The 143218-nt window shown below is 41.0% G+C and overlaps 8 protein-coding genes and 1 long non-coding RNA gene across 12 annotated transcripts; 6 read left to right on the forward strand and 3 right to left on the reverse strand.

Annotated features, from left to right (window-relative positions):
* Positions 1-4778: 4778 nt before the first annotated feature.
* Positions 4779-21610, forward strand: agpat2 (1-acylglycerol-3-phosphate O-acyltransferase 2 (lysophosphatidic acid acyltransferase, beta)). The gene is made up of 6 exons (XM_010742400.3): positions 4779-5008; positions 12029-12162; positions 16507-16682; positions 16960-17055; positions 18337-18409; positions 18516-21610. Exons 1-6 carry the CDS (start codon positions 4833-4835, stop codon positions 18671-18673), a joined length of 813 nt encoding a protein of 270 aa, XP_010740702.1. The 5' UTR covers positions 4779-4832; the 3' UTR covers positions 18674-21610.
* A 659-nt stretch (positions 21611-22269) lies between these two features.
* Positions 22270-33242, reverse strand: egfl7 (EGF-like-domain, multiple 7). The gene is made up of 9 exons (XM_019269125.2): positions 33061-33242; positions 29279-29552; positions 28551-28673; positions 27445-27557; positions 26756-26851; positions 26435-26659; positions 24437-24513; positions 23909-24071; positions 22270-22800 (listed from the first exon to the last, which is right to left on the reverse strand). The coding sequence occupies exons 2-9, from the start codon at positions 29356-29358 to the stop codon at positions 22781-22783; spliced, it is 897 nt and encodes a 298-aa protein (XP_019124670.1). The 5' UTR covers positions 29359-29552; positions 33061-33242; the 3' UTR covers positions 22270-22780.
* A 23-nt stretch (positions 33243-33265) lies between these two features.
* Positions 33266-56376, forward strand: LOC113746444 (uncharacterized). The gene is made up of 3 exons (XR_003462880.1): positions 33266-33348; positions 33480-33581; positions 55442-56376. It is a non-coding gene; the product is annotated as an uncharacterized LOC113746444 (long non-coding RNA).
* A 2609-nt stretch (positions 56377-58985) lies between these two features.
* LOC109140870 (torsin-1A) lies at positions 58986-67897 on the forward strand. 2 transcript variants are annotated; one of them, XR_003462876.1, is made up of 6 exons: positions 58986-59210; positions 60083-60348; positions 60442-60617; positions 60778-60905; positions 60984-61304; positions 66836-67897. XR_003462876.1 is itself a non-coding variant. In XM_019269140.2 (5 exons), exons 1-5 carry the CDS (start codon positions 59006-59008, stop codon positions 61226-61228), a joined length of 1020 nt encoding a protein of 339 aa, XP_019124685.2. In that variant the 5' UTR covers positions 58986-59005; the 3' UTR covers positions 61229-61607. The 2 variants fall into 2 exon arrangements, 1 of the variants encoding a protein (XP_019124685.2); XM_019269140.2 differs by lacking the exon at positions 66836-67897 and having other exon boundaries at positions 60984-61607.
* LOC104928183 (torsin-1A) lies at positions 62378-67223 on the forward strand. 2 transcript variants are annotated; one of them, XM_019269138.2, is made up of 5 exons: positions 62378-62754; positions 65577-65842; positions 65936-66111; positions 66309-66436; positions 66515-67223. In XM_019269138.2, exons 1-5 carry the CDS (start codon positions 62550-62552, stop codon positions 66757-66759), a joined length of 1020 nt encoding a protein of 339 aa, XP_019124683.2. In that variant the 5' UTR covers positions 62378-62549; the 3' UTR covers positions 66760-67223. The 2 variants fall into 2 exon arrangements, with proteins under 2 accessions (XP_019124683.2, XP_019124684.2); XM_019269139.2 differs by lacking the exon at positions 62378-62754 and adding an exon at positions 64283-64619.
* Positions 67898-69654: 1757 nt separating the features above from the next.
* Positions 69655-73201, reverse strand: nsa2 (NSA2 ribosome biogenesis homolog (S. cerevisiae)). Its single transcript, XM_010755873.3, has 6 exons — positions 73044-73201; positions 71026-71213; positions 70778-70928; positions 70494-70673; positions 70181-70373; positions 69655-69953 (listed from the first exon to the last, which is right to left on the reverse strand). The coding sequence occupies exons 1-6, from the start codon at positions 73044-73046 to the stop codon at positions 69886-69888; spliced, it is 783 nt and encodes a 260-aa protein (XP_010754175.1). The 5' UTR covers positions 73047-73201; the 3' UTR covers positions 69655-69885.
* A 191-nt stretch (positions 73202-73392) lies between these two features.
* On the forward strand, positions 73393-79614 carry gfm2 (GTP dependent ribosome recycling factor mitochondrial 2). The gene is made up of 20 exons (XM_010755874.3): positions 73393-73599; positions 73671-73755; positions 75733-75778; positions 75861-75958; positions 76050-76175; positions 76261-76349; positions 76453-76541; positions 76631-76691; positions 76900-77085; positions 77173-77253; positions 77340-77488; positions 77570-77710; positions 77799-77898; positions 77989-78175; positions 78269-78345; positions 78441-78579; positions 78673-78858; positions 78985-79100; positions 79175-79357; positions 79442-79614. Exons 1-20 carry the CDS (start codon positions 73591-73593, stop codon positions 79568-79570), a joined length of 2277 nt encoding a protein of 758 aa, XP_010754176.2. The 5' UTR covers positions 73393-73590; the 3' UTR covers positions 79571-79614.
* Positions 79615-79823: 209 nt separating this feature from the next.
* Positions 79824-86227, reverse strand: hexb (hexosaminidase B (beta polypeptide)). Of its 2 annotated transcripts, none has more exons than XM_010755875.3 (14): positions 85876-86227; positions 85618-85769; positions 84696-84764; positions 83615-83661; positions 83408-83518; positions 83224-83325; positions 82971-83103; positions 82660-82840; positions 82494-82580; positions 82326-82398; positions 81710-81884; positions 80432-80522; positions 80239-80343; positions 79824-80143 (listed from the first exon to the last, which is right to left on the reverse strand). In XM_010755875.3, exons 1-14 carry the CDS (start codon positions 86142-86144, stop codon positions 80080-80082), a joined length of 1659 nt encoding a protein of 552 aa, XP_010754177.2. In that variant the 5' UTR covers positions 86145-86227; the 3' UTR covers positions 79824-80079. The 2 variants fall into 2 exon arrangements, with proteins under 2 accessions (XP_010754177.2, XP_019124666.1); XM_019269121.2 differs by lacking the exon at positions 81710-81884 and adding an exon at positions 80889-81069 and having other exon boundaries at positions 85876-86226.
* A 4537-nt stretch (positions 86228-90764) lies between these two features.
* Positions 90765-104160, forward strand: enc1 (ectodermal-neural cortex 1). The gene is made up of 3 exons (XM_010735311.3): positions 90765-91106; positions 96966-98782; positions 102312-104160. The coding sequence occupies exon 2, from the start codon at positions 96972-96974 to the stop codon at positions 98745-98747; it is 1776 nt and encodes a 591-aa protein (XP_010733613.1). The 5' UTR covers positions 90765-91106; positions 96966-96971; the 3' UTR covers positions 98748-98782; positions 102312-104160.
* The last annotated feature ends 39058 nt before the right edge of the window (positions 104161-143218 follow it).

The following is a 143218-nucleotide window of genomic DNA, read 5'->3' on the forward strand; positions in this document are numbered from 1 at the left end:
TTTACCAGATGAGATCATGAGTCACCACTTTTCCTCTGATCCAGCACACCACCAGATGGTGATCAGTTGACAGCTCGGTTTCTTTTCTATTCATCTCAGCGTATAAGGTCTGACAAAACAACTGCAAGTTCAACATCATCCTTTGGCCTCAAGCTCTTTCTTACCATGTGCATTTGTGGTTTCAAGGTGATGTTTAGCTTCAATGATTCATGGCTTGCACAGATGTCCAATCACAACAAAGCATGATCACAACTAAACCTCTGTTTCTCATAGTGCTCAAAAACTCTGTGAAGTTTTTACACTCTCCAGATGGACGAGCTTGATTCCAGGGCCAATGGAGAGCCTGGATGTGACCCCAGACCCTCAGTCTCTCATACAAGATCTGTGTCCTTCTCCTGACATTGGTCACATTCCACACTTTGCCAGTTTCCCAATAAGCAGTGTACCATCTCTGCTCCCTCTCACCTTGATAATTCAGAAGGTCCAAGTGACTCAGAGCCAGGATGCAGAACTGTTCCTCTTTGAATTAGCTAAATTCAGGTGGCTTATTCCTGCACAGCCTCACAAGTAAATCTAATTGGTTTGAGGAAGATGTGCGATTGAGATGAATGTGATTTCAGTTTTACCAGCTGAAATGCACATTTACACAATAATGATCATCCAAAAGAGAGGTAATCCCCTGACAAAGCGTTCATCGTTATCTATCCCCTTCATTTCCTCAGGAAACTTTCCCTGAATTGTTTTCTTTTCCACCTTCTCGAGCTTTCGGTTTTTGCCGGTCGTAGTTTTAATCTTGATAAGCAGAAGTGAAACAGCGTGGCAGCAGAGTGCATTTGTGGTAGGACAGTAAGAAAAAAGGAAATGGCACCTTGGATCAGATTTTCTTTTGTTTTTTTTGTTGCTTCATCAGGCGGATTTTTTTTTTATACAGTTTGTGAATTCCCCCAAATTTCACATATAAATAAACGTAGGCTTACAGAATAAAGACCAAATGGGTGCACTGTTCCCTAAACTTGCACTCGCCCACACAACCAAAGACACAGACCGATTCATAAGTACAAATAGACCACAACCACACATATCGTGACTAATGCAAACACACCCATATCTCAAACAATAACACGCTCACGCAAACAGTCCTGCATTTCCAGCATTGGTGTTTAGAACTCGGTGTTCTGTACCTATCTCTCTGACAGGTTTCTTCCTTTATCCATGTATCACATCTTGTTATGTCACTGTTGCTGCGTAAACGGTGGCTCTTTCCAAGTAAAAGGGTGTTTACTGTGTACCTGCATAATTGAGCACAATCATTCGAGTCAGACTGTGCTCGATGTCATCAAATCCTTTGTGAAACCATGTTGTCTTCCTACACAAAACAGCATTTTATCCACTCGTCTTCTCAAGTAAAGAAATTGGAGGTTTTATTTAATTTCCTACAATAATTTGCAGCAATAAACATGTCCTGAAAGCTCTGTTTTTAGGGTGTATGCAATTCATTTTGGTTGTTACTGGCTATAAAAGAAGTCATTGTGTGGTTGTCCAATCCCAACAAACACTGGTCTCACAACAGCTTTCAGTCCTGCTTGCTCCGACCTGCACAAAATCTTTAGGCGCCTCGTAGCAGCCATCCCTCCATGAATTCTCCCCCTTAGTTTTCTCAGTAGTCTTTAGACCGCAGAACCTATAAACATGCAGCTTGCATTTGTTTTATTCAAAAGTAAACACTTTACCCAGCTAAAGATTTAGGAAATGAGTAGGTCTGACAGCAAGCCACCCACAAAGTCAGTGTTTGGAAAGAAAAGGATAGAAAAGAATTATCCAGGACTGTGGATTACGAGTCATCTGGGGCATTTGAAGTAAACTGAACTTAATAAGAAAATACTCTAATGGGGCTTAAACATGAGCCTTTTTATATAAATGTGTGCAGATATCTGTACACTTGATTCCATCCTTTCTAACAGTGAAGGTGTCAAGTAAATATCAAACCCATGACTCCATGTCGTTGACTTAAACTGAACTTAAACATCATCATGTCATACTGGTTCTAAGGCAAACACTCAATGTTGACCCGTTCCTCATTGAAGGAGGAGCATTTTATCAGGTTTTTAAATTTTTAATCATTCATTAAGGTTTGTGGTGGAGGTTTTATTGGCCACTGAGACTTGAATTTAAAAAAAATTGAATGGAAAGATGTTCATCCTGCAGTATAAATAGCAGAAGAGTAGAGCATCGTATATGGCAATACCAATATATATCTGTGATAAACTAATATAAACTGATAATATTGGCATACCAATATATTCTCCAAGCTTTAGAAGTAAGACCCAAGTAAACCCAAAACCATCTCCAGTTAAATTGGTATTTAGATCAAATCACATGGACACACAATGTAAACACCACATGATCATCCTTTCTTTTGCCCCTCACACAGGTTCCCTTGCATGGTGTAACAGTTTTTAAAGCGTATTACTAACATACTTTATGCCCTGTATCCCTTAATATATTTTAGAAGTAGATCTTTAAGAAAGGCTTTATATGTTTATGTTTCTTATATCTTATATATCTTTCTCCTATTGTTATCACTGTACACCTGGATCTGTATTCCATTCCATAAAAGCAAATCAACATAGAAGCTTTTATACTCATCTAAAAGAGTAAAATCCTAGTTTGAGTGTAAAGTTTCTCTTCTCCATCGCTATTCTACATTTACTGAATATGATCCCTTGTTTAAAGTGCAAATTAGACTCATGAATGAAACCACCGATGCCAAGGTTAGAGCCTGCCAATGATTAGGATCAGGAGCACATATTAAATGAGGATTAATGACGGATTGATCCTAATCTTCCAAACCATGTCAAATGGAGCCTTTTCGAACATGGCTGAAACTTCATAGTCAAGGCAACTGGACAGTGTCAGATTATAGCCAAGGATTGGATTATCACTGCTAATCCAATTACACGTGTTGCTCTGTAATCAGATGTCAAACTGGTCTCATAGAGGATAACACTGTGGAGAGAGTGAATCCACTAGGCCTATTATAACTAACTCAAACAAAAATTTAAAACTATCCCACAAGAATGATTTCTATTAATACTTTGATAGGTACATTTTAATCTAATCTCACACAGGGCTATGAAATAAACACATAATGACTAAATTGTTAAGTCTGTTGTTGTCTCTGTGACATCAGATATAGTGGTCACTGCTCAGGGGCGCTGCCAGGAATTTTGGGCCCCATGACAAAAAAATCAAATTGGGCCCCCTCTGCGCAGCTGTTGTCACCACATCACTAGGACCTAACTATCCCATCAAAAAGCTTTACATAACTCTAATTAAAGGCTTGCAACTGTTTTGCGTCTTGTAGTTCAATACTAGTACTAGCACAATATTTACTGCTGGTGATTTGTACACGCATGCAAGTCTGCATACAGTATGCAGTGCAGTTCACTGTTTGATGCAAGATTAAAAGCCACCGTAAAAATGTGCTAAAGGCCATTTTTATTTAACTTTTACTGCACAAAACACATAAGAACAAAGAGATAAATAATTTCATTATTATATTTGAAATATATATATACTCAGTGATGATGGTTTAATAATTTTATATTGGTGTTTGCACTGCTAATCCAATTACACGTGTTGCTCTGTAATCAGATGTCAGACTGGTCTCATTCTCGAGGATAACACTGTGGAGAGAGTGAATCCACTAGGCCTATTATAACTAACTCAAACAAAACCCACAAGAATGATTTCTATTAATACTTTTATAGGTAATTTTTTAATCTAATCTCACACAGGGCTATGAAATAAACACATAATGACTGAATTGTTTAGTCTGTTGTTATAGTGGTCACTGCTCATCCAATCACATGTGTTGCTCTATAATCAGATGTCAAACTGGTCTCATTCTCGAGGATAACACTGTGGAGAGAGTGAATCCACTAGGCCTATTATAGCAGATAGATAGATAGATAGATAGATAGATAGATAGATAGATAGATATTGGGAAATTACAGTGCAGCAGCAGCATTTCACACAGTGACGACAGACAACAACTTCAGAATAAAAACATAAAGAACAAACTATACATAATAAAATATCAAAAACTTTAAAAATATCCCACAAGAAGGATTTCTATTAATACTTTGACAGGTATGTTTTTGATCTAATCATAATGACTGAATTGTTAGGGCTGTTGTTGTCTCTGTGACATCAGATATAGTGGTCACTGCTAATCCAATCACACGTGTTGCTCTGTAATCAGATCTCAAACTGGTCTCATAGAGGATAACACTGTGGAGAGATTATTATTATTATAACTAACTCAAATTCGGATGTTTGACAACACAAAACTTAAGAGTTGTGAATAAAAATGATTTCTGATAGGTAATTTTTTTAATCTAATCTCAAACAGGGCTTTATAATAAACACATAATGACACTGAATGTGTGTTGTTGCTGTGTGACATCAGATATAGTGGTCCAGCCACCGGAAATAGAAGAGAGAGAGAAAAAAAAAAAAAAACACAAGCGATGACGACTAGACTCCACCTCATGATGCCATTTATTTAGCAACAGATGAGCAGCGTTGCATACATATGTTCATTTTGTGGGGGCAGCCGGAGACGAGCATTGCCATCGGCCGAAGCTGGGGGTGGAGGTTGTACTTGTAACTGTGTGATGTTTGTCAGGCTGCTTCCTCTCTCTCTTGCATCGTAGCAGCGGTTTTCCCTCTTCTTCTTCTTTTTTTTTTTTTTTTTTTTTTTTGTTTGAATTTTTTTTTTTCTGTTGTGTTTTGTGTGAGTTTTTCCTGCTTTGCTGGGGTTTCGCGTTATGGATGTGCTATGGATGATACCGCTGCTGCTGATCCCACTCCTGATGTGGACCAGCAGCACGTTTGTTTTCTATTTCAAAAAGTGCTTTTACGTCGCCTGGATGATGTGCTTGGCTCTGATCACCATCCCTCTGTGCATACTGAAGAGCGGAGGCAGAGATGTTGAAAACATGAGGTGAGTTTTTTTTATATTTATTTATGTTTTTATGTTTTGTTTTTTGCTTTTGCATAATAAACGTCGCTGACAGCTTTTTAGCTTAGCCGTGCCGTGCTAATCCCTGTTTGTATCGTAGCTTTTTTTTTTTTTTTTTAGGGGTCGTGTTAACACAACAACACTGTGACGTTTAGGCTGGATTTATACTCTATCAGCCACCAAACAAAAAAAGGAAACAAAACATAAACACATGATACATTTTTTAAAAAAAATCACACATGCTAACGTGCTAGCTCCAAAACAGGAATGCTAACATTAACGTTTAACTCGCTTCAGCACAACCACAAGACTTTGTTTCCGCAAAACAATGCCACCCATAGATAGTGGCAATTATGTTTTATTATATTTCCTATAGGAATGTCTGCTAACTTTCCCCCTTTTCCCCCCTTTCCTCCTCACAAATCAGCTAAGTTACATGACTTAAGCAGGCTATATCACAGAGCTATCGTGCTATTTCTGTGGACTAAATTTGAATTAAATGTTCATTTAACACAGAAGTTACACGTGTGCACACTATAAATATGCAAGCCCCACACACACCAAAGTCCCTGCAATAAATGCTATCTTTATGAAGAATGACTGAGGTGTTTAAATCATATCTTGAGGCCCTTTTTTTAGTTGGTGCTGTATCCAACGCCTATATTAATTAACATGCATGTCAAGGATTGATCATTAACTTGCAGATATTGCCTCTGTAGGAATGAGCCCTTGACCTGAACCACCGGAGGAGGAAATGTGTCATTTTATACCTGAACACACACACACACACACACCCCGTCAGGGTCAACCGATACCTGTTAGGATAGAAATATAGTACGGCTTTTTAAGTGTGTAGCAAAGTTGTTGTGGTTTAACCTATATGGAGAGGATGGATTGCTGGACACAGATGACTGCGATTCCAGTAATTACCTTACTATAGTTTATACCTTATACTTTATTCATCACACCACTTGGAAATTTACTCGTTACAGCACCAGAGGAAAATGTAGCACACGCTACAGAATTAGAAAAAAGTAGAAAAGGCAAAAAAACACAATAAACAGACAGAAATATCTATAACCTACACAATAAACACGAAAAACAATCAACCAAATACTGAGGATAAAAAGCGGCATGATATATAAAAAAAGAGTATTACAAAGAAAGTGACCATGATACAAATAATAATATTGCAAGAGTAGTGACCATAATCTAAATAATATTACAAAAGTAAGTGACCATGATATAAATAACTGCAAGGTATGAATGAAATAAAATAGAAAAATGAATGGGGAGATGTTACACAGTTTGTAAATCCACCTTCGAGCTGCAGCTGAAACTACCTCACCTTTCCACCTGTTAATGAATCAAACCATCTTTATTTCAAAGTCAGGTGTATGAACTGACAACATTTTAATTTAGATTAGGTCAGATATACTTTATTCGTCCCACCATGTGGAAATGTACCTGTTACAGCAGCAGAGGAATCCGAATCAGAAGTACTTTATTAATCCCTGTAGGGAAATTGTTTTTGTTACCGCAGCTCCCAAACAGTAAGTGAGAGCAAGAAAAACAATAGTAAGAAAACAAAACTTTAACAATTTACCCTATACAATATCGTATTTTAAACAATATATACACACTATATACACATGTATAAATAACAGTTAAAAGTGTAGGAAAGTGTAGCATACATTACAGAATGAGAAAAAAGTAGAAAAGGCACAAAAAAACCCCACCAATAAACAGACAGAAATATCTATAACCTACACAATAAACATGAAAAACAATCAACCTTCAAAACAGACAAGTACTGAGGATAAAAAGTGGCATGATGTATAAAGAGTATTGTAATGTAAAGTGACCATAGTGTAAGAAATATTGCAAAGAAAGTGACCATGATACAAATAATAATATTATTGCAAGAGTAGTGACCATAATATAAATAATATTACAAAAGTAACCTTAAAGAGACGGATGCCAGATGTCGAGATTACAGTAGGGGTTACTGAACAGTTATGAGGCCCATCCCCTGTCCTAACTTAGCCTTGATCTGACAGCAGCGCCGTCACTTACAACAGCAGACCTCGCTGCCTCGCTTGCACTAGGAATAACTGTTTCGCAGTCACGTTAGCCGCGGTGGCGGTGTCATGTTGCACCAGTGTGCCGTTCTGTCAGCTCAAAGGTTATCTGGACCTGTTGACTGTGACAAAGCGACTGAAATCAGGGTCAGACCTTGCACAAGGGGGAGTGAATAGAGAGAGTTTTGGGATGCACATTTTTACACGCTAGCTACGGAAGAAAGAAAGAAAGCTCTGTGATTCATGAAGGACAGAGCAGTCTGTCACAGGCGTTTCGCTGTCGGGACGGGGGTTACACAATGGCCTGAATTCTAGGGGGTTGACTGCTTGCTTCACAGCTGACTTAGAGGACTTGAATGTGAACTATGTCGAGGCTAGAAGAGGCCTCCACAGTCAAAAGCATCCATAGAACTCAAGTCTTGTTCAATCATCGTGTGAAATTGATTGTTAGTGTCGTGTGTACAGGCGCACAGTTTTACCTGTCACTCAATGTGAATGGCTACTTTTGGCTTTGATTATCTGGTCGGCTCTCATGACAACAGATAAAGGACAGAGGCTTGGTTTCCTCCCACACAATTGCTTCAGGTCGGGTTCCTTACTGTGTAATGGCTCATCAGTGGGAGGCAACCAGTGTTTCTGTCTGTTTGACTAAGCAGTATGTTGTCACTCAAGACTGACCCTTTTTAAAGCTTACAGAGTTTAATCTACTCATAATCACGTCTTTGCCTTTTTTGAATGATCATCCTGATCCCGTGACCACATCCCTGTCTCGAACAGCGCTTTGAATTGTCTTTAGCAGCCATATCTTGTTTTCTTCTTTGTTTTTTGCAGTATTTGTTTTTAAGGATAACCGGTCAGGCTCACCTTTTTTATCAGGTTGTGTCAGAGCTAAGTCTAAATGTCACTATGCTCTGTAAATACAGAGAGAACTTGAACAGAGAGACTGATATGAAATGAACCGGAGGAAAAGCTCAGAAGACTGGCCATTAAAAACAACCCAACCAAGGCCGTCTCATTCCCCTTGAACAATCTTACAATTGCTGCAACGCTGTCAGAGTCGTTGCATAACCAGTTGCTCTTGCACTAGACTTGAGTTGTGTTATCACAGTACCGCCGTGTTAAAGATAACCTCAAAGACTGTATTCCTGTTTAAAGGTTAAAGATGTTTTACCAGCATACCAGTCAAATGAGAATGAAATGTTGCGAGACAAGCTTGGCGTCGAGTTAGAGATGATTGCATTAGGTAGAGTCACGAGATGATGAAAGCGAGTGATGCGTTCAGGAGCTTCCTTGTGACTTTGATTATTATATAACACGGTGAGCTTCATCTGTTTGATGCTGTAATTAAAATCACTTTGATTTTGATTACCATGAATGGGAGGGAACAGCAGATATCTATGCCGGTTCATCATTACTCAGCCCGCCAAAAGTTGGTAGGAAGACTGTAAAACATTGATGCATTCAATCATTCAATATGCCAGTCACAATGTCAGATTTAAGAGGTAATTTATTTTGTCATTTCATTTTTGTAATTCGGATCATGCTGATCAGTTATGACAACATCTTATTCCCGGTTTAACTGCTAAGATGTTGATTTGTTTGGACTCCAGTCAACGCAGCTTTAGCTACGTGCTCCACTGGGCATCGCAAACAAAAACCCATTCTTAATCACCTTTTTAGCAAAGTCGTCTAAAGTACTTACCTTATTTGAAAAGGGAAATCAAGGTTGATGTAATTCCCTTTCCCCAACCCAAAGTCCCTGTTGTAAACGTCCCTTCAAATCTGTAAACTTATATCCGGTTCAGCGTATACCTACCGTGTACTTACTGTATCATACTTGACACCCGTTAGATCTTCGTTGTAAGAGATCAGCGAAATTACAGTTTGAATTCTGCTTGTTTATTTTCCAGAATATTCCAGAAATTGAATTGGCATAGCCTCATCAAGTTCATTCGTCAATCACGCTTGACAGATCATACTCAAACCAAACCTTTACAGCACTTCAGCTCCTTTTCTTTGGTTTTTCCGTCTTCAAGTGAACGGGTAAAGAAACTAATCAGCTCTGGCGTCAGGGTGAAATAAAGGCTATTATAATGTACTTGTAAGTGGCTTTGTTGTTTTCAATCCCTTGATTATAGTGAGCACACAGCAAGAGGCTTGATCACTTAATTCCCGTACTCTTGGAACAGAATATTGGAAATGTTTGATTATTGTAGGCATTCATTGTTGTGCACCAAAGTGGAAAATGTTTGATCCACTGCTTAGCTTTCCAGGTATTTCACATGCTCCACCTCCAGATTAGTGCAAGGTTGCAAGGTGTAGGTTCTTAGATAACAACAAGCATAAAGGCCTGAAACAGTAAACCTAAATTACAAAGAGATTAGTAGGATTTCTTTCTGAAGTAAGACATGTTGGGACAAGAAAAGGAGGAAGAAGTTTGATAGAGGATATGATTCACTGATGAGGAATCGACATGAGGTATTTTTTATATTTTTTTTTAGAAATGATGATGTCTCTGGCTGAGACCGAAGATGGAGAGTGTAGTTTTCCCTCACATGGAAGGTCATTCAAGTCGGCGGTGTAACAGAAGCCAGTTTTGGAGTGTTGCGGTGTGGAAATATTCAAAACTATGTGGTTTAATCTTCGCATATGAAAATTCTTGTTCCCAGAAAAACATCAGTAGATTTGGACAGACAGATATGGCTCACATGATCACTAATACAAGTCTCTGCTTGCTGATTTCTAGTGTGTTCTTGCTTTTAGCATTGATATTTCATCACTTATAGCTTATTTGCATCCTTGATTTAATATTTTGATTAAAATATTTTTTGTATATATTTTTTTAACTTCTTGCCTTCGACAGCTTAAGGAACAATCCTGACAGCTAAAATGAGATTTGGAGATGTTGTACCAGTTGCATTTATCATTGCAGAAAGATCCTTACGTAACAACTGAACGTGTTTGAAGTTGGGACGTAATTTGAAAGTGTTTGATACAGGGAGAGGCGACTTCAAAGCATCTTCTCGACGGGAAGCCAAAAACCCAAGAAAACACTTCAGCTCCTGTGTTTAAGAATTGACAGTGATCTGTAATCACTTGGTCGGGTCCTTACTGGGTTGTATGGCAATTTAAAAAACTGTAGAACTGTAAAATAGTAATTCCTTCAAGCTTCATGATTTTGAAATACAACTTCTTAACAGAGGGAACCAGCCATTTTGCCTAGTCTAAAAAGCAAAAGCAATATTTATCTCTCATGCATCCTTTTGTTTGTACTCTGAAAGATCCGAGGGTCATCCACCGACTGTCTTTATCTTCAATAAAACTCCTAACAAAGTCTTTGTTTTGAAACCATTGTGTGGCTTTTCTATTACTGTAATCTCTGACGGCTGGCACTAATCTGAGAATAGGTTTTGTGCCTACGGATGAAGATAAACCGAAAACCAATGCATTGCTGTCCTCCACCTTTTCAGATAGCTTGTTAATGTAGATATTGTCTCTGTGGGATCTTCCTTCCAGCTTCGCCAGGGCTGCTTCATGTCTCTTCCTCATCAGCTGTCCTGAAAGTTTACTTCTGTTTTTGTCAAGTGGGCAAATCTAACAGCAGTTCTGTACAAATTCAATTTAGCTGCTGCTACACTTCTATCTTTTGTCTTCAAGAGGTAAAGAGGTTAGTCCCAGTCGAGCGATGATCAGATAATGGCAAGGAACGGAGAGTTAAATGGCTGATTGTAGTGTTGAATTGCCCTGGACATTAAATATGAATATGTTAGACACATTTAGCAGCCATACTTGTCTGAGGTGAGAAATTATTCATTAAGCCAGGCAGGCTTTTGAAGGTGTTGATGGGGCCAAACATAAAATATCATGGATGTGAATTGTTGGTCAGTTCTTGAAGCAAAAGCACGTGAACCTGCATGATCATATTCTTCTCACAGATCTTATCCTGGAACTACTTTGTTGAGAATCATGTCGAAACGAACAAGTAGAGTCAGAGGTCACTTGGGATATGTCTCAACATAGTTCAGCACTGTTATCATCTACGTCTCTACAAAGGTCGAGTTTTATATTTCCCAGAAGATGAACCCTGAACAGAACGGGTATAAACAGGAAACGTCAGTGTGAAAAAATGTGTTTTTTATGCCAGGACCAGGAGTATTTACTTTAATCCACAACACAGTCTTTGAGTAATATTAAATCAAATGAAGATGTGTGATCTTGAAAGTGTCAAAGCTAACAACTATCTGGTGAGGTGTTGAACATCCAGCAACAGGCCAAAGACTTTTCAGGTCTTGATGGAGACCCAAAGAAAACAAGTAGTTGCCAAGTAGTTGGATTACTACAAATAGGTGCTAATATTGCTTCATAACTTCTAGATAAAAACTAGATAAATATTTGCTCCCCAATAACAATTTTAGAAACTGGAAATAATAGCGGTTTCTATGTGTTTGTCCACTTTTTTCTGCCCCCTAGTGACCAAGAAATATGAATGACTGCAGCTTTAATATATTCCATTATAAAGCTATGTCTGTTAGAGCTAAATGCAATGACATTGTGAAATTATAGCTTTGGATTTTGTGTTTATTTTGCCTGCGGACAGGCAGATGGCAGGACTTTCTTTTTCAAAGCTTACTGGAGCGTTGTACTTTCTACAGGCAATTATTTAACCAACCAAGAAACACACAACACTAATGGCATTATATTGTAGCAGACCTCTTTGCAATGTCTGATTTTTACATATTTAAGCCGACGTTCTTACACTGCGCTATAATACCTCGGTCTTAAACAGGCTTTTTACATTCCACCTCCAACCTTTTGGATGTAGGGTTCTGGTTAATAACACGCAGCCTACATACTGTGCTCATGTGACTGTGAACGGTAACCTGCACTTATTCAGGACTGTAATTAACCTTTCTCCCCTCAGGATTATCCGCTTCATGGTTCGTCATGTGAAGTATTTCCTGGGTCTTCGGTTTGAAGTGAGCGGCTGGGAGCATCTGCAGACAGAAGGACCCTACGTCATCATCTCCAACCACCAGAGCTCACTGGATGTTTTGGGTGGGTCCTGCACTGCCTTTAAGTTGAAGTTGAAAATGACACATACAGTTCTTCCTCTTTTCAGTTTACATAAAACCTATGCACATATTTGCAGAGTGATGCATTTGGATCTGAAATTAAAGCAATAGCTGTATTTATGAACTATATTCTGTGAATATACTTTATATACTTCATCATTCAGATTTCAATGATTTCCATCAAATCTCAAGTGGATGTCATCCTGAAGCACTTGGAACATCCTGAACATCCTTCATGTTCATCGTGTTTTTTCACTAATTCTATTTCCGTTGCACTTGATCTCTTAATCACTTAATTAAATCCTTGTTTTTGTGATTTTAAAGGTGAGGCTGAAACGTAGAGAAGTGAGGAAATGCGGCTGTTTTCGGTACTGATCTAAGTATTTTCTGGACGCGCAATGACCTTTCTAGTTAGTTTGGTTTAGCTCTCGTCTTTTGCGACTCAAATAAGATCAGACTTACTGGGGAAGGTGATGTTACCCTGACGCACACTTTCTGGACATTTTTAGTTGAAGGAGCAGTGGCCCTCTGCAGTAGATGAAAGAAGCGTACTGTTGGTTGAGCTGCAACATTTCTGATTTCTGATTTCTGATACTAATACTAACTAACCTAATACTTTTCAGAGCTATCTGTGAAACAGGTGGAGGCCGAATCTGCCTTTTTATGTGTGAATGAATGTTGTTGGATATCACAGAGTCAAAGATTTTGAAGTTGGCTGAGTTTTAATCTGGTCCGTGTTATCCCACCTCAAGCTTGTGTGAGCAGGGTGCTACAACACCCTGCTGACCACATAAGACAAGGCGTGGGTGACGGCATAGCGACAGCTTCGGTCAGATGGCGTAGCAGGTGTTCATGTTTTTGTTTATAACATGCGAAGGGATCGCAGGGAGAGGATTGCATAGATATAAATGTTACTCATGAACTTTAGCACATCATGAACAGTGCTCTTTATCCTCTTTGGTTTGGTAAAAATTTTCCTTGGATGGAAATCTTGCCACAGGAGTCACATTTATTGAAATCTTCATGCAGCCTGGTCCAAAAGTTAAAATTAGTCTATTTTTAAATTCGTAAATTAAGGGAAAGGTTTCCATTGCTGTCAAAAGTAATCACGAGTCGTGTGAGTTCAACCCTGTTCATAGTGAAATCACATTAACAGTTCAAACCTAGGGTGTATAAATTCACACTTGACAAGAGCTCAAACTTAACACAGATTCTTTTTTTAATGAGCAGCTTTGCAAAACGCTGTGACTTTCTTGTGATCATCGCTCAATCTTTCCACTGTTTTTATTTGCCCCCTCTCTCCAGCCGCGTGCCGATGATCGCTCTGCCGGACGTTGAAACGTGAAATTTAAGTCCCGCTTGATATTGTTTCCTTGCTTGGCTCTGGAGTTTTGTAGAAAAATGTCAATATATTTGGTTGTACGTCTCCGTTGCAGTTTTTTTTTTTTTTAGGCGCCACCATGGTCACGTAAGCTCACCCGCTTCCCATACGCTCGCGCTCCGCAGTAATTTAAAGGGACTCTGATAGCAGTGGGTACTCGCATCCAAGAGTTTCTCTGGCAGCGACGGAGAAGTTGTCACGTTTCTCAACAGCGTCGCACAGATTTCTGAAAGAATGGATATTTGGCGCTGTTTAAAGCAAATCGCCTGGATCTTGTTGGCCTGGTGGGCCATAGAGGAAACACTGGAGCACGTCTATGCTCCCTTATCATGATGCTGGAGGATTTTAAATGGAGAACATCTCTGCTGTGACCCGCTGAAATACTGTACCTGCTTTGAGAGCACTGACGTCCGACCCGTACGAGCTCACTGACACTGTGACACAGGAAACCGTCCTCTCACTGTCCACCGATGTGGTGACCTGAATGTATTTTACTCTCTGCTCTGCTCCAGCTCAGGCTATGTCCTCATGAATTCAGCTAGTTTACAGTTTGGTGATGATGTGACGATTACAGTCCATCATCTAAAAAAAAAAAGAAAAAGGCCCAGCAGGGTTTACTTCCTGCATCCGTCCTGTGTTCTGGCTGTGCTCTTGTCCACTGGAAGCGTTTTTCAGAAGAGCGTCTGTTCTTCAGCAGCCTCTTGTATAACATCTTGTGGTTTTTACAAACATAAATACTTCTTTTGTAGTTTGTTTTAAATGTGGTAGCGGACACGTTTTTGGCTGTATTCACTTCATTAGCTTCGTCATCAGTCATTTTGAATGTCAGCAATAGCCGGTCTCACAGGATTACTGTCGTCATTAACCTGTACGTTTTTCATTTTAACTCTGTCTGATGTCATGATTACACACGCACACTGCAACTCTGCAACTATTTCACATTTTGTTCCGTTGGCTGAGAACAGAAAAATATGGAAATGAACTATCGTGTGAATTTGGCTGTATTAAATTGTAGCATTTGTACAGAGAGGGGACTGTTTCCAGCAGCTGGCATGGAGCCAGATCCTGTGTACATTGGTCTTTAATCACAGTCTGGTTTAGACCAACCACAGAACTGTACAGGAACAGACTCAAATAAACAATCAGGGCCTGATGAAGACATCATCGGTGCCACCTTTCCTACCCTTCCAGGACTTAAAAGATCTTCTCACTCAGTGAGAGAAAGTCAGCACAGACACAACAACAACAAAGCCTGTCAGGTGTACCCACAATCCAAACTTTAAAGCTCCTCCTTCTTCCAGGAAGAGCTTCCTTCTGTGGTTTTTGGTTGCTAAGACAGATTCCAGTGTCGGTTAGGCAATAGTCTTGCTAAAACTGGGACAAATGTAATATTATACCGGCTTTGTGGCGACAAAGGGTGTTTTGACAAAACTGAGAGTGAATTGCAGCGGAGTAGCGTGCGGCCGCAGAGATTATTTCAACATATTATGTTTTGATTTGCCGGAGACGAACATAGAAGAACAAATTGATCGATACATACGATAAAAAATTCATACATCCCTGCTCTCAAAGGACCCACTGTGAATTAAAAGCTGATCGTACATTCACTTGGATACCATTTTAAAGTCGGTGTAGACTGAAATGTCTTGGCTCTTGTTTCGTCTACGTTATCTTGATGCTTTTGCACGTGTGGGCATGTTTTTAGCATCGTCTCATTCTTCTTGGTACTAAATCTGAGGGTTGATTGATTTAACAGAGGTATGTATTCTCTCCATCAGTGCCTCACAGAGAGTGTTTCTTTTATTTTTTCTGTTTCAGTGCCGGTGAGTGAAGAGGGAAGGCTCGACGCCAGGGTAGTGACAGCAAGAGGGAGAGCTAGGCATCTAATTAGAGCTGAAAACAAAAACTCAGCATGAGTCTGATTTGGCGTCCAAGTTGCCATGCCAACTGCTACACCCAGCCATTAATAGCTGCTCGTCCAAGAGCCAATGTGATACGATAAGGAGCTGAGATCCCTCACCTCCACGGCGAGTGCCGGGTTTCAGGCACTCTCTTCCTGATGTAATTTTACTCAACGTCTTCTCCGTCTTTCACGATCCGATAGAAGCATCTATTCTTTTTGTCGTTCAGCATTTTTCCTTTGTCTGCACCGGCTGGCTTTTGCGCAAAAGTTAATCAAACATGTCTGATTTCATAATGTAAGGAGATAACTCCCACCTGTAAAGTTTTTCTTCCAGCATCACACATATTACATCAGCAGACTTTATACCCAATGAGGCCACAGAGAAATAGGCCAAAGTTCATAACTGGATCCAATGGAAGCTGGATTCAGTCATTCATTTTAAAACTGTATATGTTGGACTTCTTTTAACACCCCGGCCCCCCTCAGAGTTTTTCTTTCTTTTTTTTTCTTTTTTTTTATGAAAGATGCTTTAAATTCAGAAAAATAAATCACTAGAAAACAAACCAATTATTGTGTAATTCAGGATTGATAGCCGGTCGTAATTCACATTAATTGGCTTTAAGAATAGAGGCTACATGATGACAAACTGGCCTATGAAAAATGGTTTCTCAAACTTTTTAAGGAGAAATGCTGCTCATGTGACAGATTTATATCATTTATCTTTTGATAAAGTGTACGTGTGTATTTTCTTTAGAAACTCCCAAAGTTACAATGAAGTTTTGACTTATATTATCAACAAGTTTTAAAATTATGACTTGAGATATTACTACTGCTATACTCCTACGTGGATAGAAGACAAACTTTGGAGTTGATGTTTTTTTTCTGTCTCCATTTGACAGCGTTCCTAGATTTGCTTTTGTTATTTATGAAAGTCCTGAAAATATGTCTTTCCTTTGCTGCTACTTTTATCAGAACACATTTTAGTTCGTAAGTATCTGACATTCACATTTATGACACATTGTCAAAATCCTCTGTTCTCTCAGGCCTGATGGAGATTTTGCCAGACCGCTGCACCATGATCGCCAAGAAGGAGCTGGTCTACGCCGGCACAGTTGGTCTCATCTGCTGGCTGGGTGGCATCGTCTTTATCAACCGTAAGAAGACGAGCGATGCCAAGAGCGTCATGGCCGGCGCTGCCAAAACCATGCTGGACGACCAGGTAACCTGACTCTCGTCGACATAGGATACAGTTCTGTCAACAATGATGGAAGTTTGTGTTTCTGTGTTTAATCAAAATGCTTTACAGTGTTTACAACCCTGAGGGCACTAGTACTTCATGCTTTTTTTTGTTTTTTAAAGGTGGATTGTATCTCGTAGGAAGTTGATTTGTGGTTTTCTTTGTTTTGGCATTTAATCTGTTCTGGTTTTTTGACACATTGGGGATGACATCAGATGATTAAGTCGGCATTTCAAACCATGTCCTTTGACCTCCACAGATCCGCCTGTGGGTGTTCCCAGAGGGAACGCGAAACCAGAAGGGCGACCTGCTGCCCTTCAAAAAAGGAGCTTTCCACCTGGCAGTGCAGGCACAAGTGAGTACGCTGTATACTGAGATCTTAACTGCAAGCTATCGTATCTTATATATAAATATACACACACATGTGAACACCTCATGTACTGTAGTGTGCACCCTCCTCCTGTCCATCCACTTAAACCTGCTGGCAGACAGAGCTGTGATGATATTGGCTGTCTTCTTAGAGCCCTGTGCCAACCTTTTGTCTCCGGAAAGAAAGAGGGGTAACGCTGCCAGCAAAGTGCTGATTCTAGACACATGGGGGAGCTAAGCAACCTTATATGGCACCAGGCAACATTATGATTTAACCATATGCATTACAGAGATGACGGCATGCGCAGACAGGACTGAATCAGTCAGGGCTATTAGGAAGGAATGCTTTTGAAATTGTCCGAATAGTTTGGTCTGTTGACACGTTTGCACTTTGATACACAGACGTAACTGGCAGCTCAGCTGTGTACATTTATGAGCTTTATCTCCGTGCCCATGCAGGTGGGAGGTCTCTCTTTTTGAGCTGATGCTTCTTAGCACACACTCGAGGGGGTCCGACAGGTGGAATGAATTAAAAAAACATTATTGCTGAACGAGATCTGGCGAGAAAACCGCAACTTGGTTCACCCCGGGCTGCTGGAGATTAATATCAGTTTGGTTCAGATATGCACAGGGGCTGAGCAGGCTACAAAAATAAATCCCCGCTGCTTCTTATTAACAGATACATTCATATTTTCTGTAGGGGCTACAGTCCAGACTACGTGCGTGATATACAAACAGTGTCGGAATCAGACGTACTCACATTTGGAGTTGTCTTGTTTGCGTTGGCGTGATAGTGGCCCCGAATTTGAGGTCTGGAGAATACAATCTGTGTTTTGGCTTTTTTCCCCCTGCTGGCTTTCGCTTTACACTCGACACTATTCCTGTGCGAACGTACACTATTTCTATCTCTCTGTGTTTGCTCCTGCTCAGCCTTTTTTTTTTTTTTTTTCCATTTGTACCCAGCCCGGCTAGATTGAGTGGAAGCAGGACAGCCCCCCAGGGGGAGCCACGTTTGGCTCAGCGAGTCCACTTGGGGGGGGTGGGGGGGAGCGGAGGGGGGCCTCGAGAGAGCAACTCGGCCTCTATTAGCAGCAATGGAGGAGATGGAGAATAGTGCTGATGTATGTGTGTGCATGTGAGAATGTGATGTTGGTTTGGTCAAACATTTCTGTTTGTTTCTCATCTTGGACAGAAAATGTTTGAGGGTCAGATATGAAAATGAAGAGGTGATGGTAATGTTTTTTTTTTTTCTTGTCTTGTTTTTCAGGTTCCCATCATACCCATCGTTTTCTCCTCCTACAGCAACTTCTACCTACGGAAAGAAAAGCAGTTCAAATCAGGTAACTTGACTGCGTTTTTCCTCTTTTTTTTTTTCTTTTCTTGTTTTTCATGACATGCGTCTGCTGTATCTGCATAAAGCCACTGATGTCGTTTCCGCCTCCGCAGGGACCATCCGATTGAAGATCCTTCCGAAGATCGAGACGAAGGGGATGACAACAGACGACGTATCATCCCTCTCCGACAAATCCTTCAACGTGATGCGCTCTGCATTCTTGCGCATCTCTGACTCCGTAACCCAGAGCAACGGGCCGTTGAGGCACTGAACATTTACCATAACTCCCACCCCCTTTTTTTTTCCTCCTACGTCCCCCCCACACATGTCTGAGGCCCGTTCCTTTCCCCCAGAACCTCCTCCCTCCCCTCCCCTCGCTCTCCCCAGGTTGTCCCATTACCTGGCCAGGAAACAACATGACACAGGGTCTCTCTGTCATGAAATCTCTTCTTGTCTAGTTGACGCCTGGTCCAAGTCCGCCTCTGGCCTGACCCATACAGCACAGTCAGTCCCGACCCTCACTGTGTCTGCAGCAGCAGCACCCAGCAGCAGCAGCAGCAGCGCTGCTCTGCACGCCGTGAGCGGAGTGACGGACGGCAAGCCGAACAGTATGGATGTGTGTTGTTCTTCATGCATGCCTTTTTTGGATGGCTCTGTCCACCTTCATCGTTGCTTTGTTGCTCTGGCTTTGGAAGCCCGGCTTTCTTATTGTCTTACTTTACGACCGTTTTTGTACTTTTTTTCTTTTGGCCTTCTTCTCCTTTTCACTTCAGTTTGCCTTCTTTTTAGCAGATAAACCATGGCATCTCTTTTCTGCTCATCGGTGGATATTCATGGTTCCTCTCACGCAGCCTTTTTTAATTCTTTTTGCACACACACATATATACATGCACACACACATTCAAAGCACCCCATCTTCCTTCCTTCCTTTTCCTCTTTAGTATCTTCTCCCCCTTTCTGCATTCCAGTGTCTTGCCTAAAAGACAAAGGGAGCGGAGTCTCCACAAGCGGTGGACTGTGTGGAGGTGAGAGGCGAACCGTGGACTCCTTTTTTTGGTTCTGTCGCTACGACTTCAACTCAATATCCGCGTTGGCTGTTCAACTCAAATGACCAGTAGCTTCCATGACATAATCACGATGTCAGAAAGCAAAGGAAATCAAGGTTACAAGATACAGTGCGTGACAATGGCACCCATCTGTACTGATTTTTAAGGGACCTGAGCGGACTGATCAGTTTTCAATGTCGTGCATTGTTGGTGTATCATTGATGTGCATTCTTTCAGTTTTGTCTCTCCAAAAAGATTAGCGCATTGCCGCATCGAGCAGCAAGTGTCCTCTCTCGCTGTATTCTGTATTTTTGTTTTCTATTTATTTCTACATCTGATAATCTCTTGTTTTTTTGTTTTTTTTGTTTTGTTTTTAATCTCCTCGGATGAAAAACTCACAAGTGAACCTATTTAAGATGTGTCAAAAAAAAGAAAAGAAAAAAAGGTGAATTCATAATGTGCAATGTCAAATGTTTATTAGCGTTACAGCTCCAAAGTGCAAGCTACCCGCTGTGCCATGACAAAGTGTTTTTTTCGGGAAGTTTCCAATGTAATTGCCCATTTATTATTATATTATATCACATTATGACCTGCTTAAATCAGTCACCCGTTGACTGATGTCACTTTACCAATGATGTAATTTCCCTCGTACCAATGATGCAAGGCTTTTCTCGCTACGAGGAGGAAGGTAGAAAGTTGTGACTGACTTTATTTGCTCTGATTTAGCTTTGTGAATTACAGACGAACGTACTCAAGTTTAACATCTCAGACAAGTTTGAGGGTTGTCCCCTTCTTCATTATTATTTTTTTAACATGAAAGTGAATAACATTGTTTTAGTTGTGAAGTTCTGATTCAGTTATTGCTTAACCACGTAGGAGAATATTAGATTATTTGAAAAGTTGTTGGAATTTTTTTGGCCTTAAGTTTGATTTGGTTGTTGTTATTGCTCGATGATCAACTTGTTTTGTAATGTGTACTGGCGACCTCTAACCAGATAGAACTGACTGAACTTTTTTTTTTAGTTTACATCCGGGTCTTAAATTTCACGTTGCCCCCACTGCCTTTTGAACTGTTGGCGAAATTCAATCATTTTGCCGCTTTTTTTTTTGCCCATCAAACAAACATCTGAGAATGTGTTTCAGCATTCAGGCATCATCACGAGCATCTCTTATTTTATTTTGTGAAGTTCTTGTATTAAAAGTGGGATGTTGTCTTGCACACGGTTGGCATCAAATCTAGAAAAAAATGTATTTATTTGAGAATTTAAATTTAGACTTGTGCACACAAACCTGAGGAGATCATCTCGAGACTGGATTTATCCATAGTTTGGTACTAAGCCTGTACACTGCTGTTCCTAGTTGAGCGCAACAGTAGCTTTAGTGATACCTGCTGGGCTCTCGTCTTCGTTACACGTGATGGTCAAGGTTTCATTTATATTTAAAAGGCCAGTATGGAATACATGCCCCCTACTAACTCTAATGAATCAAATTCTGTATATTTTTTTCTCTTAGGTTGAATATATTTATTGACTTTTATCTTTAAGAGCAGATTTTACCTTTTTGCAGCAAGTGGTTTGAATGTTATAAAAGTGCTCTACCAAATTGATTTCTTCCAAAATATGAATTATACCATACACGTTTTGCTAATGGAGTGTTTTAATCCATTTATTTTCTGTTCAGCTCTCAGTTATTTTGTAATACAAATGTGTGCTTTGTAAGAGCTTTGTTTTTTTGTTTTTTTTGGGGTGGGGAGGGGCAGTTTATGAACTCGTGTGTAAGATATTGGAAAAGATTCAAAGTATTGTGAACCTTAATAAAGCACTTTTCATGCTGAGTTTGGGTGGAAAGATTTAAAACAAAAACGAAAAAAAAAAAAAAAGGACTTCCAAGTTTTCTCAGATTTTCACCAAAGCTATTAAAAGTGTAATAGGTGGTAGCTTTTAGATGGATACGAGAAACAGAGCTGACACCCTGCAGAGCCTTGAATGTGTGTGGTCCCTTACTGTGTGTGTGTATGTGTGTGTGTAAATATGCACACATGGTATAGACGCCCATTATAGTATCTGGTTAATATTGATGATGTAGTGTTCTTGATTTCACCTATTCTGGGTTAAACGTGAATGCCTTGCAAAAGAATAAATAAAGATTCATTCTTTTTTTTTTCTTAAGTGGTTTCGCCTCCTCTGTGGTGAAAAGTAACTAAGTATTTATTATTATTACTATTAAATACTACTATTACTTTATATTTTACTCTTTATGCCTCCACTGCTCATTCTATCTGATTACTTATTTGCAGATTAATATTTTGCATGGTGCAAAAAAAAAAAAGTGTCTATTATTGACTCCTAAAATCTTATTCTCTTAAAACAAAAAACAATTTCTTTTTCTAAATCAGAGATCCCTTAATTTATCATTTTGCAACAAGTTGATTTCTGTCAATAAAAGTTATTTGAGATAATCCAGAACATGGTTAGTGTATAAAATGGTTCAAATCGAACTCCTCCTTGATCAGCTAACATTAAAACCTTGCTTACATGATCGTACGTGCATGACATGGACTTGTACTTTTGATACTTAAACATATTTTGCTGATAATACTTGTACTTTTACTCAAGTAAAACTTTAAATGCAGTACTTTCACAATGCAGTATTGATACTTTTACCTCCAGAAAAGGATCCCACACTGATTCCAGCACATATATGCTGCAGGAGAGACATCCAATGTTGTGTTAGCTGAATGCTGAAGCTTGTCTTGTTATCAAAACAATAAATTTGCAGACATGATTCAGTAATCTTTTTATATCAATAAGGACACATGGTGTTTTTGATTAAGACTTTTTATTACAAAACGTTACAAAACTAGGTAAAAATGTCTATTGGAGCACTGAGACATAACTAAAAGTAATCATAATTTAAATAGATAAATACAGATGTCCGTGTCTGCCTCGGGACAGTTTGGGCTTAGACGGAGGACACAGCTGCACTGATGTAAAACAAACACAGAAACAAAAGTGGCCAATTTGACCTTTGGCCCTCAGGAGGTGGAGTGTGATTCAGATGTTAAAGGGATGATGTAATGCTGCAAAGTGACCCTGCCACAGGTTAACCAAAATCAAAAACCTGACAGTAATCCAACAAGAAAAGTGAAAGAAGCCGTGGGGAATAGTGAAAATCACAAATGATCTGTGCGTCATGGCATAACAAGAGCTGAGAGCTGTTTCTGCTTTCTGTGATCTCGTTCTTACGCCTGCCATCTTGGTGCGTACGATCTCTGGTAGGTCTGTTTGTGTCATTATTAACTTTGCGGGAGACGTCTGGAAATGTTGGGCCGGCTAATTCTCCTGGCAAGAACCTGAACCAGAGAACAGAGAAGAGCAGAGTTACAGAAATAACTTATGTATTGTATTCATTACATCAATCGCATGCCGTTATAGTCCATGTTTTGATTTCACCGTAATGCAAACTGAGGTTGTTGATTTAAGATTTTCATAGTTGGAGCTTCATGATGTCAAATCCCAAAATGTAACTGACCATAATGTAATAAAACCAAATGTGATAAAGCTCGTAACGTAATAAAAATATCCAACGTGGCTCATATGCAAATAGGAGACAGTCAAATATAATAAATACATTTGCCTGATTCAATACGCGAATAAAAATTGGCTTGACGTGCTCGGTTTGATAGACATATTTGCTGATCTTTATACCGTGCATCCCACTTATGATTCATCCATTTCACTGGAATAAACAGTCACAGCGTGTCAATCAAAGGCCATGCCCTCAGTGACCTGCGATCCCTCCGAGGCCGCGGAGCAGCTGCACATGTGCAAGAAGCTGCAGGTTTCACTGAACATTTCACGTCCAGACTGTTCAAATGTTAAACAATCAAATTAATTATTAGACGCACAGAGATGTGATTGTTTCAACAAAACTTAGCGGCGTGTTGTAGGGATGGAAATGGTCAGACTCCAGACTGAAATGTTGTAGCAAGTCATTTATGGTTCCCAGGTAACGCATGCTACTGACTTCGTTGATGCCATGACTTCCCCTCTAGCGCCACCATGTGGATGGTCAAACTTTTGAAAAATGTTCAATGGTTTGTGACATCTGGAAGTGTTATCTTTAATATCTGGTTCAAATTACGGAGCAAACGTATCTTTTTGACTTAAATTTTGAGCTACTTTGATTGTGTCACTGAACTTGTAATGTCATAGCCAAAAAGGTAATTACATAACAGGCACAAGATTGTATTATATTATTGGATTTGTACTATGTTTTATTTGATTACATTATGGATAATTGTTACATTTGAACTTTTTACATGTCTCTGATCTTTTTTCTTTTTTTTTTGAAGAGGTTTGAAAATGGTTTTTACTGCTTTCCTGGTTCCAGTGGTGTTCAGGTAGAAATGGGATTTTGTTTACTACGTTACAGCTAAAGGTCACCGTGCGGTCACTCACATGTGCCGAGGCGCTCCTCCAGAAAGCCGATCTGCTCGCTGAGGGAGTCGATGCGGTCCAGCTGCTGGAAGGAGTGGGACAGTAAGGTGGTTTTCTCCGACACGCCCTCGTCCAGCGACAGCGGGAAGAAGCTGCTGAAGGGGGCCAACACCAACTGCAACTTCTGCACCGAGGGAGAAAGAGGGATCGAGCAGGAAAAAAGACTATTACTCACCTCGTAAACCAAGAATGAATGCGACCTAATTATACTTCAATAGCTAATCTCTGTTTCCCCTTTCTGCTTGTTTCACGAAACAAAAGTTCACGTCTCATAAAAGCCATAAAAATTTAAAAAGCTGCCAAGTGCGGGTCTGGCATTTCAAAGAATCTTTGGTCGGGGAGGTTAAATAGCAAGGATTTTATATCATACCATCATAAGGACCAGCGGTTGAGGTCCTGGGGAGCGATGGCTGGGGAGTATCAGGGTAGGTGGCTTTTATTTGTGTGTGCTTGTGTTTGAACATGCGTCCATGTGTTTTTCTCACGTACCTTTTCCAGGAGCTCTACTCTGTTCCTCAGTCTCTGTACCTCCTCCGTCACATTCTCCACCAGACCGAGCCTTCCACCTGCAGACACCATACAAACACAGGAATACGTATGAGAGGATGGTGAGGAAAGGGTGGAGAGGAGAGAAGGGTTAGGGCACAAATCAAACGCAAAAAAATGATGCTTAATCTTCTCTCTCAAAACTAAGTCTACATCTCAGAAGAGTCCTCTGAGCAGCCTGCCCACATCAATCCTTCTCCTCGAATGATTCATGGCCACGGCAATGTCTTTAAGAGGAAGAGGAGTTTAAGGCCGGGGGAATTTAGAGCACAGGGGTGGGGAAGCATGGATATGGGAACAGCCCGAAAGAGCCCAACACACAAGCTGAAAGAGGGGTCACCAGAAATAGACCAGCACTCATTCATCCCTGTGAACATGGTTATCGGTTACAAGGGAAGTGTCTGGTGTGCCTGGCTCCACCCCGAAGGGGGAACGTCCCTGGAGCAGACGGGACCCAGATCGGGACGCTAAAATAAAGAGACCCCCTGCTTTTTGGCTATGCTTTAAGCAGACAGTCCCAGAACAGCTCAATCTCTCCCAGATGTGGTCTATTACCGAGACAAGAATGAGTTGAGAAACAGGGTGAGGAAAAGGAGGAGGGAAAAGGGAGGAAAAGAAGTGGGAAGGGGGGCTGGCGATGACCCCCAGCAGACAGGGTTGATGGAGCTGGAATGAGAATGTTGGCCAGGATCACAGTGTAAAAAGGAGACGAAAAAAAAAAGGGGAGTAAGATGAAGATGCACAACACTCCTCCACAGCAGCTTGGCAGAGTCGGAGCGAGGCTCGAACTTTTTGAACATTTAAACTCGTGTTTATACTCGTTATCTCCATCAACATCCCTCTGATGTGCTCACATGAGCAGATAATGAAACGCAGCCCCGGGCGAAGACGTCTCTGCTGCCTTTGCAATTTTTTTGGCGCCTCCGAACTTTTAAAGCGTTTAAACCCAGCGCACGCTCCCACAAATAAACCCTGAGTCGCCTTCACCGAGCAGAAAGATCCGTCATACTTTGGCTGCTCGTCCCAACCCCGACACCCCACACCCCCCCTTTTTTTTCTTTGTATGTTTTTTTTCCGATCCGTTCTGCTGAGTCTGCAATACTTGCAGGACTCTCATGCGGAGTCATCCGAGTGTAGCGGGCTCTCGTTTTGGCTGAGGAGATCTGTTTGAGTGTGATTTTTTTTTTTTGGTTTTGTTTTTGTCTTTCTCCTCCGACAGAAACGCTGGGAGGGATTTTGGAGCAGAGCCCCCGAGACGTTTGGCAATCTCACATTTGCATTGAGGTATTTAATGTTCTGACAGCGAGACATGAGAAAGTATCCCCTTCAAAAAAAAAGATCCCCAAAGGTGGAAAGATTTGGGAAAATCAGGGAAAGGGGAAGTCTTCTTTAAGGTTTCATGTTGCATTAATTCCCAAAAAAAGCAATAACGCTGACACAGAATAGGAATGTCCTGGGGGTCAACTACCATACTTGTAGACACGGAGGGGGGGTTGTATTCTTTTGTTGCTAAGATACAGGAAGCACACACAAACGAAAAATGGACTTTTTTCATGGCAAGAGTCAACATTGCAACATTTTCAAGAGAACTAATGGAGCGTGCGGGGATAAAAATATGCCTGTATTTGCATGGGATCTCTATTAGAGTCAGATGCTTGCTGTACTCACAGGAGTACTGTAAACTGAGTCATTATCAAAGACCAAGTGGTACCAGTCTCACCACACGGGACCAGATCACAAGACACATCTGGCTGGAGTCGGCACCAGTCGCAGTGCATTATTACTCACGGTACGAGTTGAGAGTGGCATAGCGCGTACCAAAAGTAATAATGGACCGCGAATACTGGCTATGTTCTTTTCTTCTGTGCCCCCAGTAACTTTGCTGCTGCAAGACACAAGATTATACACACACACACACACACTCCTATATTGCTCATTTACCTGCATCTGTGTGACCACCCACTGTTGCTTGGCTGGTCTGGGTGGGAGAGGGAGGAGTGGCAGCAGCAGGAGGAGAAGGTGGAGGAGGTGGAGGAGAAGGAAGGCTTTGACAGGAACGGCCGTCTCCGGCAAGCTTGAAACCGTCTCTGCATGCGCATCGATAGCTGCCGGCTGTGTTCACACACTCCTGGACGCACGGCTGCTGCTCGCTACACTCGTCCACATCTGACAGACAAGAAGGACAAAGAAATGAGTTTATATCTGAAGTCACAAAAACTTGTAGTTGTGCTGGTATGTGTGTGTGTGTGTGTGTGTGTTTACCTGTTTGGCATTGGTGTCCCGTCCAGCCTAGCGGACAGGCACACTGGTTGGGTCTTAAGCAGGTACCTCCGTTCACACAGGGTTGTCCACACACGGCTGTAGAAGAGACATTTAAAAGGAATGATTCAGTAAAGTCTGTCCAGCAGCACCCATAAAGCTTCATAATTGACATATTAAATAGTTTGTTTAATCAATACAATGTGTTTTGTGTGCTGAACTACTTCTAGGCCTAGGAAAATATGCTTATTTTGCTTTCTTGCTAAGAGATTGAGGACATTGACTCTCATATGAAAGGACACAGTGGAAACAGGGGGTGTCTGGGGGTGTCTGCCATCCAGCACCTCTGAATTTCACTCGGAAGTGTAAAAAACAAGACACATTGTAGTTGCATGTGTGGGTATTTCTTTGCCGGAACAGAACAGTGACTTCCTGCAGAAGATATAGTGCAGCCACCAACGAAACCACAACTTGTCTCGTATGTACACTTTGCTTTGTGTACAGAGTTTACAGAACTGGGCTAGACGTTTCACCCTACTTCCATCCTAAGCTACAACAACACCATCTCCTGACTGGTGGTATCGATTTTATCATCTCAACGCTTGGCAAGAAAACGAGTTTCCACGTAACAGATGCAGGTAACACAGGTTACGGATCGACACATAAACCCCGTCACGTGCTTCAGGCGTTACCTTGGTTGCAGTTGTGAGAGTGAAATCTACGCCAGCCCGGGCAGCACTCTGGGTAGAAATGCAAAGGTGGCGCCGCTCTGCTCACCTGCCGGTACGCCACCGAGTACACGGTCCTGTGGAGACAAAACACAGATACCCACGGTTAGGGTTTTCCTTGTTATTTATAGTGTTGTCATCACCCTCGTGTGTCTGTGTGTGTGTGTGGTTGAGCCCGTCCAGCCTTTTCCATGTTCTGTCAGACTGTAAGAACACTCATGAGAAAAAAGAAAAAAAGGAATTTGGTGGAATAGTGAAACCACGGCTCACGGATCACTGACGTCCAAGAGTGTGTCAGAGATGAGATAGGGATGGAGGGAGGGAGCGAGGAGCAGGGAAGTAGAGGAGATGCAAGCTCAGATCTAAAATGTGAGATCTCGGCTGCAGCCTGTTAAGATTCTGGTATGTTTGCTCTGCGAGGACAGATGCAAGGTGATAAACTGAGGAAAGAGCTAAAAAACAAAACAAGCCGAAAGCAATGAGATGTGTTTTGTCGAAAACAAAAAGGATAAAATCGTTATAATCAAAGTCAGGAGAATCATCATGGGATTAGAGGCCTGTAATTGTTTGAGGTTTGCCCACATGACGAGCCAAAGAATGAAAAACAAAAACCCAAACGTGAAACTTTTTTTGAATTTTGGTAGTGAGGGAAGAGTTAAAAACAAAAGATTAAATATTGAGGGAATGTAAGGGGGGACTCGAAAGCATGAGCTGGAGGGAGATTGAGAGTGTGTAAGTAGGGAGGGAGACGCGGTCCAAAATAAACATGGCCGTGGTCTCTGCGGGCAGGCAGTTCATTTCCCGTAGTTACACAAAGTACTTGATATTTAGATTCAACCCAAATATGTGCCACCATGACCCAGTTCTGTGTAAAACTGTGCATTTGTGTATGTGGGAGAGAGTCCAGTTAATCTATTTACGACTGCACATCTAACCCCCGGCTCTTCTTAAACATGTCAAGCATTGTTTACGCCTTCGTTAAATAACCATCTGTGTGACGGCTTCGTTAAAACACTGACGGCTGACGGCCCAATATGTGAATTTTGTTGCTGTTGCCGGCTCAGACTCACTTGTATGTGCTGCAGAGGCGATGCCCCTGGCACAGAGTGATGTAGGGCTTGTGCACCGGCTGGATGTACGACTCCGTTGCCGTGACAACGCTGTGACGGAGGTCTCGGCCGCACACCCTCCTCCTGCAAAAAAGGGAGATCGGACATTAAAACTGACGTGAAATACAGCCTCTTTGGGGCTTCAAAGAGCGGTCGGCACTGGAAGCCGTGCTGCTTTTAGATGAGAAGTTTTTAGTGCTTTAATAATTTACAGAGAGATACTTGTGACATATATGAGATCTTCATGATTTCTGTTTGTCGCCGAGAGTTGGCGTGCAGCCTAATTGCCTCTGACTGACCCGTGTAATCACTCCTGAATGTGTCAAGACTTCAGAGTTGATCTTTGACCTCCTCGTGGAGCCACTTGACCTTTTCGTTTGGCTTTCAGTTTATTTCCCTCTTTGTGCAAATCAACTAGAAAATGACAAGGTGAGCCCGCAGACTCCCCCCGTAATGCTTTGCATTTAATAGTCGAGGACAGAAGGGTTAGAGCTTCGGCCCTGGGAGAGTGATCTGGTGCATATTTAGATGTCACTTGTCTAATTTGTATACATTTGCAGTGTCGGGGAGGTCGCTAAAACAGACAGGTCTGAATGACAGCTGAAGGGGAGGTCTGTCACTTAAAGACCACACGGACCTAAATGACGGGCCATAATAAACACAGGAAGAAGCATTAGGCGAGCTGTTACCCGTGCTGAGCGAAGAACTGCGGAGTGCCCATCACGTGAAGGATGAAGAGGGAGGAGGAAAGAAGCAGCGTTTGGTACATCGTCTCCCTCTTTCCCACGTTCCCTCGCTCGGTCTCTCACACTCTTCTCTTGTGCCAGTCGGGAGGGGAAGAGGAGAGGAGGACGAAGGGGAGGGAGGGGAGGCCGGGGAGGGGGGGAGTCGTCGTGGATCGTAGCCAAAGTCCTCCTTGCACCGAATGCGTACGTTCTCCTCCAGGAGGACGACTCCGGCTACCTGTAACAGAGAGGAAATTTGAGCTAGATTGAGATTTAGTACTGCAATATGAATCTTTACGCTGAAGTTCCTTTTAATTAAAATGTCAAGCCGACATGAATTATACGGTTGCTCTCTCCGGGAGACGTCTTTCTGTTACATTATCATTGTTAGATCATCATTTTCCAAAAAAGTTTGACATGATCAAATGTTTGTTTTCAACATTCCGAACTATTTTCTATCTCCCTGGTGAGTGTTTGCAAAGGTCAGGAATCATTTCACTGTGTAGGGAGTGGTGCATCCACAAGTCTAAACATTTTTAGTAGAGACTTGACACTGTTTGGTATTTAAAACTCAAGATTTAGATTTAGATTTGGATTTGCCAATCTCAAGTGCAGTCTATCCGTGTGAAGTTAATGTTCCTTAAATCACAGAAAGTCTTTTTGAGAGATGTTGGACTGGAAACAGTAGATAACTCATTACTAGGCAGATGTCTGGATACATCCTTGGGTTTGAACTTCTAACCTTACTGAGCCAATGAAGCAAACAGAGCCCACAAGTGTTGCATAGATGCCATATATGTAGGCAGCTATGCATTACACGTACAGTCCTGAATTCTTCTGGACAAAGCAGGTCGAACTCTCTGATCTGCACCTGCCCGGCTCTGACACTATAAGACAAAAGACGGGTCAAAAGGACAAAGAACGCTCCCTTGTTTTCATTCTTACGCACTGCACAGGATTAGAAGAAAGGCCAAAGCCGTCCGTTTGGAAAAAAGAATGTGCAGCAGCTCCACACTTTCATGACAATCAGCTTGGACCTGCTCCTGCTGTGATGCTAGACCAGATACTAAACCTCTGAGAAATCTCCTAACAGGGGAGGGGGGTGTTAAAGCCGGACTTGTGCGATTGCAGGTTGTGGGACTGTAAAGCCTTCAGGACGGTCTTCAGTTATCCCAGGGGTGGACGCTAAGCCTCGGCTTTAGTTGACAGCCTGCATGTCTCTCTGATCCCCTCCTTGCTGGCTTGACGCCCAGAGACGGGGCACGCACATGTAAAGCCTGTGTTCATTCATAAATCACGGCAGAGAGTGTGACTCCAATCGCAGCGGGGGGGGGGGACCACTTTGAAGACAACATGTGCGTGTGTGCAGCACTGTCCAGCATCATAACACTGGCAATGAATGAAGTCAGGAATGCCGCAGGGTAAAAGAAACGCATGCCCAAAAACTTTATAGTAGCTGGATGGTGTGGTATAACATCATCCTATGACTGAATAAGAACTTATTATTATGATGTTGGCTGTTAAAATATTAAAAAACACTTCCTTTGGGGTGCATAAAGTACATACCAACATTTCAGCATGTGGGATATAAAAGCCTCTCTGCAAAGATTAAGTGGTAGATAGCTCAATTATGGAAGCAAGACTTAAATTTCAGCCAAAATGATTCTCATTGGTCTCATTTTGGTTTTTGCAAAAAGCAGCAATTGGGAGTAAAATGCGTGTAATAATTCCTACATATAAGACAGGCGAACATCTGTGATCACAGAGCTCACAAGACATGTTTGTGCCTGCATGTGTTTTATGTGTAATTCAAATCAAAAATGGAACAAGCCCAAGACACACTAGGACACATTAGAGAGACGCGCTTCTTACATTGGCCATGAGAGGGCGCTGTTTCACAGTTCAATCCACCTCTGTTTAATACTCACACATGCATTAAACGGATGACTCCACAAATAAAAAAGAAACATCTCCATACCACCGAGCAACAAGCATCAAACATCACGGGGAGAGCATGCACGGATACAAAAAATAATAATAATCACAAACCGTGAAGTGGAATAATCTTAAGATTAATCCCCCTTTAAAGAAAAAAACACAGGCGTGCAAAAAAACAGTGCGGGAAAAGCAGAGAGACAACCGAGGCTTGAACAAGAAACAAAAAAAAAAGCAAAAAGCAAAAGTTGGTCCCGTTATATTCCGGTGGTGAGTTCAAAGTCCAAAGATGATAGGAACTCCGCTAGCAGTCAGGTTTCTCCTCAGACTGTCAGAGCGCATGGGGGGTGATGGTTAGGACCTCCTCCCACTCCTCCAGCTGGGTGTCCCGGAGCTCAGACTGCCTGCACTGGGTTACCGTGTGTGACGTCACTGCACGAGCTATATAAACTACACGTTTTTTTGTTTTTTTGTTGCTTTTTTTTCATTCATAAACTACACTTCACAAGCTGACTCCTGGGTTAAAGAAACCCTGCGTTTCTGTCTTAAGGCAGTGTGATTAAAGGGTCCTTTCACTGACACACACACACACACCTCCATACTTCCCAACATGATTCCAATCAGTCAGATCAATTGTATATTTCAAAGTTAATGTATTTTAAGTATGAAATTCACATTTTGTTCCCTAGACAGTGTTTTCTAAGGAAGTTTCGATCGAAAGATTGCAACACGATGCATGAATTTTGCATGAAAAGAGTGTAAAAAGATTCTCAATTTGTCTAACTCAGACTGCTGAAGCCTCATATTAGCTTCAGATTAACATTACATACTTTTTTTTGCATTCTTGCCTCCTGATGTATTCATGCATTAGGAATGTAGTTCCAGTATGGACAAGAGAAATGAATACAGCAAGCAAAACTTTAATGTTCATATAGTGTGTGCACCTGACTGTTATTTTAAAACAGACTTGGAAAAATGTGACACTGCCCTTTAAAGGGAAAACTAAAGGAAAACTACAACCATAAAGGAAGTTATAGGCGAGAGAAAAAACATTCATTAAAGTCTAGTCTTAGTAAAACTCATTAAACCTAGACGCCTATGCAAAAACAACAACTAGATGAATCAATTCATTACAAATATATTAAAAAACCTTCATTATAGCCATTACGGTTTAATAAATTGGGTTGTTTTCCACTGAATTTATGTTGCAGGCAAACTAATTCAATATTTAATCATCGTAACGTGATGGATAAATATAATATTAAGCTAAAACGAAACAGATATCCATGTATTCATGTCACGATCTAGATGCACTAATGCAGCCCGCACTATACTTCCCTACATTAACCATTAGATGCATTAAGAAATGACTTCATAAGGGCCATTTAGGCCAATTTAGTCATTATTTAGCAGTATGGAAATCACTCAGTGGTCTTTGTTAAAGGGAATAAAGTGCCATACATAGAGGTCCTTGGTTTTCTTGTCACATATATTTGTCTGTGCTATACATATAACCTCAATACATGCGTGTAAACCAGGTAGAATCTCACCTGTAGTTGTATAAATTATTGTCCAGCTCCTGCCTGTATATAATACATCTCCATTATATGCTTACATTTGTTTATTAGTTTTGTTTAACTGTATGTCTGCATTCTTTAACTCTGTTCTTTCTCTGCGTAAAGTACAGTCTGACCTTATTTAATATTTTATTAGATAAAAAACATTATAAATGAATCTAAAACACACACAGTTGTACATGGTTCCTCATGTCTGAACATGTTTATGAGTAATAATATGTAAATAAATCTTACCGTCGCAGTCTGGGGTCATCAGGTGCGTGTGCGCGCGCAGGCTGAGCGGCCGCCATGGGCACGAGCCGCCGGACCGGTGGATAAGAGGAGTCTTCCATGGTGCCAACTTCTTTTTTAAAAGTTTTGAGGGTTGAAATAGTAAAAAACCTCTCGGTTTAAGTTCTTGGTGCTCCCTGTGAGTGGACTGGCGAACAAATGAAATGTCCTCGGGCGTCTTTCAGTTGCTTTTTATGCAGGGCTTCCTGTGGAACGCAGGAATTGGATGGACAATCCCAAACCGGAATTCCTGTGAGTGTTTGCCGCTGATAAAACCCCTCTCCTGCACAAACACTCTCCATCCTGCTCAAACCGCTTTGCGAATCTGATTTTGAAGCATTTTTTTTTCTGTCCCCCCCCTCCCCACCCATTGTGCCCCACAGACATCTTGAAGGGGGCAAAGAGAACTTCAGCCTTCTCACCTCAGGGCCTTCTGCTCGCCTTTGCAGTCCTCAGGAAAACACAGGAATCACCAACACTGGGAGGTTATTTGTATTTACTGAACCTTAAACCGAGGGTTAATATAACAGCACATATTTCAGCTGATGGCACGATGGGAGTTCATATAGACTCATGTTTACTGCCAGATCAAATCTGGCAAATTGCAGCTTGTTATGGCCAAACTGTCGCACGATAAGAAGTTCTTCTTCCTCCTTTTGCTTGTGTGCTCCTGTGCAGCTCAGTAGGAAGACATTCACATCATTTCAGTCGCTATATATATTTCATTTTTGATGCTTTAATTAATAAACATCCCCTTAAATGCACCAGAGTTAGCCAGGAAGAGTATTTTTCATGTGTAATACCTGGACAAAAAAAAGCCACGTTGAAGCTTTTTTTAAAAATGTATTCCTGATTTTTTCAGGAAAACAATCTCACAAGAATCTCACATTCGGTATTGTTCTGGTGCTCACAAACAGAGCACAACAGTTGCTAAATGAACCTTGTGGTGAGGCTGTTTCCTCGACAGCTGTTTCAACAATTCTTTCCAAATTCACAAATTAACTTCAAACCTTACATTTGAAATGTGTTTGCTTCACTGAAATGCTTTTGGCCCTGTTGAAGACTTTGAACATTTTAGTGAACAAAACAACCCTGAAACACTTGTGATCACTTTATTCACTTTTTGAGCTTTTTTTTTTTAGTTTATGATCCAAAATGACCTGAAGAAATCTGATTTTGTTCAACGGCCTTGTGAGAGGTCTGGAGTTTGTTTCGGATGAGGGTCTCGCGCGGGTTCAGATGGGGTCTCTCGTGTGTGAGCCTTTCGAAAGTTGTCGGTAGTGACGGCTGACAGTGTATTAAAGACAGACAAGCTGCTCCTCCTCTGCCTCGAAGACATGCATGAATAAGATCAGTGTGACAACTAGAACTCGTTTGTCATTCTAAGTGTGTGTGCAGAACAAGACCGCATGCTCACATGATTAAACATGCATGCACGCACACACACAAACAGGTTTTTCTGTGTGTGTGTGTGTGTGTGTGTGTGTGTGTTTATGGTTGGGTGGCTGGGCTTCAGGGGGCATGAACTATAACGACACTCAAACAGACTCCTGTGCTTAAATTTATGATGATAAACGACTCAATATACAATCATAATTGTTTACTCTTATTAATGCAAGTGATACTGCTAAAGATTATTTAGCGTGTGGCGTGCTGTCAGTGTTCATTTAAGAGCCTTCACCGGCTAAATGTATGATCCGACACTCCCTGCATACAAAGAACTATTTTCTCTGCGATAACAAAAGAGGCTACGTGCTGAGGCACCATGGGAACGCTTCACTTTAGGGTCGCAGGTGACCACACACCAACCAACACACACACACACACACACACACACACACACCATCAAGGCTGATCGTTCAGAGGGGGCACATTAGAATATAGGATGCAAAATCAGTGTGTGGGCTCGTTTTTGTTAAAGTGGAAGTGTATCTCTTTTTTAAAGGAACTCTTTTCATTCTTTGAAATCAAGACTTGGCCCCGACACAAGCAAAAGTTTCGCAGTCCAATGTTCCAGATTTGTCCCAGAGAAGATGTGGGAGGGAAGGTAGGGGAGGGAGGGAAGGGAGGGGGGGGGGGGGAAAAAAATGAAGCAAAGCAGCACTTCCTCTTTGAGAGGAAACAGGAAAAGGCTGGGAGAACGAGATTCTGGAGCCTGCTCCCTTGGAACAATAAAAATCTCACTTTGACAGGAAACGGATATGCGTCAAAGAGGGCCTGACAGATTTTTGCTAAAGGCCAGTAGCAGTGACCCTGGATGGGGCATGAGCGAGAGGGCAGCTGTGCCCAACAACAACTCTCAAAAAGTACAAATTTTGAGTACACGCAATACTTCGTAACATAGATTTTAGGTCAGTATTGTCTAGATATTGTACGTCTGGATGAATGCACATAAAACTTCAATCCAAACCTTTACAAGAAATCCAGTAAAGCTTTATGACAAGAGGATAGTAATGAAGATAGAGGACATAATGCATATTATGATAGTTATTGTGTACTTGAAGGAGTGCTCTTGTTGCTCGCTTCTCCGTGTTTTTGCGTGAATTTGTGATATTTTTCATCGGTCGCTTCAGCTCGCAGAGATCAACAATACATTTCTAGGTTAGATGTTGAGCATACCGACAGGTGCCATCACTGCTCCTTGACAAAGATCCAACAAGTCCAACTAATCGTCGAGTTGAACACTGTTCCTTACTTGTTCAGTGTTCAGATGGTGGTTGGAAGTCTTCAATAGGTGATCAACTGGTCTGAGATCTGGTGACTGTTAAGGCCATCAATATGATTCACGTCATTGTCCTGCTCATCAAAACACTCTGTGAACTCCCCTGATCTGAGTTAGAGGAAGCACCTGCATTCATTTTGCATGTTTTCCCTCATTTATTTATTCTAGTTTTTATTTGTCTTCCCTCTGTATAACGAATAAGTCAGGTTACGTCTAGAACATTTTATTTATAAAATCCAACACAATAAATCAAAACATTTCCCAAAGAGGGCCTCACAAATCTGTACAACATATGAAACCTCGCATATGATCCTCAGAACATTGCTTCAGCTCCTCTTAAAGAAAGAGAAAGGGAGAAACCTCAGCCACGATGGACTGACATGTACAAGTGTCATACTTTATATACAACGCAGACAGAGAGGTAACAATAGTAAAGCTGCAATATAACAACATTACAAAACAAGTAATATGTATGGTGCATAACAGAAACAAAATTGATATTCAGCTTTGCTAAGAAATCAGTAGATGCTGTACTGTATATCTTCTGTGTTTTATTATATTATATATAATATTAGAATATTAACAGCGGCTACAAATAGCTTTATTTTGTGTCGTTTCTGGCGCCCTCTGAGGATAAAAATGTTAGTGCATCCACCACCTTGTTCCATTCATTTCAAGGGGAATCCAGCCACATTTATATGTCTGTTTATGCTACAGAAGCATCAGTATTAAATGTCATAACAGTTAAAAACTGTATAAATGGCACCCCTGCCAGTAAGCAACAATGCCATTTCTCGTTGTTTGAGTCTGATAGTATGCCATCACCACACCCAGACTCATGAAAGACAACTATGTTGGGTCATCCCAAACCTTGATTGTTGTGAAAGGACAGGGACTTCTTGAAAAAAAAGGGAAACAAACTCAGTGTATCAGCTTTTTCAGGCTACACACAGAAGTTGACATGATGTCTCCAGGCAACTTTAAGCTTTCACTCAACCGTTGTCATTGAAAACGGCCACCCAGAGGCTCAAAGCTTACCCACTGGTTCCACAAATATGTCCAGAAACGTTTAAAAATGCAAAGAAATGCCAAATAGCTGCAGTATCATTGCAGTTCATCTTTTCTTCCACAAAAAAAAAAAAAAAAAGCCATGACAATTTTAAGTTTCAATTCCACTTTAAAGGATTTCTTTCAAGTCTGGGATCAGCATTTACGGTCAAGATGTAGTCAGCACCACTAATGGGGGTTTGCAGAATGAACAGTGTTTTACATAACTGCAGCTTTTAGAGATGTGATACTTTAATATGGTTATAATGTGCATCGCTGTCTAGAGAAGTGACGCCAGAGTTAATGTTGTGTGATTTGTGTTTCCTGAGATGGGTATGACGATATGGAGACTCTCTGCAGTTGCGCTGCAACATTCCTGCATTTAACATTTTTTTCATTTTTGGAATTCATATTAAGTAAGACTGTGTCTCAATAAATTCTCAAATGCCAAATTGTGTCAGATTTGATCAACACTGCTGATTCACAAGTGACCCAGGCTGACTAGAGGTGCAGTGTGTGTCTCTGCTCTGTAGGATTTTCATGCTGAGCAGCCAAACAGGACATCCTGATGTCCAAGGCCTGCCACCAATACCGTCACTCCCCCTGCAGCATTAAACAAAGCTGTGGTATGCACTCACCCAAAGACTTTGTGCTGGTGGTCCTGGCACTGCGTGTACTCTACTTCAGGAGTTTCAAAATATATAACTCAAAACCGATGCTGTAGAATTCTTAAAAGACCCAACCAAACCAAAGAATACCCTTGACTGATTTGGTCTCATGTACATATTTAGTATGCGTGTTGTAATGTCCCTGCTGTAAAATGGCCTTCATTTAGTATTTCTGTCCTCCTGCTGCCAGCTCTCCTTGTCAGTCTGTCATCAACAGTGTGGAGAGATTAGGGAGTTTATACACATTCCACCAAACTCTACATCTCAGAAACACATGTGAGTCTGATTGGCTTATTTACCATAGTAATCAAAATCTCCCGCTCTGAGGATAATGTTCGGAACAGTGGCCGTGTCGACCGTGAACCACCGTCTTTCCAAGATTTGTTCTTTGAGGCTGCATGAGTGTTAAGTGTGGACACTCATCACGCTGCCATGCTAATCCTAAAATATTTTCTCCAGCCCGTCTCAGAATGATTTAACGTTCTGTTCCAACACAAATATGCACTGCCTAGATGCTTGGGTGTCACAGAAAGGAGCGCTGTTGCACGCAGAGTAATATTATCTTTTCTTGGCTGTAAAATTCGACATAGTGTTGTTGCCGCCAACTTTTGTGATTGCTTGTCAGCAGGAGGGTTTGACATTTTATTGTTCTGTGTATTGTTTCCATGAGGGTTTCCCTAGATCTCCTCTGTGGATTATTATCCAAGCGTTACAAAAATAGACAAAGCAGGGAAGTCATGTTGGCATGAGAACGTTTTTTTTATTTTTTATTTCAAGGATGGTTAGAAATACATGAAACAAATGTACGTTTCATAAATAATAATTCTGCTAACATCTTATCAGATATGTTTGATATAAAAGTGCTGTGCTGGTAGATGAAGCTGTAGGTCACTCTAGAGGAAATGTCAGAAAATTGTCAAAGTCATTGGGGTACATCATCTTGGAACCATGAATGTGGGGCCATATTTTGTCCCAATTCATGTACTGTAGTAGATGCGGAGATATTTTACTGGATAAGAATAAACTTTGTCCTGTTGGTGGCGTTGGATAAAGCAGCAGGGGATCACCAGATTCATGAAGGTTCATCATCTAGGGGCCATGAATCGCACAAAATGTCACAGATTGGCATAGTGTCCAGACTCACAGTACAGCTGAGGCTGGTCAGAATATTGTCAGCATTGCAAGTACTTGATCAGAAGAAAGTGAAACCTTAACCTGAGGATGCTGCTTGATGAAAAGTCATAATTCATCCTCTGGGGACAATGAATGTCAAATTTCAGAGCTGTAAAGTCAATGTGTGGCAATTTAGCATTGTCACCACCAGAGCTAGAATGTATGTAGGAGCTTTTTGGTGTTTCTCCTGGCTAATTATAAATGTGCAGCATTGTAGAAATATGTTAGAAAGATGTTCATGTTAATGTTCATCTAACTCTCCAGAATTTCCTTTTTAATAAGGTAGACCTGCCAGGAAATATAAATTAAGACTGTCAAACCTTGTCCTACATTATTAAGAGCGGTTCTGTCAGTATACTACATCTACAAAGCAATTGTTGGAATGATATGCTTGCTCAAGAATCATCAATTTTTAACCGCTCATTTCCTAAAATTAAAGTAATTAATTAATTTTGGGTATATTACCCCATTCTGATTGAATTAATTCTCTCAGCTACTTCCAATTCAGTTTTCTTCTGCTCTTCTCTCTGAGTACATGAACCACAATGGGAGAGGATCAAACCCATAGATCCCCATATGACCCTTTTAACCAATGATCCATCCTTTCATCTGTGACCTTTACTTCAAAACTGATCTGTGAATTTGTCTGTCCTGCATGGTCTTTGTTGCTGCAAATGCTTCAACTAAAAGGCTCATCATGAGTGTTTTTCTTACTGCAGCAGCTGAAACCAGTCAATTTTATAGATTGTTGATGCATCCCAGACCGGAGCAGCTCTGATGACAGCCACAAGTATCTTGTCCATGTTTCTGAATGGAGGGATATGTACATCAAAAGGGGCTGAGTGACATCAGGGTGGGAGCAGACGGCGGGGAGCTTTCTGTTCAGTCAGGCAGCCATCTGTCCCAGAGCTTTCCTTTGGGAGAGAGCAAGTACCGGGCCATTAGGACCAAGACCACCCAACACAAGCAAGACTCAACATCTTACCAACTTGTAATAAAACTGATAATTAAGATAACTTTTTAGTTTCACGCCCACCGTCGGTTCGCCAACATCCTTGGAAGGGGAAGGTGCCACAAATCCTGTACACTGGATGGTCAGATGTCAGAAAATAGTGAGAAATGCCCATCGACATTTCCCAAGAGCTCAGGATGACACGTGGCTTCACATATAACCTTTATAACTGCAAAAGTCTAGAGATGACTATGTCGGTCCGTCTCCAACTTTGGTCCAGACTGGCATATCTCATAATATGGTGGATGGATTGCCATGAAATTGGATAGAGCCATTTATGGTACCCAGAGGTGGTCAACAAAGCAAAGTATTTAGCTCAAAACCCTGTTGTGTCTAAATACAAGCCTCACAGAACTACTTGTGAGTTCCTTCATTGAAGTGTCTCTTATTACACATTGTTTCATCTGCGACTTTCAGAACCAAACAAATATTATTAAAATTCATAGAGCGTTGTTGCACGTTCATGTAGTTTGAGAGAAAAGACAGAAGATTTAATAGAACATGCAGGAGTGTAAGTAAATAGTGAACTGCTGATAGAGGAGCAGCATGTCTCCCTGTGCTGATGACAGTTTTATAGATATCCAGCTATATGAGACCCCACCCTGCTCTTTCCCTCAGGTTATAACTTGATTCTTACTGATGTGGTGAATTTATTTTTTTTATTTTTTTTATTCCCTTAGCGTGTCCCTTAAAGCAGCACCGTCTTGCAGTGCAGCTCTTTAATGAAATACAGTACTGTTTGAGTTGTTGTATGTAGGGGAGTCATCCGTGGACCACAGAGGGGGAATACCAGGCGATTGCCGTTACATTCTCCTATAGTCTTAATGATGGGTTCATTAAAAAGGTATCTAGCTCACTAAGTAAGCACAGATGGCCAAGAAGCAGTTATGGTATATCAGACGGAGACTCTGGAGGAGATTTATGTCAAACCACAGCTGAACCGCGGGAACCTTGCACAGCAGTCTCAACATTACAGTTATTTGATCTCCTGTGTGTCTCTGGTTTTACACGAGATCCAAAGCTTCACTGTCCTCGACAACCATTTAGTATAAATGCGATTATTCACTGCAGCTATGGAGAACAAATCAGAGCAAATCAAAACTGACAGTTTGTTCGGCATTTCTATGAATGCGTCTGTTGAACTGAGGGGTAACACAAGGGACATCAGATACAATATCTCGGCAAACTGGAAACACTCAACAACTATACCCATGTTTTTTTGGGTTTTTTTGCTTACCTCTTAGCGGTGTCAATCATTCTAATGAGAGAGCATGAAAATAGAAATCATGACCTCTCAACCTTCGATGATCCCAGCATGCACAGCACCAAAATGCTTCAATAAACAAGCCTGACAAATGGGCGTCTCTCTCTGATGGGGGAATTTATAGCTACTGCACGCTGCCGCACACAGGCTTTATGAGGCAAGGCACTCTCATAACTATGTCAAAGACATTAGCAGTGGGGCCTTAATGTGCCCACAAAGTGCGACTGGCATTGCCCAGTCAACAAGCTGTCTGCAGTTTAACAGTACTGATGGCACTGAGGAGACAGGCATGGAAGAAAAGTAACAACAGCATGGCATTAAAGAAATAAATGGAGGGCGATAAAAACAAGGGAAGGCTGGCTGAGCTCGTATGCGAGGCAAACAAACCATCAGTAAAACAATTGTTAGGTTGAAAGTCGGTTCCTGTGTCTGATTCTAGTACAAACCCTTGATGAATCAAATGCTGTCAGACTAAAAGCAGCCGCATGAAGTGGTACACAGCGTACCTGTGTTTATTCTTTCTTTCATTTGGTCCCCCCTTTTTGCTGAGGGTTCGATGAGAGCCTGTCTCCGTCCAAAAGTAACAAATGTACCTTTTAAAGCGCACTAATTAACACGATATATCTTTCATGATGTTTAACCCATGCAAAAACTACAAAAGCTTACTGGGATTTAGCTTCTTAATAAGCGCACAGATATGAGAGTGATAGTGATCTTCTCATCTAACTCTTGGCAAGAGAGCGGATATCCCAAAATATCAAAGTACTTCTTTAGGGATACATATACATGGATAGGACGGGTGTAGATTTACACCAGTGGTCTGAAGATAAATACATATGAGGTATATGGGTTAGTAAACAAGAAATAATCTTTATTCTTGGACCTTTGTTGGACTTTTCTGCTTGTTTTTGGTAAAATACTGTTGTTTTTTTTTACATCTTCAGGGCTGTAAAAAGTATGGAAAATTGTTCAGATGAAACAACCTGAGAATACTCAGCCCAAAAAAGTTGCCCAAAAGCCCAAAAGGTTTATGGGCACATTTCTGAGAGGTCGTCAGACTTGATTTGGAGAAAAAAAAAAAGTTTGCTGTGTTCCACTTCAAATCCCTCTGCTGCTGACTGTAGTTTCCTAGAGAGTCATTAGTGGGACTGAGGTCTTTGCTGGAGAAAAGTGGTGGATTTCCGGATGTCTGTGCGCACAAGAACTGGGCATCGTTGAGATGCCCCTGGAGAGATATACCCACTTACTAATAAAAGCCTGTAGACATGCTGTTTGTTGGTGAGCACGGTATGACTGACATCCTGTCTTCACCGATGCAACACAATGGACTGGCCAGGAGTTTGGAGCTGTGGAAACATACTGAGCCATGTGTAGTTTGATGGGAACAAATACACGACTTGTACATGTTACATATGAAGTTCACGCACAGATACATGCAGACTTCCTTTTAAGGGTCAGTGTTTATGTCAGTGCGCTGGGACTGCAGGGCTTTGGTATGTCTCTGGACCCCGGCCTGAGACACACAAGGACAGGACTGCCACAGCCACAGGATGTGAGGAGGGTGTGGTGCGACTTTTCTCATTCTCCCACAGACCCTGGGACGCATACAGGACATACAACACACAGTTGTTTAGGAGCCAGTTGCACGTGATTGTATTACTTCAGTCCGACTCAAGAAAATGTACCTAAAATGCCCACAGAGTTAGTGAAAACACATGCATTCTTGTTGATGCCTTTCTCCACAAACTCTCATTCATTCATAAACACAACAACACACCCAGTGTCCTTTCCCACCTCGCCGCACCCCTACGCAGAGGTTAATGAACTTGTTTTGAATTCCTTCACCTCTTGACAGGAACTACATTCCAAGCCTTGAAAATAGTGGCTTAAAACAAAGAGAGGAAGTGATGTGAGACCACTTCCTATCGACTCCCCTCTGAATTTATCTCAATCCTGCAGACTTGTTCACCCGCGCCTCCCGCTCACAGGCCCCACCCTGATGAACGCTAAAAGAAAATCGGGCAGATTTGCTTGCCCCATCCTTTTTTATCCACGCACATCAGTTAGGGGTTAACCCTGACATTCAAACATCAAGCAAGCAAACATCTTCCGATTGTTCCCCCCTTCTTTGATCGTCACCGCCTGAGCCTTCACTCATTCCTTCGGCCTAAACTAGCCTGGTTGTGATTATCCACCCTGTTAGGCCTAAACTTGAACTTCTCCTCGATCCCTTGACGTAAATGTAGATGTATTGGTGGTGAGAAGTGGAGTATACATCAGGGTGTATTTTGTGCTTGATTCAATGCAAACCTGCTGTGACCCACGACCTCTATTTCATATGGCATTCTGCTGCAGGGACAGTGGTGGGCAATGGCTGTAAGCAAAATGTCTGGTGTGCAAGTCAGGTTTGCTGTCTACAAAATCTGTACTTTCCCCTCGACTGTTTATTTTGTCACGATTCATTTGAAGGTGACAAATGTTCATCATGCAAATCACTTTTTTTTTTTAGTAACATACACAAACTTTGGCAGTTACCGTAATGGAAAATATCAGTATTAGTTCCATTTAGAGCCACTCTACAGGTACAGATGGTTGAATGTATAATAAATTTGCCACAGCATGAACGACACGATTGTTTTTCAGTGTTGGTTATATAAGCATACTGCTCTAATCTACAGCTTGTATGGATAGAAATCATTTATCAAGGCTTTAGCATGAGGCCTTTAATGTTGATGTAATGGTTCTGTAGGCAACATTAGAAGGGGAATAAGGGGTGGGAGACAGGAAGCGTCGTTTAGTTACTGCCTCAATCTCCAGAAGCAGATCTTCCGGTAGACGGGTGCTTCCCTGCGTTAACGCTACAATAATATGTGAGTCACAGCGCTGGGCTGATAGATGAAGAGATGAACAGGAGGGAAGGGCGGACTGAGACGGGGATAAAAGCAGTACAAAACCACGCTGTGCGGCAGCAGCGGTGGAATTAGAAAGCTATGATGTAGATGAGCTGATAGGCACAGGGTGGTCTGTTTGGGCTGTAATATTGCCTGGTGCTGTGTAGCTGTTCTACTAACAGTGCAAATGTGTTAAATAGATACCTTCTGTTGTGATTTCTGCAGGGGGGAAACATTTGCACATTGGATTGTGTATGTGCCGTGTAACACAGAGGCCTCACAAAACGTGAAAGAGAGATGATATGTACGACGCTCTGTCTAAAAATCACAGCCGGAGGTACACGGACATGCTGGTCAACTCTGCCGGCAGTTTATTTTTGAAAATGACTGAACAAAAATAAATCCGATTCTTCCTCGACCACACTGGGTCGGGATTAAGTTGCATTCAAGGACGCGAAACAATCCAGATGACTGTGTTTCCTGCTCCACGGATGCAGATATACGCGTTTCTGTCTCTCCACCTCTTAATCATCCTCTTGGGTCTCTGTCATTGGCACCATCTGCACCACTTCCCAGCATGTAATGTATACACTGAAAAACACATATCCCAAGCAGAAAAACCCTAAATGAAAAACATAATGAAGTGCTGACATCCCATACAGGGGAAAACCCCCTCAGTTCAATCATGTGTGCCCAATGGCCACACATTAATATGAGTTCAGGTTTCCCTCTCAGAAACTATATGAATGCGCGTTGCACTTTTTGACCGGTGGCAAGATTTAAAGGCAGCTCATGTGTGGGACGATGACCTCCAGAGCAGCTCCCCCCCTCCTGCTCCTGGCCAAAGGAGCGCAGCGAGGTTCCCCCCTTTTAACAAGTCTCTGCAGGCCCATCTGTCTTCCCAGAGAGCCTGTCAGTCTGTGCTCAGGGATTTATCAGGTTGAGAAATGAAGCGGCTCTTACATGAAAAGGCGCCATGTGAGGCTACCGGGCACAAAGGGGCCTAACATTTCGGATGTCGCCGTCACAGAGCTGCCGCTCAGCTGTTTCCATACTCTCCATACTAATCCATAAAAGTCTGTTTCTGTTGCTTTCCAGCCTTATAATGATTCCCTTATTTAGCATGTTAGGGTTAGGGGTTAGGGTTACTAGAAAATACATTTATATGCTCCTAATCTTTACTACCAATTACGCTTTGGAAGGAAACATAATTGCTGTCAGACCTATGTTCACACCAGTTGTACTGTAGGTAGGTGGTCAGGGTGCATGGCAAATACATACAGCAAACAGCGTATTTAGCACGTACACAGAAAGTGTAGCACTTATTTGTTTTTATTTTTCTGGCAATGTGGCTATTGTAAATCCAATAATCACTTTTTTTTAGCTCTGTTTTTGGTCCTCACCAACTTCTAAGGCAAAAATATATTCACCAGCGAGTCACTAACTGTGTCTGAGCAGGTAGAGTGGATTCAGCTGCAGTGATCATTACATGTAGGTTTATCACTAATTCCACATACTGTCACGTTGGTTTCACACTGTCATTTGACACATTGTATTAATTAATCGTTGCCACTTTTATTGGAGTGCAGTGGCCCGAGGTGCGACTCCAACCTGTGGCCCTTTGCTGCGTGTCATCTTCGTAACTCCTCGGGTGTCTCTCTCAAATAAAAAGCCTGTAAAGCCGAATCGCTGCCACTTTGAGATTAGGTAGAGGCTGTGGTTTCACAGTTAACATGTTGTGTTCTGTGCTTCGAGTTTCTGTTGACTTTTAAACCATCTTTTAATAATGGTTACGGCACAAACCATGACGGCCTCAACAATGTTGCCAGTTTGATCCCAGCTGACGACCTATGTTGCTTGTTATACCTCTTTCTATGCTAAAAAAAAGAAAGACAAAGACACTGAAGTCTTCATTTTGTCTGAATCCATGTGGACTTGTGGTGTGGGTGGCAGTTAATGATAGCAGTGAGGGGGGTGGTGAGTTTAAACAGCAGCACAAACATCCATGACATCACAGATGGTATTTAACCATTGATCACCAGCCTCACTAACAGGTCTTATCAGCAGCTTGGTCCATTGGCTGTCTGCACCGAGTCACTTTTCCAGTTCAATCAGCACTCTGTGAGTGTGACTCCTTCTCTCTGTAACAGCATTTATTATCTCCACTTGTGTGTGTGTGTGTGTGTTCCTGTGTGTAAGGGCAGGGTCAAAGAGCAAAGGAGGGAGAGTAAATGAAAAGGATTCCCAGAGTTGTGAGGTAGAAAGGTTGCAGATGGCTTTAGCGACCTCTTGTTCTCCGTCTTCGTCAGGACACTTAAAGCAATTAACTCTAATCTCACAGCTGAGCCTTTGGTACTGTCTATCAAATCCCTCAGTGTCACTTCACAGCTTTTAATGGGAGACTAATGAACTGTGTGTGCTGAGAGTACTTTTTTCTTTTCATCTGCATCTGAAAGTATGCTGGAGGAGGAGACACCAGTCAGACCCAGAAGTAGTTCTTATGAATTACTGATCGATGTAGCAGGGTCCTTTTCTACAGAGACCACCATGTTATGTCACTGTGTTGCTACAGTTGCTACAGTAGCCCCAGCACAGACAAACCATGCTGACTTTTCCTGAAAGAACAATCAGCTGTCAGAGAAAGTTGGTCTTCTCTAAAGAGCTCCAGGAGGCTTATCCCACACTTTGTAAAGCGCAATGAAAAACCTATGTTCATGGTGTTTAAATCTAAGTTCAGATGGGGACTAAGCATCGAAATAATTGTCCCCCATCCTGATGAAAACGCCTGGGGTGCATGCATAAGCACATGCATGTTGCTCGTGCATGAACATGCATTAAACTTAAAAGTCACTGTTTGGTCAAGTAAAAATCTGAATAATTAAAAAGCTCCTCAGAACTTTATATTTCCCTATGAACTGAACTGAACTAATGGTCAAGATGTAGTGAAAAAGGGAGGCACTGCTAGGGTTGTAAATATGGAGGCTAAGAAAGCTGAAGCTGAAGCAGTTGCGGTGAATATCACAATGTACAAATATGAGTTGTACATATGTCTTATATTTATATTTTGGCAGCCAAACAATGGCACTAATGCTCCGCTTTGCAATCAGGCGAAGAAGAAGAAAAAGTTGTAAAATGTTGTGGTCATTTTTTCGGTAAGTCCACAACAGCCATACTGTGACACAATGTGTACAATGTGAGGTTGTACTTATCTATGCACATTGCACCTTGTTTACCTTCTGCTGCCACCCTATCTATCAATATCATACCGTATACAGTATATTCATACAGCCATACTGTATATATATGTACTGTATATAGCCCTTCTTGTTTTTTTTGTAATGTGTGTGCACTTTATTGCACTATTCTATGTTATATGTAGCACCATAGTCCTTGGTTTCGTTTCACTGTGTACTGTGCATATGGTTGAAACGACATTAAAACCCCCCCTTGAACCTTGAACCTTGAACCTAATGTCAACATGCTCTCAATGACAATGCTAAAATTCGGTTTCATGTTGGCAATTAGCTCTAAACACAGGAAGTACTTCTGAGGCTGATTGGAATGTCGTTAGTTTTGAAGCACTAGACAAATTAAGATTAAATATGTTGGGAACACGAATGGACACATTGCACTCAAAACCTACAAGTCTGAATGTCGTGGTGGTGATACATGTTGCCATTTCTTGAGCAGAGTTGTCAAACTCTGGTCTTTCCTGTCAGTAGCTGGTGAACAGGTGGGTGTAATACAAGCCCCCTGCGTTTGTTTGTTTCTCGGCCCCACCTGCTGTTGCTTCCTCCTTTCATTTATTTTGGGTTTCCTCATTTCATACTTCACTTCTCTGTCTTCTCTGTCTGCGGCAGGTTGTTCCCAAGCTCTCACAGCAGGGATTCACAGATGGTAGAAAGTTGCGTCTGACCTGGTAGTAGTTCAGCTTTAGTTCAGTGACATTCAAAGAAGGCACTCGTAAAGATAAATTCATGCATTCTGATCACTTGGTTCAGCTGAATTGTGAGTTTATTTGCTCATTTTTGTGGCTACTTTTTAACAGCAGAGTCAGCTCTCTGTTTGACCCCGGGGACACCTGTTTGAAGAATCTGCGACCACATTTCAGTGTGTGTTTATTTAGCTTCTAGACCAGAGCTCACTTGCATACACACACCCGAGCAAACAAGACTGAAAGGGCCACTTTGAAGGTCACCACAGGTGTGTTTGACTGTTCCTGTCCTTTCACCGTTTCTACTCGTAAAAAAACAGCCTTTTTTTTTGTCTCAGCTGTCACCTTGAAACACTTGGCAGTCTTTGTTCGCCTTCGGTTAATGTGGCCTTAAGGCTCCTCGCAGGCTAGAGCCATTCAAAGAAATCAAACACCTTTATAAACTCTATTATATTTCTTTGCCCCGTAGCCAGAAAACTAGCTATTAATCACGCTTTCTGTGCTTGTACTGACTTCGCTCATAATTTTTGTTACAGCTCGAGAATTTTAAATCTAATTTGTCATCTTATCAGTCATTTAAAATATATATAAATAAATAATAGTATTGTTCAGCTTCAGTGCTTTTGCAGACGTACTGGATTGATTAACTCACACCAATTTGGAGCTTGGCTTCTCATGTGGAAATAACATTTCTTCCACAGACACATTATGTCCCTAATGTGTTATACTAAGAAATTTGACTAAACTGTCCCTTAAATCAGTCAAACCCTTATTTCATTCCAATTTCTACCTCTCATTCCTGTTTCACAGGATGTTTTAAAACCATACAATATAATTTTTTTTGGCTTTGGCCCAGCTTGAAACATATACTGCAGCTCCTCAGAAGGTTTTACAGCTGTCAGACAAACATGTCGGTCTTTCGCTCCCTGTAGGTTCTTGGCTCAACTTCATACTTGTTCTGCTGTAATCAGTGGAGTTGAATGTGTTTTGCCAACAAGACAGGTCCATGGTGGATAAAATGACTGTAAAGCCAAGAGACATTTAGATCATTTATAACGTTGTATAACTGCGAAAAACAATAAATTAGACTTTGACGCAAAAGCAAATGTTTGAACTCAAGAAAGACGTTTTGGGCCGACTACCAACTAAATTTACATAACTCTATTTAATGCTTCATTATTTCTCATTTAGACATTACATAACCATGGTTACTGCCTTGTGTTTGAATTTATTCATATTCTTTTTTTCCCCCCAGTAAATGTACTTAAAAGAGTTATGGATGAAATGTTCTTGGATATTTTCATGAAAGTGAAATTCAGGAGATCCACTAATATTTGCTTGTAGATATTTCATATCCTTACTTAATTAATCATACTACCAGCTGTTTCACTGATGGTGAAACCGGAAAACAAACTGGATCATATTTCATGGAGAAAATGTAAACTTCTGCAAACTATAGCTGCCGTTAGCTAATGTCAGCTCAGTTTGTTAGCCTGACTGCCTGGACTGTGAGTTTAGAGCAAAAAGTAAAAGTAAAATACAGATTGAACGAGCGATGTCAAATAAAAGGCTGAAAAACAGAAGTTGCACTGGATGCTATGTCTTATGTTGTTGCCCTTGCTTGATGTTTGGCTGTTAGCAAAGGTGTCTTGACCTGCCAGTTTTTGATCATAAGTAATATAATCATAACAAATACACATGTACGGCTGTCTATATTAAATATATTATTACACTTTGAAACTGGATGTGCTACATCGCAAAATGACCTATATCTACGCAATTGTTTAACACAAATGTACTCCCACTGTAATCTGTAAAAAGCTCAAACTTACCACCAAAATTCAAACAATTTTCTATTGTTTTAAAATTGGTTTATATGTATTTTGATACAATAACTAAACTAAACTAAGATCTACTAAAAAAAAATCACAAGTAATGCTTGTAAACGGTAAAGGCTCATATTTTTATAATCAGCTGAGAAATACAAAAATGTTTATTTTTCATCTGCAAGTTAAAATCAGAATCAGTCCGTTTTTTTGTTTATCTCTCTAAAAGGTTTTACCTCATACTATTCGGTCTGCCATCTGCATGCCAATAAATGTTATTGTTTTTAAAGGAAGATTTATTTTTAATGGAGTAAAATATTCTAGTTTGACGCTGTAAACTAGTTAGTCCTTGGGCTGGATCCCACAATGTGATCCTTACCGGCAAATCTGGTTTTGTGCTTATCTGTGTTATTTCAGTAAACTATCTGGGCAAATAGACAAAAGTTGATATTTTTAGTTAAGCTTGAGGAAATCCTTTTGCTCAATGGTGAACCATGGAGTGCAACTTTTCGGTGATTGTTCTAATAGAGCGGTAGAGAACAATTCTAGCAGCCCTGTTTTAAAAGTGATATGGTTTATTGGCCACTTGAGGGCAGTGGAAACAAGTTGTGAACATCTAACATTTCATCTCCGTTTAAGTTGATATGGCCAAGAAGCAAACAGCCTGAGACACAGAAATATATCATATACATACCTTTCAGCTATAAATTAAAGTACAGGATATAAAGAATATGAATAAATACTGAGTACTGTACCATTCAAGTCCAACCTAAACCATGCTCTTTACACTCTCGCCATCACTCCCTTTGGTTGCCAGGAGCGTTCACCACTTGAGAGAGGAAAACTGAGGCGGATGTTGGATATGAAATCACTTCCTGCTCAGGGTCTGAATATAGTCATGATGGGGCTCAGACGGGATGTTTACATGGCAGACTACAGGGGCTCCTGACACAATAGGGACAGCATGTTTGTCGGATGACGGCAAGTATTGTATTATAGAAAAGCATTCTCTCTCTCTCTTAGTCTTCAAGTAGAGCTCCAGTCAGCCCTTTGTTGCTCTGTATTGTCTTGTTGCATGCTGGGATATCTTTTTTTGGGGGGACATTGAGCTTTCTGCAGGGTGTTGCAGGAAACCACTTGGAGGACGGACATTGCCTTGACGTTTCTTTGGCAGCCAGCAGAAACCACAATTCAGTCCTGCAGAGAGCAGACTGCAGCAATCTGGACTCACATACCTTTGAACATACTGTTTTTGAATTACTTTCCAAGCTGGTACATTACAGAAGTACAGACCTGGGAGCAGGTGTTTCAGGTTATCTGTGTCAAATGGACTCTTCCTTCCTCTTTGAGCGGTGTCTTGGTGTATTTGATGGACTCATTCGCTCTCCTGGGCCACCACAGATTCATCTCCGCTATCCACTCTGTCTACATGCGATATAAAAACACTGAGGACAGAACACACACACACACACACACAGTTGGTTTGAATTCTCGGGGCCTGAAGAATGATGTCTTCCAGTGTTTTGGGTGATTTGTGCCATATTTTAGATGGGTTAACTTGTCTACCCCGTGGTTAAGATCCATTGGTAAGCAAAACAAGACCCCTCAGTGACTGGCATCCATTTCAGACGACATGCAAGAACTGTGTGAAAACGTTTTTATGAAAATAGGTAACGTGACTGTTCACTCATCCTGGCTTCACATAAAACACATCACATGAGATTTTGAACCTCCAACAACTGATTGAAGCAGAGAAACAATAACATTCATTTAGTATTCGTGCCTCCGTCCCAATGAATATGAAGTCCAATATTTACTTTCTTTTTAGGTCTGTTTGGTGCTCTACCAACTCCGGAGGGAAATATGTCTCTCTTTAGTTGCCCGGCTTTCAAACTGAGCTAACATTAACTAACAGCAACTATAGTACGCATTAGTTTACTTTACTCCTTATTAAGAAACTCTGTAAAACACAGAGGCAGAAAATCTGATCCAGTTTCACTGAAGCCACTGAAATAGATGGTGTGTTAGTATTTCTCACGGGTGATCGTACTCTTTGTGCTTCAGTCATATAAATAAAGTTTAGAGAGGAAATCTCTTTTTTGTTATGGGTCACAAGATGAAAACCAGAGGATTAATCTTCCACAATGTTTGGTATTTTATAAGCTTATCATATGTTTGTAAAATCTTAATCTAAGAAGAAAGCAGTGAATACATCTATTCAGTAAATGTAGTGGAGTGAATGGTGCAATATTTCTCTCTGATATGTAGTGGCGTATATGTACTTCCATTGAGTGTTTTCTTCTCATGCTACTTTGCTCTTCTGCATGTTTTGCTTATCTGACAGATTTAGTTACTAGTTACTTTATAAATTAAGTCAGAACATATGAAGACATAAAAAATATGTTTTTTTTTGTAAATTAAACTACCCAACAACTAAAATGTTTAGTTGATTTTTCAGTTAAATGTAGTTTAAGGTTCCAGTTTCTCAAAATTCCTTTTTTTTATTACTTACATTGTTTTAATATATTTTAAAATAATGTGATGTCCTTCGTTCGACAAAACAAACATTGTAAAGGTGTTGCTTTGGGCTCTGGAGAAAATAATCAGCAGATGCATCCATACTGAAAATAATTATTAGTTGCAATCCTCTCCAAAGTGGTTAAAATGAGCTCCACCTCAACAAGCAGTAACATTAATGCATGAGTCATAATAATCTAATGATGTCATATAAAACTAGTCAGACACACTTTTTGTGCATTTAGCTTTTTACTTAAGTAACATTTTATTGCAGTTAGTGTGATTTCAATACATGTATTAAAGTAAATGATCTCAATACTTGCTCCACGAGCGTATAACGCATGAAATGCAGCATGATCTGACGTATTTTGGAGGGAAAACCAACAATGAGAAAGACAGGAAAACAGAGGGGAGGGGTGCTGACAGAAAAATAGACCACAGCCTAATTTTGTCATGAAATGAAGTAATAAATGTTTTTCTAAGTGACCAATGTCCATAATTCAGCATCCCTGGTAGCCCGAAGGTTGTGTCTATCTTTTTGTTCTCTTGTAGTTTCCATTACCACAGTGGTGTAAGCTTTTGTAGTTACTGTAATTCAGTTATTTGTGTGTTCTGCACTTCCCAAAAGACATCAAGTTAGGACTGTAAGGGGAAAACCAGCTGTCAGACAAAAGCTGTGAGCCCCTCCTGGTGGCGATAAGGGGTGAAACAATTTAGATGCGAAGGAGTAACTCCACTGCACAAAATGTCTGTTCAGTTTTTAACATGTAGAATTGACCACATGATTTATCTTTCTATATATATCTCTCTGTCCTCCCAGTTAATTCTCTGATCTTCTCCTAATCTTCTCCCTGCTGGTTCCCTCATTGCTGATTTCACAGGAATGTGCGTTGGCCCTGGTTTGATTGTTTAAGTGGCCATCCAGACTGAGCTGCCACAGGGTGGGGGGGGGTCAAGGCAAGGGTTAGATGAGGTGAACAGAAGGGGAGTGGGGGTCAGTGTGTGGTGGCAGTGCCCTCTCTTTATAGTGAGATTAGAGCTTGACCTGTTCATTCTGTTTTCCCCCCTCAAGGCTCTGAAGCCTTCACAAGTGCCCTCTCCCATTCTTTAACCACTGAATGAAACAGAGCTGGAGAAATTAGTGGGAATAAAAGTGGAGAAAGGGTCTTAGTGCTTTGGTCGGGCACCAAGATCTGAAGACAAGCAAAATATTTTGCTCTGTCAGACTTTTCAAATCATTCTCCAACATCCACAGTGAAAAGACATTTTTACTCTGCAGGCAAAGTTATTCTTTCCCACTTGATGACCATTGAGAAGATGTCCAGACTTCTTAAGTCCAGGAGCTGGAGGGTGGAAAAGCCTGTTGCATAACACGCATATTTTAAAAACAACAAAACTAATAGAACACATTTGCAACTAATGAAGCCCTGTCTTTCTGTGTAACGTTGCAAGTCAGTTTCACAATTAACTTTCAGTTGCCTTAATTCACATGGCTCCCTAAAGAGAAGACATGTCAGAGTCGGTTTACTAGTCTGGCTCTGTAGAGAAAACTCTGTGCCTGGAGGAGTTCTCTAAAGTCTATGACAATCACTCATCATTTGAATATCTTGGCTAGACTTGGAGAAATCCTGAAAATGGGGTTACATAGGTGTTTGTCAATCAGGTGAGGTCGGATGGTGTGATGTGGTGGAAGTTCAGTGTAGTGTTTCTGTAACAACTTGCCATTTCCATTGTTATTCAGTTGATTTGTACTTGCATAATGTCTTCGTGAGTATGTACTAGCCTACATCTCTAGAAGATGCTTTTGCAGTTCAGACACTTGCCATACAAACCTCAATTTGCTGCAGGCCTTCATGTTTTCCTAGGCAGATGCACTTGGACCAGAGACAGTATAAAACATGGATGTCATATCAATAGGTTTCTGAAGAGCTGTTGTGAAGCGTGGCAGCTCTGGCCATCTTGGCGGTCCTGTTGGCTCCGCACTAATTGGCGAAGACATGGAGTGTCGGTGGACCTGAGGCAGACTGAATGAGGTCTGGTTACTCAAACAAGCTGCCTGTGATGGCATCCACCTGCCAATCAAAGCAGCCACTCTCTTATTATGCATAGCTTTAAGCTTTAATATCATTTGAATGGGTGCGTCATATAAAAAAAATCACCCTCAGTACAGTGTAGTTGGGCATTCATGGGGATTAACTTGTTTTGCAGCCAACCTCAATTGGCCGTTTGAGAAACTGCAGTTTTTGACCCTACTGTGTTGACTTTTCTTCACAGCCATGGAGGTGGACTGATTGGAAAAAACATTGGAAATATCGACCTCCAACTTGCAATCGAATGCAGCATAACTAGCTACCTGGTTGCATCATGGGAAGTGCAGGTTTTTGCATCTTTGAAGCTCTTAGTAGAGACTAAAAGTCAGGTTATAAATCAGCTTTTGCTTTTTGGCCATGCTAGAGTGGCATGATTCTAGAAATGGCAATGGCGGTCAATCAGTCAATCCAAAACTTTGGTTCTTACTGGAATATCTCAACAATTATTGGAAACCCTCTGCATCAACGTAAGGTGAACATATCTCAACAACTATTGGATGATCTTTGGTAAAGACATTCATGCTGCCCAGAGGATGAGCTTACTTATTCAAGGTGACTGTACTCCATAAGGTTGACATTTATGTCCCGCTCAGGATTAATTATATAATTCAGGCAATCCCGTAACTTTTCTTCCAGGGCCACCAGGTTGAGTTTTAATTTGTCCAATACTTTGGTTTATGGCCAAATACCTACTAAACTAATGAGATTAGTGCTCATTAGAAAATGTTAGTTTGCCAACCTTTGCCAAACGTTATACCTGCTAAACATCAGCATGTTAGTATTATCCATAGAAGTGTGTGCTGTCTGTGATGTGAAACATGTGACAGGCAATCCATGGTGGACATTCAAAGAACCACAGTTTTTGACACTTTGCCTACATTTTTTTTTAGATGTGGAGGTTGCTAGTTGGTGTTGTCGTTGGGAATATGTAAGTATGCTGATGTTAGCATTTAACTCAAAGCTTTGCTGTGCTCTTATGACCTGACCTAAACTGTTCAAAGTTTGTCCTCAGTGAATTTCTTGGGAAACAACAAGAAATCTGAGTGTTCTCTGAAGTGCTTGTGCAGATGCTAACAGATAACACAGGAAACTGTTTCAAGCAGGGACAATAGAGCGGGTGCTGGGCTACTTTCAAGATTTTCTTGCACTTTTTTCACAACATTATCAAAGAAAAGCTTAAATCCCTCTCATTCTCTCACAGTTATCTTGGCCCGCGGAGGGAGTCTGGGCTTCATCAGTTGTCACGGTTCCCTTGCTGCATCTTTTCCCCACCCTGAGGACCTCGAGGAAGAACTCTGATCCTGGAACATAAGGAACACAATCTGACCCCGTCCACGCCAGGAAGGACACGACGCCACAATGACATGCTGGAGGAGAGGAAGGAAAAACACCAGCAGCAGCAGAAAAGGGAAGTCCTTTGTTTGCAGTGTGCCTCGTGAGACAGTTTGTGTTGGCAGATTTATGACCACCATCCTGATCAGCAGTCTATGCCATGGATGTTGGGAGTTTCTGGACGACGGAGGAAGACCTAGAGCCTGATGTGAATTTATCACTGCTCTTTACTTCACCTACCAAGTTTGTTTTTAAATACAGGTTAGCTGCAAAGTAAGGTTCAAACCTGTTCTTAGTTATTCTGTGTCACCGTCCACATCCTGTCCTGTTAGAGGACAGGATGTCTGGCTACAGAGGGGAAGCATTTGGTATCTACAAACTACACTCTCCTATAATAGGTGAACCTGATTCAGAGTGTAAAAACATGAAGTAATCGGTACCCACAGAAGTCGACCTTATGACCTGAAAGCAAAAAGTCATCATTACCTCATATTGTCAAAACAGCTGCAGGAAAGTTTGAGTGTGTGATTTTAAATATATCAAGTAATGTCAAGATTCTGTTTTTTTATAGCCCAGGATCACATACTTTGTCTCAATGGACTTTAAAGGTCATAGTAGCAGCAGGTCTGACCCAGCCCAAGCTCTCTAAGAAGACTAACTCCTCAGATATAACCCAGGTCAAGAGTGCTGCTTGGCCAGAAATGTCAATGCTAAAATACACTAAAAAGCACTCCCCTTTGCTCTTATTGAGTGTGCCTGAAAGCGCACACTATATGTTATCCACTGCGCTTCTTCCGCTCTAAGAGTTTCGGCAAACAAAAAATGAATGGGTGTGTATTGCGAGGATTTTCGAGAGCTAGAGTGTGTGATGTCATTGCTAGAGTGGAGAGGGAGAGGAAAATTCGTCTAAAAATAAATTTGTAAACTGCGATTGTGAAGCTACAGAAATCATTTATAGCTAGAAACTTTGTCGTCTCACTCACTTCAACAGATACTTTAACAGACTTTGGTTCTTCAGCTTGTCAGGTATTTGTGGATCAATGAGACTTCAATAAATGCCTGCTTTAACCAAAATGGAAGGTGACTGATGCTCACATCCTTTTTTTTTGTCATTTTATTGAAATGCCTTATTGAACTGAATGTAGAGATAATGACAGTAATAATGCTGTTATCTTCTTTATTTATTTAAATACGAGGGAAGAAAGAAAGGAAGGAAAAAAACGACAAAGGAAGAAAGGAAGCAAGGAGCTATAAAAGGAAGGAAGGAAAAAAACGACAAGGGAAGAAAGGAAGGAAGGAAAGAAACGACAAAAGGAAGGAGGGAAGGAAGGAAAAAAAATGATGAAAGGAAGGAGGGAAGGAAGTAACGAAGGAAGTAAAGAAGGAAGGAAAAAAAACAACGGTTGTTGTATTAATACTGAATTTACTGAGCAGTGTCAGTAATAATGTATGGGGGCGACGGGGCCAGAGTCAGGCACACTCAAAACCTCTGGTTCAGTTTGGGCCCTACCTTTGTGGAGGATCTGGCCTGTATTCAGCACCTCACAAAATGGATCCAGAGGTAGGCGTTGCTTTCAGGATGTTGTTTAATGGACGGAAGCTTGAGGAGGACAATGTATGTGTGGCTGGTACAGTCCTGATAAGTCCGGAGCAGAGAGATAAAGATACACTGTAACCAAATTTTGTAATTTGAACATTAATTTACTGTTAGATGAACAATAAGATACTGTGAATTCTATTTACACTGTGTTACAATACACAGAAATCCACTCACAATAACAACCTTGATGACCCTCTCAAAGCAATGCTGAGGTTTTTGTTTCGTTTTGACATCAGGAGGTCTCAACGATGAAAGTGGGACATTTATATGTATTATTTATTGTTATTTCGACAATCATTGTGCTGGTAAACACGTGTGGGCTAATAATAGGTAGTATACTTACAGCTTTCATTGCTTTTTGCTTTCAGTCCGAATGTCTGGAATCATTTATTTATATAAAACCGACAAAAGCCCTGTGATCGAATAGTCAAAATATGACCTCCTATTTCCTTTCCTAAACACTTTCCCTTGATCTCATAGCAGCAAGGATTCAGCTTCAAACCTGCTTCTCCAGTCTGGCTTTATGGCCATTATGTACATTTTATTCAAGTATATTCCTCCTCAAGTATATTTTATTTTATTAGTTTCATTATTTAAATCACATCATTTCTATTTTCCATGCATTGGTCGCCAATAGTTTTACTGCTCATGAAGCACATTGTTCTTCAGCATGTTGTTGTTGGTAGTTACGTGTGCACCGTGTGTGTATGATCATATGAGTGCATCTCGTCACCAAACACTGCCTTATGGCAGACTTTGTGGAGTGGTGTGACAGCCATTACCTCAAGTTAAATGTCCTAAAAACTAAGGACATGGTCATTGATTTTAGGAAAACTCCACATACAGCCCATCCAACCATTATCAAGGGTACAGCAGTGGAGATGGTAGACTCTTATAAATATTTGGGGACAATAATTGATAAAAACTTGACACATGACCTAAATACTTCAGCAATCTGTAAAAAGGGCCTACAGAGATTATACTTTCTGCGCAGACGAAAATCTTTTAATGTTGATAAGACCTTAATGGTTTTGCTTTATAGATCTTTTATTGAGTCAGTTTTAACTTTCTGCTTGATCTCATTTTATGGAAACCTGTCGGGTTAAAAACAAAAATTGTCTGTTCAAAATTGTGAGAGATGCCAACAAGATAATTGTCTCTCAGAGATCTTTGACAGACGAGTCCTACAGAAGGCTCGGTCCATCCTGTCTAGCCCTGACCACCCAATGTTGCAGGAATTTATTTCTCTGCTGTCTGGACGGAGATACATGCTACCTAGGGCACGAACAAATAGGTATAAATTCTCCTTTGTTCCACGTGCAATCAATGCAATTAATTTGCACAACTCTTAAATTGCACTGTTCTTGTGGCACTTGTTTATCTTTTTATCTTTAACTTCATTTAGGATTGTTTAAATCAAGCTTTGGTTGCTTTACTCTGCGTCATTGTTCTATGTCACTGTTTGTCTATTTATTGTTTGTTGTGTAAGTTGCATTGTCACTGCAAATCAAATTTCCCCTGGAGGGACAATAAAGCTCTGAACTGAACTGAACTGAACTATGGCTTGATGTTACAAGCTATAACATACACATGCTGCTACATATTACATATGCAAACTGTATTATTGAGGATTAAGATTCTCAAGAAAGATTAATACATAAATGTGCCATTTAGTCAAAGTCAAATTTATTTATTAAGCCTACTTAAATACCCATATTTGCTGTGTGAAGCTGCCCTCTGCTGGCAGGTGTGACACACACATTTCAGTGTCAGAATTAGGGCCAGGTGTTACTGACCCTGATATAAGTTTGATGAAGCGGTGACATATTGAAAATGAAGCCGAAGAAGCGACACGTCCTGCTGCTGCTGTGGCTGCTGCTCGTCTGTTCCGGCACGACGGAGGCCATCGAGCCCATCAGCACCAGCATAGCTGTCGGCATGGCAGTGGCTCTGACTGGGTTTTTAGCCAGCTACCAGAACATCCTCAACTATTTCCACGAGTGCTGTCGACCCGAGTGGATTTCCTTGAACAGGACAGGTGAGACTAGCACACTTTAGCCACCAGGTTTGACGTTAGGAGAACTGTATATATCAATTAATTAATTAGCGTAAACGTGCATATGTTCAACTGTAATATTTAATTATTTTTTTTGCATCATTTTCAAACTTGTCAAACATTTCTGCTGTTGTGTTTGTGTGTCACGTGGGAAAGTTGTGACTCCAAATGGATAGTGCACAATGCGACAGGTGAGCGTGTGTTGGAAATGTTTTGTTGTTGTTTTTAAAAGAGAGAAACGTCCCTAACGCTAACTCATTCTTTACATTAACGTGTTGGCATGACGACAGTTAAAGTCACATGAGCCGACATAACCGTCAAACTGTGAGACGTGTTTATTGAGCTTGTGCCACTTAGTATGAAACGAAAGTCACCTGCTCCTCCGACCTCGGAAAACATAATCAGGCCTGCAGATAATGATTAATGATTGAACCTAAAGCCCTCTTTAAATACTGCAGCCAAACCTGCCCATTGATTCAAATGTTTTACTGCCTTTTTATCTGTTTACATGTTTTAGTCCTCTATTTTTATCACTTTCAACATTTAAATGTGGACATTTATGTTTTCTGTGCATAGGTTGCCAATAGTTTTGTAATTCATGTTTGTACCGTCTTATTATCAGATAGATGGATGGATGGATGGATGGATGGATAGATACTTTATTGATCCCGAAAGGAAATTCAAGCATGCAAACATACATTAAACGTATGTTCAAAGGAAGTTGTTAGCTGTTAAAGACTTAATTGCTGCATGAGGTAAGGTGAGATTTTGGTTGCTCACCGCCTCAGCTGAACAGTTTCAGATGTTTCAGTGCAGTGTCTGTGACCGTTGATGTTCTGTTGTGTCCTCTCTAGGTCTCCAGCATGATCTGAAAACCAAACTTTTTGGACAGCACATCGCGTCACGCATCGTCTTGAAAGCCGTGAGTGGATTCATGGCCAACAAAAACCCAAAGAAGCCCCTGGTGCTCTCTCTGCACGGATGGACCGGCACGGGGAAGAACTTTGTCAGTCAGCTGATCGCTGAAAACATTTACAAGAAGGGAATGGACAGCAGCTTTGTTCACTTTTTCACTGCTCAACATCATTTTCCAAATTCAAATCAAATAGAGACCTATAAGGTACAATGACAGATAAGTAGTTCCTTTAGACTGGAGCACATTGACTTTGTTCTGTTCTGCCTTTTATATTAATATGCTGTTATTTCCCTTCAGTCTCAGTTAAAGCGCTGGATTAAAGGCAGTGTCACCAACTGTGCGCGCTCCATGTTCATCTTCGATGAGATGGACAAGATGCACCCTGGGCTGATTGACAGCATAAAGCCGTTCCTGGACTATTACGAAAAGCTGGATGGAGTTTCTTATCAGAAAGCCATCTTCATCTTTCTCAGGTAAAAACCTAAGTCTGACCAGTCGACGTTTATGTTTTCAGATCTGGACCAGGCAAGGCTGGTGGAGTTCTCTTTGAACATAGGGGGCCGGCAGACTTTTGGTAACGACAGTCAAAGGCAAATTTTGAATATTATTTTTTGTTTATGATCTCCCTCCTAGCAACGCTGGAGGGGAGAGCATCATAGAGACGGCTTTAAATTTCTGGAGAGCAGGACGGGATCGAGAAGAGATCGAGCTCAAAGACCTGGAAACGGCGCTCTCTCTGTCAGTGTTCAACAACAAGAAAAGTGAGTGTCAATGAAATGAATACTTCTTTACGTAGCTGTGTACATTGGAGTCCTTACCATTATCATCTCTCCCTGTAGGTGGCTTCTGGCATACAAGCTTGATTGACAAGCACCTGGTGGACTTCTTCGTTCCCTTTCTGCCTCTGGAGTACCGGCACGTCGTCCAGTGTGTCTTGGCTGAGATGAAGGCCAAAAACCTTAAGCCAAAAAAGAGCGTGGCGGAACAGGTGGCCAGAGATTTAGTCTATTCGCCCAAATCTGAGAGAGCGTTCGCCGTCAAAGGCTGCAAGACGATAGGCAGCAAATTAGACTACTACATATGATGGACACTGCATAAGATCACTATGTGCACTTTTTTTTTCAAAAGAAAAGAAAAACACTCTCAGCCAAATGACTAAAGAGAGGAAGTGCAGCGCCAGTTGAATTAAAAAAAATAAGACTGGAAATGCTATCCTGTCTGACTGATTTAAGGAGTTTGATCTCCGCTTTCATGTCACACCACAGTGAGAGTCTCGGCTGGCTCTGTTTACCCGAGAGCTTCTTAATGACTTACAGGGTGTCTGTGCTACAATGGCATGTCACTGTTGTGCTTTTTAAAACTATTATTATTTTTATGTACCCCGGCCTTAATTCTTTTTGATTTCTGTATATTATGAGTTCATGAGCAGTCAAAGTTTGTCTTGCTGGGTGAGATGGGGTCCAACAGAGCAGCAAAATTTCACAAATACAGAAATGAGGACAGATACAGGCAGTAGCAGGATGTTTTTTATACAGTGCAGTCATGCACTTTTAATATCTTATTTTAACAATATGATACATACAAATGGATTCTGTAAATCACAAATAAAATATGAAGTTTTCTCGGTGTCACTGTTTCTGATGCATGTGTCACATCTAGAGTTGCACGATACCCACGGTATACACTGTAAACCGCAGTGCCAAATCAAGTAAATAAATACTTAAAGCCTTTAAATGAATGTAACACATGGCAAACAGGCCAAATAAACACTTTTAACCTCTTATTTCATCCGCACCTCTGCCAGCTGGAGTTCAACGTGATAATAAGAATCAAAAGGAAAAAGCATAAAAACAAAAAAGCAAAAATAAAACTTAGATGTGACAGACTTTGTAATCTTACATATAAATAAAGTTCTAGTTATAACTGTTGTGACAAATTACTGGTTGAAATATGATATATATCTGCATGAATATTCATTATAGATAGACATTTTCTATTGTAATTAACTTAGGAGACTTAACATATTAATCAACTTCAATCAAAAACAGCTTAAATGATGGTGGTGAATCTTGAAATTTACATTTATGGATGTGAAATTTCCCTAATAAAATATAAAGGTTGACAATAATACATAGTTTCTTTTCTTTGTATTCCAAATAAGTAATAATGCTGATTTTGAAGTGGTGACCTCAGGTGAACGTCACCTTTGGACTGTGACGTCATGACGCCTAAGACGCGCATGACAACAGACACAGCGCCTCCTCTCCCCTCTGACTCCCCCTCCCCTCCTCGTATTGACTCAGTCCGCTTCGGCAAACAAACCCAAATCTCTCACAGGCACGTTTTTTTAATTATTTATTTCATTTTTATTCCGTTAAGTTTGATGAAGCGGTGACATATTGAAAATGAAGCCGAAGAAGCGACACGTCCTGCTGCTGCTGTGGCTGCTGCTCGTCTGCTCCGGCACGACGGAGGCCATCGAGCCCATCAGCACCAGCATAGCTGTCGGCATGGCAGCGGCTCTGACTGGGTTTTTAGCCAGCTACCAGAACATCCTCTACTATTTCCACGAGTGCTGTCGACCCGAGTGGATTTCCTTGAACAGGACAGGTGAGACGGGAGCTAGCACACTTTAGCCACCAGGTTTGAGCTAGTGGCTAGTTTAACGTTAGGAGAACTGTATATATCAATTAATTAATTAGCGTAAACGTGTATATGTTCAACTGTAATATTTAAATTTATTTTTTTGCACCATTTTCAAACTTTTGCCAAACATTTCTGCTGTTGTGTGTGTTTGTTTGTCACGTGGTCATTACGTTTCAGGAAGTGCCTCGTTGTAACTGAAGCTAGTCGGCCTGCTTTTTGGGGCGGCGCCGTTTTAACCGTTACACCGTGTTATGGTTGTTTTTGTTTTTTAGCACACAAATACGATTAATGTCCGATTTGAAGAGGTTTAAGAGGTTTCGACGATGAAAGCCGCACACTTCTATGTGTTACTATACGTTTTCACGACAGCCGGTGCGCTGGTTAACGCGTTTGATGTGGTCACAACCATAGACATATATACATAGACGCCGCATTGAGCGCTGAATCGTACGTCGGCGTCGCCGCCATATTGGATCGGGCAGATCTGCCGGTAAACTAATGCAAGGAAATGGACTGAACTTCATAAAGCGCCTTTCTACAAAGTTCTTCAAGTTAATGCCTCTTATACACCCATTCACACACACACACTAATATATCTGGGAAACAAACAGGCACCAAAAACAACGTATGTAACTTTTAAAGTGATGATTATAAATGTTTACTCCTTATGTAAGCATCAAACCAACGTATGTATTTTTCTAATGCTGAGTGTTTACAGCTACTAATATGTGTAACACTGTTACTGTGATGATAAATATTGAAATATTTATATTTAACATTTAATCTGTGTCCATAATAACCAGATCCTGAAATGTAGATGTGACATGAGGGTTTCTGAATAATAATATTTCAATATTTATCATCACAGTAACAGTGTTACACACATTAGTAGCTGTAAACACTCAGCATTAGAAAAATACATAAGTTGGTTTGGTGCTTACATAAGGAGTAAACATTTATAATCATCACATTAAAAGTTGCATACGTTGTTTTTGGTGCCTGTTTGTTTCCCAGATATATTAGTGTGTGTGTGAATGGGTGTATAAGAGGCATTAACTTAAAGAACTTTGTAGAAAGGCGCTTTATGAAGTTCAGCCCATTTCCTTGTATGAGTTTACCGGCAGATCTGCCACATCCAATATGGCGGACCCGTTGACGTATCACGACCAGCGACCAACCCGCTCAATGCGGCGTCTATGTATATATGTCTGTGTATATATATGTCTGTGTATATATGTCTGTGTATATATGTCTATGTATATATGTCTATGGTCACAACAACACTGGTCATAAGAGGAGCTAACACTTTAGCCACCAGGTTTAGATCTAGATAGCCAATTTCAGCGGTTGATTTAACATAAAGAGGAGTATTAATTAATTGATTAAATTGTATAAACGTGTATACGGTCAACTGTAATATTTTAATATTTTTAATTAAATTAATTTGTTTATTTTTTGTATTGTGTGTGTCGCGTGCTGATTACGTTTCAGGAAGTGCCTCGTTGTAACAGAAGCTAGTCGGCCTGCTGTTTGGAGCGGCGCCGTTTTAACCGTTGCACCGTGTTATGGTTGTTTTTGTTTTGTTTATGTTTTTTAGCACATAAATACGATTAATGTCGGATTTGAAGAGGTTGAAGAGGTTTCGACGATGAAAGCCGCACACTTGTATGTGTTACTATACGTTTGCTCGACAGCCGCTGCGCTGGTTGACGCGTTTGACCCGCTCACAGCGACACTGGTCATAGGTGCTGGTGCGACACTGGGGCGGAAAATCTGGAATTATTTTCAGGAAAGTTGTGACTCTAAATGGATAGTGCACAATGCGACAGGTGAGCGTGTGTTGGAAATGTTTTGTTGTTGTTTTTAAAAGAGAGAAACGTCCCTAACGCTAACTCATTCTTTACATTAACGTGTTGGCATGACGACAGTTAAAGTCACATGAGCCGACATAACCGTCAAACTGTGAGACTGATACATTAATAATCCTCCTTTAAACAACAAACACATACTGTGTTTTCTTTATTGAGCTTGTGCCGCTTAGTATGAAACGAAAGTCACCTCCTCCTCCTGCTCCGACCTCGGAAAACATAATCAGGCCTGCAGATAATGATTAATGATTGAACCTAAAGCCCTCTTTAAATACTGCAGCCAAACCTGCCAATTGATTCAAATGTTTTACTGCATTTTTATCTTTTTTATCATGTTTTACTCCTCTATTTTTATCACTTTCAACATTTAAATGTGGACATTTATGTTTTCTGTGCATTGGTTGCCACTAGTTTTGCAGTTCATGTTTGTACTGTCTTATTATCAGATAGATGGATGGATGGATGGATGCACAGATGGATAGATAGATAGATAGATAGATAGATAGATAGATAGATACTTTATTGATCCCGAAGGAAATTCAAGCATGCAAACATACATTAAACATACAGTATCCATACGTTAATAGTTCAGCTATTACCGAGCACTTTACACTTATAAATGAAGCTCGACTGAATTTTTGATTTCACTTCGATTTTATTTATATAGCGCCAAATCATAACAAAAATGACCTCATGACACGACACTCCATAATATTATTAACAGAGACTCCGACAATGGTGAGAAAAAACTTCCTTTTAACAGGCAATGTTGAAAGTTGTTGAAGTTGTTAACCATTAAAGACTAAATAATTGCATGAGGTAAGGTGAGATTTTGGTTGCTCACCGCCTCAGCTGAACAGTTTCAGATGTTTCAGTGCAGTGTTTGTGACCGTTGATGTTCTGTTGTGTCCTCTCTAGGTCTCCAGCATGATCTGGAAACCAAACTTTTTGGACAGCACATCGCGTCACGCATCGTCTTGAAAGCCGTGAGTGGATTCGTGGCCAACAAAAACCCAAAGAAGCCCCTGGTGCTCTCTCTGCACGGATGGACCGGCACGGGGAAGAACTTTGTCAGTCAGCTGATCGCTGAAAACATTTACAAGGAGGGAATGGACAGCAGCTTTGTTCACGTCTTCACTGCTGAACTTCATTTTCCACATTCAAATCAAATAGAGACCTACAAGGTACGATGACAGATAAGTAGTTCCTTTAAACTGGAGCACGTTGACTTTGTTCTGTTCTGCCTTTTATATTAATATGCTGTTATTTCCCTTCAGTCTCAGTTACAGCACTGGATTAAAGGCAATGTCACCAACTGTGCGCACTCCATGTTCATCTTCGATGAGATGGACAAGATGCACCCTGGACTGATTGACAGCATAAAGCCGTTCCTGGACTATTACGAAAAGCTGGATGGAGTTTCTTATCAGAAAGCCATCTTCATCTTTCTCAGGTAAAAAGCTAAGTCTGACCAGTCGACGTTTATGTTTTCAGATCTGGACCACGCAAGGCTGGTGGAGTTCTCTTTGAACATAGGGGGCCGGCAGACGCATCAACCAGAGCAAATGAAGCATGAGCTGGCAGATTTTTGGTAACGACAGTCAAAGGCCAATTTTAAATATTATTTTTTGTTTATGATCTTTCTCCTAGCAACGCTGGAGGGGAGAGCATCATAGAGACGGCTTTAAATTTCTGGAGAGCAGGACGGGATCGAGAAGAGATCGAGCTCAAAGACCTGGAAACGGCGCTCTCTCTATCAGTGTTCAACAACAAGAAAAGTGAGTGTCCATGAAATGAATACTTCTTTACGTTGCTGTGTACATTGGAGTCCTTACCATTATCATCTCTCCCTGTAGGTGGCTTCTGGCATACAAGCTTGATTGACAAGAACCTGGTGGACTTCTTCGTTCCCTTTCTGCCTCTGGAGTACCGGCACGTCGTCCAGTGTGTCTTGGCTGAGATGGAGGCCAAAGACCTTGAGCCAAAAAAGAGTGTGGCGGAACAGGTGGCCAGAGATTTAGTCTATTCGCCCAAATCTGAGAGAGTGTTCGCCGTCAAAGGCTGCAAGACGATAGGCAGCAAATTAGACTACTACATGTGATGGACACTGCATAAGATCACTATGTGCACTTTTTTTTTCAAAAGAAAAGAAAAACACTCTCAGCCAAATGACTAAGGAGAGGAAGTCGAGCTGACTGAACTCTGACAAGGTCTCTGCAGAGATTTCTCTGTCTGAAGCGGGCACGAGCAGGATTTCGACGGGCCTTCTCCAGTGTTGCATCTCAACTTACACTGAACGAAAGAGGCTGATGAAAGAGCGCAGCGCCAGTCGAATTAAAAAAAATAAAACGGAAATGCTATCCTGTCGGACTGATTTAAGGAGTTTGATCTCCGCTTTCATGTCACACCACAGTGAGAGTCTCGGCCGGCTCTGTTTACCCGAGAGCTTCTTAATGACTTACAGGGTGTCTGTGCTACTATGGCATGTCACTGTTGTGCTTTTTAAAATTATTATTATTTTTGTGTACCCCGGTCTTAATTCTTTTTGATTTCCCTTTTTTTTTTTTTTTAAAGATGTATTGAGTTATTTCACACACATGTCCACTGTATATTATGAGTTCATGAGCAGTCAAAGTTTGCCTTGCTGGGTGAGATGGGGTAGTAATTTCACAAATACAGAAATGACGACAGATACAGACAGTAGCAGGATGTTTTTTATACAGTGCAGTCATGCACTTTTAATATCTTATTTTAACAATATGATACATACAAATGGATTCTGTTATATACGAGTAATATACACTGTAATTCTTATAGAGGCATCCAATATTTCCAAATGTAATTTTGCCTTACAGTTATGATGAACACCATGACTTGACTCTGTAGCTGCATTTAAACTCTGTGTGAACTCAGGAAACACTTTTTTTTTTTTTTTAAGAAATGCAGACTGTTCAACAATCGAGATATTGTATAAAACAGCCAAAATGTTCCTTTTTTTAATTTGTGGAAATGTTAAGTCGTACATATCACTGTTGGGGAAGTACATGTCCTGTTAGTTTCTCAACAACTGAAAGACTTTCTGTATAGTTGCTCTATTTCCTGTAGGTGAAGGAGTTTTTACCCGACTGTGAAATAACATTGTTGGTGTGGATTGAAAGCAAAAACTGGCGAGCTTCGCTGCTGTAAACACACCAGATGCGGGGGAAAAAAAAAAAATCACAAATAAAATATGAAGTTTTCTCTGTGTCACTGTTTCTGATGCATGTGTCACATCAGGGTAAAGAGTGCAGACAATGACTCGTGCAACTACAATTCACTTAGACATAGCTGTTGTAATTATGAACAGTTGCACAGATTTATTTATGATTACGTGAGCCGGATATCGAGCAAGACAGCAATACAAGACGTAGCAGCGAGCTGATCTTACTAATCCAACAGCAAAAAGCTTGGTGTCTTTTATTTTACAAAGCTCTTGCCAACGACTAAAAGTCAGTCCCAGATTTACTCTAGTCTGTCAACTCCTTATTCTGTGACTTCTGAGCTTCTTCCATTGTCTTCTTCAGTCTCTTTGCCTCTTTCATTGACTGCAGAGGCGCCTGGTTACATTACACGCTCCCTTGGCTCCAGTTCTTGCATGACACCAGTCCAACTCTGTCCCGAGCCTGAAAACGTCCCTCTCCCAGCAGTCCAAAGCTCCTGTGCTACCAGTGTAAACGCCAACAGTGTCCTAGTGCTCTGCACACCCAGTCCTGGCTGATACGGCAATACTAACTTTTACTGTCCGTACATAATGTCGCTTTAAAGAAGCGACTAAACTACATCTTAATGAGAAAGTTTTTGAAAAAAGCTGACCCTGAACATCTCACAGTGCGGCTCCCAGTAGGTGTCACTGCTCTTTAGGAGACATCAGGTTACATCTTACAGTAGCTGTTTCCCCTGGTATGGCTTTCTATATATAAAAATGTTAACTAGTTATAGTGACTGTAATGATATCTGGGATAAAAATGATAGAACCTGCTCGTGGGTTGTGAAATATGCCTACAGACTCTCCTCTGTTCACTAAATGCATTGTATGGGCGTGAGCATAAAGTGGCGGCTGAAAACTTGGTGAACTTGGTGACTGAAACAGAAGTTATGTAATAATTAAATAGATTGCAAAACTGTAGAGTGCAAAGTGCAGCATACAGAGTGGACCAGCTGATTGATGTGATCTATGCCAATAGATAATGCAAACAGGGCCTTGCCCTTTTGTCTAGTTACTGTAGCTATAATGCTCTCACATTAAAATGCATTAATTCTAGTTTAGATGGATCCTACTCTCTTTTGTGCAATGGGCTTATAATTACTTTGAAGCTATGTTTCAAATACTGTCTGAGGCCTCTTTGCTTTTGTTCCATTGATAACCTGTGGAAATCTGTAGCTCAACAAAATTCCTCCTGCTGCCCCGGATCTATTTTAGACGCCATAATTCTTTTGTAAAGCCGCTTCCTGCCCCTTTCTCTCTCAAACGGCATGGTGCAGTGCGCGCAATACAATGACAGGGGAAGGAAGCGGAAGAAGCTTGTTAGTAAAGACAAGTGCTGTTTCACTTCCTTTTGTGGGCTGTAACTTTCTATGAAAATAACAGAAGTAAACAAGATTATTACAGTAATACTGATAAACAAACTAATTTGGATGCAGGCTTGAAACAGGCTAAATCATATGGTGGACATTTTTCAACGTTTCATAGCTCTGTTATGACCAGAAAATAGGTCATACTTGCTCAGCAGTGGGGAGGCAAAGACAACCCACTGAGCAATAGATGTATATTAGATGTCTAGTCTAAGTTTAGACCGAAATAATAAAAAAAATAATAAATACTGACCAAAAAAACAACTGTATATTGTATAAATGGTGGCCAAATGTTGGATTAAATCATTGTTTGTGCTTGTTATTTATTGGTTATTATGCAATGGTTTAACTTGAATAAGCAAAGAAAATACAAAACTCAAAAAAATGATGTGGTGTCATATCAAGTTTATTTATATCATATTATCACACAGTTATCACCCCAGTTTCTTTCCATTGAGCGTCCTCCTGTTACAAAAACAGTTGTGTTGCCAAGTGCAGCATCAGTGATCTTCCTGACGGTGCCGTCATTTGAAGCCCATTGCTTGTCTCATCTTTGTATCCATCCATGAACATTTAGAGTTACCAGGCACAGTCCGTATAAAAAAAGTCAAGAGTCTTATACCAGCAGAACTGCATTAATGCAGCCATCGTTCTCTGGGTTATTTGTTACCTGGGCATATTTACCTGAAAAGAAAAAAAGAAAGATTTCAGTTATAACATTACACACCACAATTAATTATTATCGATTGTGTTTCTACAGAAACATTTTGTGTGCTCAAGTCATTGTTCAACTCTCTGAACTGAGCTTTATCGTTTGCACAGATGTTTCTGAATTATTTCCAGAAAAAGAGGACGGGCACATCACTGCAGAGCCAGCAAAAACTGAAGCTGGGCGATTTCTGAACACTCACCCCAGATAACCTTTCCTCCTTGTGTAACTAAGCCCAGCTCGCTGACATTGACTTCTACGACTGTTCCTTTTGTGATGACTCCCAGAGAGGTGTAGAGGGGTGAGGAGGGGTTCTTCTTCACTCCGAGGATGGGAAGGCAGAATGTGGCCTTCAGCTCTGGATGTGTGACGTGAGCCTTCTTAAAACGTAAACCCTGGAGTGGAACGAAGAGAGGAAGATCATTTAGTAGTTAGCCACTTTTTAAAAAGCCATAAATCTGCTTTAACATTAATGAAGAAAGTCAAAAAACATTTCAACTTTACTGCGTTCTTACCATGGGTCTGATGAAACGCTCGTATTTGGGAGGTTTACGGGTGAAGCCGTCGCCGACAAAGCAAACTTTGGTGACCATTCTCTTCCAGGCTTTCTTTTGTCTCTTTCCAGTTTTGATGACTTTAAGCACTTCTGTTTCTCCCTGGGCGCGCACCTTTGGCAGAGGCACCTCCCATTTGCCCTACAGGAAAAAAATAAATAAAAAATCAACACATTTGTATTTAGAATGATCATGTTATTTAATTATTGTGGCTTGTCGATGAGCAGATTTCAGCAGATACTTACAGCCTTCTCTTTCCTCTTCTGTTTGATCATGTTGGAGAGGACCTTAGCACGGGACTGTCCCTCTCTGTCCAACAGGTAGGCTGGCACTGCTCCCTCTGGGGTCTTATCGTCGTTCTTCTGCTTGGTCTTCCTCTGTTCGTGCATTTTGATGCTGCAAAGGTAAAAGTCAGAATTGTTTGGCTGTTCCTCGAGTGTATTTTTCACGATTATAACAATGATAAGCTCAGTTTCTATCCGTCTATACTCACGTCTTCTTCATCTGGATCTTCTCCGCATGCCTCTGTTTGTGGTACAGTTTGGCCTTCAAACCGATCAACTTCCTGGCTTTGTGGGAGCGCTCGTGAGCCTCACGGCTCTCCTTCTTCCTTTTCTTCTCGTGGTGGTCCAGGCGGTAGCCATGGCGCTTGCGGTGCAACTCAATGTGTTCGTTCTGGGGCTGAGAAAGAAAAACAAACGAGAAATTAATTTTCAGTTCATTTTGATTAGGAAATATAATAAAACACACATTTGTTGCAGAGCTTCTAGTTACAGCAAGATGTCAAGTCTACAACTTATATTTAAATTGGTTCATAATTCAAACATTTTCTGGTTCCAGCTCTGTGTTTAATATTGTTGGAAATATAATGCGTTTGAATTTGATTAAAACTGTCGTAACCTGAAGGAGTCATTGATAAACAATACATGTTTGGATCAATAAATAAAGAAAATAATTGCAAGTCGCAGTCCTGAATCTGTCAATCTCTTATTTATTTGTTTGGAAGAGACGCTGGAAACAGGCACAAAAACAATTCAGCTGTTACCAATTTTTATTAAATTTCACTGCTAAAAGCAAAAACTAACGTGTTATTCCAGCATAATCTTTGAGTATCATCACGTATATTATTGATTTGGAACATTAAAAAGACACAAATAGGATCTAGAAATAGCCTTTTCCATCTTATTCAATTGCATTGTCCTATTATAGCCTGTTTTTAATGTTGTATTCTTGTAATTTGATTTACTTTTATGGTTCTTTTGTTTGTTATTGTTATTTGCTGTCTATTGTAAGGTGTCCTTGGGGGACAGAAAGGCACCTTATTATTATTTTATTATAATAATTCAAACATTTTCTGGTTCCAGCACTGTGTTTAATATTGTTGGAAATATAATAAGTTTTAAATTGTTGGTTGGACAAACAAGTAACCTGAAGGAGTATCTTTGGGCTCTGATAAACAATACATGTTTGGATCAATAAATAAAGAAAATTATTGCAAGTCGCAGCCCTGAATCTGTCAATTTCTTATTTATTTTTTTGTAAAGACGCTAGAAACGGGCACAAAAACAATTCAGCTGTTAGATTGTGACCTGGCGACCAGTTTTTTATTAAATTTCACTGCTAAAAGCAAAAACTGACGTGTTATTCCAGCATAATCTTTGAGTATTATTATTTTTCTGTTTTATTTCATTCATACCTTGCAGTTATTATTCATATCATGGTCACTTACTTTTGTAATATTATTTATATTATGGTCACTACTCTTGCAATAATACATTACAATACTCTTTTTATACATCATGCCACTTTTATCCTCAGTACTTGGTTGATTGTTTTTCTGTTTATTGTAGGTTATAGATATTTCTGTCCGTTTATTGTGTTTTTGTTTTTCTAATTCTGTAGTGTATGCTACACTTTCCTCTGCTGCTGTAACAAGTAAATTTCCCCGTGGTGGGATGAATAAAGTATATCTAATCTAAATCTAATCTAATTATCATGTATATTATTGATTTGGGGGAGGGGCTAGTTAGGATGGGTGGAGCATTGTGGTGTGTGAATGTGTGTGAATGGGTGTCTGTGTCTTTGTAAACATTGTATCATGTTTTTGTGTTCATATCTAATCCTGTACTATTGATGACCTGTTTTGTATCTCTGTTGGCAATAAGGACCCCCTCGGTAATGAGATGGTACATCTCAAGGGGTTATCCTTTCAAAATAAAGTACATAAAGTACATTTGGAACATTCAAAGACACAAATAGGATAAAAAAGTAACTATTATTGTCAAAGTTAAGCTGTAAAGTTATACTTAAAGCCTTTAAATGAATGTAACACATGTCAAACAGGCCAAACAAACACTTTTAACCTCTTATTTCATCTGTGTCTCTGCCAGCTGGAGTTCAACGTGAGCAGCCACATGTCAACCACAGCTAACGTTAGCGACATGTGCTAACCCGTTAAAACGCATCGATAAAAGCCGAACAACGCGATAAAAAGAGGGGCTGCCTTCTTACCATTTTGTGTGTAAGGAGTCAGGCGTCACGGTGAACACGTCGCAGGTGGTGACAGTCGGTTCGGACGCGGGTTATTCGGTGTTTTTCACGTCAGGCTCGGGCGCTTAGATGTTGTTTTCCCCCGGAGCCGTTACTTAGAGGAAGTGCGTCATCGTGACGTAGCGGGTTATCCGCCAATTTAATTAGATTTTGTTTTTTTTTAAACATAGAAATGTATTTTACTTTGTGTTTATACTTTGTGTACGTATATTTATTTTTAATTAATTAATTATATTTGTTAATATTGACCAAATTTAGTTTAGTCGCGCGCCGCGGACATGTAGACCGCACGCGCTTGTTTCTGTAAGGACGTGTTTTGGAGCCGGACGTCATGACGTCATGCAGGCGTGATGTTGTGCTGTAGGACATGTGAACACTTTCAGTATTTCTGTGCTGGGTTTATTTAGAAATGGGCTGACATTGCTTCACTATGTTTCAGTCTGAAGCTCGGAGGGAAACATTCAGACATTAAAGTTCCTCGTTAGAGCCTGCAGGACGTTAAAGCAGGATGATCTGGGTAAGATATAATCAAAATATAGTAAGATACAGTGAATATCATGTTGACTTCATTGACTGCTGTCATTGCAGGGGAGGTATATATTAACTGCTGGGCTCCGGTGCTGCAGATGCAGAGTGAGCTCTCATGTAAAGAGGTGCTACAGCTTTCTCCCAGGTACGTTGTTTTCATAACTAACTATAGATAATTATGATGAACTGATGCTTTAATTAGTCAATTAACTAATAACTCATCAAACAACAGAAATGCTGCTGGTTTAAGTTGTATGCATGTTTATGGATTTTCTTAATTTCACATTATAAGTTATAGAATGATTAGTTGACAGAACACTGACAGTCGCACGATCCATTTAGTAGTTGAACTTTTGATCATATCGCATGATCTTCATCAGCCTTGTTGTCATGCAATCAAATGTACTTCTTTTTTCTGAGCGTGGGATGTACAGTCTAAAGAAAATAATCATATGACGGCTGATCATGTATTGTGGTGCACAGTTCACTGTTACTTGGTTTTTATTTTTTACTGTTAATGGTTCTATTTAACTGTTATTTATACATGTGTGTATATAGTGTTTAAAAATAGGATATTGTATAGGGTATATTGTTAAAGTTTTGTTTTCTTACTACTGTTTTCTTGCTGTCACTTACCATTTGGGAGCTGCGGTAACAAAAACAATTTCCCTACAGGGATTAATAAAGTATTTCTTCTGATTCTGAAATCGGCAAAAATCAATGGTGTTATAAAAATTAGGATTATATTGAGGTGCAGATGTTTTAACTCATATAGATAGTGTGTGTGTGTGTATCCTGTCTTTTGCATGTCTCGTGTACGTCTAATTAGTTGGCCTCTGATTTACTGAAGCTGGCAGGGAGAGATAATTATAAATCAGTAGTACAAGGACAGTAGAGACCTGCTAGGGGAGTACCATTTGGATATAAAATATAACTAATACTAACACAACTCTAGTCAAAGGGAAAACTCATCTTAGTGTTCACCTTCAACACATTCTAGTCTGGAGCCACTGTTGTCTGTTCATGTTCTCAGGTTGGCACCTGCACTCCTTCAGCAATCCAAACAGCGGCCTTGCAAAGAGAGAGAAAGTTTAGTGCTGTCACTGACCATGACCTCAAGGCCCATGCGCAAACCCTGTGTAACCAAAGGATAGAAAATTCCATAACAATACACATCTGCTAATGAAGATCATATGATATGACTGTCTTGTTCCCTGTTGGTGGAATGTGTTACGTCTACCTTGTCTAAAAACTCCTGAGAATACTTCTTCTCCTTACACTACAAACCAGGGCACCGCTGGCATAAGCAGACTATGCAGTCATAGGGGGGCCACACATTAACTTGGACTTATGTTGCTCGCCCCTCACTTTTTACAGCGTTAAATTGACTGACTCGTTCAGGGGCTGCCAACTCAATCACGCAATTAACCCTTTTACACACGCTCCCGCGCCACACATCCAGTCCACAGTTTTTTTGACTGACTGCTTCATTTTGAGACACGGTGTTGTGAGAACACGTCTGACAAAAACAGGTTCATTCTGTGTTTCTTCTGGCAGCAGCACATCGTCTCTCCCTCCCCTCTGGCACTGTGAGTTACTATGGTTACAGGAACAACCTGAAACTTGATAGTGATTCTTACAAAATTCTAATAAAATCGTGAATGTAGCCCAATTGCTCCTCAATGCTGAAATCCTGTATTAGAACATAATTGTGATAGGGCCACTAAATGCCTAGGGCCGGCCCTGCTACAAACTGGACATGCTGAATCTATACTCCCTAGAACTGTTACTTGATTCTATATGAGTTGTACTTTTTGCTATACTAACTTGTCCTTGTTGCACTGTACTTTGATTGCCTCCCTTTTTGTGAGTCGCTTTGGATAAAAGCCTCAGCTAAAGCTCCAGAACAGCTATGAAATGGTTTAAGTTTTGTCAACTGATGCTTGCACAGTCAAGAATGACATTCTGAAACTCAACATGTACTTTTTCTGGTGTGTTTAAACTACACACACAGTTTTAAAACTTCACTTTAGGCTGCTGTAACTGATAAACATTAAATGATTAATCCTTCCATCAGTAAGATAATGGATAACATTATAATACTTCATGTTCCCTGTTGTAGATGATGTCAAATCATTGCGGGCTGTGGTCAATCCTGATATATCCAAGTAAGTAATTCCATTCTGCTGTCTCTGCTCTTTATATTAAACTGTGTTCGAAGCTCTTTTAACTCGTTCACTGTATCTGCAGGATCCGAAATATCGGCATCATGGCCCACATCGACGCGGGAAAGACAACAACCACTGAAAGGATGCTTTATTACTCTGGCTATACGAGAGCACTAGGAGGTGTGCAGGATGTTGAAAAAACAATATGTGGACATTGCTAACTCTGCATTACCCAAAGACTACCTGCTTGTTTTTGTCTCTTTAATTTCAGATGTGGACGATGGGGATACAGTGACAGATTTCATGGCTCAAGAGAGGGAGCGTGGCATCACCATACAGTCGGCTGCAGTCACATTTGATTGGAAAAGTTATAGAATAAACCTTATAGACACCCCAGGTAGAAATGCCTTCGCTGTGAGGATAAAACATTCCAACAGTGAGAAGGAGCAGCCAGTCAAACATTACTCTGTGTGTGATTACAGGACACGTTGACTTCACTCTGGAGGTAGAGCGGGCGCTTCGTGTTCTTGACGGGGCCGTTGCCGTGTTTGATGCCTCTGCCGGCGTCGAGGTTAGCACGCCGCGTCTCTTTTCATTCAAACGTTTGCTTTGTTGTATTATTGCGCGCACTCTGAACGCAGTCTCTTGCCTCGAAAAAAAAAAAACGCCAACAGGCTCAGACTCTGACCGTGTGGAGACAAGCAGAGAAGCACCACGTTCCCTGTGTTTGTTTCCTGAATAAGATGGACAAGCCCGGAGCAAAGTGAGTGACTTCACAGTGCGAGCAAATCTGGGTTTTCTTTCTTATTTTCCAAAATGTAACTGGTCTTTCTTTTTTTTTTGCTCTCTCAGCTTAAATTTTTCCATTGAGAGCATAAAACAGAAGTTGAAAGCCAATCCCGTCCTCCTGCAGGTAGGCCTTAAGAAAAACACACATCTCTTGATGAATGGTAACTATTACATGCCATACAAGTCGCAATTACTAATAAGAATGTGGCTGAATAAAGCTGTGATTACTGGTTTACTAAGAAGTGGTTTCAGTTGCAACAAGCAGGCACAATTGATCTTCTACAAAGACATAATATGTGTGTTGTCTCATGGAGAGCCACCCTGTTTCATAGATTCCTGTCGGCACTGGCAAAAACTTCTCCGGTGTGGTTGACTTGTTAACCAACCAGAAGCTGATATGGAAGTTAAGATCTTCAGGAGACGATGGACGGATGTTTGAAAGCAAACCTCTTGACCAGTCGCATGAGCCGGAACTTCTGCAGGAGGTGAACGAGGCCAGGGCGGCTTTAATTGAGCAGGTACATAACACTTGTTGACAATGTTGAGAGCTGTAAACGGAAACGTGCAGATGTTCCAGATTTGTTCGTTTCTGTTCTCAATCACAGGTTGCCGATCTGGACGACGAGTTTGCTGAACTGCTGCTGACCAATTTCAGTGACAATTTTGATGCCGTTCCCGCCATCAAAGTAAGTGTTGTGTTGCATGGCACCGCAGTATAATCCTGAAAAGTAGCACTGTGAATACAGAGTGAACAGTGCTGATGTTTCTCCAGCTGCAGGAGGCTGTGCGACGGTTGACTCTGGCCCGTAAAGGCGTCCCGGTTCTCTGTGGCAGCTCTTTGAGAAATAAAGGTGTTCAGCCTCTTTTAGATGCCATCACTGCCTACCTGCCTGCCCCGAATGAACGGCACCATGACCTGGTGTGAGTAAATCCTTTTAACCTATAACTAACTTACACCTAACTTTTTTTATGGTACCGAGTTAACTGTTTGTCATCCAACAGGCGGTGGTACAAGGATGACTTGTGTGCTCTGGCCTTCAAGGTTGTCCACGACAAGCAACGTGGTCCTTTGGTATTTGTTAGGATTTACTCAGGCACTCTTAAACCACAGACTGCTGTCCACAACATCAACAGGAACAGCACGTACGTAGTTTTTCATTTCAGCTACACAAGCCTGAGTGATCTCTAACCTACTAAAAGAATATTTTTTTTGTATTATGTTTTTATGTAGCGAGAGGATGAGCAGACTGCTGGTGCCGTTTGCTGATCAGCTTGTAGAAATCCCCTCCATGACGGCGGGAAACATCGCTCTGACTGTGGGACTGAAGCAGGTAAAGCTTCACACATCACATTCCTTCTTTGCTATTTTGAAGATTTTCCCATCAGATGATAGATATTTATGTTTTCTGCTTTCACGTAAGACCATCACAGGTGACACCATCGCCTCATCGAAGGCTTCAGCAGCAGCTGCAGCCCGCCGAGCCCACAATGATGGTGGACTAGGAAAGAAGCGAGGAGAGGATGTGAGCGTGGTCCTCTCAGGGGTTGAGGTCCCTGATCCAGTTTTCTTCTGCACCATAGAACCACCAACCATGGCCAAGCAGGCTGGTCAGTGACACAGATTATAGCTTTGATGCACGTGTGCCAGAAAGCCGGCTGTCACTCAACTCACACGTTGTATTTTTATTTTTTTCCTGAAAGATCTTGAAAATGCACTTACCTGCCTCCAGAGAGAAGACCCCAGTCTTAAAGTCAGGGTTGACCCTGATTCTGGCCAGGTGATACCATCATTGAAATAACCAGGACCTTTTTCAGTCAGAGCATCTGCCACAATAAGTCAACTAAACGTCTGTCACTCTCTCAATTTCTCAAGACTATTTTGTGTGGCATGGGAGAGCTGCACATCGAGATAATCCACGATCGAATCAGAAGAGAGTATGGCATCGAGACTCACCTTGGACCACTACAGGTGGCTTACAGGGAGACTATTCTCCATGAGGTCTCTACTACAGGTACAACAAACACACATTTCTTAGTCGGTGCATTCATTTAAGGGTGGGGGGATGACATTCTTTACTTGTCCGCAACTTTTCTTTACAATGTAGATACGCTGGACCGTACTGTTGGGGAGAGACGACATGTTGCGACAGTGGAGCTGGCCGTCAGACCTGTGGACATCTTCTCTTCAGGTGGTTCGTGTGAATTCGCTTTCACAGAGGAACTGGGGGTACAGCTAGCAGCAGAAATGAAAGAGGCAGTAGAGAACGGTGTACACAGCTCATATCTTCAAGGTATCGTTGAATGAAACTCATTATTCTCTTGCAAACTCGTCCTACCATTTTTGTATTCCTTATCTTGTATTATTTCAAAAGTAACTGCACCCAGTTCATGTTCTCAATGCCTGCATCCACCTTAAGGTCCATTGCTAGGATATCCTTTACTGGGTGTGTCCACACTGATCCGAAGTGTCAACATGGAACCAGGGACGTCTCCTGCTATGGTGTCCGCCTGTGTGTCCCGCTGCATGCTTAAGGTAAACCACCATAGCTTCCCATGTCATATTGTAAACTACAGGATTAATCGATAGCTCTGGTTCTTTGGATGCAGGCCCTAAGGCTAGCAGGTGGTCAGGTCCTGGAGCCGGTGATGTCACTGGAGGTGACTGTCGGGGAGGAGCACCTTAGCTCCGTGCTGGGGGACTTAGCCCAAAGACGAGGAACAGTTCGAGATATCCAGAGTCGCCACGACAACAAGGTGCTGCTAGCAGCTGTGCCCCTTGCAGAGACGATGGTGAGATGACGTTCAGTTCAAACTGTAGCTTTTGGTTTAATGAGTCACCTTAATTTACTATTCATACCTGTTTATTTCTAAAAGGGCTATTCCACCGTCCTGCGAACGCTGACATCCGGCAATGCCACCTTCTCTCTGGAGCTGGACACCTATGAGACCATGAACCCTCAGGACCAGAACACCTTACTTAAAAAACTGTCTGGTTTACTGTGACCCCCCCCCAGTTTTTAACAACGTGCAACAGTTCAGCAATGGGACCAACGATCTGAGAGAGAAGCCTGAAAAGACTTTTCCAGGACCCCCAGTAAAGACTTGACTACTGACAAGTAGACTGAATAAGATGCGCTTTATAGCTTTAATACCCACTGCAGGAAAGAGGACAATAAAAAAAGTGTTTGATGTAAAACAAAGTATTTCATATCCTTTTAAAAAAAAAAAAAACAACAAACAACATGAGACTAGTACCTAAAATGTAAAGATTTTATTCAGTCAATTTTACAAACATTCATAAAAAGCAATGAGTGCATTCAGAAATTCATCATCTTCTTCATGTTTGACATTAATGTGCAGATCTAAAAAGAATGATGTGTCTCAGCATTGATACAGTGATCTCCACAAAGGCAGTGTAGCATTTGATTTCTCGTTTTCAAATATAAGCATGGTGCTGATGGTATGTGGATGTGCTTCCCTTTCTCGCTCCCACGTCCAGCCGCTCGGTTGGTTTAGATCCCTTTGTACTCGTGGGGACAGAAGCCATAAAACAGCGGCTGAGCTGGGATCCCACGACTAAGAGAGGGAAAGAGTTAATGATGAAGATGTTTTATATGTTATGTTTAATATTTATTATATTTGAATAGTATGTAGAGAGATCAGATACGTACTCCACCATACGGCAGCGGTGCGCAGACAGTCTGTTGTAGGCATCGTTGATGTCTGTCACATCCTTAGCGCTCCACAGCCGCTCTGCCACAGCACTAGCACGAGGCCTATAACCAAAAGAAAAAAAAAAGATAAGTCTACAGTCCTGTGATGTGTCATAGTCCATGTGTTTTCTGATAAGAGTTTATGAAGTACCAGAGTCTGGGTGTGAGGTTGGTGGCGTCCACATACTCTCCCCACAAACAGGCTTCTCCACCAATCACAAGCTTCTTTTGTGCTTCAGTTCCTGTTTCGAAATGTTATATTTGATGAGATCCGGCAGCCCAAACAACGTCCAGGGAATCTAAAACTCCCCTGGACCAGAGTGATGAATGAATACAACGTTTAAACTTAATCATGAAGTGAAATATTAACATAATTCCCCTCTGTTTATTCAACAGGCTTACACGTACTTGCACAGGAGTGACAAACCTCTTTAAGACAGATCTGTGTTAAGAGTCAATACAGCTAATAAAATCCAAAGTCAGACCAACAACAGAACAATAAAACTGAATCATAAGCGGGGCAAAGTTACAACGGCAGTATGTAAATACTAAGGGAAAAAAAAAAAAAAAAAAGTCTTGCTACATAAGTCAATCATGCAGACACAAACCCTTGAAATCCTGTGGGTCGGCCTTGTAATGGCCCTGCCAGTCCTGGCCGTAGGAGATACGGTTCAGGTACCAGGGAGTGGACAGCAGGGTCTTGTACCCTGATGATGTAACCATAGCCATCTCATTCTGGTATTGCTGCTGGTTTCCTTTCCAAACGTGGATAAGTGTGTCTGGTTTCAACTACACAGCACACATACATATAATATCAATGTCAGCAAGATAAAAAAAAAAAAAAAAAATGGAGAATGGGGTGGAACAAAGACGAAAATGTCCGAGCCTTCTATTGTTTTGAGTCCATTTAAGACATTAATGTGTCTTTTGTGTTTTTACTTACTGCAGAACTTGAATCTGCATGGTAACGTGGTTACGTGTTTGGAATAAAAAAAAAAAAAGATTCAGTCCAACTTTCGTCTTGGTCCAGTTTTATGAAGGACCAAACCTGACTTATTTTTTCCCCTTGGCGGCTGGTGGATTTAAACCCAGGACACCCAAGATGAGGGGTGTGCCTTCTTATCATGCTGCATTGTTTACTCATTATATTTAGTGTTTATCTTATTGGATCATTGCTTCAAATACGCCAGAATTGGTCCTCCACTGTGGAACTACATCAATCTATTAAAAAAAAAAAAAAAAGACACTTGAAAACCACCAACCACGCGGTCCCGTGTTCACTTCATGTCTGACTCGGTCACAGCTGTGCAGTTATTTAAGCGTAAGCCTGTTGAACAAAATCCAGATTTTCTCTTTCTGCCCAAATCAAAGTTTTCTTCCACCAAATAAAATTGATTTGACATAAGAAACCACTGTTGGAGAAACTGACCGTTGAAGCTGAGTGGCTCAACCTTGTAGTACTTCTGCCAGTCCTGCGCGTAGCTAATGTAATCTAGGTACCATGGGGCGGAGAGGATGGTGGTGTACCCTGCGTCCGTCACCCTGCTCATCTCCTCATTAGAGCCACCGCCGATCCACACATGCACTACTGTGTCTGGCTTTAGCTGGAATAGTTACAGACCAAGCTGCTGCACTTAAGACACTACACGAGTGGTTGGTTTTAATCAAAAGGAATAGTTTGACATTTTGGGAGATACGTTTATTCACGTTCGAGCTGACCGTTAGATAAGAAGATTGAGGTTTAATGTCTTTGCTAGTTGCCTAGGAGTAATTACCCCTACTTAAAACCACAACATGCTGTTTGGATGAAACAAATTACTTAATTAAAAGACCATTAAAAGCACATTTAGCGTTTTGACATGAGCAGTATTGATCTTTTCATCTAATTTTCAACATGAAGGCAAATAAGATTATTTCCCAAAATATCAAATTATTCCTTCAACAACAAAATGAAAAGCAACAAAAAAACGACACAAATAACCTATAAATGGTAATAAATATAGAAAAAACTGTACCACCATGTAACACCATTCCTGTTTTCATACCTTAACACCATTGTCAAAGACCTCCTGCCAGATCATGTAGCCCTTTTTGGTAGTGGTGACGATGTCCAAAAGTCTGTCAGATCAAAAACAGGCAGAAAACATTATTTCGCTTTCATATTTAGGAATAGAGAACACACAGCCGACTCTAGTATAAAATGAACAACACACTTTTGGATGTAGAATGATTCCAGTTTCTTGTAGTCTTGTCCGAAGCCTTGCTGTTCCATGAACTTCTGAATGTCCGGGTTGGACTTCCTGTGGGACAAAGACGGCAGCCAAGATGAACTACTGTTCGAACCTTGATGCTGCTGAATTTTTTTTAACATCGTCTCACCAGCAGCTGAAGTCCACCTCATCACCTCCCAGGTGAACGTAGGCATCGGGGAACACGGTGCTGATCTCCTTGAAAAACTGGGTCATGAATTCATACGTGGTGTTCAGGATAGGGTTCACTGGTCCAAAGGTGCCAGAGGGTTTGGAGCCGGAGTAACAGGGTGTGAGCAGATCGGGCTGGCCTGAGAGATAAAGAAACGTGGTAGATATGTGTTTACTGTGTTCAGATATATCTTTTGCTAAATGTTAGATAGTATTAGAAAGAAAAATAATTTCTTTAAGGAGAGAAGAAAATGCTGGTCCGTTACCCACCTTTGCCCCAAGACTGTGTGTGTCCTGGAGTGTCAAACTCTGGGACAACACGGATGCCTCTGAGACGTGCGAACTCAATCACCATCTTCACGTCAGCGGGTGTATACACATGTGTGTATGGCTGGAAAGCTCCCTGTGAACAAGATATCAACACTGAAGTTCTTCTGGTGGATTGTGACAAATACAAAGTCCCCAATATAAAAATGCTGCACGTCTTTGCTGAGCCTTAACACCAATAACAAGTCTCTCTGACCTTCTGGCTCAGCTGTGGGAACGTTCGGCTCAGATAGGGGAAGGATGGATCATCCACAATGTGCCAGTGGAAAACATTAATTTTGTTCCACGCCATTACTTCCTGTATGAATGACCAAAGAAAAAAAATGTTTTAATATAACTGACAAAAATAAAATGAAATGGAAAAAATATCACTGACGCACCAGATTAGCCAAGATGACTTTAATAGGCAGGAAATGTCTAGAGGTGTCCAGTAAGATGCCTCTGTGTGCAAATCTGGGGAAGTCATTGATTGAGGTTGAATTGATGCTTTTCTGAAAAGAGAAAGTTAAAAATCAGTCCGACCCGTTCAACAAAAAATCCTCGTTATGAATAAAAATTCAGAAGCAATCATGCGATCCTTCACTTACAGCTCCATATTGATCTTCATACACCAACTGGCTGAAAGTTTCCAGACCTAAAAAATGATGGAAACGAAGTCCCATGATACCGTACAAAGTTAGTCACTTGATAACGCACCCTGGAGACGTGATAAGAGTTCCACATTAACAAACACAAACTGTAACTTCATGTCACAAAGTGTGACGCCACGTCAGAGTCAGCATTTTACCACCGCGTCAGCTTTTGAATGCACATGTTAGATATGCGTTTTCTGTTTGTGATCATTCTGATCTTTACTATGGCGACCAAGGTTAGAGAACAGGGCTGTCTCACTCCCTAGACTCAACAGATACAGGTAACAGGTGCATAACTGCACAGATTAGTTGTGGCACCATACAGAGGGTATACAGACGAGGCAGAGAGGACAGCTTGTTCAGAATCGAGGCGGCATCATGTCATGACAAGTGTACTGAGAAATCCTCCATTCTCCTTGATCAATCTTCAATAAACCTGTCAGTAAATGACATCTTGGACTCCTGTGTACTTTCTCTGACTGAGCTGACTGCATTAAGGAATAAAATTCTCCACAACAAACCTCAAACTACAAACAAAGTCAGTTTTTCTTTCTTTTATGACTTTTTGATCCATGAAGGTTTTAAATTTGTAAGAGCTTCCTCATGCCAAGAAAAAGGGATTTAAAAATCTGTGAAGTCGTCACTGGGCTGAGCAGGAACCTGCGGGCGAGACTAGCGGGAGAAATGCTACTGTGCACAGTCAGTTGGATGCAAAACCACAAAGTAAACCTGAAAGCTGAAAAATCTTTTGGCAAATGCGCCAGGCGAGCAAAAACCTAGGCTTGTCTTGCCATCATAGAGAAGTCACAGCTTCTGGCCAATTATTATTTATCATTGGGATTTTTATATCTTTGGATTCTCTACCAGTGGTCCAAGAAAACTAACATTTTAAAAGACATGATCACGATCTCTGAGGAAGTGTAATACTTCAAAATAGTGATCTACTGATCCATCGATAAGGGGAAATGGTTGTGAGTTGCATCATTAATGCAGAGTCTGCTTTGAATTTATGAAATTACAGGCAAAACGAACCTACCATGCAGGGCTCCCCAGACCTTCGGTGCTTTCAGCACAGCATACGGCTGATCTGTCACTGTCAGTTCATCTGTGGACACAAACAGTTGCGCATAGTCGGTGTTTTTGCCAAGCTCACTAAGTGGTTATAATGGTGCTCAAGTCAGGGTCTTAAGCATTTAGGTGGGCTTTGAACATTCGGTCTGAAGTAACCGTGTTAACCCTGGTGTCAATCTCCAATTCCACCGGTGAATCATAAATTTATGCCCCTTTCTCTGGTTGAACACATTATTATCAAAGTATTCTTAAAAGTACAAACGCAACAATGTGAAAATATGAGTAAGAGTAAAAGTAGAAGTGAAAGTCCTGCACACCTTCTGATACACTAATCTGTATTCTGTGTGTATTTTTCTCTAATCTTTGTTGGTTTTTGTGAGATGTTTTTAAATTAAATTTACATTAAAAAGGTGGAAACGTAGTGGAGTAGAAGCATAAAGTAGAACCTTTAGAAATGTACTGAGGTACATTACTTGAGCAAATGTTCTTCCTTCTTTCCACCATATAAAGTAAGATTTGTTTTTGTGTGTGTGTGTGTGTTGCACAATAATCAAAGAAACTTGCAACATACAGTATGAATATTCTGATTAACCCACAGATCCCTGCAGATAACAGAAGAATGCAATATTCATTTCCCTCAAGAAGCAGTCATGGGTGAAGCATTTAGATCATTTACAGAAGTAAAAGTAGCGATACTGCAGTATGTGTGCACACTTTTAATCTTTAACATATTTTATAACCCTGTGTCTGATACAGCTTAATCTGTAAAGTAATTGGAGTAACAGTATGTCTGAGGTGTAGGAGGGAGCACTTCAAATCCATTACTTGCACAGAGACTGTGCAATAATTAGAAATTAAATATGATTGTCAATGAGGAAGAGACTCACATGACTCGTCAGATGACACGCTGGGGTAACCGTCACATTCAGAGTCAGGTGATGTGATCCACACCTGAAGCTCTGTCACCTCTGAAGGCCCTCCCCGCCTGCCTTTGTTCAGCTGCTGCCTTTTACCACTTCCAAACATGTATTCAAAATACCTGTTGACAGAGGAGGAGGGGAGGAAAACCTGTTTGTCATGTGGTGACTGATGCATGGATGGAGGTCCGTGAACGCAGCACACAGCAGATGAAAACAGCTTCTCACCTCCTGTACGCATCCTGCAGGAGGCTGCAGCTCGCACCAGCCGATGACTGCTTGGCGTCAACTATCTTGAAGCTGGAGCTGCTCAACTTGAATGAAACCTCCGAGATCTGCACTTTCTGCGGCAGAGGCCACAGGGATCCGTATTTCGAAGGCTGGGCGAAGACCTCGACCTCCTCCGTCTCCTCGAAGTCATCGATGTAGTTTTCTTGCAGCCCCCCCTTGCAAAAACCGAGGCTCAGCAACAGCAGTGTCAATGTAGTAGTGATCATGTTGATGGAGCACGGCAGAGTCACAAGACCCGACGATCAGGCAGCAGCATAATGTGGAGTGAGCCGGGCGGGACTTCTGGTGCGGAAGTCTGGTTTGTGCAAAGATTTAAAGGGGAACTCCAACCTGTGCATGTTTCAAAAAACAATCTACAAATGTCTCTTTTATATTCAGTATAAAACATTATTGGAGAATAGTATTAAAGTAAAAAAAAAAAACAGGATACAATGTAACGTTTAATTCATGTACAGCAGTCCCGGTCCTAACCGATTTGGCGCCCTGGGCAAGATTTTAAGTGGTGCCCCCCCCCCCCCTTTGCATGGCAGCACTGTCGATTTACATATAAACACACAAGAAAATTTCCTAAATAAATAATACTTAATGCACAAAATATAATTTAAAAAATAATAATTAAAAAGTAGCATACACAGAGATTTAACTACCCACAGAATAAAAACTAAACAAGAGGCGGAGGTGACAGGACGATCGCTCGATGTTGCTGAAGTGGAGATTAACTGTAGATTCTTAAATCTGCACATTCTACTTTAGTACTTTTTGTAAATATGTACACTTGTGTTTTTCCCTCCTTGATTCTATTTTTCGCTGCTGTAAACAAGTGAATTTCCCTGTTGTGGGATAAATAAAGTATTATCTAATCTAATCTAATCTAATCTAATCTAGATGGCTCAAAACTGGCAGGGGTGAGATTCAGATTATCTCAACAGTGCATCTGATGAGAGAAAGAAAGGTCTGAAACCACTGAGTGTTACAGTCTAATCACAAACAAAAAAACATGATACCAAGAATAAAATGAAACGACATAATAACAATGAAAAACCTAAGACATGCATGATTTCCCCTATTCTGTACATGCATCATATACAATCCATCCATTTCTGATATGCAAATTAGAATTTTATTATCATTGCAGTGAACTGCTGATTAGCAGAATGCAAATAAGCAGTATACTGCAGTTTAGCATATGGGAAAGCTAAGTTATGAAGTTTTAATATTCATGATGTGCACTTTAACACTGATTTAACACTATAAACACACTTTAGACAATATGAACTGTAACACAACAAACAACCAGCCTTACAGCTCTGATATATGAAGGCGTGAAAAGGGGATAACATTTTGATTTTGCAAGCAGAGCAAACGTTAGTTAACCAGATGTCAATAAAAATGCTGAATAGATCTAATCTTTACAAATGACCCTGAGAAATGTAAGGTGGGAGTAGTTAGGCTAAGGCTTAAGTTTTACTTAATAGAATCTATTGACAGGACGAGAGTTAATTGTATGAGTCTCACAGTCATTGCGTGAAAATTGGAAGCCCCTCAGCGACTCAGTCAACTTAAATTTACCGTGTAAAGTGAGAAGCGATGTGCCCCACCCCCCCGGCCCCCCAATTCATTGTGGCCCTAAGCATAGCTCGCATATACGGCCCTGAAGATAGGTCTTGAGTTCTCTGCTTCCCCACATAAACCATATTTATTTTAGCATCATTTGCACTCTGCACTATCGTTTAATTCATTCTGTCTACAGTACAAATCATATTACAGAAAGAAAGCCACGCAGACACGGAGAGAACATGCAAACAAACTCAGCACCACTGTGCCTCCGCCAAAAACATTCAGTTTGTGAAAATAGTTCTTCTCCATGATGTGCACTTTGTTGTTAGTTTACTAGTTAGCTTAAAGGACCTTAGTACTTCTTCCACCATTGTTCCTATGAGTACTATTCTGCTCAACCAGTTTCCTAGAATGTAGAACGGCATGTGACACATCCACAGTGTTGGAAATGTCATATGCTGCGACAAGCACAGACTGGCCCAACAAGTTTTAGTTTGATATGCCAGCGTCTGTTTTTATTGTTCATGACTGATCTATGATCACAAACTAGTTATCACTCCCTGTCAGGTGAGATCTGCCGTGCATCCAGAACATATAACCTTTCCTTTAATGCAGCATGCATCTACTCACTGTTACTTGAGCATTATGTTTGATCTACAACAAGAAGTCATTCATGACTTTTTTACATGAAGATGAAATACTTCAAACTTTAAATGAATGCAAACCTGACATAAAGTAGAATTATCTTATTACTATAAATAGGGAGACACATAAAATTATGAGCTTTTGTATCATTTAATTCTAGTTTTCACCATCTTATCTTTCCTTTCCAGATCTGCTCATATGTCAATCATCAGTATTAGTATTAGTATTAGTATTGGGTCAAAAGAATATTTTGTCCACTAGGTGTCTCTCATGTCACATATGGATTTTTATTCTGTACACACCTCTGTCATTCATTTGTTAACAGTCTGTGTGTCTGAAAGAATCAATTCACCTCACTGTTTAACATCTTTACAACAGTGAGAACACAGAATAAGTTTACCAAAGCCTGTGGGCATTTTTCTCTGCAGGAAACCAACAAGTAAATGAATAAAACAATTTTCTAACAGAGCTTTAGACATGGGGTCTAATGAACCCCCAAAGGATACCACATTAATAATCTTCCTGTGTGGTATTCCTTTATCTGTGAATGTTTTTTGGCAAACAGTATATTACAACTACATTTTTTTTCATGCATAACCTGTATAACATGCAATATTTCCTTTTTTGTCAGAAGATTTTGCAGCTATTGTTATTTTTCATAGTAGTGACAGTCTGTGAGACTCCGTGAGAATGAGGAAGTAACTCTAACCAGACATGAAGGTTAATACCTAATGGTTAATAAAGATTTTCTGTTGTTTGTTTGTCTGTCTTTTGTCTGCTTATGTCAGTCAGTCTGAGGAACATTTTGCCCACTAGATGTCTCTCCTGTCGTACACATGAAAACATTTGACGCCTCAGTGAGTTTTTCTTCCCTAATAAAGACTCTTCTCTAAGGAACAATGTGCCGCATGAAGCTGCAGTAATTGTGTCTTCATAAAAACAGTTGATGGGAAAAAGAAACCGGATGTGATTATGTAACGACTCCAATGCACTAGACACAATAAAAAACAAAACAAAATAATCACATCATAGCCTTGAGGGTCCACTGAGGAGTTTAGTCACAGCCAATAGTCTCGTCAACAAGGACCACAGATGTGACTCACACAAGATGTCCGGGGATAAAATTGGACTTCCCGTTCCCAACTAACCAAAAACCACAATGTCTTTATAATCCTATAGGATTTACACAGTGCCTATGGCATTCAGTGGTGACTCTATATGTTATTGTAGTTTTCTTTTACGTAGATGTGAAACCACAAAAACATAACACCAACATCACCTTTAATTTTCTTACAGTGCTGGATCTTGTTTAGTCGTTAATCCGCACTGGGGAACAAGCTTGGACTGTAATAGTGTAACTTCCCATCAACTCCTTTAAAGTGGTAATGAGCAAAGCATCCCATGTTTTGTTTTGAAGTTTACCAGACATTTTTTTTAAGCGGATTAAAAATAACGAAGCCTAATCCTACATATGCTCTAAAAATCACTCACCCAATGCATGGGTTATCTTAACCCAGGACACAAGGCTTTACAATGGACAGGAAAGTGATAGCAGTATCTATCTAAGTGTTGCATATGCCTGCAAACTGCTTTAATACAGTCAAGCTCTTTTACTCTTTACTACTGATGGTCAACAATCTGTGTATCCTATGAGTGTCATATGAATATAGTTTTGTACAACTAACAATACATCTGTGGAAGTTAAAATCAAACGTGTTGTGTCTCACTCTGGGTCAAAGTACCTACATTTTAATTTGGAAAACAATAAACAACATTGTAGGAGATTACAGAACTACACATCATCCAAGTGTAACAAAGTACAGTTGCACACGAGTACCGAGACATTTGTCATAAAGAAGTTCACATGATGGAATCCAGACATTATGTCCATTTTCTTTCCTCCAGAGTCACGTACAGATCCATAGTACCAGTGCCGGGTGGAGTATTCCAAAGAAAAGTCCTGAGCAGAAGAGCAGAACTTTGTTGTCCCTTCTCACGACCCCCTCAGATTTATCCTGTGACCCTTCGGAGGAAGTGCAACCCCTATGTTGTGAACCACTGAACTACATTATTGCGTTATCAGTCTGTCACAAATAATAATATCACACTTACAGGGAACATATTTCTGTGGAACGATTTACTTTTGATACCAGAAATTTGAATTTCATTTATGTAATGGATTAAATTGTTGTGGTACTGTTACTTATCTGGGTACTTCTTGATAATGTCATAGAGTAGTAAGTGTTATATTTCCCTCTGGGATATAGTGGAGAAGAAATAAAGACAAAAAATAGTACTGTACTTATTGAAGACAAAGTCCTTCAGCTTTTTACAATGAAAGGGTCGTCCAGGGACATCAGAGGACATAAAATAACCTGATAAAAAAAATATTTCAACCTACAGAAACTAAATCAACTGGTGATGCACTTTTATGTGTGTGGGGGCAAACTCCTACCTTGAGAGAGAAACTATCCTCCACATCTCAGTTCATACTCTCAGTCTCACTTCATTTCCTGGACGAGGAGACGAGGTCCTCCCCTCCTCCTCCTCCTCCTCCTCCTCCACCACCTCCCCTCTCTCTCTCTCTTTCTCTCTCCCCCCTCTCTGTAAACACACCCATTGATTTCAGCGAGAAGAGGACTGGGAGCGCAGGCGGAGAAGCGACACTCAGGATCAGAGCAGCAGAGCTGGTGGACGCCTCCGATCATCTCGGCTCATCCTTTACACACAAAAAAAAAAAACTCGTTTATTTTCACACACGTAGGGTTGTATGCGAGTTCAGATAAACCTAGTGTAGTGGTGTTGTCTGAGGATTGGCCTCATTCTAGACCAGAATTATCGGGAATAACCAAAAAGGAGTTGTTGCACTCCCCCCGGGCGCAAAGGCTTGCATCGTGGCTCTTTCAGAAGTGGCATGTTCGAGGGATACTGCGGACGCAATTGAACTCCTGCTTTCACCCAAAGAGGTAAAATCTAACAACGCGTCTCACTCTCTCACATGCTTGTTTTTATTATTATTATTATTATTATTATTATTATTATTATTAAGAGAGATATTAAACTGCTGCACCCCTTTCCGATCACCTGATGATGGAAAACTCCGAGCAGTGGCTGAGAAAAGCGCAGCAGATGCACAAAAGACTGGTGTTGACATTCAGTGATTTGGTCAATATTGCTGTCATTTCACCACATTGTTTGTTTATTACGATGACATGCCTGCAGGATGAGTCCGCTGTGCTCTCTCCCTGCGTCTTGTTCCTTGCATACTCATGCATGCTCGAGATGTTTTAAAGGCGACATCAGGTGTGCTGCGCTCTCCTTGTTGTTATAGATGGATGAGCTGCATTTTTGAGTGTGTGATGCGTGTGGTCAGACTATAAATATGAGTCTGTTTCAAATTAAGATCGATGCAGACATGCGGATCAATAGCTGGCTCCTTGTTTTGCATCTTGTTTCATTTTTTTTTTTTTTCCTCTCTCCCCCTCCAAGTGGCAGATGTATATAGCTGGCCCCATATAAGCCTGGGTGTTTACTTTTGAAGTCTCTCCCTCCCATCCCTCTTCCTGAGTCCATGGTTGACTGTGAACACCTGGCAATGATTTTAAAACAGACTGCAGCCCAAGCCAGGCCTCAGATACAGACCAGAGGCTGTGTGTGCATGCCTGTTTTTTTTTTTACTATGTGCTTTGTGAGTGTGGCATGTATGTGCTTTCCGGTTATGTGCATGTGGATCTGTTTTTTGTGAGGGGATAAGGATGACAACTCTCAAAGACATCCAGCCAACTGCTCACTCTCACTATATTTTCTTCCTCTGAGGGGGGTTTGGTGTGAATGTACTGGCTCTGTTGCTGTTACAGAAAATGACCTGTGAGAGGAAGGATAAGTCGGAATACCCCGAGCACTGATTGTAAATAATAATAGCTGCTTTTTAGGGCTGCAATGAAATTTCATTATCAGTTATCAGTTAATCCTTTTTTAAGAAATGTGACAAATTCCCACGATGATGTATGATTTTTAACCTAACTAACTAAAGTTAGTCAAGTTACAATGATGAAGCAAATACTCCTGAAGCTGAAGCAGAGAATGTTGTAACCACTCAAAGATGATACTTTTATATTCTTGTTTTCTGCGTTCATATGCAAATAACCCACGTGGTGCTATATAAACAGTCATGTAACAACAATTTAACAACTCCCTTCACTACAACACCTAAGCCAGAGTGAGTACATGAGCTTATTAAGTACTCCGAAAAAATGTTGTATTTCCTGATACATGTTATGCAACCGATATGCAAACTGTCATTTGTTGTGTATTAAAAGGAATTGTAAAGTCACCTGTAAACAAGGTGAGGTAAGCGTGCCTCTGGCAAGAGTACAGACGAGGGATAAAAAGCTTATGTTAACTTTTTAAAAGTTTTTTGTTGATAGTTCACAAATCTTTGTATCTTTATTGTTAACAGCATTGAAGCTGCAAAGAAAAATAGTAAAAAATGTCCATTGAAATGTTCTGAAGCCCAAGTCTTCCAACCAATAGTCCAGAATTCAAAGATATTGAGTTTACAATCACTTATCAATATAAGCAGCAAAGCCTCATGTTTGAGAGACAGAGAATCAGAGAGTGTTTGGCATTAATTATATAATTGCTGATTCATTTTCATTGACAGTCGCCCAATTGTTTCAGTTTTAATCAGCATTTTATCAAATATATAGAAAGTATAGAAACACGAGATGTTAATGTCCGACAGTGGTGAGGAACTTGTTACCGTCAGCATGTTTGTTTCCACGCGTGCTGTAACCTAATTACTGTCAACAAGCAGATTAAAGTAATAATCTGATTTGAGAGGGCGCATGAGGTTGCAGCAATCTGATTTCCGCAGTAATCTGTGTTTATGTGTGGTTATTAGCAGAAAACATTTTTACATACAGCCTAAGTCTAAACTGGTGCTTATGATCAGGGAGGACTGGAATACAACATGTAGGAAAATGTCATTTTAAACTCCAAAACCATCCAAGCTCTTATTGGATTTTGTAGGTTTTGGTATAATGAATCCTTACTGGACAGTTTGGCACTAGCAAGTTTGTAACAAACCACTAATTTCCATTTAAATGACACATGGGTTTTAAAGGACCTGCAGGCATAGTTAGTAATCCAGGATTGATCCTTTAATATGCAAATTAGAAGTATCTGGTTTACTGCTCTTCGTTTTCTTCAACTCTCCTGCACGCACTGTATGTGTGAGCACATTCATCTGTCGAAACTTTGTTTGATAAAACACTTTCAGTAATTGTACGGGCCAGTGTGCAATTTACCGGGATGGTGGTAGGGGAATAAAACAGGAATGCTGTGATTATCATAATTTTAGCATTGAATACATCATCAAAAGGCAAATTAAGCAAAATTCAAAATTATAACGGGAGTAAATTGTCGAGTAGGTAAGTAGAAAGTTGAGCAAAAAAGTGTACATTGTGAACTTCTTGACTCTTATTTGGACAACAGAGCAAAAATATTTGGCATTTCCTACAACAAGACTGTGTCGTGCCTTGCCATTATCAAGATGAGAAAGTAGCTCATTTCAGAGAGGAAATGATTATACTTTGGAAGTCAGAACCCTGGCACAGAAGTAACAGATTGTTTGCAATGCTGCAACAATGACATTTACTTCGTGTTGTGATTTCAGATAACTGCTGCTAATGATGTAGAATTCATTTCATTTTTGAAAATAATTATATTTTTGTTATACTGCATCATTTGAAATAATCAAAACCGTTGATTTGTTTGTTTTGTTCGAGTTGCTGTTGTGTCCTGTAAGTGTTTATCTGCCTCAGACCTGGACTAGTTATATTTATTAAAATGCTAATCATTAGTATATGCAACACTTCTCCAATTTAGTGTCTGATTTATGAGGAGCGCTTATTCAAATCAAGCCATTTACAGCTTACAATTATAAAACATCATGTGCAGTATGAGTACTGTGTGTGTGTGTGTGTGTGTGTGTGTGTGTGTGTGTGGGAGGTGACATGTGCAGGTGAGAGAGCAGGCTCATTATAGCTGAGCCAGGGGCCAGAAGATGACGGGTTGCCAGTTTTGTCAGTGCTGGAATGTAATAAATCCTGTCGAACCAAGGTTGCAGTTGGTTTTGATAAATAATATTCTTCCTCCTCATTGTTATTATGAAACATAACTTGGAAGGCTGTGCATCACACATTAAAGAGTATATGTTCAAATGAAATGCATTCCTTATTAAGACTATTAGCTGTTTGCCAATGTTTTATTCTACTGTATTTAGAAAATGTTTCACAGGCTTGTTTATTCTTGTGGTTCACTCAAGCACGAGTCATTTAGTTGCAATATTAAAACAGATTTTTCTTTTGTGATGTTTCCTCATTAGTTGAGCCTGTTGAACACAGATGGAAATGTCATACAGAGATCACCAAAGTTATTACAGTTCATCCTCAGGGGAACATGAATGTCTGCACTAAATTTCACAGCAATTCATTCGATAGTTCTTGAAACATTTCACACGAAACCACAAATGTCAACCTCATGATGATACTAGACAAAACGTCAGGGGATTACCAACGTTATTAGGCTTCATTCTTTGGTCACCACGAATGTCTGTACCACATTCCATGCAGTGTTTGTTCAAATATTTCAGTCTGAACTCGAAATAGAGAACTGACTGTCATCCCTAGAGCCACTAGCATGGCTAAAAAGATAAAACTTGTGTTAACATATTGGCAGAGCAACACAATGTACCTGGAAACAAATGCACACAGTTGTGCACACATACAATACATTATGCCAACACATGCTGCGGGTTGTGTTTTCCTCGTTGACAGCTGCACCAAAACAGCCAACCTGGGTGAAAATAAAAAACTTTATACAGAGCAGCCGGTTTGGGCAGTTAGTTAGAATTTAATCATGTCCCTGGAACTTTTGACAAGGAACAATACCAGTTCTGTTGAAGCCAAAGCTGTGAGTGACGCTCACCAGAGAGTCCCAATGGACTTGTTCAGGGTTCACACCCACTTGTCTATTCATGAGACAGCTTTCTGAGGATTTTGGAGCACATGATGCAACTGAAGGGAAATGGAAATTGTCATCTTCTCTCTGCAGCTGGATTGTACTTGAAACCTTTGAACTGTAAAGGTCTTGAAGTTTACCAAAAATCAATCTTTTGAGAATCAAAGACACGCCACCTGTAGGCTTGTGAGACATTTTCTCGCCGACAGAGAAACAATAGCAGCTGTGGTCAGCTTGACTTCAGTCAGTTAGAATTCCAGTTGTGGCAAGCTTTCATGGTGGGGGGAAAAAAAAAAAATCATCAAGCATCAAAACGCTCTTAAATAAAAACAGATAAATACACAATGCCTGTGTCATGTTATCACTCTGCTCAAAGCTCTGAGAAGTCAGTTATTTAACTGTGTTTGTGACATACTGGGCATGCTGTCGGTCAGCGGAAAAGTAGATTATACAGCAGGAGGGTTTTGAAGTTTTATGGATTTTTTTCTTTTTGAAAACTTGTCATCACTGGAATCAATTTGAACGGACTCTATTCAAGCTGACCACAACTGCAGCTGTTTGCTGTCAATGAGAAAAACTACAAACATGCAACCACCTCATGCATGTCTTGATACTAAAAAGGCACATTTGGGTGGAGTATTCTTGAGGTTTACTCTCGAGATTAGGCAATCTTATATCACATCCTGAATTATTTGGAATGACCTAGAAGAGAACTTAAAATGTCTGTACGTCTGGTCTAAAAATCTGACAGCTGTGGATTTACTAGGTCACACAGAGACTCAGCAAACAGAGTGAAGGAGGCACTTGACATGTCTGGAAATTGGCTGGAATAAAAGTTAGCTCCGAGCGAGGACAGGGCAAGGACAGTGAAGAGCTGTGACTTTTCTGGAGGGGAGTGGAGTAAATGCTGTGCATTTCTCAGAGGCTTAAAAGAGTCCTGCTGTCTCTTTCTCTCCTCTTTTCTTAAGGAGCTCTGCAAAGCGACTTACTTGTAAATCATGGTATCTCTAAAAGAGGGGGGATTAGCACTGCTTGGAGCTGAACGTGGAAAAGCCTCCTGGTCTCTGTGAGAAGACAGTTGTTATCTACTTGACCTTCATAACTCCCAGACGTATGCTGTTTTGCAGCGCGTAATCACTTAATTTCTTGCTAAATGTCTCTATCTCTTGGGAAGGATTTCAATACCCACCACAAAATGCATCGTTCATCATATTGTGACTAAAGAGATTTCGACATCACAGGGTGTGCATATACAATAGTTATGGCTGAGAAGACAACTTAATAAACAAAATACTTGACTGAAAGCTGTTTCATAACTACTCTTACCGAGGAACAGTCTAGTGTCTCAGATAAACGACATAATTCAGCCTTATTTACAGTGATGACTGTTAGGATTACTGCTACTACTGGGCTAATAAGAAGTAGAAAGCATACTTGGAGGATGGACAGATCAATAGTGGAAAAGGAGACTTGAAGATTGGAGATCTTCACTGAATTTAGATGGGAATTTAATGGTATAAGATAAATTCTTACAACACTCCAATAAACTAATTTATTTCTGTTCTGCTGTGCCTTGACAGCAACAAAGTCATCATTACTGGACGCTCGCCTGCTCTTTACAGGAAACTCATTGTTACAATGCTGACGATTCGTTACTGTTATGAAGAGATTTTCAAAATATTCTTCAGCAGATATAACTGAAGGGCATTTCTCTTGTCACAATATGCCATCCATCAGCAAACAACTGTTCAACCTTGTACAATGGACTATAAAAGAAATCTTTCTTGTTTTTTCTCTTTTAGGATTCAATGAAAATGTCCGTGTGCGTCCATGAGAACCGGAAATCAAGAGCCAGCACTGGCTCTATGAACATCTACCTGTTCCACAAGTCCTCCTATGCTGACAGTGTGCTTATGCACCTCAACTCACTGAGGCAGCAACGGCTTTTCACAGATGTCCTGCTTCATGCCGGTAGCCGCTCCTTCCCCTGCCATCGTGCCGTGCTGGCAGCCTGCAGCCGCTACTTTGAGGCCATGTTCAGCGGTGGGCTGAGGGAGAGTCAGGCCAGCGAGGTTGACTTCCGTGACTCCATCCACCCGGAGGTTTTGGAGCTCCTGCTGGATTATGCATACTCATCACGTGTGGTCATCAATGAGGAGAATGCAGAGTCACTATTAGAGGCTGGGGACATGCTAGAGTTTCAGGACATCCGGGATGCCTGTGCTGAATTCCTAGAGCGAAACCTTCACCCTTCTAACTGCCTTGGCATGTTGTTGCTGTCTGACGCCCACCAGTGCACCAAGCTGTCAGAGCTCTCCTGGGGCATGTGCCTCAGCAACTTCCCCGCTATCTGCAAGACAGAGGACTTCCTCCAACTGCCCAAAGATATGGTGGTGCAGCTTTTGTCACATGAGGAGCTAGAGACAGAAGATGAGAGACTGGTTTATGAAGCTGCCCTCAACTGGATCAACTATGACTTGGAAAAGAGACACTGTCACCTGCCAGAGCTCCTGAGAACGGTCCGTCTGGCCTTGCTGCCTGCCATCTTTCTCATGGAGAACGTATCTACGGAAGAGCTGATCAATGCCCAGGCCAAGAGCAAGGAGCTGGTGGATGAAGCTATCCGCTGTAAGCTGAAGATCCTGCAGAATGATGGTGTTGTTAACAGCCCATGTGCTCGACCAAGAAAAACCAGCCATGCTCTCTTTCTTCTGGGAGGGCAGACTTTTATGTGTGACAAGTTGTACCTGGTGGACCAGAAAGCCAAAGAGATCATCCCCAAGGCTGACATTCCTAGCCCCAGGAAGGAGTTCAGTGCCTGCGCCATCGGCTGTAAAGTGTACATCACTGGTGGAAGAGGCTCAGAGAACGGTGTGTCCAAAGACGTATGGGTCTATGACACTGTCCATGAGGAATGGTCGAAGGCGGCACCCATGCTCATCGCCAGGTTCGGCCACGGCTCTGCAGAGCTGAAACACTGCCTCTACGTGGTAGGAGGTCACACCGCAGCAACCGGTTGCCTCCCGGCCTCTCCGTCTGTATCACTCAAACAGGTGGAACAGTTTGACCCAGTGGCGAACAAGTGGACCATGGTGGCTCCTTTGAGAGAAGGTGTGAGCAATGCAGCGGTGGTCAGCGTCAAGCTCAAGCTCTTTGCCTTTGGAGGAACCAGCGTCACCCACGACAAGCTGCCCAAGGTGCAGTGCTACGATCCGCAGGAGAACCGATGGACTGTGCCTGCCTCCTGCCCACAGCCGTGGCGCTACACAGCCGCTGCCGTGCTGGGAAATCAGATCTTTGTCATGGGTGGGGACACCGAGTTCTCAGCTTGCTCGGCTTATAAGTTCAGCAGTGAGAGCTACCAGTGGACTAAAGTGGGTGACGTGACAGCCAAGCGGATGAGCTGCCAGGCTGTGGCGTCGGGGAACAAACTGTATGTAGTGGGTGGGTACTTTGGCACACAGCGGTGTAAAACTCTGGACTGCTATGACCCCACGCTTGATGCTTGGAACAGCATCACTACTGTGCCATACTCACTCATTCCCACTGCTTTCGTCAGCACCTGGAAACATCTGCCTGCTTGAGCCCTACAACCCTCTACCTGCACCCTTTCCATGAGGTGAGTCTGACCTCTCATATCGTTTTGTCTGTCTGAAAAAGAAACCGCCGATTTTCCACATCAAAGTTTGTTTACAGGTTTTAGGGAGTACTACTTCACATGTGAAAAAAAAAAAAAACGTTTAAAGCCTTCTGTGGCCCCAGAGGAAGCTGAGTAAAATTTGATAGATTTCCTCAAGTCATGTGTGTTGAGTCAGTGTTGGCTCGGCTGGAAGACTTGAAAACAAAACAAAACAAATCTGGAGCAAGTAGTTAGTGAGCTTATTAGACATCTGTATCCTGCTCCTTATCTTTGTCTGAGCTGCGTTGTGGGTAATGTAGATGCCAGGTAATGGCAAAGAAGAAGAAGGATAGAATAAGACTTTCATCTTTTCCTTTAACCATCCTCCTTTATTTCTTGTATTTATTTGTTTGGAAATTAATTAGACCCCAATCAACATGGGATCTCAGTATCAGAACTTAGAATTTCTAACGACATATTGGCTGATATTCCTTTTTCACACAAACACTTAACATAAACAAAATCATTTTGGCACTGATGCTTCCGATCTGGCAAAGACAGACAAAGATACTCACTGATTTTAAAGTTGATACAACAGAAAGATTTGACACTAATAACATTCAGAGGAAGAGAGGAAGGAGCTCCACAGGGGTCGAGATGAAGGGCTTTTGTGCGGTAGTTAAGTGAGTTATGTTGCTGTGCGGATGGGCTGACGGACAGAGAGGGTAATTGAAAGAGAATAGGATACTTTTATTGCTCCTGTGGGGGAAATCCTTCTAAGAGGTAAATGGGGGTCTGCCAATTAGACAAACCCCACACCAGCAAGCTGCAACACCCTGGCAAGGCTAATCCACTCTCAGTCGCCTTCCTTTGATGAGGTTATGGTCTTTACGTCGGGTGAGAGGGAGGCAGCCCGCAACTCGCGCGGTGTTGGAAACCATTCATCATCGGTTACAAGTGGAGGTGACTGAGAGAAGTGGCAGCAGGGGAAGTGAGAAGGAAGGGAGGGAGAAGTGTCAGCCCTCCCCCCTTCTCCTCAGCCTAGTCATCCTTGATACTAGAGGTCTCGCTCTGAAAATTTACCGTTGAACTCGATAGTCTCTTCTACCTCCATCTATGTCTTCTTGGCCTCATTCTAACCTTGCGCTCCTGCTCTGACGATAAACAGACCAGACGTATGTAGAACACGGTTAGTCAGCTGGCAAATCTGATCTTTCTGCATGCTGCAGGCTCAGGATCACATCACATCACACAATCCTTACATCCTACACTGATGCACCCACACTACGGTTTGTCAGGAATATCTATACTTTTTGCAGTAAGTGTGTTAAAAACAACACTATACTATCATTCAGAAGTAGAACAAGTCGATCTTTTTTTTTTTTACACTTGTTTTTGTAAGTCTTAAACTCTGATATCATGACAACTCTAACCCACACACATACCAATGCAAGCAGTCCTTTTCATTTTGCTGCATTTGTTGAAATGCCTGTGGGCCCCCAGCTCCTGAGAAAGTAAAGGAGAGAAATAAAGTGACTCCCAAGCCTGTCCAACACAGTCTCCTATCTGATAATGCCAGAAAGCAGTTCAGAGCAGCTTCACTGACGTTTCTCCTCTCCACAGGATGAAACATTTTTTTAAGACTTATTATTCCTTTTTCTTTACAGTGACTCATCTCTGAAAAGCAGAGACTAGACTGAAGGTTTTAACTATCTCTAAGCCGGGTGCCACACAGTGCTCAGTGAAGGATATAATCCGGTCACTAATGTAATACAGAATTTGTTTTTGGTGCGCCTGCCTGTCATGGCACCTACAGTCTACTCACTGAGCACGGTGAAAAGACGAAATGTGGAGGAACGGAAAGGGAGGCTGACTGTTTAGGAATGAAAGGGGGAAGGAAGTATGTTAGACCTCACAGAAGGAGATTGTTGCTGTGAGAGAAAAAAGAACTTCTCTCTCAGTTTTTCCCAGAGGAACAATTCTAACTTGTCTGCGTTTCCTCCTTTTTAAGATTTTTTTTTTCTCTCTCCCCTGGAAAGCTTCCAGTAGGGCCTGGTGGTACTGACAAAATCAAATAACACAGCAGTTTTTCACTGATGCTGATAATGCAGTCATACATTTTTCTCAGATTTTTCTGTTATATGCACATAAAACTAATATCACCAACTAAACCATTAACTGTTCACTTTATTTCACAAGAAATGTCTAATTGAAGTAGGCCAGGGACAGCTATCGAACTACGTTGCGTCATACCATATCCATAAATTAGCCAATGTTTTTCCAGGTAATCCAAGAATAGGCCTGTGACTAAATGAAACAATGCAGCATCTCAACAAATGAGTCAGCCTCTACATACGCACTTCAGTCTCAAGTAACATGATCAGCTTCATCTGGTTTCCAATTCCCATGGCAGTTTCAATGACAGTTAAAATGGTTTTCTGTAACAAGAAAGAGGCACGGTGTACGGCATGTTGCAGAGTGTTATGGAAACAAAGTGAGAGCCAGCATGGAGTAGAAGAAAAGTGCTAGTTTGATTAACAAATTCATAAACGCAGTTACCTGATTCCTAACCTAACATTCAGCTTGTGATCTGGAGATGATCATTACAACCTGAATGCAGATTGAGGCTTGTTTAGCAAGACGTTTCTCTTCCAACCAAATTGCCATCGGGTAAAAAAAGTGCTCCTCTGGGTTTACTTATTCACTAAACTGCAAGACAAGACAAAGACCCCACCTCCAAACAGAGATAGCTGATGATATTACATTCACGTTAGACACATAGAGGGGCTGCCAAGCCTGTAACCATCTGTGCCGCACAGATAAGTACATATTAAGCAATGGCTTTAAAAATGGAAAGGTCAAAGTGAAATTCTGCGAGTAAAACACGCTCAGATTTGAAAAGTGTTAGCAGGCTGAGGGGGAGAGAAGACCCTTGATGAAGGCCAGACTGTACTGAGGAAAGAGAGTGGGTGGAATTACCAAATCTATTAGTCCAGCAGCAGATACAGAGCGCTTACATCAGTGGTAATTTTTTTTAATGTAATGTAATAAAGTAGCTCGCTAAATTCTGGTTGAAAATATTTATTCAGACGGTGTCAGAGGCGTATTTGTTAATTCCTTTGGTGGTCATTGAGGATGCAGTTTGTGCTCGTGTTGTGTATTAGATCAGAGGGAATAAATAAAATGCAGTTAACATTACAACAGATAAGGGCATTCAAAAGAGATGAATCAGAACTATTGCACTGCGTTCTCATTTCATCCACCCTCTGAACACCGCCAGCTATTTAAAGAGAGAAAAACATAGCACGGACTAAACTTTATCTCAAGGTTGTGAGGTGATCCGGGAGCTTTGTGCCTGAGCTTTGTTTTCCTGGATGTGTTATATTTCTCAGATTTTAAACTTCCTTTGTACTTTTAATAATTAAAAAGTCACCTTTTAGACTGTTGAGCGTTGTTTGCTCTCAGGCATCTTCCTCACACACGTCTTATTACCTTGTCTAATGAGCTATTCTTTTTTTCTCTTCCTCAGATATCCCTGTTTTTGCATCATCTACTGGACTCCAACTGTGAAGAAGAAGCACACCTCATCTTCCTCTGAAAAAGAGACACTGAGCAGTGATGTACAGACACCCCGCATTCATCTCGATGTCGCAAAGATGCAAGAACCAGAAACACAGTACAGCTGGACACTTTACCGGAATGATGTCATCTCCCATTTCTGAGAAGGAAGCTGAGACATTGCAGTGCAGTCGCTCCCCCCGCAAATAAACCAAACAAACCGCTGCTTGTTACATGAGGCGCAAACTCCAATCTTGTGTACGTCTGGCATATCGGTGCACAACCTGCATTCTTTCCATTTAGTCATGACGGCTTGTGAGGATCTGTATTGATGTTTTTTCTTTATGATAAATAAGAAGAAAAAAAAAAAACTCTTTTCATGGAGACTACAATGTATAGCATGATGGATGTTCTACTTAGATTGGGGGAGGGAGAAAGCAATGATCGGTGTGCCAAAGAACAGAACTCAGTTTGACTGAGTACAGTTGATTTCTAAAAAGGCACAATGAAGGAGCAAATCTCCCCCCTTCTCTCTTCTAATAAGCTCTTTTGTTTGACCCCTTGTATTCTTTTTTTTCTCCCCTTCTTCTTTCAAAGACGTGCTTCTAGCAGCTCTGGCACCGAAACAAACCTTTGAGTGTTCCTCTCATGAAGGCTTTGGCAGTTTGCTGTCACTGCAAGCCACGAGGTGTTGACGACCAGCACCAGCTGAGGTGGAGGAGGAGGATTGAGGCGGTGGGGGGATCTGTGCGTGGCAAGGGATGGGTCGAGGTGCCTCGGGGTCGCGACCTTACATGTTTGCTGTTTTGCAGCTACGCATTAACGCCTGCTGAGCGCCGTTTAACTAAGCCGCCGTACACAGGGGCCGGTATTCAGTGTCTGGATTCGGCACTGATGCATTCAGCGGTACATTTAGCGCCGTAAAAGATCTGGCTGTGCTTCTGTTCTTCTGATAAAAGCACGCTTGCTGAGTCATAGCTGAACCCTTTTTAGAGCATGTCCACTCATAGTGATGCAGTAAAACTGGCATGAACTCTTCTCTGTGCTCACAGAAATCTCGTCACCTTAACCTAAACTGAGAATTAACCAGTTTCTTGTTAAACTTGCTGCAATGTAGTCTTAATTTATATGACAATGATTACTCTGTTATGTTAATATGTTTAATCCTATTTATTTCTTCTCTGCCTGCATTCTCATGTGAATGTATGTTTGGGTTATGTCATGCATGGCCAGGTGTTGTTGTGTTTTATTTTTCAATCTCAGTTGGGCTGCATTTTGCACAGTTCAGTCTTTTCCCAGGAGGAGCTTGTTCTTTTAAAAGAGACAGAGGTTCACCTCTCCCAGGGTTTCCATTTATGTATGCATTTGGATGGAAGAGGATGTACGGCTCAGATTACTGATGGTGTGACGCAGTTTAGGCCACAGGGTCGCTGCCCGAATAAGAAGACTGAATTGGGTTGAAAGAAATATTCATTTTACACTCTAACCTGAGTCTTAAATCGTCCTAACTCCACAAACAAAACAGATAAATGAACCATAAACAAAAATTAAGACTGCTGGAACAATGCAGTATGTGACCCAAGTAACTATCAGGGACGTCACAGAGTAACCCTGACATGGTTAAGAATGTGACCGTCTTTGCAGCTGTCCTTGGGACAGCTGGAGGACCGTCACATGTGTTAACTTGGCTCCTCAGGGTGTGAACTCGCAGTCTTCTTCACAAACAGGTTGAGAAAGAGTTGAATCCAGTAAGCTGTGCATTGATAAGGGCAGACACCGCAGTGCTTTTCACCATCGTGTCAATGATGCACGTAAAAAAACAAAAAAGAAGAAGAAGAAAAAAAAAACAAGCAAGTTCCTAAAGACCAAAAAGAGAGAATGTCTTAAACACTTGCATATGAAATACTTGGTAACTCTAATCAGTGTTTTTGTCTGTATGTCTGTCAAGGTGCCCTGAACATTGACGTTTTGCAATTGAATATTAATGGTATCATTGAATTTCAATGTAAGAGGTAATGTTTTGGTGGAATATGTATATATTTTTTTCACATGTCCTTCCTCATCCATTCATAAACCATATAAAAATCCGTGGGGATCAATCGGTAAACAGCTCTGCTCAGCTCCTTAAGCCACCTTAAAACTCCATCCTTTCATAGGCAATTTTCAGGACTTCTCTGGAGACCTTTGCGGCTCCGTAATGTTGACCTCCTCCGACCACTGAACACGGAGCCTCTTGGCCCCACCAATCAGATAAGAGCATTTCTTTCCCATAGAACACAAGTTTCCCCGGCAACAGCAAGTAATGAATGCCCCTTCAATTTGCACCTAATTGCTGAGTGGCATTTCCCATTTCTACTCTTGTTCTCCTCTTATCCTCTGTTTTATCTGGAAATCCAGCTGGCTGAGATTGGAGCACAGTATCTTGCTTCACATAATGATGTAAATTAGACAGAGAGAGAAAAGAAACAAAACACTGTCACTGTGCATCGGTTTCATTTTTTTTTTTTTTTTTTTTGTCATGTAAGAGTTTGATTTCTATTTTTTATGGCATTATTTTGTACATGTGATTTTTTTCACAATGTGAAATTCATGGCTAATAAACATAAGAGTTTTTTCCTCTTGACTGTAAAAAGCTTTGCGTCTTTGTCTTCATTGACGAGATCATTTGTCTCGGGCGCGTGTATTAATGTAACGCGTGCAGATTTAGGAGGGAAAAGCAGCTTCAGCACAGCAACAGGGCTGCTTTCTCATTACGGCATGTTTCGCATATTTAGGCAGCTTTGGAGTGAATACAGCAGCCAAAGTGTCCTGAGGTATTTAAGGCAGTATATCATGCGTACAGCTTTTGTTCTGTGGAGGAGGGACTGAAATCATCTTATCTATGCCTCTGGCTTCTGAGCTTCCTGCACAAAAACAGGCGAAACACAGCCAGATACTTTCCCTTTCTCTGTCAAGTCACCTTGGCAACGGCAACCTTTATCTGCAAACTGTGGGGGCTGGAGGAGAACATGAAATCTTAAAAAGCACCTCTCTCTCTACCCCACCACCCCCTCCCTCCCTACCTCCTTCCCTCCCTCCTTCCCTCCCCTCTCGCCCTTTTCATCAGCGAAATGCATTGCAAAGCGGGCTCGCCAGTTGTGCGTTCCCTGGTTTGTAACAAGTCTAACATCCCATTAGTGAGTGACTGCAGAGCACACCGCCTCTTTCTCCGCTGCATTCCTTCTCACTCTGAGGAGTCCAGTTCCGTTCACTGTTTACATTCTTCACCCTGACGTGACTCCTGACCGATGACACAGGGCTGAGAAACACCAGTTTTTCTGGATCCTGACCCCCATGCATTCACAAACAAAACCCATATACTTGGGGGAAGGGGGGAGGGGGGGAGCAGCTTGAGAAATAAACAAGCATTGTTTTGACTTTCACAATACATGCCGACATGCTGTAACAAGCTGTTAAATATCTTATCTGAGTTATTTCAAGATTTGTTTCAAGAGATGAGATCTTTCTCAAGCTCTCTCTCTGGCTCAGAAGCAGTAGAGGAAAAAAAAGAAGAAGGGGGGAGTCGATATTCAAGGTGAAATGTGGGAGCTCTGTGTGTGGGAGGCCCCTCAGTGCCCCCTGTGTGATCCAACAGTCCCCCCATTAATCAAGACAGGAAGTTGAATTTCCTGTCCGCCAGGAAGTAGGTCTTATCCACCCCCCCCTCCACTGATGGGTCAACCCTTCAACACTGTGAATCCTTTGGGTCCTGTTAGCTTATGCAGAGCTTGGCTGGACAGACTAAAGTCTAGTACACTCTGTATGTGTGGCCGAGTGTGATAAAAACAATGTACCTACATGTCACCGTTGCCTGGCAACGTAGGCATTGGCTGGGACTAAGTTATGCAAGCTTGTGCACGCACACACACACACACACACACATATACAGAGACTGCAGACAGAGATGTTTTCCAATAAATCTAAAAAACCTGTGTATTAGTTGTGCATGTTCTCTCAATGACTGAGATAAAGATACTAAGATTAATTACAAAAGATGATCTTAATCTTTTTATTATGTTATTCAATAACTTTTATGGTGGAGAGCATTAACAGTATGATTCCAGAACAGATCTTAGAGGAGAAGTCTGGTGTTATTCTACGTTTTTCTTACAATCAACATATCCTCAAAAGACCAAACCCAACAATTTGTTAGTTCGTCTCTCAATATATAAACTCTCTTCTCTGCCCGTGGCACTTGGCACCAAGCCTATTGGTTCCCACTGAAGATGTAAATTTTACAAATGGAAAATAGATAATAGTTTTATTAAAAAAGAAGAAGAAAAAAGTCTGAGTAACTTTCCAAAATAGCTGGAGACTGTGGGGTTTTTTAGCAAAAAATTAAATCAAACAGGAGCAAAATAGGATTAATACATAATTAGTGCTCTGATGAATTTTTCAGGCTGCAGGATGGCGAATGATGGATTGAGTCAAAATAAACGACAGTGCTCTTTTTTGGAAAAATAATGGCGCTCTATAGCACAGGGGAATAAACTACATCTGACTAACAGCTCCCTGCAGACACAGAGCAGTTTTTGCAAGAAAAAATAGACGCGCTCGCAGGAAACATGAAAACCATATATCGAATCCAACCGAATCATACACAACAGTTTGACCCTGAAGCAAACTAATGTATACCTTTTACCCTACAAACGTTTTTTCTTTGGAAAAATTGCCATTTTGACCTCATTTTCAAAATCTCAACTCAGTATTGGTTGTAAAACTCTGTACTGTACAGGCAATGCTTGTTAGCAAAATCAGTTCTTTGGCTTTGGTATTTTAAGTAACGGAAATATAGAATATTGCCAAGAAATCCATAAGCAACCTCAAACTGCTGAATACATATTTAGATATTTGGCTACTTGTGATGATTGTGCAAAATCTAAATATTTAATATTTGTAATTGAGACTCTCTCCCTGAGGATTTTTATCAGGTGGGTGGAGGTGCAGCCAAGACGATACAATTCTGAAAAAGCCTGGTGAGCTCCTGAGCCTTCGCCCACCCATAAAAAAATATTCATACTATGCAGGGCGGAGCTGTTTTAAACCATTCCAGACACACTGAGGCACTGTGATCATGTCAGGGATGTTTTCAAAATGAGAGAAGCGTCCACTGAGCTGTGCTCGCTTTGACCTCTGAGTTACATCAGCATTCAGACAGGCAGCTGAGGACCAATCTGCCTCAGGCAAGGGGACTCTGTCAGGGGCCAGTGTGTCACTGTCAAGAGTCCTGAAATGAAATTTAAAGTGAAAATCCTCTTATGGCGAAGTTACGTTTATTTTTTTTCACTTTAAATTTGAAATGTCCTGTCAGTTTTTTGATGCTACCTCCTGTTTCTACCAGAGCACATTTCTCATAACACCAGCTTTGCCTTACAAACATGAGCTCACGATTACTTCTAATTTAGTTTACTACTTTTAGTTACTAAAGATTATGTCATAGAGGTAATATTTGACCCGTTTGCATTTAAAAATAATCTAAATTTTGCTTTAAAATACCTACTTTAAAGAAAGTTTACTTCCAAAAGTCCTGCAGCTGATCCTGCTTATCTGGCAGACTCAGGAGATAACAAACTGAGGAGAAAAAATAGCATCTGCAGGACCGCGAATGAAAGAGCCATGCGATCCTGAGATCACACAAAGACTTTCAAAACCTCTTCCTTATCGGGTCTTCTGTTTAACCTGCAGTGTGATACAGAGACATGTCGGCCTGGCTGACTTACTATTGTTTGTTTCCTGTAGCTCAAATTTGTTTTTAATCTTTTATGTTTTTCAAACATTGCGCATGACTTCATTAGTCCTCTGTTTATCCTCCACAGCGTGCTCCCTCCCTCCCTTGCGTAATCGTGAGAAGGCTGAATGAAAATGGATGAGAGGTAATTAAGTCTAAGGAGGTCTGCTCAGATGCACAATGGCCCCTCTCTTTCTCTTTTCATTTTTTTTTTTTGCTCGAGCCTTTGTCTCTCACTTGTGTCATTACGTTAGCCTCTTCCCCCGGATCATCCCCCCCTGACCCCGTCTTTAAAATTTGTGGCTATCTCAGGAAAGATACCCTGCTGATTGGGTTGCTTTGCAGCCACAAGCTAATTTACTGCTTGAACATCACCTGAAGTGATTTCCCATCAGATGAGGACATTTAGGGAAGCGATGTAATTAATGGAGCACTGGGGAGCAACAAATATGTGACTGACCTTGACTACTTTCCTCTAGACTGATTTGGGAAGAACTGCACGGACCTTTAAAGGCAACAAACTTAAAAAGGAATAGTTTGACCTTTTCTCGCTGAGGATTGAGGAGATTAACACAGCTCCCGTGTCTGTGCGATGAATATGAAGCTGCAAGTAAATGTGTTACGTTAGAGAGGTGCGAGCTGTTTCTCCTTGTTTTCAATGTTTGTGCCAAGCTAAGCTATCTGTTTGCTGGCTGTAGTTTCATGTTTACTGTACAAACATGAGAATGGTATCAATTTTCTAATCTAACCCTCAGCAAAAAAAAACAGCACTGTTTCTTAGAAATTATGTAAAAGCAAATACCTACCTAATTCCACCAGGATTACTTTGATAATCAGTATAATGAGGAGATGTATATATAAAATGTTCATTCTGTCTCTACAGTATTTAATTACTGTATTATTAACCAGCTTTATGGTTTTATTTAAGGTTTATTACAGAACAGAAGAAGTCTAAAGGCCGATCCACATAGAAGGCATTTTGGCTAAACTCATTCTTGCATTCATTGGGCGAGAGAGAGATGGTAACCTGGTAACCTGAAATTCAGCACAGGGCTAACACTTGAAAAGGCCCCTGCCAGCTAATGGATTCAACCCAGGAACCTACTTCCTGTGAGGTGACACTGCAAAAAAATGTGCCGCCCTAGATACAGTATATTTCCATTTGATCAAATGTGCCAGTCCACACTGGGAAATGAAAATCAATGAACCTATATATATATATAAAAAAACAATGCCAATTTCTTGCCGTGGGGTCTACATGAAAACTGTTTTTATCCATGTCAGTTTCAGCTGGTGAGACAGTTTAGCTGGACACTGTGTGAACACTTTACACACTCCCCATGGCTGATGCAGATTCCCAGTAAGAGTCGCCAGTTAGCTGCTCCCTTAAGGTTGACGATGTGACAACACATGTTCACCATCTTAGTTTTGTGTGTCAGCATGCTAGCATTTTGCAATTTGCAGGATCTAAGCATCAGAGATAAGAAGACTGATGCGTTTGGCTCAAGACCTGCGTGTTGCAACTATCCCGAAAAATCTGCTGCTGTCGTTTTTTTTCCCCCCGACAGCTGCAGATTTATGAGCCCGTGAATCAAAATCACCACTTCACCCTTTGGATATCCTACATCTTTATCAGGCTTTTTTTTCATGTTGATAAGATGTGTTTGGGGGTCATTAGTACATACTTATTAACCGCTTAGGGATGCTTTTAAGGCCACTTAGCTTACCTCAGCAATCTCAGGCTTATCTCATTGCTGAAAACCGCAGAAAAGATGAAACGCTGCACGACTTCATAAGGTAGATGTAATAACAGTTTGGGGTGAGTCACTGCAGGCAGTGTGCTCATAACATTGTTTACGTTCTCTTTGAAATTGGGTTGTTGGGTCTTTTAATCAGTGTGGCTCAAAGGCATTTCGCTCTGCAATTTCTGCTGTTATATGGATTTTCACTCGGGTGTGGTTTGAGGTTGGGCAAGGAAAGAGGGAGGTGGAGGAGGCTCTCTGCGGTTTAGGTGGGATGATGGGGTAAACTCGCTGCACTTTAAAGTAGCATAGCTCGGGTGAAGTCTGTTACGCAGTAAACATTATTCTCTCTTGACGTGAACGGGAAGCCAAAACAATCAATTAACTCCAGTCTTCTAATTAGGGAAGGGAATTCACAAGAGAGGTGGCGGTTGTGAGTGCGCACCGTTATCTTCCTCCATTCCTCGTCAACTGCCCTTTTCAAACAGACAACAGAGGGAACTAGTATGATACTGCGTCAGTGTTGACCTATATCATTCTGACAAGATGTGCGCTTAGAGATCCTTCGAAATAATCAGCATGGAAAGAGTAGTCAGAGTATTTATTCGGGTAAAAGTGCAAATGCGACCTGCATTCAGAGTTTCATTTGAGCAAAGGTAGAGCTTTATTAACAAACTGCTAATTAAAGTAGTTTAGATGACTGATACTGATGCAACAGGCTGTTGTAGCTGGTGAAGTTGTAGCAAGTTTTACAAACATTACATTTGTCTGGTGGTAGTTCTTGACCTCAGGGGTCAAAAGGGTCACGAGATAAATCGGAGGGGTCGTGGGATGATTCATGGAATTTGTATTCATTTTTAAAGCCCTTTATCTTACCCCCTCTGCCTTAAAGCAGCTTCTATCATTCTTAACCCACACTGATTTAAAGTATAGTGCCTCCGTTTTCCCACTCTGTGCCATCTTACACTATAACTTTGGGCTCCAGGTTGAGAGAAGTTACAGACCAGCAAACATTTCATTGATTTTTGGTGAAACTGCATCATAGACAGAAAGCTTTACTTGTTCCTTAAAGTAAGTTTCCTGCTCAGCTAGTTGGCTCAGTTGGTATTTACACCACAAGGAAAGGAAAGGTGCTTTGGACTGCCAGGAGGAAGACGCCTCCATTCCTGTGAACAACTGTTTTCGTTTTTTTGTTTATTTTATGGCTACAGTATAATTAAAATGAAATCATTGGAAACAAGTCACAGACAACCAAAATGCAACAAGGGGACCCCAAATATTCACCAAGTTCATGAGCCAAAAAGATCGGGTAGCAAAGCAGTCTGTTTATTGTATTGTTCAATGTGTTTTTATATGCGAAAACACATAAGAGTCTAAATCCCACAAATAATGAGAAGTAGGAGAGTTGATCCAAACTCTTTATTGCCCATCATGCTCGGCAGAGTGACCCTCCCTGATCCCATGAAACTACCTGTAAAATAAAGGTCAGCCCTGCTCTCGGTCTGACAGACATGTCTGTACAAACAACTCCAGGCTAAGACCTCAATCTGCAAACCAAAGCAGCCTCACCGAGGAGGAAAAACAAAATGAAGAAAACAATAAAAAGCCTGTGTTTACCGAGGCACGCTCACAACGAGGCTGATAAATGGATGTGTGCTGATGTAAGGTAGCCTCGCCGCAGCTAATGAAGGATCGTGAGCATGTGCAGAACTCCCAATTTCTCAGGCATTTTTACAAGCACTTGAAGTCAGACTGTGGTTTTTTTTTGTTGCATCGCTCGCTCTCTTTCATCAATTAGGAGAGCCTCTTTAACTAAATGCCGGGCTTAAAGATGGAAGAGAGGTGAGGCGAGGACACCGGTAGGTGGGGAGGGAGGATCAGGAAGCCCACTGAGTTTGTAATTAGCAGAGTAATGCAGGATTTGAACTGTTTTATCCTTGGCCTGCCCTCCCCCCGTGGCAGGTTGTTATCTGTGCCTTAGAGGGATTTCATTGGCTTCCACTGACCCCCTGATGGGCGCTCTGGAGCTACATCTCAGGCCCTGACAGTGGGGGACCCCTAAACTTTTAGTATTAATCACACAAAAGGATTCCTTGCCTGACTCAGGCATGTGGTCCCCATTGGGTTCTCGGCAAGCATGAGCGAAGATGAAAGCCTGCCTCTCTTTCCTGCTCCGAATGTGTTGTGCACACGCCAACTCCGCTGATGAGTGTCCGCTTTTGTTCTGCACCGGACCACACACACATCCGCAGACACACATATAAACACAGCAAAACCACACAAGCGCTTGAACACACTTCCAAACACCCACAGACACACTCAGTTTAGCCGCAGTCACTCAGACACCCGGTCCCCCCCAATGTGCTGTGAAAACTTTTTCAAAACACCCAAAAGCTCTGCGTCAGAAATGATGAAAAGTGCCTGACATTTTCAGAAGAAGCTTTATCGTGCTTGGATTCGCTGATGGCTTCAGTGACCACATCAAACTTTGGTTCTCCTTTTGCAGATGTTTTCATGTAGACTGAGAGAAAGGAGATGGAAATGGGGCTTGTATTTGTGCTCTCATCACTGCTGAAAAAAGGGATTTACATGAAAAAGTCATCTTTTCAGAGAAGAGCAGCAGCAGCAGCCAAGTCGCTCTCAGATGTACGACACATTGCAGAAATTTAAACCATTCAAGTGATCCCGAGAGGACTGAGTTTCCCATTTCCTGTTTTTTTTCATTAGATTCCCTAATCTCACTTTTTAGCACCAATACTGGGAATACCATAAAATGCATTCATGAATCTTTAATTTATTTCGTTTTTATTCAGATTTTAATGAATCTGCTAGAGAGGATTGTGTATTCCAACAAAGCAGATCCACATATGGAATATGTTAGGGGAAATTACCGGTTAAGCACTGTAAGCTACTCTTTGCGAGCCACCTGCTTTCTGGCTGGAAGAACTACCACAACAATGGAAGAAGAAAGCAAACAGAGCCACAATAAGGAAAACAAAGTGAAATATTCAACTTCATCAGCTAACAGAGCTCTGGTTGAAAATGCACAGGATCTTTATTGCTGCTAATCAGTGTACTGTGTCGTGTATAGTGGCAAAGGGTAAGCTACGAAGCAGCCGAGCAGATCCAAATACAAACCCTCCAGTGACTGGTTTAGCCACAGTCTACTTTTTATGAGGACAGTAATTATAATTGGCCCATGCCTGCTACTTCTCAATCCTCAGACCTTGTCATCTTAATCTCTGCTAATCCTCCTTTGTGTTTACAGAAATTAGTTTGTGAAGTGGGCTCAATCTAGGTCAATCCTTTGGGCACTTTGGTAAAAATCTGACAGGGTTCATGTGTGTGTGTGTGTGTGTGTGTTTGTTTGAGTCCCCCCCACATGTGACAGATTTGATGGGAGGCTGCAAGGAGGGAGGAGCGTGCACGGGTGCAGTGGTGGGCACTGGGTTGGGCAAACACCTATTATCACCATTTTAATTGGAGATTAGTGGGAGGATTTAGCTGCAGAGTCTGCAGGGAGGCAGACGGACGGCAGTAGGTGCTGGCACCGCTCTCAGTAAGGCCGACTCTGTGTACCATATATAAGCCTGCAAATCTTCTCAGGCCCAATGCAGAGAAAAACAAATAAGAAGAGAATCTATTTAGGGAGATGCTGAAGAGACTCTTCTTCTTTCTCCATCTCAAAACTCAAGACAAGATAGAATGACATGACAATTTCAATTTTGGTGGAAAATGAGTTTTCCCTTTGACAAAGTCACAGGCAATATCTTTCATTGGTTTCCCGCGGTGGAGAAGACAGCGGGTCAGGATCATGAGCGGAAAAATAATAGTGATTGAAAAATGGCCAGCAGAGAGAAGTGAGACACATTCGTGACAATGTGGAGGAAAGGGGAGTGCAATATTTTAAGCATTTATATTATACTGACAGGACAAGTCCACCTGCCCAGTAACAGATTCGAGAGGAATAGTTGTGGTTAACTTGTAAAACTGTGCTAAGAAATAGTCTGGCACGTAAGCCCCCGTAAAAACCACAAATTGTTGCTTTTACAACATTTTGGTTTTTGTATTAAACAAAAGCGATACGTCGTGTTAATTAATGAGCTTTAGTGGTGCTCGTAGGCAATTCTGTCACCTTTTGGACCGAGCCAGGCTTCTCCCTGTTTCAAGACTTTGTGCTAAGATAACTGCCTGCTCGCACTAAGTTCATATTAACTAATGGTTTCAGTGAACTCTTGCGTGTTGATAAGCATATTTCCCTTTAAGAGAAGCTGTCTCATGAATTCTGCATGTAAAGTCATTCATTTGCCCAGTTTCTACTCCAACTAACAAACCAAAGATTAAGATTAAAGTGACACAGAGCAGTCGAGTAAACTCCCTATCTAAGACCAAGCACACACAGCAGCCATAGTGCAGGTGCTAATTGATAAGAGTCTCTTTTTTATTTTATTTCTGTTATCTCATAAGTACAGCACCTTTCGGGCGTTACCTTGTGACAACTGTCATATGGTTCCAAGGTGAAAAGTGGTCCCTTTTAAAGTCTGTTTAATCTCGCATGTTTAAATTGCTGAAGTGCACTGCCATAAACACGAGGGGATATAACCTTGGCCAGAGTGTGTTGGAGTGTGATAACACACATGGCCCTCAGTGCTAATGGCTAATAGGCAGGAGAGCTGAAGGGGATTTAATGTGATACACCCTCGATGAACAGGGTTAATGTGCTTGAAAGTATGTCTTTTTTTATCTTGCTTATTTTGCTCTTTTCCCACAAATGTCTCTTCTCCGGGGCTCTTTCCACTTCTGTGCGTCTGATTTTTTTTTACTGTCCTCAACTCTATTTTCCTGATGTTTGATAGGTAGGAAGCTCATGGAATGAGTTCAACACACCACTGGTTGAGGCGGATTTTAAACACTACTCTAAATGTGCATTATTTAAAGTTTAGATGTCTCACATTTGTAGACTAAATAAGAAGCTACAGCCAGCAGAAGATTATCTTAGTTTAGCTTAGCATAAAGACTGGACATGAGGTTATCCCGGCCTTTTTAATCCTCACACAAACTGGAGTACAAGTATGTAGGATTTAGATTTAGTGTTAAGGTTGCAACCAACTGAATAGCCCCTACCTCACCCTTGCATTCCAAGCATGTAGGGTAAATGACACAAACACAAAAGGTCCTATCTAGATCCAGTGTGGTTCTGCAGAAATATTGCAGTGCAACATGGTAGACTGGATTCAATGATACACATGCTAATGAAAATATAATTAATTATGCATATTATATTCCTTTTCTGTTATGAATACACCCCTGTACAACCCTGTACTTTCCCTGCAATTTCCAATCTCTCTGCTAAGCTATAAGCTAAGATAATCAGCCACTGGCTGTGTCTTTATTTTTGTTGTTGTTGTCCATTTCACTGTTGGCAAGAAAATGAATAAGCATATTTCCCAAAATGTCAAACTATTGCTGGTAAGTTGCATGAATTCCCCCAGGTGAAAAAGGACATTGTCTTCACAGCCTCGTGTGTTCGTTGCAGTGGGAGTCAGGGGAATGCAAGTAATTTAAGATTTTTTTATATATATTTATATATATATTAGCTGCAGTATGAGGAAATCCCTATATAACACCTTACCCTGCAGTTCTCATCCTACCCAAAAGCTTCACACCCATTAATCCTCAGCCGTTAGAAACTAGAGCATCTTATATCAAACAGTGAAGGGCTGCGAGGCAGAAGAAGTTTTAAAGTGCAAGTGAAAATCTCCTCAGTAGTCACTAAATGCGTTGGCCCATTTGCAAATCATCTCGCCGACAGTTTGTGGTTGGTTTTGCATTTTGTCGACTGCAGATCTTGTCTTCCTGCGCTCAGCGTTGAGCATTTCAGAGTCGTACTTTATCGGAAACAAAATACAGATTAAACATAAGGAGCGACCGCCTTTCTTTCACTGTGCATTTTTACTTCATCAGTCTCAAACTCTGACGTTCTCTCCGTCTTTCTTACTCATTTACATTCACACTGACCCACTTTTCACCTCTCAACTCTTCCTGACTTTGGGATGAGAGGAGCAGAAGCAGCAGCAGCAGAAATTCTCCATCCATCAGGTCACATGCAGGGAGCACGTACAATTCCACTCCCTCATGACTAATCAGCTGGAACAGTTTTTCTTCCTAAAACACTGCACACAACCCTCTCCCACTGACTGTGAACTCTTGACTTTACCTCCACAATATGCCCGCCATCTGGAACTGACCCACTGAAATACATACACCGAATAAGCATTACGCACAGCGTCAGAGTCGATATGGATGATGGTTGAGAGGTTTGTTTAAGAAATATCAGCACTGATACGGAGGAGCAGCGATATCATCTTGTTTAATTCGGAACAGTTTTATTTGTTACAAAACACATGGTGCCTACATTACCCACAATGCAGCTCAAACAGCAAACAGCTCGGTCTGAATTGGGGGTTTGTGGTGATTGATGCTGATAGAGGCTGATGTAGCCTCAAGGCACTAGGGTACAGAAGTCTGGTAATTAAGCTCATCATCATATGAGGCAATCAGATTTTGTGCAACTCCCACAAGAGACTTTATACAACTTTTTTTTTTCACAAGTTCCATTCATCCAACAACTGTTAATTGACTAATTTTGCACGGAAAATCTCAATTAAACCTGACAAATTAGTCCAAGCAATCATGATAAAAGCAAAAGTTTTGATTCAACTTACAGAAAATCAGTCCACAACAATTTATACTGACTGAATAATTGCTTAAGTCATTCATAAAGCCCAAAGCTCAAACACAATTTAGACTTAAGATGAATATCTTTCCTTGTTGGGCTGTTATTCATGCAGAGCAAGCAATTTAAAGACCTTGGAAACTATATTGTACATTTTTCTTTACTATGTTCTGATCTTTCACTGAAACATTAAAATAGATTTTCAAGGGTGTCTTTAAAACCACATCTCCGCTTTCAGCAGCTGATGGAGTTTGCTCAGCCGACGTTACCATGACAACTGAGCATGCTCCTCCAGCTGACGAAGGCCATGAGATGAGACTTAAAACCTCAAGAGCACTGTAACTGGACGAGTGACTGAAACCGCTTTCAGACTCTTTATTCTGTTTCAATTGTCAAATTAATAACAATTAGTTGAAACTCAAAATATTGTACCATCATAATACCATGATTAAATCAGGTAGCGTGATTTTTCATCCCCTCATATTTTTCCACAGTGCTTTAATATTTCATAATATTAGATTTCTTTTCCTCCTTTCCTCTTCTATCCTCTCCTCTCCTCCTATGTCCATTAGCCAGCTCTAAGTAATGCTGACCTGCTGACAGAGCCACCACTTTGGCTCGGGTCCAGTCCAAATGAGCCCACTTTGGCCTCTGTTCCAGCATGGATGGCTCTGCACTGGCATTGGTCCATTTGTGATGGAGCAGGTTCACTACCTCGGCGATCACTCAAGGTCACTGCTCAATACTCACATTTCTGTCCCCCGAGGCAGGTCATGTACTGTGCTTTCTTTTTTCTTTCCCTGCGTCTGACCCATAGAGAGAATTGAATCTTTTTTCAGTGTCATTAAACGTCCCGGAGCCAAAGAAGGCTGACATTCTTGTGGGTTTTTATCTTCAGGTTGTGACGCCAGTTTGATTTGGTAGGGTTGTGTTGTGAGCATCTGTTATCCCGGAATGCCCCTGGGGCTCTCGGTCAGTCTCTGCGAAATGACACTGGAATGTTAATTGACCTAGAAATCACTAGGTGTTTTTCAGCTCTAGTGACCGAGAGACATATACAAAATGCAGAACAGTATCTATAGCTTGACTATATTGCAGCTTTATTTATCAAGGAACAACAACCAATAGAAAACTCAAATATAATATTTACTAAATCTACTTCTTGTACAAATAACTGCACGTCCTTTTAATCTGGCAATTTACAGTAACATTTAGGCATATAATGCAAACAATAATGTAGAGACCTTGGCTTGGTTTGTCTGTCTCTCAATAATTTTTTGTAAGACTATTCATTCCTACGAAAGACAAAAGGTTTAAAAATTGCTCACAAATATATACTTTCATTTAAAAAAAGGCTCAGTTCCCTAAACATTTCTGCACTGTAGCTTTTATTTAAATGTTACTCAAACAGGAGAAAACTGTGTATTTGTTGGGAACTATTTTCAAAGGCGGATTAATACACCTTTGTTGCTGCAGAGAATATTTACAACACCAGAATGGTGACTGATTTTTAAATAAACTACAGTGCCCATGTTCATCGTAATGAAGTAATACGTCGAGTCGGTGCGAACAGCGTGACTCATTATGTGTTTTTATTAACAGCTTGGTCTGCTGCAGTATAAAAGACGTGTAGCCAGCTAACCAGCAACACTAGAAAACAAAGACAGCTGAGAGACTTAAACGTTAACTAACAGAGCATCAAATCATTTGTGCCCAAATTACCCTAAATTCACCACACAGTGCAATTTTGGCATTCCTACATTTCCACTTTAAGATTCTCCCCCTTTTTTTCTCATGGATCCATTGTTCAGAGTGCGTCAAAGAGCTGTCGATCCAATTCAATAGTGATTTTTGTTGCTGCGGTTTGTTCTTGATTGATTGCAGCATGAGCCCTTGATTGTATTGTCCTAACTCTCAGAATTTATTTAGAGGTTCAGTAAATAGTGCCTACTCCAGACTACACCACGCTTTTAATACAGCTTCTTTACTGCTCTTGTTTTTATTCATTATTATTCTTCAGAACATTCTCATATCATTGGAGCATTGGTACATGACACTAGAATGTGAATTGACCCAAATATCAATGGGTCTTTATCTGTCAAGCACTACTTAAACATATTCACACACCTGCCATTGTGCTTCAGGCTACGGCCCTTTCCAAAGATGGAAATTCCAGCAGTCACATCTCATGCAAATCACTTCATGTAGCTGCTGCTGAGGGGGTCACAGCAGACCACAGGTTACAGTTTAACCCCGCTTGTTACAGCAGTCAGGTAGTGGCAGAACTGTTAGCCAGCCTACCCCCCCTCCCCTTACCACCCTGCCTCCCTCCTCCTGTGCTACATTTCCACACTAAAATCCTAACAAGCCTATTGCGATTCAGGAGAAGGCGTTTAATTTGCCCCGGAGCCAACATTTTTTCCAGCATGTGTACACTGTAATGAGATTTCCACTGCATTTCCCCAAGCTGTGAAACCATTCTCACCACATTTGAATAGAGAGAAACTGCTGCAATTCCCCTAGAAATAAAACTTTATGGTGAATAACAATAAGTACTGTTGGTTGTCTGTTGGTTTTGCATCATTCTGCCGCGCCTGGGTCTCAAGGCTTTAAGAAAAAAGACTTGGTAACATAATGCCTTGTTTACTCATTACTGGCAGTCTTCTGCTGAGGAGAAATAATGGGATAAAATGACTCACTGGTGCATTGTGGGCAGGGCAGCATATTGTCATTTGTTGTTTATTGCTGCCGTTTGGTCGAGGAACTATTACTAATTCCTGCTTTAGTTAAAAGGGAATGTAAAACAAATGGAATAAAGGAATCATCAGTCATGAAAGACATACTGGATGGACTGCAATGCCTCAGTAGCACAAAAAAAAGCAGTTATAGAGTTTGTATAGCACGGTAAAGTTTATCATCATCACAGCAAAAAAAAGCAAATATCATAATAGTGGCACTATCGTTCGGCATTGTTGTGTGCCTATCTTAATATATATGATAATATGATAAGAGAGCATCCAGAATTGAATCATGACACGAAGCGTCTGCTTTGACTTGCTTTATTGTCGAAACAACCGTTAGTACAACTATGTGCCTCCTAGCTGTACACCCTCCTGTGTTTTTCCTGTTTAAGGCTCTGAAAGAATGTTGAAAAACTGAACAGAGTTTGAACTGTTTTGCCAAATTACCAAAGTTATCTCCACAAAAGTCAAAAATAAATGTCACTAACTGCCATTTTTGTAGCATTTGCTCAGATTTTAGTTGAACAGAAAGTTGCAATCTACAGTAAAACGACTCCTCTGGCTTTCACTGTGTAAATGTGAGGCTATTATTTCTTAATAACATATTGTTCTGCACAATTTGCATCCTTATAAGCAGCGATAATCTGCTCTCTGTCACATTAACATCAAATGTTACATTAACTTCAAAGTGTTGATTTTGAGTTAATGTTATAAAAAAAAACTAGTCATGCAAAGATACTTTTATGACTCTGGGGATAATTAACTTAACTATTAAAAAACTATTTAAAATAGATGGGGAATATATTGTCTGCATCATATAGTAATGAGGCAGTTTCTGTACTAATATTTGCTCCAGATCATTAAAAAAGATGGTGAATAACAACAAGATGGTTGACTCAGGGTTAAAAATACAGTCGGTATTTAAGTGAGATTATGGTTGCACGCAGTAATATCACTGGAAAAACATTGCTTCTAGTCTCTTGCGTACATGCCCAGATGTATAAGATCATAAAGCACTGAGTCAGAGGGAAAAGGATTGCGTGGGGGCGGCTCGAGTGAAATAAACTGTAAGAGCTGATGTATTGTCAGAAAAACAGACTCCCCGAGCTGAATTAGTCACACCAATACATCAGTTAAAAAACATTAAGAGTCCCATTTGAAGCAACCCCTCATACGACTAGGCATTACAGTCCTACATCACCCTCCCCCAGCCCCTGTCCGGGGCCCCATCTGTCATAATCACTCACATATGTTTTGGGAAAGGGCCTGCGGGGCCGTCCTCTGAAGGCACCCAAACATACCCCACCTCCTTTGATTAATCTCGCACAGAACAGCCACACTGTATGATGAATAACACACGCTCTGCCATGACACTTCTGATTGGCCTAGATTGAGGAAACATACCCCCCCGTCCCCACGACCATATGGCTCATTCATAAAAATTAACGTGCGAAAATGCACTGTAAACGTGCAGACGCATAGAGGTGTTGATTTCTCATAGGGGCTTTGTGTGTCGTTGTCGCACAAGGTGATGGAATATCATTTTAAAGCTTCTTGTGTGACACTAAAGAACCGAGGAGTCACAAAACTGCTGAGTTTCCGTTTTCATCGAGAGCATCTGGCACCTGCTGCCTCTTAATTGGAATGCGTTTCAGTGTTTTGTTCGCCGTGCTCAGACCCCGGTGTTCTCTCACCTCTTCTCTCATTGATATCCCTCCTCCTTAACCTCTTCAACCCTTTGGCTTTGTTGCTGTTGGTATCACCTGCTGGGACAGGCTGTCATCTACTTGTTAGCTTCCTGCCGGGTGCCCATTTGAGGTGCTGGCGGGAACAACACAGGAAGGTGGCATGCTGGAGTAACTTTTGCAATTTTCGAAAATCCAGGAAGGAGGAAGATGAGTCTCATGCCTCTTGCCTGTTTATCCTTCTTCCCTGTGTTGTAATGAGACGGAATGTGTACACCAGTGAGGGACTATTGTTCTTTATTATCTCTTTTAATCATCTTGATTCACATGAACAAGAAGGCTTCGGTAAAATCCTGTCAAGCTGGTTTAATACCCCGTTCACAGTGATGTGGAAAAGAGAACCCTGTTGCAGGTAGAAAGTTTCCCATGCACCCCTATCCAATCCATAATCAACCATTAACTAATTATAGATTAATGATCGAGCAAGTCCACACTCATGTTAGCAGGCTGTACAGGCACGTGCCCTGAGCTAAATGCCAGCATTAGTAAAGGGAAAATTAGTATTTTGTCCTGCTGATGGAGTCAAAGAAAAGTAACAGGATCTCAAGTATTAATGTGTGTAATGAAGTGAGTCTGAACCAGAAAGTTGGACTTTCTATTTCAAATATGTATAACCCATCAGGCCCTGTGATGAATGGCAACTTGTCCAGGGTGTACCCGGTCTCTTGAACAATGCCAGGTTTTTTCCTCCTTCTGGCTTCATGTTTTTATGCCCATAGAGCATTAAAGCTGGCTGACTTCCTGCTGGCTCCTCAATGGCACAAACACAATTTAATGATATGGCTTATGAGGCCTTTGAATTATTGAATGTAATGGACTGGCAAGACAGTCAGCAGAGGTGAAGTGCATGGTTCAAAAACACTGCAATCGTGGCTCCAAATGGAAAACTTTAATCAGAGAAGTGCAGATCGTAAGTACCTCTTTTTCCACCAGATTAGCTCCTGTACCGCTTCTACTCAGGATAAATCTACTTCTTGTGTTAAAGTGTCTGTAGCCGAGAAGTTTCTGCCTACGCTACTTTGTTTTAACATCTGTCATAATGGTAATACTTGGAGAGCCTAATAATATCTGAGGAGGCACATTGTGTAAAAGAGTTTGAGAAGCACTGGTTTGGATAATGTCTAAACACTTTGCTTATTTATAGTCTGTATCATCCTCTGACAGCTTGAGTTTCTTGCACCATCTAACTTGTTTTTAGCGTTGCTGTGTTCCCAGACCTTCAGCAATTAACTGGGTTAGGCAATGTTATTATTACTTATGGTGAAAAACCTCAAACCTTTTGGTGGACGGATGCTGTTATTCCTGACTTCTGCTCAGTAGTTTAACCATTTTACAGTACTTCATGATGGATTCTCCAGTGGAAGTGAGACTACAGCTCAAATTACCCAACCTGCCCATCCACAGCTGTGGGCGTACGTCATACATCAGTGTCTTTAAATGTATAGTTGTTGAAGAGTTTCAATAATTCACTGCACTGTATGTGTCACAGTTCTGTTGCACACAAGAAGGAGTTGCGGACGTTAATATTTGATGTCCTCCTTTCTATCTGTGAGTACGAAGCTGATGGATGTCCCCCAGTGTTTGTATGTGTCAGCGTTATTGATCAAACTAATGAGGGAGAAAGAGACAGAGACTCATTGAGGATGATGGTCAGAGTTTTTCTTTCTTTTACTTTAGGGGCCTGCTAAAGTATTCAAGTATTCAAAGTTTTCTTACAGTAACAGACTCATTCTGTCATTCTACAGATAAACAATGAATAATTTATTGTAAACCTTGCCTTTCACCTGTAAGGGTTTATCTGTCTCTCAGGCCAAGTAACCAGCTTGTGAATGGACACAATGAGAACAAAACAACAAATAATACATAAGATACATTTTTAATGTTCCTGTGGTGAAACTGAGTACACAAACACTGCGAAGCAACCCCTACAGCAAGTACAGAATCTGTAAGTACAGGATCAGGGTTCATTTATGCCCAGAATTGTGTTTGTGCTATGTTGCCACTGTATTAAATTGATCTACTGTTGGTCCAGCATTATGTTCACCAACTCTGCTGAACAGCAGCTGAGCTCTGTGTAAGGTGTTAGTCCTGCGAGCCACAACTACAGGCCTGTAAAGGCTGCGGTATCAGATGATATGTGGGTCGTATTTCGCCCAGATTGGCATGAACTCCTGATATACTCTGGTGTGACCCAGGGCAGCTCTTGTCTGTTAACCCAGTTTAGGTTTCTTCACAAAAGTAGCTGAAAAAGGAGGGAAATCCTTTCTGGGAGTTTGGAAGGGGAATGATTTATGGCTAATGAGAATAATAGAGCTGTATAATAAGATATGTGTGCAAAGGAAAAATACATGTTTTCATAAATTTTGTTACATCACCTTCACAGAGACATTTTCACACGTTCAGTGATACACTGGTGGTGAAACACTACAGAGTGTCAATACATACCAGAGCTGAGGCTTCTTATAAATAAGAACAAAGCACACAACACACAAACACACACAAGTAGTCGCTAATACACTTTTGTCTTTAACCTGAGGGCATGTGGCTGAAAAGTCTAATTGTACGTTTCTTTATAGATTTTTTTTTCCCTCTCTCACTGTGCAGCCTGATTGTGTTTTCCAAAGCGGTAAAAGAAATCCAAACATAACTGATGGTATGATATTGAAGCGCTATCAAACTAATCAGGGCAGCTCAGGAATGAGGTCACATATTTCTCCGAGTGAGAGTGCCACAAGTTATGAGGAAGAGGACACGAGATGCGTTAAAGTGACATACAGAAGAGGCACGGAAAACAGAAGCCATGGCATAATAATAATATTAATAATAATAACAATAATGTGAGTATTAGGCAACGTCTACTGGTTTGCTGCTCTGTGCTGGCTGTGATGTTTCATGCAGAAGAGAAAATCTTCCCAGCTGGAACCCAAAACCCTCCATCCTGCCCGGCCACTCTCCAGCTGTCTGCCTGCCCAACAAATATGTGACTAGAAAAGCCTTATCAGGAAGATTTCTGTTTCCGCCTTTGCTCTCATGATGTGGTGTGTGTCTGTGAAAGTATGTATTCGGTGTGTATGACTTCTGCAGCTAAATCAACAGATGTACTCACAGACTAGGAATGGTAACTCTCATGTGTTAGCTATGTTTGAATGTGAATGTCATATCAACCACCACCATTAAAGGATTATTATCACTATTGCTATTATTTAGAACACGTGTCATATTTAGGTTGTTTTCCATGAGATTTCAATCATCGACTTGATGATGAGATGTAGTGATATTGCAAGAATCAAGTTCAACAGGTGCAAGTAATACAATCTTAACTTCTTGAAGAAAACAAGACTAAGTCCACAACTACAATAGCAGCTCTGTGAGGCTGGGCTATGAGCTACATGCAAAGTACAGCTGAGGTTGCTAATTTTACATGTTTTTGGTCAAAATATTGGAAATAAATGTACTTTTTTTTTTAACCTTATGATGGAATAAGATGAAAACTTAAAGGATTCACCAAAGTGATTATAATTCAACCTGTGGGGCGAATGTGTGTTCCAAATTTCATGGCAATTAATCCGATATTTTGAGATGTTCCAATCAAAACAGAAATGCCAACCTCTTTAACCCTAACCCATGAATGCCCGTACTAAATGTAATCCTCTAGTTGTTGAGATATATCAGCCTGGATCAAAGTGGTGGACTGACTTGACATTGGCATCCATTAAAGAGTGTCTGACCACTCTCCTCCACAGAGCTCAGAAAAACTTGGTGAGTAAAAGGGTATCAAAACCAACTGGACAGAAATAGCCAAAACTATTAAAGTAGAAAGTAAAAAATAAGAAAGATTTTTTAAAAGAGAGGTTTAAAAAATAAAACACAATCTTTATTTAAGGCTTATGAAACTCCAGAACGCCAAACTGTCCAATTTACTTTACCTGCTAGAAGTCAAAAGCTCATTTTGTTTTCAAAATACTTCAAAACAGGTTGCTGGGACTCGGGAAATGCAAGCCATCATTGAGAAAATGAGAGCATTATGGTAATTTTTTTCCCAAACGCAACGTTATAATAGCTCAATCACTGCAGTTGCAATCATCAACTCTCCCTGAATTGAAGGTTACGATTACTAAGCATCTCCAACTTCATATTACCTTCTACTGGGACTCAAATTTAGTTTTGCCTCCTTATTCCCATCATGCATGATGATGGAAAAAGTGAAAATATTTCAATTAAATGTAAGGAAAAATGAGCATCTTCACTTTTGTCAGTAAGTCTCTCTACTTTTTCCAGTGTTAATGTGGGCCTTTGACTCTCAGCAGGTGAGGTAAATCTGCAGTATATCAGACAGCAGGAGTCTCTATCCGTGGTGAGAACATTGGTGAGTTTAGACTTTTGTGGAAAAGTAAAATTATAGTTTTACTATTCTTTTACAACCCCCTGAAGGTACGTTTAGCTTCCTTTACTTGTTTACTTTGTGCTTGGTGTTTTTCTCAGGATTAGAAGGCATGTGTGTGCATTTGCGTCAGTGTGCATTATTATTTGCACCTGCAGAACTAAAGCCCTGGGGGCAAAACTCTTTAGTTGTGCCTATTAAACAAAAAAATGCAACTTAAGTTGAAGTATTTTATGGCCGGGGAAATAAAGCAGCACTAAGCTTTAACGTTTCATATTTTGCCTTGCCTTCTTGTTTCTGACAACCATCCAGCAGGCCTGAACAAATGAGACCAACATGCCAAGAAGTGTTAAATAGAGAAAAACACAGAGTTAGCATTATATTATAAGAAAATTACAGTACCAAATAAAACCATGAACGTTCATTCAGTGTGTGTATGTTTTGTCTGAAAGAGAGAGCACTGCATCTTGGCGCTCCATTAAGTTTTAACTTGTGTTTATTCTCATTTCTTGAAACCCATCTTAGATAACAGAGTCTAATTAAGCATTACTAATTCATCATTTGCGCCAAAACTCCCTGAGCATAAACAGTGGGATTCCTTCTTGACTTGGAAGCTAGGCTGCTTAAAACCATTTGTTCCAAGCCGGCGTGGTCAGATGTTGATCACATTGTGTCTGATAGACTGATTTGATTTCAGCTCTTGTTTCTCTGTTGTATGATTTATTTTTGGTTGGTTTAGATGTTTATATAACGGCGGACAACTCTCAAACCCAGAGTGATACTGCTTTCAGGGACAAAGACTCCAGGTGGTTCTCAGTGTTTGATAAACCCACGAGATTCATCTGGCGTTCAAGGTTATACGTGGATCAGCTCTTTGCTGTGATAGGCCATAAAGCCCTGCAGCTGTATAGCCTGACATAATGAGAGAAGCTCTCCTAGTCTCAGCCTCCACAATAACCCACTGCCTCTGCAGCACTGTAAGTACTAGGATCTTTCACTTGTAAAAATACTGTAAAAATCATGAATTAAAATCTCACTTAAGTAAACGTATTATAAGAATCATTTACTTAAAGTTCCAGTGTGTGACAATAGGATGGTCTATTGGCAGAAAATGGATTAAAATATAGTATATAGTCATTTTTTATATACAGAGGGAGCGGGTCCTCTTCAACAAAGTCCGCCATGTTGAACCGAATGTTTCTACAGTTGCCCAGCACAGACAAAAACCCTAACCCTAACCCTTGGGGAGAGTCAATGTGAAAATTTCCTAACCCTTGACGCAAACACTGGCTCTCGATGGGGCCTTTTGTGTTTTCTGTGAGTTTCATGGCCACTATAGTTTCTGCACCGTGCGTTGGTTGAGTCAAGGGGTTTCACTTGTTTGCAATCTGTAATTTCATTCCCACATACTGCTCCTTTAAAGTACCACCACTGTGGCTCTCCCCTCATTATGTTTCAGCTGCAAGTTTGGAAGAGCCAGTCATTACACACTGCATATGTACAATGACTGCTTGTATTTTTCTGTTTTTTTTTTCTTTCCATTGCATATACAGGAAGACTCGATGCTACCGTCTCAACTCCTTTTGTTGGAGGACAGGGCATTCAGGTGATTTAGTGGCCCTCCGCAGTGCTTGGGGCTTTAGGAGTTTTATTGGAGGGTGCCGAGGCCTAGTGGTGACACTTCATATATCAACCACATCGGCTGACAGAAAATCACCTCGGTTTAGGCTTAGACTCCTCTCTTGACAAAGCTTAAAGGATATTCAACATTTTATCACCCTATGGAATGCTCTGGGGAGTATGAACCAAGGCTGAAAGGGGTAACTTCAACATTAAGTGTAACTGCACATCATCAGTTGCAATTTTATTCAGATAATGCTTTATCCTTGTCCAAGCATGTGTCCGACATATTTTTATGAACAAAAAAATCAAGCATTAATATAACATGCACATGTAACCTCTATTATAAGATCTTAATAGTAGAGATGTGATCTGCCTATTTTCAATTTATCACCGTGGGTCATGGTGCGGATTTCATGAAGACATTGTCGGTCAGAACCTGTTTATTAGCTGCAGAGAGGCGCTCTCAGCTCCTGCGGAAGGTGTTATGTCTCGGTTTTAACACATCCCAAGATTGAGAATGAAGAAAAGATAGGAAGCAGGAAGAACATGTGATGTTCAAACCACACAGGAATACATTACGGCTTCTGTCACCATGCACATGAATAAAACACATCCAGTGCCCTGAATTAATGGTAAAAGATATCTAGAGAGAGAGAGAGAGAACCTTGAGAGGGCAAGATGACAAAGGAAAGATAATGAGTGAGATAAAAAATTCATTTCATCCTCAAACCGAAAATGTTGCGTTGGACAAATGACTTTGATTGAAGTAATGCTATAATTTTACATTATGCAATTAAATTAAATCGATGAATATTAAATGCCGGAGAGCAGCGGACACCTAAATCATGCAGATTGAACACTCACTTATCAGCCTGCTGAACAGCATTGTCCAATCATAGTTGGATGACTGTAATTAGATGGCACATTTGGATTTGTCCACAGAATGAAGCTATAAAGAGTGTGAAGGTTTTTGTCCTCTTTCTTTTTCCTTCCCAATGCAAAAAAAGTGTGAAGAAAGGTCTAAACACTGTGTTTATTTTCTCTAACATAAGCTACAAGTATTAACATAGCATGTGCAGCCAGCTATTCAATTTTAAACCACCGAGTTAGCATATCAAACAATGGCTTCATTATTTTGCGGGATACGGGTTACATTTGGGGAAAAATAGCACCATTCATGACTGGGAGACTGTGTGGGAGTCAGTCCTGGAGGCAACTAAAATAAAGTTTAGGGCTAGTGTTAGCAGGTCTGTCCTCATTTTTATTGCATTTAGGGAAGTTAAACTCCAGCAAACGAGGCCAAATATTACAATTTATATTAATATTACTGACAGTTATGCTTATGCAGGTCAAACTCATTTCAGGTCTTGGGACCCTACTTGTTTTCCCTAGATGAAGTTGGACCTTCTTGGCTTCACGAGTGGGCTAATGAAAGACTTTACGCTTGCATATTCTTACCACACCATCCATGGTGTCTTTGTTAAAGTGCATGGATGAATGGAGACATGCGTGAATGAAGTACACAAGCTGAATGAAAGTAGAGCGTGATGACAAGGTGAGAGAGGAAGGGTGGTGTGAAAAAAAAAGGTGCATGGCAACGGAGAGAGAGAGCGGAGGTGGGAAATCTAAGTTGAGAAAGAGAGAGAGAGAGAGAGAAAAATAACCTATGTAATCCTTCAGCCTGGACGTCGCCGAGTGGGATTCTCCTTTGGTTGAACGTGGCATCTAAGAAGGATCATGTCATAAAAGTGATACAGAGTAGGGAATTTGGCCATGGCCTGGGGAATATACATTATACATACCCACGCTTCCATTACGCCTCAAACTGCACACAGCACACTGTCCTTTTCTCATCTACTTCCACTTTATTGCCTCCATCTCTCACACAGAGAATTCATTAGAAATTGACTGCGTGACAAGTGTGCAGAGCTTAAACCACTTAATGGATGCAGAAGATAATAGACATGGCTCTTTGTGTGTGTAGGTGTGAGACACAATTGGGAGCGTCTGTACGTGTGTTCCTACAGCGTTGACTCTCCCGTGGAGCATTGACTATGTTAGTTTGTCTGACTTTTGTATTAACACACATCACACATCCCCATTTAAAGTTGACTTCCTCGACAAACAAATCTGAAGGTGCTTATAAGGCGCACCTGCCTGTAATGGAAACGTGGACAGATAAGAACTTTTTTCTCCCACACTCTCAAGCACAGACACCTTATCACGAGGCTGCCAAGCAACTGGGTGTGTTTACTTGTCACACCAAATGCATGACACTCTTCTTCATCATGTTTGCCGCTGTGGAAACACCGATCTTTGGTTGCAGATTGCCAGCTGTATTTGCCTTACACCGCCACTGTTCTCACGCACTGATTGGCATTAAAGGGACGGTGGCACGAAAACATGATTAAAGCAGGAAACGAGGCATCATGAAAAGGGTTATGACTGACTGGTTATGACTTGTTTCTTATCATGAGGAACTGGGTGAAGTCTAGCACGCAGATGACAATCAAATAGCTAAATGCTTAGACTTCACCTGTGTTGATTTAAACCTCATTCTTGCTATAAAAAGCTCGGGATAAATATCTCTTCGCATGAACAATATCACAATGCTTTACGATAAAGTGTGAGCCAGTTCCTGTTCCAGTTCCAGCAATATGAGTGAATAATATTCCCCAGATTAATCTGATATAGTAAACGCATTTATACATGACTCATAGTTCTGCAGTCTGATTTCCATAGTAACCCGAGTTCACACGATTGCTTGTGTGGTGTTTCGGTGTTGGTTGTTTTCTTTAAAAGCTGTAAAGAATGTGAAATCTTTATTTATTAATTATAAAAATACAGCAGATTTACTTCAAAACATCCTCACTTATAGCGTCTAGATAGGAACACCGCTTTTTTACTGACTTTCTGGTGAATGCGCATAATTACAATATTAAATTAAACCAAACTATATATTTACTGTACATACAAGAAACAGACTGAGCGCTACTAGCTTTATCTTTAATTATTTTGAGGGTGTTGTTACGAGTCTGCACATGAACACATTTTCGGCAAACTTTTATAGAAGTGTGCGTCGGTTGTCGGCTGGGGCTGAAACAGACACTGTGAGAACAATGAACCATCTGGAAGGTGAGATCACTCCTTAAAGACAGGGTGGAGCTGGCGATAGGGATTGCAGATGGATTTAACCCAGACTGACACGGTTATAACAACTCTCACACGCACACACGTTAAGCACACATGCAGCGAAACTTACACGCACATACATTGAAGTGGTTAGCCATTCCTATACTTGAATTGAGGGGGCCCTCTTTCAGAGATACTTATCTGTGAAAACCCCACACACGCTAGTTAAACACACACCCTCCTGTCCCTGTAGTGCTCTTTCTTGTTAGAGTAACTGAAAGAGGAGGGGAGATTGTTGTGTTTTCATAGGCAGGCTGCTCAGGTTGACCTCTGCTGGCATGCAGCCAGGGTGGAGACGCTTGACTTAATCCAACATGATGAAGTGGTGAGGCAACCCAGTCGCACTGGACTCCAACACAGGGTGGTTTGACGTAGACGGCGTAACTAAAACAATCATGAACAATGATGTCTGCCTCAAAGGATCGCCGGGGTCGCTGACTCTTATTGGACAGGATGGGGGGTAGGAGGGCTTGTCCATGACTTCTTGGCTTTTCCTACAAAGCAACCGCCAGAGAAAACAGAAAAAAAAGATTGAGAAGGTAGATTGAGTCACTCTCTCTCATTCATCGTAACGCTGTGCTCAACATTCATACGGCTAGAAACAACATGGTGCAACAGTGCATTTCCAATCCGGAAATCAAACATGTGCACAGGGTTATAAAGGTTAATTACAGCAACTTCGGACCAGATTTCACAAAGAATCTCTAGACTGTTGCATTAAACAGAGCCAAAATACTTGAGGAGGACAAACACAGGGCCCACATACTAATAATATATAAATTAGACAACAGGAGCGGGTGTTTCTTACAGTGCAGTGATAAATGCTATAAGTAATGAGTATTGAGTAAACAGATCAAGGGAGGAGTTGTCACTGATAACCAGCTGAAAAGATAAAGCAATCTGCCAACCAGCTATAATGAACACCTAGCAGACTTTTGTACACATGGCATTATTAACAACATACTCTATAAGGGGCAAGGGGCTGTATTGATTGGGATATGAAATGTGATTCAGAAAGTCCAATTTTAGTGACATAAAATGATTTTTAAAGGCTGAACAGATGGAAAAAATTGTACTGTACTTCGCAGGATTTTAATGAAGAAAAGGTAAAAGTGAAATAAATAACTCAGACAAATATTACAAACCAAACCTTTGAAGAGAATCTAATGGAAAGTTACTAGAGTCTAACAGAGAGTTACCAAAATAAAAGCTACAACTTCCAATTAAATTTTCTTTTAGCATAATTTACTCTAGTCTGTTACATCATATTGATCAAGTTGCAAAGTAATCTACGAATGTGTGTGTATTTGCTTTTTCTAACCCTATCTAACCCACAAGTTTATTCACATTTGGACCTGGCCTTAGTCTGAATTGCTATAATGTTTCTTTTGTACTCAGAATAACAATTTGCTTTACAAGTCTTTAGGCAAAGACAAAGATGATACTTGTCAGTTTGGCATCAGCTTATTTCCTTTCTGGCCACGCTTCCAGTCCAGCCGACTATGTTTGCCTCTGACTTATATGTATTCTGTGGCCAGTTGGCCACACTAATGTTTTGTAGAAATCTGTTCCCACTTCCATCATGGTCATTCATTTTCATTTAAGAGGTTATATTTTGTTTTAAATCCTCAGAGAAGGAACCCATGAGGGGAAAAAAAAATCAATTTAACATCAACAAACAATGTCATATGTGTTTGTGATATATCATCAAGCATATGAATGCAAGTGTTTGGGGATCACCAGACCTCCATCCCAAACCACTACAACCGCTGTAACCCGTTCACAACGCTCAAGTACAACCATGATGTGATTTATGAGGCCAGTGGTGGATGCAGCTCTGCAGGGTAATGCATTAAACTCTTATCTGCCTCTCCTGTAGAAGGCAGGCCTCATATCATTTAGGAGAAGAGAGCAGCTCTATAAACCAACGCCACAAGAGATTCATACGCCCACAAAGCTGCAGAGAAAAGAGGAACACAACAAAAATACTTTCTTATTGATGGGAAGTTGGTTTGGCTGAGAGCGGTAGGTGGGGATGATTTTTTTTTTCTTTGAAAAGTGAGTAGAGAGTAATGTCGAGTGAGGACAGAGAACAGAAGGTGAGTTGAAAAAAAAAACATATAATAGTTTTGGAAGGCGATAAGATACAAAAGGTTATTGAAAATTTAAACAGTAAAAAAAACGCCTTATCTCTGAGGATGCTTTGTGTCTGCAAAGACAGCGGCACAACACAACCTGTTAAGTCTGATTCAATCTAATAAGCTCTAACATAATCCTCTCACTTTGGTCTTCCCACGGAGAGGTGTTGGCTGAATACTAATAAAGCACAGAGGTATCTGTGAGGAGACGCAATGTTTTCTGTAACATCTTACAATCAAGAAGCAAGCTGAACTGTGCACTTGACTTGACGTTTGTGTGTAGGTGTTGTAGGCTATACATAGAAAAAGAAGAAAACAAATACCTAATTTCCATTCCCTTGCTGACTATAATCTATATTTTCACTATAACAATACATCAAATGACCATGTGATGATGTGAAAGACGTCGTTGGTAGTGATGAACCTACAGAGATTTATCACCTCAGCTCTCCTTTGGCTTTTTGGAGCTTTAGTGAGTTTTTAACTTCAGTCCACAACTTTACTGTTTTGGTTCACCCTCACCACTGTCCTACCATTATTTTAGGCCAGACCTGGCAGCTACTGCCTGTAAACACGCTCTGAGAAACCCACTGTAAACCAATGAACTGTAAACAATACAGTGCCCTCTAGAGTGCTCTAATGGTTGTCCTTGCAATGGAGAAAAGATGATGTAGTGTGCTAATGGATACCCTTCCAGTGAAGAAAACATGTTGCCATGCTTCAAAGATTGCCCTTCCAATGGAGAAAACAATGCAGTATTCTAATAGGTATTTTTCCAATGGAGAAAACATGATTCAGTGCATAAGTGGGTGCGCTTCCAGTAGAGAAAATGTGATGCAGTGCCACATAGACTGTATTACATGCTAGAAAATTAGTTGCCTCAAAATGTGTGTTTTTATTACATATGTGTAATAGTTATATTTTAAATCTGAGTTACATATTTTGGAACTGTTTGACCATGAATGCATCACAAGTGCATGCAGCTTGTAAGTGTTTTTTGAAGAATAACAAAGAGAGAGTCTCTTAATTCAAAGTCAGTATCTTTGGAAGATTCCTTTGGACTGTGTATTTTGTTCCTCATTTTCCAAGAGATTTCTTGATCTGTGTTTTCTGATCTGGTGAGAGTTTTGCCAGTACAACATTGTTTTTTGATCCATATCACCAAAATGATTCATAGGGATGCATTCGGATTGGTCTAGGCAAGAACGTTAGTCAAGATCACGGGTAAAAGAAGGACATTGACAGTTGGCAGGAGATGGGATGCGAACAGCTGTCCCTCGTGTCAAAGTGACCCACTTTGGAAACCATTTGGTCTTCTTAAGTGCTTGAACAAACAAATGCTAATGTTGTTGTTTTTTTGGTGAGGGTATTGGGGGGGAAAATGCTTCAAATGTAGTGTTGTTACTTGTTACCCTCTCCCAAACTCAGGCAAATCTCACTCGTGTCTCCATCTCTGTATTCAAGAGGACGTGCAAGTGAACGGATCAGAGATAAATAGAGGCTTCCCACATTCATCTTTGTCAAGCGTAGTCCCTCCTTCATTTCCTGCCTCTGTCTCTCCCCTCTCACTCATGTTCCTTTTCTTTGGTCACCAAAAGTATACGTATCACCACACTTGGTTTGTTCTTCCACATTCCACAGAGGGAGAAAACCTATAATTAGAGTCATCTAAATTCCTCTAAATGCCTCCTATCTGTCCCTCAGGTACAGTGTAGAGGTTGATCTGCTATCTAAGGGCCCCTGCAGGTTTTGGGAGTTCAAACTCCTTGTGACCTGATTGTGTTGGCTGGAAATGGAGCAGATGTCTCCAGATGGTCGACTATACCTCTCTTCTCTATTTGGCTAGACAGACCAGATGCACACTGGCCTCAAAGAAACAGTTGGAACATGAAATATAATTAAAGTAAATCCAGGCTGAAACAATATAGTCTCATAGCTGACATGTAAAGCATGGGCAAGATTGTGCAGCAAGTAAGTACATATTACAAAAACTATATTCTAAATCCTTACAAGATTATTTGCTAAAGCTGCTTACGGTCATTATGCTTGGACTGCCACAAATAACCAAGGTCATAGGACATCGCATTGCAGGTAAATAAAAGGCTTAGAGACAGTCAGTGCCTTTGTAAGTTACTAATTGCAGAGCATTTCCACAGCATACTCTTAACTTTTTATGAAAATCAGCCTGAACTTGCTTGAACTCTGCTTGCAATAGGCAATCCATCACAGTCAACATTTTGTTGTCCTATTTTAATGCAGCTGCAAGCAGGGACCTTTTTTTTTTTTAAGGAAAAAAGTCTCCTTGTCAGTGTGTTCGAGGACATTCTGACACCTGAGATTTACAAAGCAGGCAACAGAAAAGTAGTCCATTCATGGGCTATGTTCCCAAAACCAGGACATAAAGATAATGAGAAGTTTATTAGTTAATCTTAAAGTTAAGTTGAAAGTTGAAGTTCATTTTTGTATGTATCGTTGGCGTTTGTTTTAGAGTTTATTGGTCAAAAAATGTGCTTAAAGCCACAACAAGGGGCACAATGCTCCAGTTCCAACAAAGTAAGACATTAGTTTTTATCATAGTCTCTCAGTGACTCTTTGCATGACTCTGCGTCAAGATTCAAATCACTGGATAACATATGGAGTATTGAGGCTACAGGACTACTCTTGCTGTAGGTTTTGGCCATTTCTTAGGACCAATTTTATTGATTAAAGAGAGCCAGCTAAACACTTGATAGAACACATCTAGAGCAAACGCAAAACCGTCCTGTGCAGGAGCTGCCGATTTTTCAACAGGTGTTGATATAACATGATCAAAAAGGACCGTCTTGTGGGAATACGTGCTAACAGCATGGTGTGTTTTTGGTCAGTTGTACATCTTGAAAATGCAAAACAAAGAGTTGCTGAAGGCAGTGTAGCAAATGAATTACAGTTGCAGTGAAACCTCAACTCAAACAGAGGCCATACGTTCTGACTTAAGCTGATGAAATAGACATTATTCTGTATTAAGACACTTCCTACAACTCATCTTAAAGGCTGCAGCAAGTCCTGTCGGTAGCTCAACTGCTTGGGCGTGCAGGGATTTAATGTAGCCTTTTAATGTCTGTGCACCCATTGTGACTCATGACTCAAGTGACTAAGCTATGCTTGGAATTTAGGTTTTCATTTGTGTTTTTGTTTAGAGCCCTTTTTTCCCATGTCCACCTGATTCACAGCTTGAATGATTAAAGAAACCATTCAGCAAAGGCCACTCATCAAAGAGTCACTGCTGGTATTTTCCCATCACTTCTGCCAAAAATAGTATTTCACCCACGGTGACAGTGATGGAAGAAGGACTCTCTTTTACCTTTTACTTAAGTAAATGTGACAATAGAACAACGTACAAATACAAGTAAAAGTGCAAAAGCGTTAGCATCAAATCATAGTTAAAGTATATAGAGTAAAAATATTCATTATTAGAATGGTCCATTTCAGAATAAATACTGATGCATTAATGTGTACATCACTATCATAATGTTTCATTTAGTAAAGGTGGAGCTAATTTTAATTTATTTATATATTGTTGTAACTTGGTAACTTGTGAATTTCCCTGCAGGTATCAAACAAGTTTCATCTTAATTATATTAGAGTAAAAAGTATAATATTTGCCTCTGAATTGTGGAGTCAATAGAAGGATCAATACGTTTTAGCAGTACAGATTCCCATTGACTCTAAGTGAAAATACTCCAAATTGTTTAGCTGCTGCTCACCATGGAAATTGATGTTAGAACAGTTATTAAATGGTCAGTTCATCCAAATCACAAAGCTTGTTTTCATATTCTCATTTTTTTCATATTAAAACAGTTGACAGCGAAGGTCTGTGGATCATCCAGAGTAAAGAAAACATTGTTTCTGAAAAGACAGGTTGCTGTCAAACAAAGCACACATGGAGATGGATATCTTACACCATATGTGCTCGAAGGAAATTATGTTTCTTTCATTTGAGACAAACCAAAGAAATGAAATCATTGCATTCTGAGATTGCACACACTCAAAGCAGATAATGTATGTCTGTATATACTTAATAAATTCACAGGGGTGCACAATGTTGCATGTTAATGTGTGTATTCACGCAAGGAAAAACACAACCTAAGTATATAACCTTTGCACAGTGTCCTAAGAACACAAGGTGAGGCGATACTTTTGCAATACTAGAACTGATGAAATAAACATGAAGGACTCCCACAGGACATGTAAGGCAGTCTGAGGCAACAGCATCTGTTTTACAGGCACCCACCCACACACACATACACACATACGCATGCAAACATGAATACTTGTGCACATACATAAACTACAAACACTCTAAGACTCATATTTGAAACACCAACCTTGTCTGCTTACAATACTTGCCACTAATCTTTAACTCTGATATGTGAATGTAGCACTCCAACATCAGCAGCATAATTAGACGACTGCTGAGTCACTGAGGGGAGTGATGACTTGCAGAAAAATACTCAGAACATTATATGACAGACCAATCAGATCCCTGTGTATTTTGTTATGTTGATGTTTTGTTGTGTCTGAATGTGCTCCAGAGTTTAATCCTGTCACTTCTAATGGGTCCCACAGGGAAACAAGATAGACTCGCTACTATCACCTTACTATTGTCACACAGAGGAATACAGTTTCAGGCTCCACAGGCGGGTGCCAGCAAAAGTGCTCAGACAGGTAAATTTGGCAAATGTTTTTTTAAACCACACGCATATGAGGTTAAACCAACAAAACCACAGAAGAAATATTTGAACCAGACTTCCCTGACAGACACATACGACCACAAAAAATGTCTGACACCGAGAAAGGACACTCAGGTTACTTAATCAGACATAGAAACCCTAACCCCATAATAAAAAGTCAAAGAAAAAAAAAGACAGCCAATATGAATGTTGACCAACCACATCCACACTTTCTGACTTATCACTTTTACAGTTAAAGTTTGGTTACATTTAGGACACTAAAACCACGCCACAGTGCCGTTGTTCAATCACAAGTGTGTATCTGGCGGTGGAGTTGCCGATTGCAACCCCCTTGTCTCACCCTTTCCTTGCATGAAGCATGAAGGAGAAACTACAGTGGCTGTTCAACACATGAAAGAATGTGAAAGGCCCTATCCAGTGCCAGTGTTTGGCTTATCTATGTCTGGACTTCTGAAGAACTAGTGGAACTTTGTGGATGAGGAACTGCGGCGTCTGTACATATAAAACGATCATTCTAAGGTAACAAAAACATGACAATCCTTATTTTCATGTGCTTTTTCACTAGTGAAAACATAGTTATGCATATTATCTTTATTATATGTCACATTCTGTAAGCAGAGCCACACTAAATCTGACACATTGGCCTTTAAGTGTTTGACTTAGCATCCAATCCTATTTTTTTATCTAGTGAGGACATTCTTCTTGAAACTTGTTAAACTAATTCAAAGCACAGGCAAATCATAAATCACCAACAGTTGTTGGAGACAAAACAAACATATGAAATACAAGATGTTGACAAATCATACTTTTCATGCTTTTGTAGCAGTTTGCACTGATTTTTTGAAGTGAAAATTCTTTTTCCATAAAGTGTTATTTCGTCCGGATCTTTAATGAAATCTGGGCTTTCTTCTCCATTGGTCATCTCTCACATTAATCAACTTTCTGTCCAGTTTATAATACAGCCATTGTACATGACAGGCTCCAGAATTTAATCTACAGCAGCGCTGTAAATGAGACGCCCTTCACAGCCGATGCGACAGGACCATCTATGTCTTGCACTCCTTCCCTTGAACCACTGAAGCATGAGCGGGGTCACTCAGCTGGAATGGGTTCGCCAGGACGAGGTCGGAAGTTCAAACAAGCGCATCAAACAGTAGTACGCTAAAGTGAAGATGGTGTCTGTGTTTAATGGAGGGGACTACCTCCTCCAACCTCGACTCTCTCTCTCTTGATAAGAACACGCACACACAAGTACAAACCACCTCCGCAGAAACACTCCAAATGTAGATGATGTCTGTCTGGTCAAGGATGAAATATAAAACAGCAAAGACAAGGTGTGACGGTGTGCTGCAGTCTGTTCTCACTGTAAACTTGCTCTGAATGATACTGTCAATCTTGTGGTTTACTTTGTCGGCACAGGCGTCAGACTACTCTGTAGGTGGATTAGGGTCTGTTTGAACATAACTTTCCCTCGGGAGAACGACATTGAAGTGGATTTGGTTAATGGGAATCTGTCCATCACCATATCTCAACTCGCTGTACATTCAATTACCGCGCTGCTTGCCTGGCTGCCTGTAATTATTTACTGATCTGGCCGACAGAGCTTTCAAGTTCAAATGCGTGTATGTGAGGTGAGGGTGTAAGTACAGGAGTGGTGGTGGTGGTGGATGAGAGGGAGTTTTACAAGAGAGTTTACAAGACAGGACGGTCATGTGTCATTGGAGTTCATTGTGCTGCAGTGGCAGTGTCCCCGATGACTTCGGCTCCAAACAGCAAAAAGGAACCGTGGTGATTAAGCAAAACGATGTGCTTGCAAATTGATTTCCACAAAGGAAAGTCATCGGCTTTGTAGGGCGGGGGAAGCAAGTCAATGACTTAATTCCACTTTGTTGATTTTAAGATTGCTTCCCATAAACTTCTGTCAAAGAAGCCATCAAGAAATCCACAGTCATGTTGTGTGCAAGACTTGGTCAATAGAAATGGGATTTGGAGGCAGCGGGGCCTAAATGAAGACAGACACATTTGCCCACACAGTCACCACCCTCTGGTCAGGCTGTCAGCATCAATCAGTGTATGTAATATTTTAATAGGCCGGGGTAATGTATAGCCACTAATCTAGAGACCGCTGACATCCCGCTGGAAGGTGGCCAGGTGGGTTTCCCTCTCAAAGTCTGTCCCTTTTCTTTCGTCTCTCTCGCAGTGCGTCTCTTCCCTTTCTCCTGTAGTCTCTCTCTAACCCCCACCCCTTTATCCCCCCCTCCTTCGGTCTCTCATTACAGCGTTATCGCAACTATTAATCTCACACAAGTACTTCACTCAGCAGGTCTTATTGTGAGAGCCACCTGCCCAGAAGTGGGGGGTAATGAATACGAAGATCGCTCCTTCCACATCGGCAACCACCGTTGCCACCATTTAAAAAAAAATATATATATATATATTGCTTGTTTGTTTTCCTTTCTTTACTTTTCTTTTCCATGTTCTTACTGTTTTGCTCTGCTCTAATTTATGTGCTCTTGCAAAACCCTTCAGGATCGTTTTCACCCATCGAGTCTAAAACCTGAGACCTTGGAACTGTTTACTGGCAGTAGATCACGATGGCATCATTGTGTTTCCATTAGACGCACCATGCTGGTATAGAGTTTGGACAGCTGACGTAACCCTACAGTGTTTCTTGTCCAAACAACCCGTGCCTGAGACAGCTGGTAGGGTGGTGAAACAAGATGCCTGTAGTCATTTAAACCTTTTTTTCTTTTCTATTTAAACTCTTTATATTAGAGAGCAATTCATGTCTCATTTCTCTGTTTGCAACATCAGTTTTTCATGTTCTGACATTTAGACAAACATCTATCATGACACTTCTGCTCTACATATGTGTCCTTCATCCTGTTTCAAAGAGCTTGGAATAGCACATATCACCACCGCCGAGTGACAACTCTCCAAAAATTCTAACTTTTCAGGAGCATGACCACCAAGGATATTTTTCAGTTTATCCAGTGGGATTTCAAAGGGTTTCATAAGACCAAATGTGGTGGAGGTTTCTCAAGCCGCAGAGGAGCGTGTAATTCTTCGATTGAAGTGAAAACATGAAAATCGCCAAAATTGAAGTCACATTTTTTAGAGGCGCTCTTTATGTCTCTATGTGCACATCGAATACTTTTGTTGAAGAGAAACGTTTTTATTAAAGCTTGTTCTTTCTAAATGTGGCCCTCTGTGGACCCACTAATGTGTTATATGTGATAAACTGCTGGTGTATGGATGAATCCAAAGCTTCTTGTGTGGTTGCAGTGGCTAAAGCTTTTGGGGCAAAGATGACTGAATGGCATAACGCTCATGAAACTCTCTTTGTTGCGCAGACGATACAGAGATTTTAAACCTGCATTAAATTACTGTTGATAGTTTAGGAGGTGTTGTGTCGGATCGAGCCTGCGTTACAGCCTCCTCCTCTCACTGTCAGAGGGCGACAACCCAGCAGGTTTCACCAGCGTGTCCATATTGCCTGTTGGAAAAGCCTGTGAGCTGTTTACAACGTTTTACTCGAAAAATACCTCACAAAGAGAAGGTGTCTGCCCTTTCTTGTCCAGTGACTTCGAGGTATCGGTCCAGTCTGTTCTTGAAGCGAACACCTGCTCAATTTCCTGCTCACTAATAATAACAGGAGTGAGTCACTTCCTCTGACACTTGTGCCTTTCTTTCTCTGTGAAGTCAAGCTGAGAATACAGTTTCCTGCAGTACTCAGCATCATTTATGTTCAAATCACCAGCATTTGTTTTCCCAGTGTTTTCTCAGTTGTAATACAGAAGAGTTCATTCATTCGCTTGATACTTGATACATTATTTACATATGTGAAATGTCGTATCACCTGATGCTTTAACCTCTGTGAATAGATTCTCATAGTAGTAGGTAATTTTCTGAGTGCAGTAATTATTCTTGATGTAGAGTCATTGTCAGACACTTTCTATAAATGACAATAATGTGTAACAAATAAACAAATAAATATATTTCAGTACAAGGATGTTTACTTTTTTTTAAAGACATTCCTGTTAATCATGAGACTCGGCGATGTCGTGATTCCATGTGGGTTTGTGCTTCTGCTCTGAGGGTGGTGGGTGCTAGTTGAAATCAGGACGTAGGTTGGAGCGTCTGTTTACATCTGCCGAGCAGTGACACAGTATTTTGTTAGGGCAGAAGAAAAAAAAACGAGTGCTACTTCTAGAACATGAACCTGACCTTTAAAAATGTTAAGTCCTTGGGGAATGTTAAACAGAATCATTCATTTTTTTTAGCGAGTTTCTCAATGTTTTCCCTTCCCTGCTTTGATTACACCCCCATCTCTTGACATTTGCTCTCCGAATGCCACCCACCGACGTCCTCCAAGGCAGAATGCAAATAAGATTCTCTGCGTTATTGGAAAGTTTACAGTGAATCGACTGCACTGAAATCAGCCCCCCTTTAAGTCCATACTCTATATTCCCCTGTGGTAGGAAGGGAAAATTTCGTCTGGCCAAACAAAAAAGTACCAGGACTGCTTTGTGTACACAAGATGCACCTCCACACATATCCGTATGTTCACACACTCATCCACATGCTGCATGCGTCTCTGCGTTTGTGTGTCTTGAATCCAATGACAGACGTTTAAATCTGATCCTCGGACTGGTGTTGTCTGAGTGCACTCCATGACCTCCATCTCGAGCTAGGCACCCTGTCGGTGGGACAAAGAGCTTGTTGTTATATGAGGGGCTTTAGATGTGTAATTACCCCAATCTACTCTGCAGGAAGCTCCATAAACACACAACTACATACCTCCCTACACCTGAGATTTACACCGACTGGGGGAACAGAGAAATTCTTCACACCAGCACATAAACACAAGTGACAGCAAACACTGAGCAAACAATCCCTTTTCTCCTTCAGCTGCAGTACAATAAAATATGTGAAATCTGATCTTTGGAGACAAAAACAAAGAATCTTTCACAGTTACATGCACGTTATGTGCTTCATTAACTCTTAGCTTTGGTATGTGCGATCTAGAATCAGAATCAGAAATACTTTATTAATCCCTGCAGGGAAATTGTGTGTTTTTTTTTTTTTGTTTCTACTCCCAGAAATGAAAGTAATCATCATCTTTTTTCCACAATCACACCCACTGAAGAATCTAAGTCACTCAGTCGTGCGCCTGCTGGCTGCAAGATCTCGATATTTGCCTTGAAATTTACATATTGAGCATTGCATGAAAATGGTCGACCTTTTCCTTTTGACCCTCAGGGTGATCGTTTACATTCCAAATCCACATGTGTGAGGAAAGGCCAGGCAGGTTAAGAGAGAGAAAGAGAGTGCAAGAGGAAAATTAAAGAGCGGGGGATGTGCAGTAAAAACTGCCACCGCAATAAATCACTGTCATCCTGGAAATCATACACACACTAATGATTACCTGTGCATTTTCTTTCACAGGGATGCAGAGATTGACAAGGTTTTACTGTAACCATCGAAAGGACTAAGCCAGTTTTGGTAAGTGTGGAATATGGTGAAACCAGCATTCACATAAAGACACTTCCTCTAAAGGAAGAGATCTGAGAAAGCTGGATGAACCAGTTGGTACGGGCACCCAACAAATCACCACAACTGTCACTCACAAAGACACAGAACAAAACAATAACCACAGTTTCACACGCATTTGTGCACAAACACACACAGTACACGAGGCATGTTAATTCAAACAGCATTCAAAGTAGCTAAAATTGAGGAAACGTGCGCTCACATGCGTGAAAAAAAACACATGACCTCTGGCGAGGATTTGCATTTAAGAGATCAAGGTTTAAAGACACGGCCTGACATACAAACATTTTCAAGGCTCGGAGCGCACATTCTTCTTTAATCATTTCTTTCACACCCTGCTGTATGTGTGGGCTGGGAATTTTAATTTATGTGCGCTTACGGAAAGAAGATTACAGGTTTTAAATATATGTTGTTCACAGGGACAACAGTGCCAGGAAAGCAAGAAATGTAAAAATGTAAAAAATTTAATTTAAAGATCATGTTTATGTATTTGTTAATTTACCAACGGTGTTAAATGCCTTCATTATTAG

Source organism: Larimichthys crocea, chromosome IX (genome assembly GCF_000972845.2).
Source record: "Larimichthys crocea isolate SSNF chromosome IX, L_crocea_2.0, whole genome shotgun sequence".
Taxonomy (NCBI): Eukaryota; Metazoa; Chordata; class Actinopteri; family Sciaenidae; genus Larimichthys; species Larimichthys crocea.

Excerpts from the sequence above, each read along its gene's own strand:
- LOC109140870 (XM_019269140.2), top strand. The coding sequence starts at position 59,006 with ATGAAGCCGAAGAAGCGACACGTCCTGCTGCTGCTGTGGCTGCTGCTC. Across the intron at positions 60,618-60,777 it reads GCCATCTTCATCTTTCTCAG|CAACGCTGGAGGGGAGAGCA; the intron begins GTAAAAACCTAA and ends TCTCCCTCCTAG. Across the intron at positions 60,906-60,983 it reads AGTGTTCAACAACAAGAAAA|GTGGCTTCTGGCATACAAGC; the intron begins GTGAGTGTCAAT and ends CTCTCCCTGTAG.
- nsa2 (XM_010755873.3), bottom strand. Across the intron at positions 70,929-71,025 it reads AAGATCCAGATGAAGAAGAC|CATCAAAATGCACGAACAGA; the intron begins GTGAGTATAGAC and ends TTACCTTTGCAG. Across the intron at positions 70,374-70,493 it reads AGCGTTTCATCAGACCCATG|GGTTTACGTTTTAAGAAGGC; the intron begins GTAAGAACGCAG and ends GTTCCACTCCAG.
- egfl7 (XM_019269125.2), bottom strand. The coding sequence starts at position 29,358 with ATGTACCAAACGCTGCTTCTTTCCTCCTCCCTCTTCATCCTTCACGTG. Across the intron at positions 24,072-24,436 it reads GAGTAGAGCTCCTGGAAAAG|AAGTTGCAGTTGGTGTTGGC; the intron begins GTACGTGAGAAA and ends CCCTCGGTGCAG. Across the intron at positions 22,801-23,908 it reads GGAGGAGCGCCTCGGCACAT|GTTCTTGCCAGGAGAATTAG; the intron begins GTGAGTGACCGC and ends TCTCTGGTTCAG.
- LOC104928183 (XM_019269138.2), top strand. The coding sequence starts at position 62,550 with ATGAAGCCGAAGAAGCGACACGTCCTGCTGCTGCTGTGGCTGCTGCTC. Across the intron at positions 66,112-66,308 it reads GCCATCTTCATCTTTCTCAG|CAACGCTGGAGGGGAGAGCA; the intron begins GTAAAAAGCTAA and ends TCTTTCTCCTAG. Across the intron at positions 66,437-66,514 it reads AGTGTTCAACAACAAGAAAA|GTGGCTTCTGGCATACAAGC; the intron begins GTGAGTGTCCAT and ends CTCTCCCTGTAG.
- gfm2 (XM_010755874.3), top strand. Across the intron at positions 77,086-77,172 it reads GGGCGGCTTTAATTGAGCAG|GTTGCCGATCTGGACGACGA; the intron begins GTACATAACACT and ends TCTCAATCACAG. Across the intron at positions 78,346-78,440 it reads TTGACCCTGATTCTGGCCAG|ACTATTTTGTGTGGCATGGG; the intron begins GTGATACCATCA and ends CAATTTCTCAAG.
- agpat2 (XM_010742400.3), top strand. The coding sequence starts at position 4,833 with ATGGATGTGCTATGGATGATACCGCTGCTGCTGATCCCACTCCTGATG. Across the intron at positions 5,009-12,028 it reads AGAGATGTTGAAAACATGAG|GATTATCCGCTTCATGGTTC; the intron begins GTGAGTTTTTTT and ends TTCTCCCCTCAG. Across the intron at positions 18,410-18,515 it reads AGAAAAGCAGTTCAAATCAG|GGACCATCCGATTGAAGATC; the intron begins GTAACTTGACTG and ends CCGCCTCCGCAG.
- hexb (XM_019269121.2), bottom strand. The coding sequence starts at position 86,144 with ATGATCACTACTACATTGACACTGCTGTTGCTGAGCCTCGGTTTTTGC. Across the intron at positions 83,104-83,223 it reads TCCCACAGCTGAGCCAGAAG|GGAGCTTTCCAGCCATACAC; the intron begins GTCAGAGAGACT and ends TCTTGTTCACAG. Across the intron at positions 82,841-82,970 it reads CACACAGTCTTGGGGCAAAG|GCCAGCCCGATCTGCTCACA; the intron begins GTGGGTAACGGA and ends TTTATCTCTCAG.
- enc1 (XM_010735311.3), top strand. The coding sequence starts at position 96,972 with ATGAAAATGTCCGTGTGCGTCCATGAGAACCGGAAATCAAGAGCCAGC.